General features: G+C 39.3%; 2 protein-coding genes and 1 long non-coding RNA gene across 8 annotated transcripts; 2 read left to right on the top strand and 1 right to left on the bottom strand.

Annotated features, from left to right (window-relative positions):
• Nucleotides 1-8834: 8834 nt before the first annotated feature.
• Nucleotides 8835-76313, bottom strand: LOC141568444 (uncharacterized). Of its 2 annotated transcripts, none has more exons than XR_012491571.1 (3): nucleotides 76093-76313; nucleotides 73249-73448; nucleotides 8835-12039 (listed from the first exon to the last, which is right to left on the bottom strand). It is a non-coding gene; the product is annotated as an uncharacterized LOC141568444 (long non-coding RNA). The 2 variants fall into 2 exon arrangements; XR_012491570.1 differs by lacking the exon at nucleotides 8835-12039 and adding an exon at nucleotides 66981-68204.
• Nucleotides 13090-60089, top strand: LOC109443976 (large ribosomal subunit protein uL5). Its single transcript, XM_074318810.1, has 3 exons — nucleotides 13090-13648; nucleotides 59022-59084; nucleotides 59974-60089. Exons 1-3 carry the CDS (start codon nucleotides 13090-13092, stop codon nucleotides 60087-60089), a joined length of 738 nt encoding a protein of 245 aa, XP_074174911.1.
• Nucleotides 76314-76472: 159 nt separating the features above from the next.
• On the top strand, nucleotides 76473-89438 carry PEX2 (peroxisomal biogenesis factor 2). Of its 5 annotated transcripts, none has more exons than XM_019725699.2 (4): nucleotides 76840-77049; nucleotides 80401-80495; nucleotides 86565-86665; nucleotides 88153-89438. In XM_019725699.2, exon 4 carries the CDS (start codon nucleotides 88170-88172, stop codon nucleotides 89085-89087), a length of 918 nt encoding a protein of 305 aa, XP_019581258.2. In that variant the 5' UTR covers nucleotides 76840-77049; nucleotides 80401-80495; nucleotides 86565-86665; nucleotides 88153-88169; the 3' UTR covers nucleotides 89088-89438. The 5 variants fall into 5 exon arrangements, with proteins under 5 accessions (XP_019581249.2, XP_074174508.1, XP_019581258.2 ...); XM_074318405.1 differs by lacking the exon at nucleotides 76840-77049 and adding an exon at nucleotides 77204-77366; XM_019725690.2 differs by lacking the exon at nucleotides 80401-80495 and having other exon boundaries at nucleotides 76473-77049.
• The last annotated feature ends 54741 nt before the right edge of the window (nucleotides 89439-144179 follow it).

Genomic DNA, 144179 nt, shown 5'->3' on the forward strand with positions numbered 1-144179 from the left:
TAGTTTGAAATTTAAATACAAATTAGGAAAGATTTTACACTATATATTATTTAACTAAGCACATTTATTTTGGAAAACAACTGTGTTTTAAGTAAAAACAAAAAAAATCAAATTAACAAAGGGCAAAGTTTTGACTTACTTTGGACACTCCATTATAATAAAAGCTTACGATAAATTATGAACTAAATGTGCTAAACACTGAAAAACAAACAAACAGAAATTACAAGAAATGAATTTAAAATTTTTATTGTACTGTAATTTAACCAGAAAAGTTACTGAAACTTTTCCCCCAGTTCATTAAGTTTACAACTTTTTTGGACTCAGAGCAAGCAATGCAGTACGTGAGCTGGCTCATAATTTGAAATGAATGGATATTTCAGTAGGAGATCAAGGCAACTTGAGAATACGACTATGGCCTTACAAATCTAAAAGAAATAAAATTAGAATGAAGATGGATCTTACCAGTTTTTTTTAAGTGCAGATTTCTAAAGCTACATTTTCTAATTCTCTGTCTTCTCTGAGCTTTCATGAAAAGATTTCAAAAGGCATTGTAAACTAATATGAAAAATGTACTACTGTGCTTGAGATTTCTTAAGACTATTATCTACTTAGAAGGTAGAATCAGATACTAAGTTCATAGCCACTTCTCTAAAACAGCAGACTTTTGGCCCCTTACCACCTGACAATTTCTTTGTCCAAGCTACACTAAAAATAGGTCTTTAGATTATGGAAATGTTGAGACATCAGCTATGCAATATGAATGAGCACCACTTTAGTAAGGATTTCTCATCAACTCTTGGTTTATGTTATATTAACATATGAAAAAGCTATTTAAACATTAAAATTAATACATCATAAAACAATAGTAATGCTTCATATAAAATATAGTTTTATTTGAAGCAAGTATTCACAATAGCTATGAATATCCCCATTCAAATTGCTATCATGAATATTGTATAAAACGAGAAGAATAAACTAAAAGTAAAATTAGAATACGGCTTTATAAATTATAATATGTCAAGCTAACAAATGGTAGACTTGTCATATTGAGCAACTAAATGTCTAAATGATCATTCAGCACTCATAGTGTAGGAAGAAAAAAACATTGGCTTTGTTGCCTCCAAAGCAGTTGCTCGATTTTTCATACTGTCATTCTGCTCTATTAGCAAAGCCTAACACAATTAGGTATGAATATGCAGTAATAACATGCAAATTGTTCCCTCACAATTGCCCTAAGGCAGCAGTCTCAGCCTTTCTAAGCTTGATTCCTTCTACATCATTACAGGCTTGGCATAATTCATCAGCATAAAAAATACCTCAGCCTTATTGCATGTAGCCAGCTAGTAAAATCATGCGGCGTTGTTAACCACTCTCCCTCGATGGGTTTGTTAGCCACGCTGTCCCCAGCTCCCTGCCACTCCTCACTTGTACACGGTTCCCTTGGGTAATGTTAGACACTACATTTGAGCCTGCCAGAACAATTAACCCTACTGTTAATTAGAATGAAATGTCAGGCGCACAGATGGTACAAGCTGGCACCCTGCCATCCCGCCAACTGCTGCTGAGAGCAGCTACCCCACTGCTGACAGCTGCTCAGCCACGTCCCAAACCAGCAGATGTCAAAACTTTCCAGCTGAGGGAGGTTAGAAAAGCAAAGAGGAGGGGTTTCCCATCACAGCAGTGATGATGACTGTTTTACTGCTGTTGTATCCATTACCTGTTGTCATACTGTACCAATCAAGAGGCAGTCGGCAAGCAGCGAGACACAAATTTAAAATGATGATTCTAATAATCATAACATAAATAAACACAATATGGCTATAATTCAGTGCAAGGATAAAACCGGCACAGGCAGCGAACGGAATCACTGAACTTTGCACTAAGCTCTCCATCAGCTGAGCAACATAGTTTAACATACATGTTCAAAGGGGGAAAAAATGTTCTAACATTTCCAAATCAGGTCACTTAAGAGGCCGCAAAGTATTTTCCATCCGATCTTCAGACAACATGTTCCCTTTGTTTTCAGCATGCACACCTAGGGATGAAATTATTATTACTTTTTTCTGGTGTCTTTTGTTGTTTATAATTTATAGATGAATTTATGAGATGATAATTTATGTTTCCCTCTATCCTTATACACACCTTAGGGAGTCGCCAAAAAGAGATAACAGAACATTATCCATGAAAAAACTAAAAAACGAAACTGAAGTCTAATTAGAAAATAAAATCACAACTGGATTATCATTTTGGTTGGAAAACAGCTTCAGAATTCTGACCTAAATGTTGTGTTAATTCTGTGACTGAAAAAAAATTAAAAAAAAAATAAATAAATAAATAAATTAGTGATCTTATTATGATCTTATTATTAGTGATCTTATTATTATTAATGGAAAATTTAAGTTATTTCTAAACACAGGAGGACTGGATTATAAACCCTAATACTGATTTCTGACTTTAGAAAACAGCAATTTTGTGTCTGCTTGTTATTAAACATGGAAAGTGTGGAAGTGTGAAAGTAGTCTCCTTTCAATGATGTTATTTTGAGTCACTCGCTTTAACAGCATGAGTGCAGGTGGATATTATAACTTAAATGCCATAGGAAATATGCCATAAAATTTAAAATTCATGTGTCTGCTATTTCTACTTCAGTCAGACATCATTTATTGATAAATTATCCATTCAGTGTTACATAAGTAAGCGTACATACAAACAAAAACACAATGTCAAAGCCTTTTCAGTATTTAGAAGGAGTTAAAATCACACACATGCCAACCACTCCCTCTAATTAGGGGAAATTATCATAATACTAACAGATATATGGGCCAAGTATCAGGGTTTTTTTGTCATGCATAACCAAAACTAACTTATACCATGAGGAGGTTTATCAGAAAGGTATGGAATGGTTCACAGTATGTTAAAAATATTTTGGTTTTGGTTTTTTTAGATGAACTGACTTGCAAAGAGACAACTTAGGGAGCTAAGTGGCAGAAGCAACGGAGAATGTAAAACACCAAGATGAATCAGCTCAAATTATTTCTTCTGCTAAGACCTTAAAGTCGGTTCAGTGGCCTACTTTGGTTTATATGCACAAACTAGGTGTCTGCAGAGCATCGTTGTTCTTTTTGTTTTGTTTTTTAATTACAGTTTACTGGGGTGACGATTGTTAGTAAAGTTACATAGATTTCAGGTGTACAATGCTGTAATACATCATCTGTATATCACATTGTGTGTTCACCACCCAGAGTCAGTTCTCCTTCTATCACCATATATTGGATCCCCTTTACCCTCATCTGCCATCCTGTCCCTGCCTTACCCTCTGGTAACCACTAAACTATTGTCTGTGTCTATGAGTTTTTGTTCCTTCATTTGTTTGTTTTGTTCTTTTGTTGTTTTCAGTTTTATATGCCACGTATCAGTGAAATCATATGGTTCTCGATTTTTTCTGTCTGACCTAGTTCGCTCAGCATAATAATCTCAAGATCCACCCATGTTGTCGCAAATGGCACTATTTCATCTTTTCTTATGACAGAGTAGTATTCCATTGTGTATATGTACCACAACTTCTTTATCCAATTATCTATCAAAGGACACTTTGGTTGTTTCTATGTCTTGGCCACCGTAAATAGAGCTGCAATGAACATCAGAGCACATATATCTTTATGGATAAGTGTTTTCAGAGTTTTGGGTAGATATCCAGAGAGGGATTACAGTCCATCTTCATTAATGGTTTGAACAAAACTAAAATAAACATTTAGGTTGTTATTATCAGACGAAGAGTAAGTGGATTCCACTTGTCAAATACAATAGTGGCAAAGGAGACCGATATCCTGTGCGGTCAGTGATAAAGGATTCCATGAAAGGATTTGATGCAAGTTTGATGAAAACTAGGGAGGAGTATAAGCGAGGGTAGGCAGAGGTATTTCAGGTGTGAAGTTGAAAATAAGGTTTTGCAAATGCTGATAAGAAGCGTGGCTGATTTGAGCACCAAACATCTCACCAGAACAAACCAATAGCATGAATGAGAGTGACAACTCTCATTGCTGGTACTTGTACTAAGTTATTTTACTGAATACTACATTTCTATGGCATTTTACATAAAATGCTTTCTCAGTTAGATTCTTCTTTGATTCTTACAATAGCCCTGAGAAACACATGTTACACATATTCAGAGATTGTTTTATATAAAGAGTCAGGTGGCATTTTATAGGTACATTAGAGTCAACATAGGAAAAGATTTTGTTGCAAACACACAGGAAGAATTTAATATTTCTCAGAGAGGTTTTTAGAAAGCTAGAATTCTTTCTTAGTGGGTGTTGTTTTTCTAGCAGCAATAGATATGAAATCTTTTAACTATTATTTCCTTTTTCATTATTTTATTCCAAAAACATTATTTGAGTAAGTAGCAAATGTCAGGCTTAAATCTAGATACCGAGAGTAGTGAGGAAAATGAGATGTAACCCTGCCCTCAAGAAATGTAAACTCTAATATGGAGCCCCAATTATGTATACAAGTGTAAAAATTGTTCATAATTGTTAGAGCAGAGTTGGAATGCAGTATCATGTGGCTACAACAGGGTCAGGTCTACAGGGGTCCATCAAGAAAAATGCTCTTGAGAGTGACATGACTTTCAATATATTTGAAAATCAGTCTGTTTCAACAATTCATAAAGGATCACTTAGCGTACAAAAACTAGCATAAAGATATTTATCAATTAAAATCAATACCAAAACTCATCCAAAATAAATCTGCTCCTAAAATGCACAAAAATACATTAAACAAAACAATGAAATGTTTGTGGTTTGAACTTTTCTTTTTGTGAAGTGTCTCTTTGAAAAAATTTTAACATATTAAAATTAGAATGCTACTAAATTCAGTGTAGGTGTTCAAAGGAAAATGTCTCAATTTTGACTACCTGTTGAGCATAGAATGACATATTAAGGACACACAATATATAATATTAAACTGTTCCTTGACTTCTACAGAAGTTCCAATACTGAAAAGTGATAGATAGATATATATTAAACTGAAATTATGGGTATGGTGAAAATCCTTTTGAATAATTTATTGAACAAAAACTGAAAATAACAAATCCCATTAAAGTATAGGTAGGTGTATAAAATTGTATACTTTTACTATCTCTGTTCAAATGTTGAATAAAGTTAATCATATTCTATTTATGTATACATATATATTTGATTTTCTAGAAAAATGTCTAATTACACTGTGGTAATTCTGTGTTTTATGCCATTGATTTAAAGTAATTTACAAAAAGTTACTTTGGACAGAAATACCATTAGATACTAGAGTGCTGCACCTTTTTAAACTCATAAACATAATGGTAGTTCATTGTTAGTTCAAGTCACATCATTCAACCTCATTAGACATCAGGTAACATATTTTTCTGGAATTCTTGTTTTGTTTGCTTTTGCATCATTCAACTCTCTTTTACAGACAAGGGTTTCTTCTTTCCCTACACTCATGGGTACACAGATTATAATTTTCAACTTCCGTCTTCCATATCCTACCAATATGAAATGTGTATTTTGTCCAAGGGTTAAATATACAAGTGAAATTCATTATTTGTAAGAATTGTAAAATATCTTAAATTTTATAGTGTTTTACAGTTTATGAATCGCCTTCGCATATAGTATTTCACATAGTCCTCACTATGCAACAACACAGGTGATGGTCTCATCCGCACTTTTCAATGAGTTGCTCTGGATTACACAACAACGACGTAGCAGAGCTAAGACCAACCCAAAGTCACCACCCAATTCCAGTGCTCTTTCCAATGTAACAGCATCTCCAGATGGCCTGCCTCTGGCTAGCCACATGACAAGGAATGGAGGGAAAAATCTGTCGGCATAGTGTAATAGTATTACTGCTGTTTTGTCAATTACGCCTATTTTCATGTCTTGGAATCAAATGAGAGACTGGCCTCAAAGAAGCAAAACACACAGTCATCTTGTTTTGTTAGCAACCACAATTAAAAGCCGAAGACCTCTAGATAGCCTGGAAAAATGAACCAGGGATATTTAGTGAACAGTTGTAAAAAATATCATGGTGCAGGCATTAAATATTTAAACAGATATCATGTAGCTTCTGTTCTTTGAAGATTTAATAGTGCAAATAAATGATAGATTCTTTATCAGAATAAATACATTTAGATTGACAGATATGCCTATTTAGGAAAATAATAAAAGCATTGTCAGATTAAAGTAAAACATCTTGTTTAGACAAATCTTTGCTCTGCAGCCCAGGAACTCATCCGCTGAGACACAGGAGGGCAAGAGAGAGAGGGGAGAAGAGAGAAGGGAGAAAAGAGAGGGGAGAGAGAGAGAGATTGAGAGAGAGAGAGAGAGAGAGAGAGAGAGAGAGAGAGGAAGCAAGGTAACTCAGGGAACTGATGAGGATTATTACATAGTGTAAAATACTAATGCAGTAAGAACATTAGTTCTGACTCTGAGAAGATTCTAAACAGCTCTTCTCTAAGTGACAGCCTCCCTACCCCAAACATCATTCCCCCAAATACCTAAATTTCATTTACGTTTTATTTGTTTCATGAATAAATGAGTTCGTTTTTGCACACTGTTTTAATTCCACTAGAGGATTGTTCTCTAAGAAAAAATGATGTTTTTTAAACATCTGCACATCTCCATGAGAGTTAAAACACTATTATTGCTAGTGGAATCACAGAATAAAATGATGGGGATGAGGGGGATTTAGCTATTGCTGAGCACAAAACCTCCATTTTAAACGTGATGGATGCTGGCTTGAACTTGAAGCTATTTGCATAAAATCACAAAGCCCAACAATGTCACAACTGAGTACTTAAAGTCTTCTCCTGAAGCTCCATGTAAGGATAATAATAATCATAGAAGTAATAATAATAAAACATTTGTGAGTACTCAGCTGGAACTGCCAGGGCTCTGAGCTAATCCCCTTTATCATAATATTAAACGGTACAACCTGCACAGGTTTTCTCAACCTGTGATGAGCCGTTAGACTCGGATTCCGAACTGAAAGGAAAGACAAGAGAATGGATTGATCCTAATTTTGATGACAGAAGGTCCGTGTTTCTCACTGTTAGATATTCGGGTTTTGCCTAAGATTTAAGAGCATTCCTTACAAGCTTCCTTTCAACGTATCTGTTGATACCATGTATCCCTACCTTCCAAGGAAATCTAGTGAGCTCTACTTTTCTTTTGTGATAGACTGTTATTAGATAGAATCAATGGCTTAAAGTCAGTGTTCTATAATATTCTCGTTCTATGTCAGAAGTTCTCAACCTGTAATATTCATTACATATACGAGGTCTGACAATTAAGTTTGTGAACTTGTTGCATCAGAGGGATTATTCATTATGAATTTGTACAAACTGGACAGTTAACCAAATTTACTATTTGCAAGTGCTGAAAAGTCTGTCTGAAAAAGTTAGATGACCTGAACTTTTTGCCAACAATTCATGGCTCTTGCATCACGACAATGCACCAGCTCACACGGCACTGTCTGTGAGGGAGTTTTTGGCCAGTAAACAAATAACTCTATTGGAACACCCTCCCTACTCACCTGATCTGGCCCCCAATGAGTTCTTTCTTTATCTGAAGATAAAGGAAATATTGAAAGGAAGATATTTTGATGACAGGACATCAAGGGTAATATGACGACAGCTCTGATGCCCATTCCAAAAAAAGAGTTCCAAAATTGCTTTGAGGGGTGGACTAGGCACTAACATCAGTGCATAGCTTCCCAAGGGGAGTACTTTGAAGGTGACCATAGAGATATTCAGCAATGAGGTATGTAGCACTTTTTCTAGGATGAGTTCATGAACTTAATTGTCTGACCTCATATACTTCGTTTTTAAAAATAGTTTATAATCTTTATTAGACATCACTCTATAAAATTCACAATTATTTCAAGTACTTAAAAGCAATAGAAAGGAAGAATCTATAATTCCTACCTGTGCTAATTTAGACCGCTGCCCCCCTCCATCTAGTTAGTCTGGCTTATAGTAGTTTCTCTTATTTTAGAATAAACAGATTGATTATGCTTTCCATTCTCTCTAGCATGCACACTTCCTGTGCCAGGCAGACAAAATGCTTTCCAGCCATCAAAGTTCAGATTGAATGCCACCTCCATTGCACAGCCTTCACAAGTCACCCTCCTAGAAGTCATTGGCCCTTCTTTAAATTTTAATTGTCATTTGAGACTCTCAATGACTTATCACATATTTTGGATTAGAACTATTTATGTACATGTCTTATCAGTCTTCCTAGATGAGAATATCTTTGGACTCGGAACCCTATAAACTTTATCAGAAAACCAAGGAGAGTGCCTTGCATAAATTCTCAATAAATATGTGTTTATTTTTTAAAGAATGCATGAGTGCATGATGAGTGGAAGCCATAAGGAATGTGAAGAAAAAAGAAATAGGAGAGACATGTTCTGAATGGGCTGGAGAAAAATGTCTCGAGACTCTCTTATATTGGCTCACAGTCAAATCACTAAAGACTGTTCCCAAAGTCACACTTTCACATTAAATATCTACCTCTATGTGATCACCAGAAGACATATGCAACTCTTTAAAGAAATTATCCAAAGATGCTACATACCATTGCCATTTGCTGGCTATAACTATAAACCTTTATAGCAAGTGAGAGAAAAAAGAAAACAAACAAACAAACAAACAACAACAACAAAAACTGAGTAACCATTGACGTGACATAGAATGAAAAAATTCCACATTCAAATTCAGCTTTATTTTGTTTCTATATCTTCCACTGGCTTTCAAGGGAAATAACCATGAATGACATGGACCAGGTTTTGTGGAGAAAATACAGCTATCTGATTTGATTGATTGATTGATGATTGATTGATTTGCAGCTCCCTATCTTGACTTATGAAATATGAAATTTAGCTCCCATATAAAAAAATCTAAAATGAACTTAAACTTTAGAAGTAACACTACATATATGTAAACACGTTTTGCCTTCTGTGTGGGAGGCGCTGTTAGATCTACACAGGGAAGAGCCAGAAGGTGTGGACTCTTACCCTCCTGGTGTGTACAGTCCTGAAATTCAATCACCATGAATCAATCCACCACACAATGACAATGTTGGTAAAGAAAGAAAAAGAGAGAAAGGAGAAGCATTTGGGTGAGCACTGAAGAGAGGGATAGGTGATAGCGTGAGAGGCAGGAGGTTTCCTCAAAGAGGAGACGTAAGAGGTCAGCTTTGAAGCATTTATCCATCGGTCCTCTAAAATTATCATTTATAATTCCATAGATTGCTGAATAAATAATGGATGATTTAAAGTTGTAGAGTTCCACATTGATTTTTATTTAACCTCAGCTTTAGGATGTGTTTCCTTCACTCTAACAGAAAATAAATCAATTGTTGAAAAACATATCTCCAACTAAACATGCATAGTTTCATTCGATTGTAGACTGAGTACCTAGTTGGAATGCTTGTATTTTTGCAGTGTTATTGATGAACAAGTGCAGAGTCATCGCACTGACATTTAAACCAAATCGTTTTTCTGGGATGCACTGATATATTAAGAAGAGGTGTAAGGTGCTGTATTGCTACATGTGTAAGTACAACCTTCCTGCTGACCTTACAATGCACTTAGTATCTTACACTTCACTAATGCTGTCTCTACTACCACAAGCAATTTATTCTGTCCCCTGTTCTTCAAGTGCTCATAAATCAGCATTAGATCCTTTTTACCGAGTTGCTGATTTTAAGCCAGCACAGTAAGAAGGAGCATTTGGATTCAAAGTATAATATTGGCACACATATTGATTTTAATTAGTCTAATTAGTTCATTACACCAAAAATCACACAGATCATTTATTACATCAAACCTAATGGCATATGATCAAGGATTTAATATGATAATGAAGATCAATTATCACTCATAAAGGAAGTCATTAACACGTGGAAACATTGTCAAGCTGAATACCATTACAAATTATGAAATCATAGATAAGACAATTTGCATATACACACTAATATTATTGTATAGTCAACCTCTGGTAAAAATGAATGTATTTTTGTTTCTAAATTAATTGTTCTGTGTCTGTTATGACTATTTTAAGCTATGCTCAAGCTAGTTAACATAGGTTGGAGGTTTAAATACTTATGACTCTACCTGGGGAATTCCAGCGGTGCCACTCTTGCAAAAACAGTAACATGATTGGCTAAGACTAAAGTCTGTTTAGATGTCTCTTTTTCCTGCACCTTGAAAATGAAGAATTTGTTCATTTTGGCTGTTGACTGGTCCTGGCTATATCATATATCAATAAGCAAACAATCAATGACAGTTCGTGAAATATTTGAGATATCATGCAAGCTAATTGATGTGATTTTTAAATCTTTAATTAAGTAATAATAGCAACATAGAATTAGAACAAGGACCAGGCTATCTGCAAAAAGATTTCACATTGCAACACTACAGACTCATTTATTCATGCTTTTTGCAGCTTTAACATTACCGAGACATCTTGAATGAAAGCAGCCACTGTACGCCCCATCCCTAACCCAGTGCACTGCGATTTGTCACCTTTATTGCTGTCATTGCCCTCTGCTTAGGGTCCCTTCACTCTGTTTTAAATCCATTTGACAGTGGTGCACAAACCATCCAGAATTTATTTGTCTGGTGAGAACTTGTAAGGTAGTGTATAAAATATTTCCCTGGGATCCCGATAGAATATGATCTAATTGCCATTCCTCAAACGTTCAATGTCTCCAAAAATATGCAGTCTCCAGAGTTCTCCTGCACCTCTTTGGAGAGTTCCCAGGCAAACGGTGATGACTTGTTATTGACAATGATGGATAGAAAAATCTAACTTTGCATTGAAATGTTCCTGGGTGGTAAACTACAGCCACTAATAAACACAATGAAATTAAAATAAAATAAAATCTACCTAAAATATCACTTTATTCTGTTGTGAAGACAGCAAATTGGGAAACCACGCTCCATGGTTTCTCCACCTGTCTCCTCACTTCGCTGTGTGTACGTCGGAAGCTTGACGTGAGGATTGGATGAGTTAATACTTCTATCGGACTTAGTGTCTGCCAGGCAGCCGTCACTCGGGTGGTAGCTATCATTACTAGGAAGAGGCAGGTACTGGTGTCTTCTGTGTCTGACATTTGCTAATCGAGCAGCATCCCAGAGCAGGCTGCAGGGCAATGAGCATACATTGCTGTCTGCCCAGGGTGAGGCAGACGCCTCAGCGTAAAATTGCTTAATCTCTTAATGCCTTTCTCTTACCAGACGCTCACCTCTGTGCACCCTCCTACTGCCATTATCTTTGAAAGACCAAACTGATTTTGTCTTTCACCAGCCCCTCTTGTCGAGGAGAAGAAAGTCCAGTTCAAACTCCTTCGCATGGCATTTCTCAATCCTCCCCAGCCCAACTCTCCATTCAAGATAGGAGGGCTGCCCAGTGCCGGTTCCTACTGGCCCCTGGCAGGCCTCGTGCCCGTAAGCCTCTGGGTTTGCCACATCTTAGCTCTGTTTCCTCGTGGCTTCCTCCCTTCCTCCCTAGTCAGTCGCTAATGATGGTTCAGTATCCTTCTTCTCCAAATGCATTCCTTTCTTCGCTCTGAGCTCTATGGGTCTGGGTAAGTGATTTACCCTCTCTAAACTTGAACTTCTCCTGTGAAGTGGATTGGTGAAGAGATTATGAACAAAACGTCCTTAGAGTCCAGCACAGACTACATGCTCAATGAATTGTAGTCGTTGTGTATTGTTCACATCGCTGGCACTCCCGCTTTCAGTTTTCATCCCGCAGAGAGTGGCGCATTCACTGGGATCAAAGCATCTGCGTCCTTGGATGATAGGTGCCCAGGTACTGAGCAATGTGATACTCAGTAGAACACCACCAGTTGGCAATGTGGAGGCAGAGCTTAAAACCCTGTAGCCGAAGGATGTGCCCATTGCCTTGAGAGAAGGCTCCTAACGGATGACACAGAGGCAACTGGAACGGAGGGGAGAACAATTCCAAAGGACACCAAGGCTGTCAACAAGGTCATCCTGCAAAAATGTTAAAAAATAAATCAAATGAAGTACGTTTACAGGAAACATTTAAATGTAGCAAAATCCTATTGTCTTCAGAGCTGCGGACACCCCAATACTCCCTGTTATGAAGCATGAGCCATGTGCCTACGGCTCAGGCCAGTCGCAAGTGCCCCTCCACTTCTTTTCATGATCTGTCAAATAAGCATTGCGCTTTCTCTGTCAAGAGCACCAGCTCCGGCGACTTAGGCACGGGGTTCTTTGTTTTTCATTCAGATAAGCTGAGTGTTTGCTTTAGAAGCCGAGTGTACAGACCTGTTGGCAAGTGGAGAGGCAGCCCCCGAGGAATAGACTGAAGCCGGCGGTGCAGGCCGGGCCGAGAGCGGAGCGCACACTGCTCTCCAGACGCCACTGCGCACAGCACGCCCAGCGCCCTAATTAATCTGTCGTTAACATCCGAGCCCACGCTGCACCCACCACACCTGGCCTGACAGCTGGATTGAAAGCACCGTTGACAGCTGGGGCTTATGCGCTGGCTTCAAGTGCAGGCCAGCATGGGCTTGCCAGGGGCCTAGCGCCCTGCCTAGCGGGGAAATGCTCCCTGAGCACAATGGCAGTCAATGAGAGTATTTTTGCTGGAATTTGGGGACTGGCCTTAGAGCATAAAATGCATGGTTTTGGCAACTGAATCTCTAATCCTGCTAAACATTGTAAAGTCTTGTGAACATTTGAAAAACGTCTCGTGTTAAGAAATAAGCTCCCACCTAGCAGTATTTTTAAACTAAAATGGGGACATAGAATCAGTGCAGGTCCTCGTGGCCAGGGGAGCGGAGGGTTGGGTAAAATATCCGGTCAACATCAAGTTCTCTCCCAAGCTTTGGCGACGCAGTAGATGCTCACGACTGAGCTCCTGAAGGGCAGGGTACGAGTCTCACCCCAGATGACAGCCCCCTCACTCAGTGGTGCACATTTGTATGTTAGGCCCCCATTCGGGTACCTCTAGCTCTCACAACAGCTCAGGGTGACTAAGGGCCTCCTGTGCTGCGATGGGTTCTTCTACTGCTTACTATGTTTGCGGTGCTTCCTTCTACTTGTTCGTGTAAACACAATACACAGGGTCGGGTTCATGTTGTCTCCAGAGTCAGCGTCCGCCAGCTCTGCCTCCACATCTGTGTGGGGAAGAGTGGAGACAGGCTGACCCGGGCAGCCAAGGGCCCAGAGCAGCTCCCGGGCCAGACCCCTGTGTTCTCCAAAGCTAGACACACCGTCAGATCCTTTGGCATCAGGAGAAATGAAAGGATCGCCGTCCACTGCACAGTCCGTGGGGCCACGGCAGAAGAGATCTTGGAGAAAGTTCTAAAGGTGCAAGAGTACGAGTTACGAAAAAGTAACTTCTCGGATACTGGAAACTTTGGTCTGGGGATCCAGGAACACATCGATCTGGGGATCAGATATGACCCAAGCATTGGTATCGACAGCCTCGGCTTCTGTGTGCTGCTGGGTAGGCCAGGTTTCAGCATCGCAGATAAGAAACACAGGGAAGGCTGCCCTGGGGCCAAACACAGAGTCTGCAAAGAGGAGGTGGTGCGTTGGTTCCAGCAGAAATCGGATGGGATCATCCTTTCTGGCAAATACATTCACGTTTTATCCAAAAGGCCCATACATTGTTTTCAGGGGGGAGGAAAGGAAGGAAGGAAGGAAGGAAGGAAGGAAGGAAGGAAGGAAGGAAGGAAGGAAGGAAGGAAGGAAGGAAGGAAGGAAGGAAGGAAAATCATAATGAAGGCAGTAAAAGTTGGAAAATTACATTTCACGTATCCTTGATTAGTAACTACAGCTGCTTAAAATAATATTTTTCCATATATCATAATATACTGAAAACTTTGATTCCATTGAGAAATGTCTGTCTGAACTGAGAAGACTCTGGCTTTCTCCTTTCTAGCCCACAGGAACTGTGACGTAATATCAGAAGACTTAGGGGAATGACAAAATTGGTATTAGAAACATGCCTCTTCATTCATTCATTCAACGAATAGAGCTGAGCCCAGGCGTGCAGTAGGCATTAGGGCTCGGAAGACTAACACGACTTAGTTTAGTACAGAGGTCGTCCCATATGTCTGAAGCAAGCCTCTTAAATTCTATGGCCCTTAAATCACTTATCTATACAAGTATATACAGTGTAGTTGCATTGTATAGTCTTCCCACCTTTAAAATATACCATTTTATTTGTCAGTAAAATATGGAAGCCTATCTTTGAACCATGGACCTAAAACCATCACCATAGACCACGTAGCACCACTCTAGATCCTAAACACTTAGGAGTGATCAAACATAACCCCATTTTTCAAACAAAATCTCTGACGTATTATTGCCTCAAGGAAATGAGAACTGTGAATGGATATCCTGTGAAGTTATGTTAGAAGGAATCGTTTACCCTCCTCCTCCTCAAGGTTTTTTAGAAGGTATATTTTATTTCATTTCTAATGGAGCAGGGGCACTTCACTAATTAGTGAATTTAAGTGAAACAGACCTTGTCTGATTCTGCCCCCTCTAGGTCTGTCTCCTCTGACAGACCTTAGGATACGCCCATATCTGTTTCTCTGTTGTGGTAGGACTACAATGGCAGAATTTACCCATAGGGAACTTGCAATAGAACCAGACAGGCATTCAGTTTGGGGTAGAAAAGTGCAAAAGGGGAAGTAGTAGGAAACTAATTGGCTGAAGTTGTAATCCATATTCTCCCAACAACTTTTGAATAGTAAAGCTGATACACTGATATACACCCATATGATTCTTATGCTTATTTGTCAATTGTTTGACCACTCACACAAAGGTAATATGTGGATTTTATCAGCTTCACACTCCAACAGAAACGTGTTTTTACCAAGTGTACATAGTTTGTCTTAACACTGTGAAAAATATATGGGAGTTCAGAAACAATTGTTACCGATTGTCTAAGTGCCTCAAAGCACGTCTCTACCGCAAATTTACCAGAAAGTCATTTATTACACTTTATCTTGATGTTTACATTTCTATAATTATTGTTTTATAATTGTTTAACTGTAGTGAAAAGCACATTTTAGATATAGAAAAGTACCAGTTATTCCACTGGACTTGAGCACTCAGTCAAGGGTATGGCAGATAAAAGCTGGATGAGAAAATGTTACTGTTGAATCAATGATTCGCATAATCAGTGGATAAGGAGTCTCTCATAGAATTGCACATTTCCAGAAGGTATGAATCCACATGTTTCAGAAAATCTTGTATTCTGTACATCACTCAGTACAGAATATTCTACACAGAAAGATAAGTGTTTAATAAATGTTTGTGGACTATGCATCGAAGTAGGTATAATATTGCACATGCTCATTCTCTCATTGTTTTCCCCAATGGGTCACTTTTTATTTGAACTTACTATGCGAGGTTTTGGACTGCATGTCTTCAAGTCTATGGAGTCCAGATTTCTTTCTTTTTAAGTGTACCTTAGTAGAACAATGGACTTGGCAAGGGATGACACTCTACAACTTGGTAATACTACCGTAATGGGCATGATAAAAATAAAAATAGATTGAAGCCCGTAGTGCCTCACTATTGAAAACATCATTGTAATTCAATAAACTCTGTGAAATGCCTCTTGGGCAGAGGAAGAAACTGAGGTTCAGAGTGATTCAAGGATGACCAGTAAGTGACAGGCTGATTCTTCAGCCTAGTTCATTTGATGTTAAATTCTCATTATTCGACACTGTGACTGTCTAGAAATAGATTTGTAATTAAGAAACGTCTATAACTGCAAATAATTATCTATCAGATGCCTGTCAAATCTTACATTTTGCACCTGTTAAACTTCTATGCTAGAGTGGGAGAACCAGGGTGACTGAGGTGATGTCTGTGTGCAGCGCAAATTGAAAGGACTGGGAAAAATCTTGCTGACAAACATCCAACAAGAATAAAATGGGACTAATTCAGAAAAATAAAAGCATCATTTTCAACAATGCTTGGAAAAAATAACAAACCACCCTTATGGGTGTTGTTTGAGCTTTAGAACTAAAATTCTCAATTGTGGAAACTATTTTTAGAATGCAATTAGCATGTCATCAGGACGTTTAAATTATGCCCAAGAGTTCATTGTAGACTATACAGAGAACAGGCAAGAGAAATTTGGATCTTTTTTTTTTCTTTCAACAAAAAGCATGGATCATCTATTTGATTAAAGGTTTTAAGCAAAAATAAACAAATAAATCTTTCGCAAATAAATAGAACACATCCTGAATCATTTAAAACAATGCCTCACCTAGTTTCCCATCCGAATGGTTTCCATCAGTAACAACTCACTCACTGGATACTTAAGTACATGATAAATTAATTAAGAATATTTATTGCAAACTATGCCCAAAATATACATTAACCTCAAAGTATTGATACATTTACTTTATTTTTTTTTTTTTGCTTTTAATGTTGAAATTTTAATGAAAATTTCCACACACAGAAAAAATAAATAGAATTCTGTCAGATAAAAAATGGAAAAGAAATTGAGCAAAATGCATTGATATGTTCCTTGAATGGAGAAATTACATAATATATTACAAATATATTTACCCACAATTGGATAGTCTTTTTGCCATTTACAGTGCATTGCTTTCCTCTTTCCTTCATTTATTCACATTAAACCAGCATTTGCTTAACATGCATTAGTGAGGAATAATGACTAAAAGGAATGAGAGGCAAAGTAGAAAAGAGGAGAGAGTTCTGAGACTCTCCAATGTGCCAGAGGAGCAGGAGAAAGCACTACAAATAAATGTTGGAGATCTGATAGGAAAGCAGCCCTGCTACTATTATTTTTTAAATGCTGTAGTAGCGGAATTGAGAAAGTACCTGACTGCACAGGAAAATCACTATGAAAATGAAATTTCAAGTAAGTCTTGATCATTAAATACGAGTTGCCAGGGAGAAAATAGGGATCTGGAAATCACAGGCAGAGAAAGACCACATATAAAGACAGCAGTCAGGTGTAGGGAAGAAGTAAATCAGTGCTGTTACACAGACATACTGTGTGAGGTTGGAGTTAAGGAGAGTGGAGGGAGGTCATCATTCATGCATATGGACCCCAAAGTGACCCTGGAAATACAGATAGAACGTTGAACACCTTCTGATACACAAAAATAAAATTCTTCCAACATCTTTGTGTCTTTCATATTCATTGACTTTTCAGCATGGTTTCTGATGAGCAGAGCCAAGAACCAAATTTCTATTTTCCATTTTCTTCTTGACCCCCTGATCTCTTTTCACCCTAGTCGTGACGTATTTTTGAGTCATTTTTTAATAGAAGTGATATAGCTTATCTTAAAATCAGTTTTAAAAACTTTTCCCCAAATCAGTAAGAATATGTAATTCCCTCCCTAATGGTACAAAATACATTAATAATAATAATAAGACCGACTTAAATTTTACAAGATTATAAATTAGAAAAATCTTTTCGTGAACTATCTCATCTGATAGTTCCAACAACTTAAGAAGACGAACAAGGCAAATATATTATCTTGCAGGTAATAAGTCCAACTTCAATGTTTAAGCTAGTTGTCAAAAATCTCATGGTTGAGAAGAACCTAGAATTTTGCTGGACTACTCGTATCTTTAGCCCAGAAAATAAAATGACTCAGCAAATGACAACTTTTGCATTTTTATCATAAAATATTTTTGTTTTTTATATTGTCCAAGAGAATATATACTGACTGTTTTCTCTTTAATAATCAATATGTCAACCGATGCTAAGTAGAATCTTAGGTACCTGTATACGAAAAGTATAAAACTTCTTTACATAAGCAAATTTATTTTATTGTGAGAAACCCCATAGCATAGGAATTAAGAGCTGTTACTCTATAATGAAATCACACCTTTCCTAATGAAACAAAAGGAATCAACAAAGAGAACACTTTTTGGCCTCGGAGAAATTTGTGACTCTAATAGGACTGCAAACATCTACTGAGCAGACCTAGGAAAATGAAAGAATCAGGAGAACAAGTTTCTACCATCATAACCAACGTATTCAGAAGGATTTGCAAGTCCGTGGATGACTTGGAGATAGAAACCTAAATCACCAATTTTTGTTTGCTTCTGTTCTTACAAATTAAATACATTTTCAAAAGCAAACACCGACAACTCTCCCCCAAAATTGACTGTAACTTGTTACACAGAAAGATTTTAGTCCATCTGTTTACTTCCATAGACTAGATTAGTAGCATAAACTTACTTGCTCAAAGAATATTTTTAATCCCCTTCAAAGTATTGTCAGTTTGCTCTGCAGAAAACTTGTTTTATTAGCACCTCTCCCCGACCTCAATACAGACTGAGGTTGTCTCTTTCATCAGATCCTTCCCAACATTAAATATTATAATTTAGGGGAAAAAGCAATTTCAATTTGACAGGTTAAAAAATGATAGCCATTATTTTAACTTTAATTTTATGAATGTTAGATACCCCACAATCTTCCAATAAATTCTACCACTCTCCCTCCCACTGTGGCCTTAGGCAAGCTCAGGTTGGTTTCTTATACTTGCAAACAGAATTTGAAAAAAGAAAGTTTAGAAATGTAAAGATGTCAACCGTGATGTTATTTTAACTAATGAAAATTTGGAAACAATAAGTATGCATCAATAGGAAAATCGCTAAATATGTTTCCTTAAATGCAAACAAAGAAATAATGTATTTAAAAATACACTTTCAAATAATATTTAATGGTATGAAATATGCTTATGGTCCATCCTATCTCAATAAAGAGAGAACCCCACATCTTCTTTGTCTTTATCATCTGTCTATCAATCATCATCTACCTATTGTCTGTCTGTCTATCTGCCTACCTACCTATTTAACTGTCTATGTATCTACCTACCTACCTATCACCTATCTATTTATCTACCTATCTATCATCTGTCTATGAATCATTTATTTATCTATCTACCTACCTATCTACCCATCATCTATCTATCTATCTGTCTATCTATCTAACTATCTATCTATCTATCAAAGAACTTTGGCACTTATAATTATGCATATGCTCATTATATACATGCTTATGTCTCTGCATATTTTACATCAAATATTTTACAAATACATCAAATGCATCAAATATTTTACATCAAATATTAAATCTAAATGGATAAGGGTAGACTGAAAAGGTAAATACTAATATAACACTCTTAATGATAAAGGATATACAGTAAAAAGCACTAATCTATTTCAGGCAAATACATCAATTACAGGTCATTGAGAGGAGGGAAAGGAAAAGGTTTCTAAAGAGCTTCGTTTATTTGTGTGGTTGGGGAAAAACAGGGAAATAAAACATGTGGAAACCAAGTGTTTTGAGTTGAATTGCGTTTTCCCAAATCTCATGTGTTGAAGTCCTACCCCCCACGATATGACTTTTTAGAAATAGTGTTGTTGCAGATGTAACAGGTTAAGATGAGGTCATACTTATAGGGTGGGCCCCTAATCCAAACTAACGGCTGTCCTTATTAAAAGGGAATGTTGACACAGACGTGTAAACAGGGAGAGGGACATGTGAAGAGGAAGTCAGAGAGATAAATGATAAATCTACAAGGCAAGGAATGCCAAAGATTTTCAGCAACCGCCAGAACCAGGTCTGAGGAAGGGAGTGGAATCTCCCTCACAACCTCAGAAGAAACCGACTCTGCCAACACCTTGATTTCAGATTCCTAGCCTCCAGATGTGTGAGATGATAAATCTCTGTTGTTTAAGCCACCCAGTGTGTGATAGCTTGTGACAGCAGCCCTAGCAAACTAATACGCCAAGTAAAACTCTGTGGAAGAACAAGTTGGTATCATGTTTTCAACTATTAGCAGAAATACATGTTTCTGATTATATATCTATATGAGAGAAAGGAAAGAGTAAAGATTAATGGAATGAAAAGGAACAAAAGGGAAGAAAAAGGATCAAAAAGAAAGAAAAATGGCAACTTGATCAACAAGAAACAATAAGGAAAAGGGAACAAAAGTGCTAAATGAAATCAAGCACATCAATTACTTTATTAAATGGGAACAGAATGAAATTCTTTTATAGAAGACAGAAATTCTATTTAATGTTTTCAAAAAATTGCTGTACTTTACTTGCAAGAAACGCGTTTTCACAGACATGAAAAGTATTCAGCATTATCAGGTTCTTCTGGTTTTCTTGGGTGCCTGGAAGCCTGCATTCTCAGGCCTCTTGCTGTTCAGTGGGTCACATGGCTAGTTCTAGCCAATGGGCTGTGAGCCAGGCGATTGAATGGGGAACATGCTCACCAACTGTCTCTCCTCCTGCCACAATGAACACTGACATGTCAAGTTGAGATGGCAGAACCACAGGATCAAAACCACCTGGGTTATTGAGATCACGGAGACGCAACTGAGTTGGAAAGTAAAAAAAAAGGAAAAGTAATTGGACTTAGGTAATTGGACTTAGTGAGAGCCAAAAATACACTTTGTTTTTTTAAGTCTCTGAAATGTCAGACTTCATTTGTTACTGAAATATATATATCTATATATCTCTAGATATAGATATAGATATTTTGTATCTAGAATGGTATACACAAATAAAATCCAGCAATTAAAAAAAAATACTGAAAATAAAAGGTTGGATAAAGAGATGCTAGGAAAATAAAAGAAAGCAAGAATGAATATACGATGAGATGGAATATAAGCACCAAAAAGAAAGAAGAGTGGTATAGTATAATGATAAAAACCGCAATTCATGAAGAAGATATAAGCAGACTTAAATATACACACCCACCCATAGTACCTCAATATCATATACCAACAACATGGTAGTTTGAAGATATAAAAACTATTGATAGTGCGATAAAGTATTGAATAAAATAGAATATGAAACGTTAGTCTAGCTCTCTCAGACTTGACAGATCCAATAGACGAAAGGTAAATAAAATCCTAGAAGAACTGGGTAAAGATTGATTTAACAGGTATACCCCTGAACGGAGACTATACCTTTCCTTTATATGTTTAATTTGGTCACGATATAAAGCTTAACATATTTTAAAAGATTACTTAATTCACTGAAATTAGAAACTAATGATAAGTACAATCATATTAAGAATGTGTTAAAATGAATTCTGGGGGGGGAGGGAACCTCTTACCCCATATCTCTGGAGAAGCTTTTAACCTCATCGTGAATGTCAAGAAAACATTAGCCCATGAAGTGAAGATACTAACAATACTACAAGATATCCCATCTTCAAATTATCTTGTACCCTAAACATCTAAGATAGATGATGAGTTATACTTCTTTCAAAATTGGAGAGAAAAGTTTGTTTCCCTACAAAGCCCTGTAAGACCCTAACTATGAGGAAAGCAAACTTACATATAGACAACACAAGATACTTTAGCTCAGAAAAAAATCCTGAACCAAGTTGCAATCTAGGCTTGAAAGAGCCTATCCATACATCATTGTACTGTCTCCATGTAATAGGATGACCATACATCTTGGTTTGCCCTGGACAGTTATGGTTTATACATGTTGTCCAGGGGTAATTATTAATTGTACTCCCTTTCACGTTCAAAAGCGTCTCCATTTGGACAATAAATTTTATAGTAACCCTACCATGTAGTGCTACACTCCATTGCTTAACAGGAGAGGGGTCTCTGGGCCTTGTTTATACAAAGATTTGTGAGGATACTCAGGCCATCTACGGGCCCCTTTTAACTGTCCTGAATGAAAGCGCTGAAAGCAATATTTATGGCCCTGACCCAATTGAAAATATGTTTATTAAAAAGACAGTAAGGAAATGTTGTGTTCCATTACATAGGATTGTACCAGGGAAAATGATAATAATGGATTAGGAAAAATGTAATATGTCCTTATGAAATATAAAGCATATTTTTCTAAACAAATAAGAACTCATCCTTTGAGTTCAACTGGGTAAAAATTGGAATATAGTTCATGCCACTGTGATAAGAAGGATCAGTATTAATTTGGTCACCGTATGTATATGAAAAAAATTACAGTAGGTAAGTTGTGAAAGCTATTGATAATATATCCGGTAATACGGTATCTTCTTGTTTCTATACCACACTGGCCATTTTTTGGTATATATAATTACTTCTATAGTTTACCTCTGTGAGTAAACCCCAACTAATAGATTTATATTATAATCATCCCTATGCTGTCAAATTTCATACGCTAATTTCAAATAAGTTCATTCATTATTCTCAATACACACTCCGTACACCACAAGCTTGGAATACCACCTGTATCCTTCTGTCTACTTCTCTTTGATATTCGAAACTGTAAGTTTAGCTGATACCTAGGCTATGGTTGAACATCTAATGTTCCTATTGTTTAGCATCCACTAATTTCTGCTTCCCATTACACTTTCACAATGCCTGCTACTAACAATATCTCAACCCCAATGGAAAGCTCTCTATTTATAATAAAATGGATGCAATTCTTTTCCTCCTTGGTCATTAGGTAGCCAATACTATTGGCATTGTAGTTGAAAGCCTTCTGACATTTCCACATTCTTCTTTATCAGCATTGAATTGATTAGATTGCTTTAGATACTTGTCAATTTGTATAGATAGATGAATTTGTGTTGAATCTCTGTCAAATCAATGCTCAGTCAGAGAATCTCTATTTATTTGTCACAGAAATCTATATAACATTTTCCCTCAGAGATTCAGTTAATTAGCTAACATGGGGATGATTATGAAATATTGAACTTGAAGTCCATCATTGTTCCTTGTCTCCTTCTGGTGGTCCAGTTGACCATCGATGTAATCCTGATAGCAACAGAAATTCTAAATATAGATTCTTCTCAGATGAGTAGTAGAGCTTTCAAGGAATATAAGAAATTTCATACAGTTTTTAAATATGAAGTTTCTAGAAATCAAAAGTAGGACAGAATTGGTACATGAAAATTTGAGGAAATATAATACATTTAACTGTAGAAAAATCAAGTAATCTTTTTAATAATTAAGAAGTTATAGATAAGATTAAATATAATTTTTTCAGGTTTTAAAATGTCAGTATACCAAAAATTGAAACTCTGACCAAATTCAAAGCATCCAGTGCCAACATGCAAAGTACCCCTAAATGAATGAATGAATGAATGAATGAATGAATAAATGAATGAATGAATACATATATACGTACATACATATATACATACATTCTATGTTCTGTAACTGGCTGAAAACTTTTTGTTCTAAGTGAGAGGTTAAGTATTTCTCTCGTGTGTGTTTATATTACTTAACAAAAGTAGAAGAGGAAATATTTTTTTAATTTTTATTAAATTTATTGAGGTAACATTGGTTAGTAAAATAATATAGATTTCAAGTATACAATTCTATAAAACATCATCTATATGTGGCCTTGTGTGTTCACCAGCCCAAGTCAATCCTCTTCCCATCACCCTACATTTGAACCCCTTTACTCTCTTCTACTATCTCTCCCCTCAAGTGTAGTATCTGTTCCTATCAATATTTTCTGTTAAATTTTTGTTATATATACGTAGTTTATTTGAGGAAAATATTTTCAATTCCATCTTTTTAAAATCAAAGTGAACAAGATTTGATACATTAAAAAAACTAAAACATATGAGAAAAAAATATATACAAAAGAATTCACTTGAGATAAAAATAACAACCATTTGTGGGGCTGATAACTCCTCCACTAGGCAGAATATAAAACTCTGCCTTTTATAATGAATAGGCGGAACAGTGAAGTTTGGCTTCAGGCAAAACTGACTCCGTGATTTCCTCTTAAGCCAAATGCGTACTTCAGTATCGTTTCTGGTAACCCAGAGATTGTGTGTGATTGGTGTGATTACAGTAGGTTACCATTTTACACACTCAGTAATTAAGCCATGAGGAGTACAAAGCATGTTTTTTCAGATTTTTGTTAACCAATGAATATTTAGTTTCATATATAGGAAAATCTTCAAGATATCCTCTATGCTAAATCTCTACATTTTTATATGTTGAAATTCCATCAGTCATTGAGATATAATTGTGTAGAATTTGTTGCCAGAGTGAAGTGGCATGATAATTCATGAGCACTTAGAAAGCTCTTCATTTTAAGTGAAACCGTGATTTTTATTTCAAAAAGTTAAAAGAGTAGTTAAGAAGACAGTAAAGATATGAAGAGAATGTGTTAGATAACCCTGGGGTGAATATTATGTACCTTTTGAGTCAAGGGTGTTTATGAAAATTTAAATAATATAATGCAGAATAACAAAGCATAGATATGATTCTAATCGTTGAAGAATGATTTCTATATTAGCATTCATAGCATTAAAGCAAATAACCTTAAAAAACTTTATTAATATTTTTAGATGTTCAGTTTGTTTAGGTTGTGAGTTCTTTAAGATTTGTATCCTATATCTCCAGTCGCATCAGTGGAAGGAAGTATGTATTTAGTATACTAAGGTGTAGCAGAGTTTCCGCAGGAACAATCTAAAAGCTGGCAGTACTGAAAAATTATTGTTCCTCAATTAGAATGTCAAAGTATAAAAATTTGAATCTTTAAATGTAAATAATTAATATTAACATGTATATTTTTAATTTTGGTAAACGGTCAAACCTATTCTTGTATCACACACATTCTATAATGTTGATATTCGGCCTCAACCATGGTTTTAGCCAAATATTGGTTTTAATATCCAGCCATGTGAGCTGTGGTCCGTATTCAGACCCCGGGTGAGGAAAGGATTCCTTTATTTCCCCAGGGAGATCTCCCAAAGGAACCTGAGTAAACCCTGGGAGGGGCTTCTCGAACTTGAATGTACAGGCACCTCCTGGGGACCTGGTCAAATAGAGATTCCGAGAGATCGGGTAGGGTTGGCAACAGAGAGTCTGCATTTCTATCAGGTTTCCAGGTGATGCCAGTGTGCTGGGCAGGACCCACACTTGAAGCAGAAAGTTCTTAGACAGCCCCTCAGAACTGCTGCAGACACACATGCAGAGGTGGGGGTGAACCCCTGCACGTGCTGAGCCAGAAATCCTGGGAACGCGTTCTGCCTACTCCACAATAGGCTGTTGGATTCCGACTAGACAAGGGGAAACAGAGGGCATCAGGTGTTACAAGATAAAGGGAGGCGTATTAAACATTTCAAGAGTTCATTTGAGCAAAACTGGCTTCGAATTGGGCAGCATCCAATCTAGCAGATAGAAAGAAAGGAACTCTGAGAATCTGCACAAAGCGAAAGACTTTTATAGGCAGAAGTTATACTAGGCAAAAAAGGGGGTTGGTTTTTGCAACATTATTTCCTTTAGGGGATTGGTCTACGTCTCAGGCAGATGACCGGACTAGTCTGATCAGGCCCTTCCTCCTTGACTAGTTTAAGATTCCACTTTTGAGAGAGCTGAACTGTAATTAAGTCTCACTTTGGTAACGTGGGACTCAACATAGACACCTCCATTTAGGGCCTATTGTCTTGTTAACGCACAGGTTACCTCTTGCATCGCTGAAGAATGTTCTACTATGTACGAGTAACTATAAAGGAGAAGTATCAGAGAGTTGGGTCATCCACGGACAGGTTATATCAAAGACAAAAGTTTGGGAAATACTGAAGTATCTTAAATTACATCATAAATGTAAGACTTTAAAAAGAAGCACATACCATTTCTATTACAAAGCAAAAAGAGACAGTTGATAGAAATTCAAGAAAACTAAACTGAAAACTGTGACTTACGATCCTAGAAATAAATATAAGTAAAGAGAAAAGCAAGAACATGTAGCATTAATTTAAATGTAAAGGGGAAAAGATAAAGCAGCATAAAATACTGGCCATGAGAATAAAGCAACAAGATGGAATTTCACACTCTGTATTGAGGAAAAGATAATTGAGAAAAAAAAGACCTAATAAACCAAGAGGCACATAAAATTCATAATAAGTAGAAAATGGCTAAGATATTGAAAAGCATTTAATATCAGTCTTTAGGTAGAAAATTTGAAGAAATCATATCTGTAGAGTTAGAAAGTACTGAAAAACTAACACACACACAAAAAAGGCTATCAAGTCAGATAGTGAAATATTTTTAAATTCTGAGAACACATAAATCACCCAGCTATCACATATTACCAGGAAGATGACATGTAATCTAAGATAAAGGAAAATTTAATAATGTTTCCATGGGACTAAATTTTTATTGTTATAATCATTATTTAATATGTCTGAGCATCAACAATATATTCGGGCTCTTCTTACGGTAGACATAGCTGCTTCTGTATGAATTTATTACTCAAGCTAAAAGACAAAACACAAGAATAAAATACATTCAGGAGAAGATCCAGAATATATTACAGAAGGGTGATATTGTTATATTAGCCTTTCGAAAAGATTATGAAATATGAAGGCTATGTTTGTTAGGAAAGTTGAATTGGAAATATGCTAATAAAATATAATAATTTCTATCCCATTCTAGACCTGAAGTATTTTCTTAATACTGAGTAACACAGGATAACATAACATGGGGAAACCATCAATTATTATTAACGCAGAGGAGTGAATGAAGCACTTTGGAAGTGAGCTACCTTTCAGATCACCAAGGCTTAATTGCACCCCACTGTACTAAGTGGTGCTTTAATGGGAGGCAGGATGTAATGTGACTACAAGGCACTTGACACAACAGGAAATATTTGACTCATCCGAGAGGACACTTACAGATGCTGCAATGATCACAATTGTCTAGTAACACTTCACACAAACACCTCTCTACATTCTATGTATTAATGTGCTGTTAAGTTGTCTCTGGAAGACAGGGTGATTTTTGCACACTTGAAAAAGGTTTAGAGAGCAAGTGGTATTTTAAAATAAAATTTAAATTTAAGCTAAGAGTTCTTCAAACTGTTTGAAAGCAACGACATCTTCTGTGGGCACTGTAGTGTCCGATGTGAAACTGTGCGTGTGTGTGCGCGCGCGCATTTGGAAATGGGTGGGAGAAGCAATCTATGTCTATGAGAATTCATACACATTGGGAGTAGCAGACGTGCATGAAAAAGTGCCTTGTCCCTGGCTCTAGGTAATCAAAACTCATGATTCACTTTGAACTTCTAACCTCTTTATTACCACAGTGGGTAACTCTTGGCTCAGGTTCACCCTGTTGGGCCCCCTGTGAACCCCCTTGGAGCCCCCTTGGAGCCCGTTCTGCTAGGGCACATGGTGCATCTGGAAGGTGGGCTCTCTCTAGCTGGGCTGCCTGAAAAGGCTTTACCAACACTATCCAAAGCAGCAACAAACATCTTTTCATGGAGCGATCTCACTTCTAGGAATGTATCTTTTAAAAACATTGTGGGTATGTGTGGAGCATGTGTTTTCAACTGTTGTTCACAGTACCAGAATTTAGAAATGAGCGTGCATGTGAAAATGGTAGAGGACCAATGAACTACACTCTATTCTTACAGTTCAATACAAAGTAGCCATTATAAATAATGCCATAGACATTTAATGGCATTGAAAAATATCTGTTAAATGTAAGTGGATGCAACAAATGATCAATTAATTTGCTAAATATTATTCCATTTTGTTATATCTGCATATACAAATGTGTAAAATAAATTATAGGAGAAAAGAAAGAAATATTCTGGCAGGTTAAAATGTTTTAATCTACCCGGGAAGGGTAAGCTCAGAGATGATATTTATTCTTTGTGCTTTTCCCTGTTTTTCATATTTTATAAAAGAAACACATGTGATCCGTCAAAACATTGCGTATATATCTTAACACATCATAGTTCTTTCCAGGCAGGAAATGTTTCTGAGAAAATAATGTGACGAGCCAGGGGAGGTAGAGGGTGGATGCTGAGATCATGGGTCACGAGGCGAGAGCTTTGCTTCATTCTGGAGAGGCAGGGGGAGAAGGGAAGATAAAGGGCAGGTAGGAGGGACGATGGGTGGAGGCGGGCACAATGCCAGGGTGCCAGAAATAAGCCAGTGGAAACCCTCCTGAGATGTAACAATAAGGTGTAACAATAAGATGACTAGTGTTCAATTTAGTGGTTTTGCATCTCTTGTAAAACCCTTCCCAAAATCTTCCATAAAGTTCAACATGCTGGGAACGGTTATGGGCAAGAGTCAGTTTGTCAGGGTGACTTCAGAAAGAGCTGAGTGTCCTCCGGGAATGTGTGTAAGTGCACACCAAAGTCGGCACCCCTGAGGGAAGAGGTGAGAGGTAGAGGAAACTGGGAGATCCTAAGCCTGAGAAATTGACAAAGACCTTAGAGTGGGCCCCACATTTCGACAGGAGGTGGGGAGGGTGAGTAAATCAATCTTGTTTGTTGCCATGGACCCCAGTGGGTCCAGAAGGTGGAGCATCAAACCAACAAGGATGACACTTGAGTGTAAATTGATGTGATGGAATTTGGCCAGCTAGGTTTGGACTTCCTTGGGACTCTATACCCTTTCCTTCTTACCTATGTCTCCCTTTTGGAATGGGGATGTCTAATGTATGCCAGTGCCACCACTGGATTTTGAAAGTGCACAACTTGTCTAGTTTCAGATTCGCAGCTAGAGAAGAATTGTGCCTCAGGTCTCACTCAGATCTGATTGAGAGGATATGCAGACAAGACTACGGACTTTAGATTCTAGAGTTAATGCTGGAATGAGTTAAGACTGGGTGGTCTTGAGATGAGAATCAATGTCTTTTGCATGGGAGAAGGACATGAATTTTGGAAGGCCAGGGGTAGAATGCTGTGGATTGAATTGTGCCCCCACCCAAATTCAGATATGGAACCCCTAACCCCACTGTGATGGTATTTGGAAATGGGGCCTTTTGGAAATAATTAGGTTTAAACGAGGTCATGAGGGTGGAGCCCTCATGATGGAATTAATGCTCCATAAATGCTCCGTGGTGTCTCTCTCTCTCTCTCTCTCTCTCTCTCTCTCTCTCCCTCTCTCTCTTTCTCTCTCTCTCATGAACTGAATTGGCCAACACTTTAATCTTGGAATTCCAGCCTCCAGAACTATGGGAAATTAAGTTTCTGTTGGTTAAGCACCCAGTCTCTTTTGTTATGGCAGCCCGAGCTGACTGATACACTGGTATGAAGAAACTAGAGTACAGCTGAAGCTGACACCTGGGTCACACTTTTAAATCAAATAAAAGTTGAAAAACTCAGACTCAGTAGTTAGCCTAATTATGCCACTTGCCTTTCAGAGAAAAATTAATGCCCTGTAATTGTTGCTACTGACCTCGGCCTAATATTCTGCCATCTTTTTCACCTGTATAGTTTCTCCGCACTCTATCAACCTAAATCCTAGTTTTGCTTGAACGCCTGTCTCGTGGTTTGCCACCAGCCCAATATTCAAGAGTGATATTACTTTGGCTCAGATCTCTGTTTCCATCCTCAGTATAGTTTCAAAACTGTTAAAAGATGAATGCTCTCATTTTTAGGCCTTAGTGCTATTTTGCTTTCAAAGATTAGTCCTCCACACCTGCAGGCACACAGAGACCCTCAGCTCCCTGCTCTGACTTTCTCACCTATATTTGCTCATCTGCAAAACTGGATTCTGCCTCCCTACACATACAAAGGTCAGAGTGTGGGGGTTTTCATTTCTTTCAGCAGGAAATTGTGGCCTTGTCACCTGGGCCACCTGAGGGACACTGTGCTCCAGGAGTTTTCATGTTAACTGGTTTACCGATAAGTAGAGTCAACTCCAGTAAGACAGTTGTCCTGGTCAAGATTTATAAAGGGAGATAAGACATGTTTTGGAAATACAGATAAAAGTGATTTAGTTTCGATAGAAGTTATCGAAAGTACCCTATGTGGTTGCGAGGCACACCTTTGCTAAGTTCCTATGAGTTCTCCACAGTGATTATCATTAAAATCCTCCAATACGAAAGCATCTCTGTATTTGTTTTCCAAAGTAGCTACCGTGTTTCCCCGAAAATAAGACCTAGCTGGGCAATCAGCTCTAATGTGTCTTTTGGAGCAAAAATTAATATAAAACTGGGTCTATATTATGTTATATTATATTATATTATATTATATTATATTATATTATACCCGGTCTTATAGTAAAATAAGACCGGGTCTTATATTAATTTTTTTTTTCCAAAAGATGCATGAGAGCTGATTGTCCGGCTAGGTTTTATTTTCATAGAAACATGGTAGGAAGAGGGGAGTGAAGGAGATTGCTTTACATTTTGCAATTAGGCTTGCATTAAATGTAAAAAAAAAAAAAAGAAAAGCCAGGGGATGGAATGGAAGAGCCCACAGGAAGCAAGAGGGGAAGAAATCTCCCTTCAGGAAGAAATGGGCTTCAGGAGCTGCATCTGAAGAGGGCCTGGCACAGAAAGACCCAGGCCCCTGGGGTGCCCCCAACTTTCCCACGTGAGAAATTAGAAGCTTTAGCAAAGCCTGGTTCCTCGGTTTGAGTTAACAGCAACCTGAGTTGATGAATAAGAAACTGATCCACAAACTCTTGATTCTGGTCATAACTGGAGAAATGCCTTGAGCGTTATTTATCTAATTTTTTAGAGGCGTTTTATAGAATATTTGGAATTTTTCATGCCACTACTGATGTGTAATTAAGTGGCATGCCAATGTAAAATGAGTCTTTCAATACTGTTTCCCAAGAATAATTACATGTAATTTAAGAGAAATAAGAGTCACTCCTCCTGTAAGGTGGTGACCTATCATACCATCATTTATGATTCATACGAAAATCATACCCGCAGCATAATAACATCAAAATGGAGTTTCTAAGCAAGGATGCTGATTAAGTGGCATAGTCAACTGAGCAATTAAAAATGGAAAAAGTTCCCAGCAAAATGGCCAATGTTTGCAAAGAAAAATACATTTTTGGAGCCTATGAGAGGACAGTTCTCCACAGCTTTGTCACAAGTCTTGTGAAGTGAGGCATTGACTGTCCTTTTTGTTGAGTCACTAACCGCCCCTTGTTCCATATTATCTTTTCAAATATGTTTGTCTAACGAACAGGCTTGGAAGATACAGCATCTCCCTTTGGAGCAGAAGACAGGTTTTCTTGCAGTCTTGAGAGACAGAGCTATACTCTCCTCTGGGGCAAAGGGCTCATTAAGCTTCCTGCCCATTATGAAGATGCAAGTTCCCTAAACTCAGGGATTCTCTCTGAGTCACCTGTAACTCATACCACATATCCAGGCATCTATCTGGCTTCATCCCATTGCATCCATAGAACTAGGGGGTGATGAAAATGGATGCAGACATGCCAATATCGTGCTGCTCACTGTGCCGTGAGAATAAAGTTCTTTGTCTCTGACCTAGGAGTCTCGTGTCTTCTGCCAGCCTCCATAAAACTGCCACAGGCTAACTCGTTAGCTTGCAAGGAGAATAGAATCCCAGACCCTTCACACTTTTGGTAGAATCAGATAATCAAGAGAATCTATGACGGTTTTTATGTAACATTTTAATTGGGATGGGTCTCTTAACCTAACAACTTGACAATAATCATATAAAAATGTATCATATATCATACGTCCTAAGGAAAGTGGGTCTGTAGTATTCAAGGAGAATGGCACGCTGACTCAGGCTTTTGTAATTCTCTGAGAACATACTAGAAAATTGATATGAGAGATATTACTCTAGAGTGACAATACTTTTCTCTGATTCAGGCACCAATCAGAGAAGACATCTTGCTCCTTTAGCATGTTTTAGGAAAGTAATGGAAATAAAATCTGCAAGGAAGATCAGGGGTTTGGTCCATTACTGCTCTGCCACTCTCAAGCTCTATGCCTCTAAAGAAGTTACATATTTCTTGCAGCCTCAGTTTTCTATCCTCGAAAAAAAATGAAAATAATGCCTGCCTTTCATGGTTATTATGAAGAATATATATATATAGAGAGAGAGACAGAGATGATATATATGTAGGTAGGTATGTTTAGATAGATCAAAAAATGTGTGTATTATATGTACATAAGTGTCATTTGCCACAGGGTTGGCACTTAAGATGGTAGTTTTTATCATTATCACTTTTATTAATTAATGCAAATCATACCTACAAAAGTTCGAATTTAGATTCAGGGAATTAACCCGACTATAATCTTGTTCCCATTTTCATATGGGTAACACTCAAGAGTAAGCATTACATTTCAACAGATGATGGTTACACAGATTTTGTCGTGCTGAGCTTCCTAGAAATCATTTATATACGTGACAGATTTCTCATTGTGGTCACTATATTGCAATTAAAAAAAATAATTTTAACTCATTTATTTGGTGCACATGCAGCCACTGAGGAAAAAAAAAAAAATGACATAGATCTCTGCTGTCAACTGTGTGCCAGATAGATGCAAATGATTACAATAAAATGTGGCAATGTTACCCCATCTGCCTCTCTATTTGCATGAGGCCAGGATATAAATAAATAAATAGTTTGGAAAGACCAAACATGATGATAACGATACAATAGAAGCTGAGGCAGACTGCCCTTGAAGCACAGGGAAAGCACTGACTCTCTCTGATTGGAGTAGTAACCTGAGAAATGCAGGCTTGGGAAATTCCAAACCCTATGCTCTTATCGTTGGAAGAAAGTCCAAATCAACTCTTCATCCCGCTACCTTATAGAGTAGATTTAGAATCTTGCTGAACTACCCAGAAAGTCAATGTACGTATGGTAAGGACCATCTCTTCACTGTCTCCCAGAGTTCTTAAGGTTATAAGAAATAATCATGGTAACCCCTCCTTCAATTCCAAGACAGCAGGCCTCACCCCCATTCTTGATCGCAGTCCCTCCCTCTGTCTTAAGGACCTTGGTCTATCCTTCATTTCCTCTCTCTTTGTTGCAACAGCTCTTAACCTAGAAACAATTAGCTTTTTAGGACACCATAATTCCCTCAAATGACATGCAAACTTTGGTAAGTACATGTAATACATATTTTTCTGAAAGTGAAGAAATTTCACAAGGTAATCAAAGAATATGTGACACAGACACACACACACACACACACACACAAACACACACACAAAGTTAAAAAGGATTGTTCTGATAAAAGTTTAAGTTCTCCCCCTCTTCTGGCCCTTTCTCATCAGCACATTTGATGAGAGCACGTCACAACTTTCCTCCATCTATGACTCTCTTTTTCGCCTTATTTTACTGCAAATCTTCTTGGAAAAGGAATGCACGCTTACTGCATTTATTTGTTATTTGCAATGCATGCTTCAGCCCACTACTTTCTGACTTTTAGCACTATAGCTGTTTGCTCAAATTGCTCTTGGTAAAGCTACATGTGATTTAAGTGACCAAAAGAAAATATTTATGCAGTTTTATCTTACTTGATAACTCTATGTGATGTTATTCACTAACCCCTTCTCCTCAAGACGCTCTGCTGCTTTAACTTTTAGACACCACCAGTCTTGTTACCCAACCTACCTTTGTGTCTTCCCTCAAGGTACTTTTGTTATTCATGGATCCATCTTTGGAGCATACAATACTCCTTCTTACAGTTTTTCTGGACAAACTCCTACAAACCCACCCTTTGCTTCAATTACTTGTAATTCTGATATCAGCTTAGTGAGCCTTAGCCCATATTGCAAAGGAAGTCCAAAGCCGTGTGTAAGATTTCTGTGAATTCTTGAGGGCTTAGGTTTTCATGGTAATGCCTGGTTCTAAGCTCCTGGTCCTGCTGGACTGAATCTCACCTGCATTTCATGTTCTTCAGTTGTTTCAATCTCATTAACGTTGCTTTAGATGTGAATCGTAGCTGTTTTTTCCCCTTGATTTCCGTCAAAGTAATTCACAAGGGCATGTGTGAGCAGCAGTCTTATCTGAAGGTATCAGGTAAGGTATGTGTGTGTGTTTGTGAATGAATGAGGGAAGGGTGGTATTATAACACAGCATTCCTCACTGGTCACCTTTCTGTTCAGGCTCCAGACTTTCACCATATTCCTCAGCGCACATTCTTGCCCTCAAGATTATCTCCTCATGTCTCTACTTCTCTGTTTCCAGGCCACCTCACTGTATTAGACAAAGTAACTTAACTTTATACTCCATAGTTCTGAGTTTAATTTTGCATATTCAAAGACTCATTACAAAATCTATTAAAACAGAACGAGAATCTATAGAAAAGAATCTAATGGAAATTTTAAAAAAGAAAAATATAAAAACTGAAATTATGAACTCAATAAATAACTCAATAAATAAGTTTAACAGTAGTTTAGATACAGCATAAGAGAAGACTAGTAAACTGGAAGGTAGGTCAATAGAAATTATCCAGACTAAAGCATGGAGAGAAATCAGGAAGGAAAATGCAGAAATAAGCATAATGTTATAAATAACATATTGAAATAAACTACATGCCAATTGGCAAAATCTTAAATAATATAATCTACTCAAGGGAGTCCAAAATAATTTCTCATCAAACAGGATCAGATTGAGAAATCTCAATCAGAATCACTTAAGAACAATTTTTTTAAGTTCTTACATAGAATAATACTAAACATAAATATGTAACTAGCAAATATAATAACTATGGGAAATAATCTTACCATGTTTCCCCGTAAATAAGACCTAACTGGACAATCAGCTCTAATGCGTCTTTTGGAGCAAAAATTAATATTATATTATGTTATATTATATTATATTATATTATATTATATTATATTATATTATACTATATTATATTAAGACCCAGTCTTATAGTAAAACAAGACTGGGTCTTATATTAATTTTTGCTCTAAAAGACACATTAGAGCTGATTGTCCGGCTAGGTCTTATTTTTAGGGAAACACGGTATGAAAATTATTTGTAATTAAAAATGTAATTTTAATATATATTAAATGCCTTTAACCTTACCTAGTTTCTTCTGGTTATTCCCAGTAGTTAGGTTCTAAGAAGTCACCGTAAAATCTGAATTAGCAAATACTAAATCATTTGCCCTAGGGGAAGCACAGGATTGGTTCCTGCGAGCCTCTGATCACATTTTTATCAACTTATAAATATGTAACCTTGTTATATGTGTGTTTATATTTAAAGATATCTTATTTAATATATATTGTTGATTCATTAACGTTGCACTCACATCCAATGGCACTATAACTCATGCCTGAATGAAGCTAACCAAACACTCCTGTTTTCTCCACAAGGCATATTATGTCCTCTTGCATTTAGGAGTACTTCACAAAACTTCATTACTATGCGTGGGGCGTCATTTTAAACAGAAAAACCACCAACAAAAAGGACAAAGTTGGGAAAAACATGGCACTAACCATACTACCATGAAAAGGACACTTGTCTATAGTATGAGAGCTGAAATAAGGAGGCAGTGTCATCTTGTTCAACCTCAACCTTGCATATGCATGTTGAGTGACTCAAATTTTTTGCTGCTCTGCATATGTGCATGTCTGTAATTGCCCGATGAGTATTGATTTGGGGTTATAAACAAATTTTAGCAAGTAGGTAAGTTCACAAATGCACAATCTGCATATAATGAGTATCAAATGTGTTTGACTACAAATACACACTTACACACACATATATGCATAGCCACATATGTAAATTATATTTATATAATTTATTTTTAAATTGTTGTAATTATTATATATATTGTAATGAGGAAGAATGAGCTTGACACACTTTCCCTAAACAAAAGAAGAAAAAAACTTTAACAAGGGCAATCTCTCTCACACTGCCACCCCAACACCTCCAATCCCCTAGGCTTTGATTGTCTTTGTTTCTATAGAGCTTATTATCTTTTAACAAACTTATGTACTTATATGTTTATTAACTCACTTGTCCATTACTTCATTTATTTGTTATTTTTATTATTCAGTCTCTGTCTTCCTCTGCTATGCTATAAATTTCACAGACAGGGGACTTTGTTTTGTTCACCGATTAATCCCAAGCAAATAAATAGAAAGAAGGAAATTAGCGTCAAGGTTTTTATTCCACTCACCTTCTACGCAAGTCCGAGGCCTTTGGTGCTTTGTACAGAACACAGTAAGACAGGAGCAATGGGGTAGTGGGAAGACCACTGGTGAAATAGTTACTCAGCTTCTAGGTCTTATTTCCCCACTTTAATAAACTACTATCTTGGCAATCTCACTGCTCCAAGCCTTGGTTAACTGTAGTAAATAGAAATAATATTTATCCCCATGCACATCACAAGGTGACCAATTATCAGCTATTAACAAATGAGGGCATGCATGCTTAGAAAACTCCAAGTAAACAAACACTCCAGGGAAAGTCTTACTATTTTAGTCAGTACTCGAAAACAACTGTGCAATAAATGATACTAAACTAGACATTCCTGGATATTTCTGTTTAGGCTCAACAAAAATACCTGTTTTTATATGTCCTTCCCTACTTTATCTGATTTTTTTCTTTTCAAGTAATATATGCTTCAGTTCCCTGTTGTGACTCTACACAAGTCTGTAAGAGTCTAAGGATTTCGACTATCATATGGGAAAAAAAAGCAAAATCAAGAAAATAAGTAAACAAAGATACAAATTGAAAAACTCAGGTAAAAGCAAGATATACAGGAATGCACTGATTGACTTTAGCACATTAGACAAATTAGTTTCTTACAATAAATGCACCAGAAGAACTGAAAACATCTGTGTTATAGTATATAATCCTCTGTAACACAAATGTGGGTGCGACAGGGGAAAAACCTAAAATCTCATTATCAAATCAGGGACACTACCCTTCATTTCTCTCTTTTGTATGATGGGATTGTTTTTCTCACGAAATTTTGGCAGGCCCTTAAAATTGATGTCATTTTTGATTAATTCTTTTTGTACTCCACTGACAGCTAATGGAATGATTTGAAAGCTATTTGCTTTACAAAAAGGTCCAATATAGCTGCCTTTTGTGCCCATTCTTAAAGCTTTTACTTCTTTTTCTTGAAATAATTAGTAAAAGAGAAGAAAGATTGCTGTAATTACTAAGCATTATAAACTTTCTGGGTTCCTGACATTAAGAGTAGCTGTCATTAAGATTAGATCACTTGTCTCACACTAAAGGAAGTTACTTTTTACTATTTTGATGATATAGTCTGAAAAATATCTTGACAAGATACTAATTCTGAGAACAGAATACAGGCCCTTGAATATAGACTCATTTTCTCCTTATTCAGAAATCTATAAGGTGATTACAATTGTGTCTTCAAATTTATCAAGTTCTTATGGTTAGCATCTTAAAAATGGATCAAAGCCATCAAGTATTTCATAAGAACCAACAGGGTTCAAGGATTATAATTATAAGTCAATTTTAAAGACACATCAAAAAGTAACATTAAGAATATTCTTTCAATCCTATTCAAGTAATCTACTGATTTGCTTTAGGGGCAAGGCTGAGTAAAAGGGTTTAAGACAATGATCTCAAGTGTTTCTTTTCCTCTATTCAAGTTAGCACTTGCGTACTGCAACCTTTTTTATCAATCCCTTGTACTAATACAGTGAGAATAATTTTTCCTGATTACATAGCATTTTCTTATATTATCAATAAATACATTAATCTTTGTTAACACATATGATCAGGATACCGTCATATGCAAATAGCAGGAATAATTAAGAGACAAAGGAAAAAATAAGTAGCGTAAGTAATAAAGACCAAAAAGTTATTAATGGAGATACAGACTATTTCTTCAGACACAAAAATATATAACTACCTAAGTCACATCCTGAAACAACCAAAGATCTTAAATTATCTTAATTAAATATTCTTATAGTGGCAAGAAAATTCACAGGCTACACAAACAGAAATGGTTTTAATTTGTTGAATAATTAAATGGTCTTTAGCAGCAAAATTTTATGTTATACATCTTATATTTCTATGCTACATAGGGTCCGTAATTATGGTACCATGAAAACCAACAATAAAAGCATGTGAAATTAATGGTACCTAACGTTATCCTTGGAAATGAATGTTTTTCCCCACCCTGAAACAACAAAGTTGATTCTATTAAATGTGATAAATGAAATGTAAATTAAAATTTTAATAAGGTACTTGCTAATCCATTTGTTCACAGCTAAGTTGAACTCAGTTAAATTAGCTCCTTATTATGAGCACGAGAGATATGATTTCTTCTAAATCTCGAGGGCAAATAAGCATGAGAGGACTACTTGTCCCACGATAGCTCCATAAATTGTTATTAAAATTATTCACGAGACACTTTTTCTGTGATGCATTTCATTTGGAAAACAATTCTGTGTTGCTAAAGATAGTAAAAGTCCTGTAACAGCAATAACAACACTGGATACACAGGTAAAATATGTCTACATATAGCTCTGCTGGGATATTTATCATAACCTTGGTCATTGCATCTACACGATTTGCAGGAAACAGTTTTCAAGTAATTGGAAAATATTATATGGTTTCTGAGGCATAGGACTGCTCCTGGAGAGTTTGGAAATTTTTTGCTATCTGTTGAATATTCTTTATAATCTCCAGGCTAGTGTTTCTCGATTTTGGACAACTGCAGACAGACCATCTAGTCAATGCAGGGTGTCTAGTGTATGTCTAGTGTGTTTAGCACGTGTATGTACACATATGTATGTGTGTAGATAGATGATAGGTAGATAGGTAGGTAGGTAGACAAATAGATAGATAGATAGATAGATAGATAGATAGATAGATAGATAGATAGATATTAATTGAATAGCATTAAGGGTCCAAAAATAAACCCATACATCTATGGTCAACTGCTTTTGGACAAGGGTGTCAAGACAATTTGATGAGGAGAGAATAATCTTTTTATGAAATGGATCTGGGAAACTGGATATCTACATACAAAAAGAAAGAATGAGGTTGGACCTTGATCTCACTCCACATAGAAAAATTAACTCAAATTGGATCCTAGATGTAAATATAAGAGCTAAACCTAAAACTATAAAACTCTTAGGAGAAATCTTGGATACAAATATGCGTAAATTTTGGTTAGGCAACAAGTTCTTAGAAATAATACCAAAAGCACAATGGGCAAAATGAAATATAGGACTCCTTCAAAGTACTCATATTTTTGCCATGCAAACCATGGTCTGAGAGGATTAATGAATCATGAACTCTTACTATGATATGCCTATTATTAAACTGAAAATTTCTCACAAATAATACACATTTAAACACTTGTAAGAAAGACAATTTTTTTCCAGTTTTGTTAGGGTCTGAGATAGAAAACAAATGAAACGAGAACTACTTAGGAATATTTATTTTTCATGAGTAGGGTGTCCATTTGAGAAATAGATAAACCCAGAGTCTGGGTCTAGATTAGAACTTGAGTCCTTTCTTTTCAAACCCCTTGATGTCCTATTGTAATATATTCACTGCCAAGAGATACATTACTGAGCAAATGATGGAATCTATCGTATACAGAAAAATTGACTTCCCATCAACTGCATAATATGAAAAGAAAAATTGTAATGAGAAGCAGTGTCAAAATGTGAAAGAGTGTGAAATATATGCATCATTCACATATGGGGAAAAAAAAAGAGTATCACTTGCCCATTGCAGACACGTAAAGGTAAATGAACAGTGAGTACAAGGGAGTTAGTATCTGCAGGTCGGACGACAATATTCACATTTACCTTGTGCTATTTTATTGGCTATTTTTTAACTTTAATAAAACCTAAAAACAGGTTTCAATGAGGCCATGAGGTGTAGAGAAGTCTTAGCGAAAAAAGCAATAATTACAATACAGCATAGGTCAAAAAGCCACAGGCTATTATAGTTTAAATTACTATTCATCCAACCCTGCTTAAATCTAGTATTACAACTAAAAAGAAGAATCTAAGTATTTATAAATATTTATGTATTTTTATATTGGCAGTTCATACATTTTTTTTTTGAAGACCAAAAAATACAATCTCCAAAATGCTTTCGCAGAAATGGAAACACATATTTACTCTTTATTCATCTAGTCACACTGGAATATAAATTTAATGTTATTAATTATTAACCAACTATATACCAAAGCCAATAAAATCACGATGAGCAAAACCAGGGAATACTTAAATGAGCTCATCCATGTTCCTAAGGTTTTCAAGAAAAGAGAATAGGAATTTGGAAAATTACTGTGTTATCTGATTTCTGCATATGTATTTTAAAATATAAACAGATGACAAATTTCCGATTTTAATGTATAATTTGCAAGGCAGCACATGTTTGAAGCACGTCTATAAGACAGAGACAACCTTCACTTTGTTTTCTTACTACTGACAGTCCTACAAGATGGGGAAATGGCTTTTTGTCCTAAATTGCAGAGTTAGATCATCCCCAGTTTTCATTGTTAAACTTCTAACATTTTGTTTCTTTAAAACCCTACCTTATTTTCTTTAGCTGCATCGATTACACGTAAAAACTACCCAACTTCAAAAACTTACTAGTAACACTTAGTAAAAGGAATGAAAGAGTTCAGGATCATGTACCAAACTTTAGCCTGCAGAAACTGAATCTCGTAATTTTAAAATTATGCTAGACAATGTCCAGAAATGGGCAACTAACAGGAAACACAACACACGTCCTCTTCTACATAAAAGCAGTTCATGCGAAAGAACTGGTGGGGGAAAAACTGCATTGCCTCAGAAATAAGTCTGATCCATTCAGTAGAAATTTCGAAAGGATAGATTTTTCACCCAAGACAAGAAAATGTCTTAATAATTTAAAATATCTATTTATTTGCCCAAAGTCAGTTGTGTTGTATTTCAATTGAGGTATCACTAAAAGATATGAGAGCTATCTGTCAGGGTTGCTGTACAAAATAATTCCTTGTTACCAATGAGGTGGGAAACAGCCAGTGCTGTCCCTTGAAATTCTGAATCCTATGCTTTAAAAATAACACCTGTATAAAAACTGCTTCCTGTCTGGCTTTTCCTTTTCTTTCTCCCTTGAATTAAAGCAAATAGAGTAGTGGTATATTTGATAACTCAGAAAAGATTTTTAAATGCTTAAGAATTGTTTGAAATGATGTAAAAATTGAAGAAAAAGACAGTATTAGCCAGGGTGTGGAAAAAAATGAAATTTGCATGTAATATTGATGGCAAAGTAAATTATTATAAACATTCTACAGGATCCTTGGATTGTGTGAGCATCTCTTGGGCCCAGAAAAACATGCCCAGGAATTCTTATCTAAATAGACACCACACAAGCTTACCTTGAAGTTACACATTGAAGAGTGTACGTGTTAGTCTTATTTATGACAGCTATAAATTGTAAACAACTTCAAGTTAACTGATAATTAAATAAATTATACTATACTAAATAACTTGTAGTATATAGACTATCAGGCAGTCATTAAAATTAATGATGTAAAACTATTTTTTATTTACACAGAAAGATGAGAATGTTGATGAAAAATAAAATCTTTCTGTGATCAAATACACATCACTACACATATACCCATAAACACACATTTAGACTCACAGTTAAATATGGGTGCTGATTTCTATGTTTTTCATTTCATTTCTCTGTATCAGTAATTCTGTTAAAAGGGCATGCGTTATTTTAAATAAAGAATTATTGAATTCATTTTATGAATTCTTTAAAAATTTTCATGATGGTTTATCTTATCTAAGAAAAGAAAGAATAAAGGGAAAAGCTTTTATTGATAGAAGTGACAAATCAGCATACAAGATCAACATACAAAAAAAAATCAATTATATTTCTTTTACATGAGCAATGAACAACCTGGAAATGAACCCAGGAGAATAAGTCTATTCATAGTAGGGCAGAAACACAAGACAGGTCTGCCTTCTTGGAGCTTCCACATTTTAAAAATGTGGTTCACATTTTTAAAATATTCCAGATAATGTTGCAATGAAGTTAAACGAAGGTTCTGTTCGATGTTCTAGAATAGCTTTCTTACAGGGCACGCAAATTTTAAAACTGTGGTCAACATGGTTAATTGCCCTGTGAAGACATGGTACCAATAACACTCCTGCTCACAGTCTGAGAGAGCAATAGAAAACTGAGCATATTTAAATCAAATGATTTAAATATTTAAATTGAATGATTCTTAAATAGTCCAAATTTTGGAGTAAAATTTACATCAAAGGGACTGATATATGTTCTTAATTTAAAGAAAGGAATTAAAAAAAAAACACTACACTACAACTACTGTTTAAATAAGATAGTCCAAGAAATAAAGATCTTCCTTGTTGAAAGCTAGAAATAATTGCACTTGCTTTGGAATTTTCCAGTAATCATCCCTCATGTATAAAATGAGAAGGGTTGAGTAATATTTCTTTTCAAAACTGGATCAAGTTAAAGAACTAAATCAGATCTTTAAAAGAAAAACCGCCCACCAAAAAGGAAATTGCCTTCTCTCACCTGAAAATACAGCAGTATGTTACCTTATTAAAATGCCAATATGTGAGGTATATTGCAGTTGGTAAAGAAGAAAGAGAAACTCTTGTCAACCCTGAGGTTAGCAGGCTTTGTTAAACTGACGTGCTCGAGAAGTAGAGGATTATTTTGTGCATGAAAAGGTAAAACGGAAGGCCATCAAAAATACCTCCCTGTTAAGCATGAATTGAATTCCCAACTTAACATACACAGTCATAATCAAACAAGCTTCAAAATGTGCAAAGAAAAAAAAAATCAAAGTCTACTACAGAAAAATCTGTAAACACTTATTGAAACATCGAGTATACGACATATAATATTGCTTAAAGTCCCTGAAGATTCGGTTTAATATATTTTCCTATATTACTGCTTGTAAATATAGGGGAAAGTAATGTGTTTTATATTACCTTTGGAATTATTCCCAATTACTACACACAGTGATTTTTGTATTCTAGAAACTATCCTTAAAATGTGTGTACCCATTATTCCAGAATGTATTCTTATAAGATTTCTTTGAAATATGAAAAAAGGTTGAAAGCATTTTGTGTGTGTATGTATGTATGTATGTATGTATGTCCGTATGTATGTATATTCCACAAAAATTAACTCCATTATTATAACAAACCAAAAAGCAGACTTCTCCCCCACCATCCATTCCAACTCGTGTCTAAGTAAAGAAATGCTAATATACAGCACAAACACTAAGCTAATGATCCTGCCATTTTCTTACCAAAAAACTGATGTGAATTGTCCAAGAAGTTAAGTGTCACCACTCTCTGTTAATAGGAGTTAGTCCCTCTATGCCTCTAGCTATTGACTCCATTACCGTGCCACCAATCCCCACCTATGTCACTCCATTTCCTGATCGCCACTTCTGGACACTCCCGTGTGTTGGCATTCTTCTAAAAATCAAGAATGATATGTCTCTTCACTAAAGAGCATCAGCATCTTAAAGCAGAAAAATCACTTGGAATTGGAGTAAAGGCTTAAATTTTAATGTGCTTCCCCTTCCATGAACTTATGTACAAGGTATAACTCTTTAGTGTGTGTTGGTTTCCTCATCCAGCACCATATGCTGCCGACCTAAACTACCTAGCTCCCTGAACAGATTGGGGAGGCAAATCGATACACTTTACATAAATGAATGCTCTTTGAAAACAAATATGTAACTACCATGTTTCCCCAAAAATAAGACCTCACCAGAAAATAAGCCCTAGTATGATTTTTCAGGATGACATCCCCTGAACATAAGCCCTAATGTGTCTTTTGGAGCAAAAATTAATATAATATCCAGTCTTATTTTTGGGGAAACACAATATTTATATATAAAGCTACATATAACACCACATATATAATATATATATATATATATATATATATATATATATATATATACACTATATATATGGCTTATTTGAATAATACACATATGGAGTACAATAATTCCAGTTGGGCCCTGGGACATTTCCTCCAGTTTGTGAAACTATTTGGTCCTTGGGTGAAGCCAAGTAACCCAGTGTTTCACTATATGAGTCAATTAATTCCACATCCGAGAAAGAGGACACACTGTTCCTTTCACTAATGTATTTCACACACATACATCTGGATTCGCCTACCAGAATGCTCCCAGAAAACTGATAAAATTCATGGGCACAATGAATTCTACCTATCACAGTTAGTTAAAATACTGGTAATACAAAGCTTTGGTAGATATGGGGAGCAGCTGGAACTCTCTTTCATTGCTGTTGGAAATACAAAAATGGTACAATCATGTGGAGAATGGTTTAGCCATCTTTTATCAAGTTAAATATGTTTAGCATATGACCCGGAGATTCCACTCCTAGTCATTACACAAAATAAATGAATATAAATATCAGCAGATTAGTTGTACACAAATGTTGTTGTTACTCTTACTTAGAAGAGCCAGAAATGAATACAGCCCAAATGACCATAAAGAGGTGACTGGATAAACAAATTGTGGTACAGTCACATAATGGAACACTACTCAGTCATTGAAAGACTACTGATACCTATGAGCGCCCACATTGGAGAATCACGAAAATACCACGCTGAGCAGAAACGCAAGATACAAAAGCATACGTATTTTATGATCCCATTTATATGAAGTTCTAGGGATGGAAAACCTCACTTGCATTTGTAGTGACAGAAAGCAGTGGTTGCCTGGGTGGAAGGAAGAGCTGGAAGTTAACTGCCAGGTGTCACAAGGGAACATTTGGGGGCGACAGGAAGTTCAGTCCCTTGGCTGTGATGTTTCTTGCACTGGAGGATGTATGCTAATGTATACATTTGCTAAAACACATCCAACTGTACGCTTAAATTGGGTGCATTTTTTGGTATGTAAATTATGCCTTAATCAAGTTTATTTTAAGTCAGCCAAAGAAAGTGAGTAGGGAAAGGAATGGGAACAGATCTTTGTAAATTCATAGATTCCAGATTTTTATTAGTGAACATCTCTGTGAGCTAATTCTGTTCCTGCCCCTGATGACACCTGAAGCAAGTCCTATAGCTTTCGGTCTTTGACCATTAATAGTCCTCTCATTTCATTCATATTAACAGTCTTATTTGGGTCATTAAAATGCCGAATTCAGTGTAATAATCCAAATTCTGAACAGTCGACAATTGATTTCTTCTCTCATCCTGCTTAGTGCTACTCCAAATTGGAGAGTTTGCAGAGGGAGAGGTCTGTACTGAGCCCCAGGCCCAAATCACAGTACCCAGTCCCTCCATGGGAAGGCCCAGGGAAAGAGGGACAAGCAGAAATGACACCCTGGCCCCAGGCTCATGGGACTGCTTGGAAATGTCATCATATAACATCAATGCACTTTGGGACTCATATGCTCAATGTTGACTCTTTCTTTTGGAATGTTTAGTGGGCTTCTCAGAGCTGACCTCCATTAGATCTCCAGTTGCAATTTCCATGACGCAGACAATGACTCTCTGCCTTTTGCAACTTGAACTTCAAATCTCAGTCCGTGGGGCTTCTGCTGGTCTGTTTCTCCACTTGGTGACTTCATCCCCAATAGTGGCCTTTGTGGACAAAATCCTTTTCAAGGATCCCCGAAGGTCTCTCTCCCAAGGGTCTGCTTGGGTGTGTGTTACATGCCATTAAGTCAGCTCAGATTTCTGGCGACTCTATGAATAGGTGACATACACAATGTCCTGTCCTCACAGCCCTGCTCAGCTCCTGTAGACTTGTGCCTACGGTGTTAGTCTTTACGGAGTCAGTCCATCTCATATTTGGTCCTCCCCCTTGCTTTCTGCCTTCCATTTTCCCGGCATTACTGTCTTTTCCAAAGAACCCTGCCTTCTCATGAGGTGCCGGAAGTAGGGCAGCTTCAGTTTTGTCATATTTGCCTCCAGTGATGTTTCAGGCTCAATTTGCTCTAGGACCCACTTGTTTACCTTTTTGGTGGTCCAGAATATCCATATAGCTCCTTTCCAACACCATATTTCGAGGGAATCAACTTTTTTCTCTCATCCTTCTTCACTGTTCAATCTTTGCATCCGTACATAGCAACTGGGACTATAAGGGGGTGGGTGCTCTTAGCCTCGGTCTCTAACGACACATCTTTGCTCTTGGAGATCGTTCCTAATTCTTCCATTGCTGCCCTCTGAGTCTCAGCCTTCCCTTGTCTCCATTTGAACTGACGACTGAACCACAGTCAGCCAAATCTTTTACATTTTAAGGGTCTTTATTGTCTGTGTTAAAGTTGTGTCTTTCTCCTGTAGTTGAGATTTTTGTCTCCTTGATGTTCAAATGCTGTCCTGCTTTGGCACTTTCTTCTTTCACTTTCATCAGAAGTCGTTCCAAATCATTGCTACTTTCTGCCAATAAAATGGTGTTATCTGCTATCTTAAATTTTGGATATGTCTTCCACCAATTTTCACTCCTTCCTCTGAATCTAGTAATATGTATATGCATAATGCATCATACGAAAAATTGGGTCTACTTAACTCACAGGAGAAAACATACATATACTTTCTCCAACTATAAGGTAGTTAGTTGCAAGGTTGTTTTGTTTTGTTTTTCTTTTGTCTTTGCTGCCGAGTGGGTGTTTATCTACAGACTCTGGCCTTTAGAATTTTCTTCTCAAGAACCAGACACCAGTTCCCTAAACTTCAGGGATAGTATTAGTGTTCAGGATTAGTAATAGAGCCTGAAACATTGAAGTTCTACTCACTGGCTTCTCCTGAAGGATAACTCTCGCTGAAGGTGTCTCTTTAGCCCCATCCAATAGGTAAGAAATGGCTGATGACTAACAAAAGCAGAACTGCTTTCCCAAAATCTTAGCTTGTCCAGGATATGTATGGAGGTGAGGCTAGTTGGCAAGTTATATAGTTCTTAACCTCTGGAGCCCAGCTAATACTAAGGATGAATGAGTTCCAAGACAACACACACACACACACACACACATGCACACACACAAATTACTTTTAATATTCAGTTATATTATTAAGCAAAGTAAAAAGTGATAAGTACCATAAAAAAGAAAGCACAATTTAGGTACAAGGGGAAAATGAATAGAGATATGAAGTAATGTCTTTTTAAACATTTCCATGCGTTATACAACTGCCAGTCCCATGTTTCAAACACTTCAGTGGAATATGATTTTGGGTATTGGACTAAAATATACCTCTTTGACTCTCATTGTTTCTGGTTTTGCCTTTGGAAACCACATAAAACAAGTTGACATTTCAACCATAAGATAGCCCTTCAAAATATATATCACATTTCCACAGAGTATTGCTCTTGTTGAGCTAAATACCACCCCAACACTTTCAGTCATTTCTCAAAGATATGGTGTTGACTTCCCTTCACATACTGTGTACTCAGCCCGAAATCTATCATGCTCTGTCAAGTGTTCTTAAAAGTAATGTGTCTGAAAATGGAAAAGTGTTTAACCTGACAGAATTGTTGTAAATATTACATTTCTTAAAATGCAATGGAAATTATGCTATCACTTTTTGTCGAGAGAGACTTTTTTGAGCTTTGAGTTAATAAAGCTCCCTCAAATTATTTTATAAAATTTTGTGTATTAAATAAAAAATTCCAAAAACACTAATACTATTTAATAATGACAATATTAAAATAAGCAACCCTAAATGTCCATGTGACTTTGAGTTTCACATTTTCATTACACAGTTTTGTGATGTTAAAACACAGAATAAAACCTCTTCATATAGACTTTTAAAATAAGAAATTGAGAAGGGCAGTTGTTACACCTGTTCACCTCTCCCTAGCTGGATACTCCAGCACATAATCATGAAGCCTTCAGACGAGAAATTAAAAAAAAACCTTTTTTTAAAGAAATGATTTTTAGGATAAAATTCTGGATCTGCAAAAGACTGAAAATACAACAGCAGACTTATATGTTACTCCAAACCACATTATATGCAAAGGGGAACATAAGATTCTTAAGACCTTTTCCTCAAAGAACTTACATGATTTTTGAGAAGAAAAACTATATGCATCTAAGACCATGTATTTAGTGTCGATGATTTTGCTAAATGAGTGAAAGGTGATCTTTAAAGGCTGAAAAAAGAAAAAAAAAATTGATCAAGTTGATCTAATCAGAAATTTAATGAAAGAGGCGGGCTTTTGTTCAACGAAAGAATGATTAAAAAATGACTAGATTTCAGATCAATGGGGATGGTGAGTGGGAGCATTCCAGGTAAAGCAAATCTTATGTACAAAGGTCAAAGGAATGATATGTAAGGATACCGACGCAGTACAAATAAGTTATTGGGATTGGAAAGAGGGAGTAGTACGTGATACATGGGAAAAGATAGGATGGGGCCAGAATATGAGAGATTTGAAGGGATAAATGAGACGTATGGACTCCACTCCACTGGTCAGAGATAGTCATTGGTGGTGTTGATCTAGACAGTGATACAAAAAATATTTTGGATAAATAATCTAGCAATGTCTTAGAGACGTCCATGGGACATATAAAAGAAGAGACGCTGCAGCTGGCAATTTTGTTGGTCAGTTACAATTAACACTCAATGGATGAGGTGAAATAAGCAAGGACTGTTAAGAAAAGTCATATCTAAGAGAAATTGTAAAAGCAATCTGATCACAGCCTTTGTAGAACAAGAAAGAGAACATCTTAAAGAGATTAGAAGTATAATACTGTTGTTCTTGGCAATGATACACGAGAAAGGAAGGTGGGTAGAAACTGTTAATTTGAGGTGAGAGTGAAACACCCCCAAAAAAAGTCTGGCTAGTGATTTTAAATGAGGGGCGGAAGCTTTGGAGAGAGCTTATGTAGTTCAGCTGCAAAGGGGCAACTGAAGCTGTGAACCATCGTGATACAATGAAAGAGGAAAATAAAAAGTGCATTAGTCAAGCTTATGAAACAGGAAGTAGAGCCAATGGAGACACCAGAGCTTCCAAAAGAAGGAATAAAACCGGGGGGGAGGGACAGGGGAAGTATTATCTTGGCCCCTCTGGAGCCAGGGCCTGAGGGGAGAAAAGGCTGGGCTTGCTAGTAGCATGAAGCTGAGACAATTTCTAACAAAGCTTTGGAGACCATCTAGAAGACAATCACAGGAAGTGAGGAAGTTAAGTCCTCACTTAACTTGGTCAATAGGTTCAGTAACTTTAAGGGAAGGATTATGACCTGTGGCATTTCCTCAACGGTATAAGGAAACGATATTATTCGAGGACCTGCCATGTGGTCAGAGTGCAAAAGCCATAATGAAGGTGAGGGGAGAGGCAGCCGGGTGGTCTGGAGGCTTGGTGATGGGCGTTCCCACGAGAAGTGTGTGTGGATTTGCCAGAGAGCAATGCGGTGCCCCAGACTCCAGAAGAGGCAAACGTCCAAGAAAGAGGGACGTCTAACAGGACATGCGAGAAGATAGCCTACTGATGAGCCTTCTAAGCAAAGTTATCACATATAGAAAAATGCTTCCAAAGTATTCCAAGTTTGTTCCATTACTTAGCTTAATGTTTCTATCATGATGCAATATTTGCTATTCACAAACCTTTTGTGAGCCTCACCCAAGTCCTGGTCAAACAATCAAAAATGCTGAATTGGTGAAGTAGAAATTAATGATAATTTGCTCAACTAGAAGTATAGCATAACTTCAGTGGAGTTTTAATCGAGTAACAAGTCCACTATGTGGACAGTTACTAAAACCAGTCTTTTAAAGGTAGAAATGCATCTAGTAACACGATACCTTTCAATTTTTTTGGAAAAGTTAATATATAGCTTAATAATTAGGTGTCAGAATATATCAACTACGGGATTAAACATGCTATCAAATACCATAAACACTAAATTGTTTTATAATTCCATAAAGTGTCAACTATTGCAGAATAGAGAGAGGAAAGTATTGCTTTACCCCATTTCTCTGCCGAGGGACAGTATAATGATACTGGAGGTGGATGGTGTAGACGGATGATCAGTTTTGCCGTGTATGAAAGGCCACCCAAAATCCTAGTATAAAATCATATTAGTTCTTACAATTTTCATGATGTTGTTTTTTGTTTTGTTTTTTTCCTTCTGGATTCAGTATAAATCCACTTGGGTTACTTGATCTCTTTATTTCAGAGTATTTGTGTAAACCAAGAGGCTTCTTTGTGCATTGCTCTTACCCAAGAATAAGCACTTTATAATGTTTAGAAGGATATGACCTTGAGCCGTGATAAAACCCCCGACAACAGAAAGATACGTAAAATTAGATGAACTCTTATCAAATATCACAAACCAATATCACCATAACAAGAATTCTAACCTAATAGAATCATGACCACCCCCGACCAAGTCGATAGACACCTTACTTAAGCGATTCATGATGATAAAGCAGAAAGATTCAGACAATATTATCTGAGTGTTATATGTGGAGTGGGGGAAAACGTTAACTATGCAGAGAATTTATTTTAGACATATAAAATCTAAACTTTCACGTATACAAGAAAACATACATTTCTTGAGAATGAGTGAATACTATTATTATTAGAGAATATATGCACATCTTAAAAATGTTTATTAGAATCACTGATAAAAATGTGCTGCTCCTAGTGTGGTAGTTAGTTTTATGTGTCACCTTGACTGGGTCAGGAGGTGCCCAGATATTAGGTTAAACATTATTCGGGATGTGTCTGTGAGAATATTTCTGGATGAGGTTAACATTAGAACCAGAACACTGAGTAAAGCAGACTGCCCTCCCCAGTACTGGGTGGGCCTCATCCAATCCACTGAGGGCCTGACCAGAACAAAAGGCTGAGCAAAAGAGACTCTGCTCTTCTGCCCAACGGTCTTCCAGCTAGGACACTGGTCTTCTTCTGCCATTAGACTTGGACTGAAACTTACACCATCAGTTCTCCTGGTTCTCGGGCCCTCAGACTCAGACGGAGCTATGCCACCATCTCCCCCGGGATTCCAGCTTGCTAACTATAGATCTGGGGATTTCATAGCCTCCATAAGCACATGAGCCAATTCCTTATAATGAATCTAGATAGATGATAGATAGATAGATAGATAGATAGATAGATAGATAGATAGATAGATAGATAGAAGATAGATCAATAGATAGACACATAGATACAGCTGTAGATATGTATCCCCTATTGGTTCAGTTTCTCTGGAGACCAGACTAATTCTTTACATGAAGTTTTAGAAAAAATTCTCTTTGACTAGCACAGAATTCAAGAAAAAATTGCAGATGTTGTGTCCTGACGTCCTTTAGTTAAGATGGAAACGGAAGTAAGTGCACCTGAGAATGAAACAGTGTTCGTACCACATAACTGGGAGTCAGAGTTCTGCTGACCTGAGTTCCAATCCTGACTGCTTCATTCCTAACTTCTTGAGTTTTGATTACTGTTTCTGTAAATTACACGTTTGACCCAGTGGATGTTTTTCAAGCTTCTCTTAGCAACACAACTCTTTCTTCAAATGAAAATTCATGGGGAAAAGCAATATATTTTACATGCCTGTAAACAAATAAAACACAGAGAGAGTGTCCATCCAATAATCAAGCACCCTGGGAGGCAAATTGAAAAGCACTGAACCAGCTGGTGCCACCCAGTCCTACCATTGGGGAATCCTTAAACTGGTCATGTTTTATTAATCATAATAGCAACATTTATTGACATCTGGGCTGCACACTTTATATACTTTATTTCATTTATGCATCCAACACTAGGGAAAATGAATGTCCAGCTCATTCATTTGCCCAGTGGTCATACAGCTAGTAAATGATGGAGCCAGAATTCAAACCCAGGACAATTTCACGCCAAAGTTCATACTGCTTTTCACCAGTGTTAGCATTTGCTAAATATCTGCTGGGTACTAGGCTCTGTGCTTAATTAATACACATAATTATCCTATCAGTTGATTATTATTATCCTCAGTTTGCAGATGTGGAAACTAAGACTTGGATAAATGAGGTAACCTATTCATGGTCATGCTTTCTAAAGTTATTTGTCTCCCTTTTCTTTGAAAACAGTGAGCTATTCCCCAGCAATTTTGAATTTTAGAAGTCTATCTACATTCTATCATTGTTAGTAATAAACATCTGCTATTCCCAGAGGTTGGATATGCATTGTGAAAATAGGGCAATGCGTGTGTGTGTGTGTGGCATGTGTGTGTGTTATGAGACAGTCTCATTTCTTTATAACGGTGTTTATACACTGCTCAAGAATTTAAAGATAATCATTATTATTACTGAGTCTGTAAAGCCACTTAGACTCCAAAATTATTCACCTAATGAATGGAAACATTTGATGTGAATTATCCTTTTTTACAACTTGTAAATGTTTAACTTTTATTCCACATCTTCTATAAATATTGCAAAATTAATCCCCATCTTCAATATTCTAAACTTGGAATAGTAACACTCTAAACCCACGTGCAATCAATAGCTTGAATAAAGAATATTTGAACCTCCAAGAGCCAACAACACGTCTGACAATCAGAGAAATTTTTAGAATTTGTAAATTAAAGAACACTTGGCTTCAGATTTTTCCTAACTTAAAGCCTCTTCAATTTCTCAGGAATAGAACATAAAGGGAAAGTGATTTTAAAAAGATATTGAGCCTCATATATTAAAAATAAAGTGCTGGATTTCATCCAGAAGCAAACTGGTAATTGTGTTAAAATGTGGATGCTGAAATTTCTCCCCGAGCTGCCTCTTGAAGTTGACCAGGTCACGCTTGCATCTGCCAAAATTCCAAAATTGGCACTTCTTCTTAAGTCAGTGTATAGGGGTTGGCCAGCTGGAAAACTGCCTGTGGAGTTCCAATAATTTGAAAATCATCAACATAAATTTTCTCCCTAAAAAGAATGCTTCTTCTAGAAGGCTGTTGACACATAGATACTTTACCGACAGCACATCCAGGAACTGGCCTGAATTTATGCTTATGGGTCCAAAGTTGACCCCTACTTGGAAAGAACAAAAATGAGCACAACCCCATTTCCTAGGAAATAAGGAATCTTGGGGAAAAAGAATACACACACACACACACACACACACACACACACACGTGTGATTATATATCGATATTTGATACAGGGCTTTATTTTGGGTAACAGTATCTGTGCTGGAATAATTCACCCATAGTTCTTAAAGTAGCTTTTGGTGGAAAAATCACAGCAATTTCTGGGATAATTGAGAGTGGAGCTGAAGAAGTCAGTAGTTTTTGCTTAACAAAGTTGCCATTAACTCTGACAAAAAAACTTGATACAAAGTGACTTCATGTTAACCAACCAAATGACACTGTACAGTATATTAAACACTAAACCAATAACATCGTTCCAAGGCCTGCTGAGGGTAGTCAAGATCGTTATCATTCACCTAGTGGCAAGCTCCATCTCTAAAATCAAGCTATTTATGGAACCAAATTTCAGGGCAAACTTTGATCAGCTTATTTCCTCCTATCAGAGAATTCTTAACACAAACATAATCTTTTTTATGATTAGTTTGGTGTTCTTTTCAAGCCCAAGAATTCACATTCATGAAGAAGACGATAATCATCACAGTTTTCTAAAACACTTGCATGGACGACACAGCCAGCCAAAGTAATGCCAATCAGCGGAGGAGACAAAAATCTTCTGAGAATGAGCATTCCTGTTCACTCACAAACTACATTGTAGGGAATGCTAGGAAATGGCTTTTACTTAAACACTTAGATATGCATTTAAGTAACCAGAAGTGCAACTTTTTTTCCTATGAAGGAACCAGTGAAAAATGTCAATAACATACCTATTGAATAAATTATAGCAGTTGTGCATTAAAAATTTCTACGAACCTAAAAAAGATAATAATGATTTAAGATAACATTGTATTTTCCCGTAAATCATGACTATTGATTCTTACATCAGACCTGTGAGTGACTGAGAAAGAATCACTAGTCCAAATGTACAGATGAGGAAACAGGTATAGTTGTTTCCATGTTAGTATGGAGGCCTGAGCTACATGGATGAAGTCTTCCAGAATGATGACACTGACAGTGTTGGAAAGGAAGAAAGCAGGGAGGGTGCTGAAGCAATCAGAGACTTCGGGGAGAGTGGCCAGAAGGAAGATGCTACACTCACTTACATCTGTGGCTAATTTTAAGTACTACAATTATAATAGAAGTTCTAGTTCTTTAAATGTCTAGTTCTTTAAAAAAGCTGACAGATGGAGCTGTCATTCTGTCTGATGTCCAAACACATAACTTGATTTAGATCATGAAAATCATTTATATGTGGCTATAGAGTTATTTGAGCTGTTGAAAACATTTTGCTTTTGACTGCATGGTGTAAAATGCATTTAAAGATGATCCAAACAATGAGGAAATGCATTCATTCAGCAAACACTTATTGAGTGTTCTTTGCAAAACTTGCCCCTCTCATCCTATAGGTGTCATCGGAAATGTCGCCTTCTCAAATCCACCACTTGTCTAGCTGATAGAGTCAGCCCCGCCCCCTTCTAGTTTCTAACTCATTGGCCTGTTTAACGTCATTTACAGCACTTACCCTTATGTGGAATCATCTTATCTAGTTGTTTATATGTTTTTTTTCTGTCCCCTGCTAGCCATCTACCCCCAACCAGCGGTTTGAAAGCAGTGAGTGTGCCCTGAACAGTTATCTGGGTGCTGTAACGACTCGATTTATATCGGAGGAAAGAATAAAGACCTCTGAAATTCTACCTAACATTTTATGCAAAATAGTAACGTTGCATGTAGCATGGCAACTGATTCTCCGAAAAGTACTATGAAGTAGCTGCACTGAGAATATATGTTTAGGAAACATCCTCCCGTCTTCCCCACGCCGATAGTTTACACAACATAAAATCAGTGTTCACAGACTGTAACAACTGTTGAAAGACACCCGTGTTTTCAAGATGTGTTCAGTGCCATACACTCGCCAGATTGAGTTCCAGCTGCTTTGTTCATCCTATGTTCCAGATGTAGGAGCAAGCACCAAGCCCACATACACTTCCAGGGATGTTTTGTTTCCTAAACAGTATGAAGCCCAGAGAACTGCTAGAAAAATCCACCTATTTCGCTCCCCCCGTTAGCCCAGCTGGCCACAAATGCCAAGCCATGTTTCTGCACACCACTAGACTGAAAACAATTCATTTCACTTTGCAAGATGTGTTATATCTAGGATACACCATAGTTAATTGTATTGTTATTTTTATTTAAATAACAATTACATTGGGATACACATTATATGTTTCAGAGTCTGCTTTTTCCTTCTGATTATAAAAGTGCTGCCAGGGAGCTCTGTTTTATCGGAATACATTTCCTTTTCCTCCAGAGTACACAGCCAGATTTCATTTTCTAGCTCCACAACCAGGTGAGACTGTGTCTGAGATCTGGCCTGGGGTGATGCATGTCGATGGGCAAGTGTGGTGAGAAGCAACTCTGACAAGCACAACTCAGGAGCCTGTATGCCTGAATGCTCACAGAGGCACCTCCAACACGGTACACACCCTACCCCATGGACTGTGACATAAAAGACATATGAGTTCCTATTACATTAAGCCAGAGAGATCTTAGGGATAGTCTATTACTCAACTAATGTTATTTTCCATCATAGTATTCCTAGTAGAAATTTGAAAAATACAAAAATATATTGCTTATTCCCACATATTTATTATTCTAGGTGAACTTCAGACTTATTCGGTCGGGATTTTAATTGGAATTACAATGAATATATAAAGTAATTAGAATAATTTTGTCATTGTTATAATACTTCATATTGTTATTCAGAATTAGGTACATGTATCCATTTATTGGAATCACATTCTTCATTTAGGAACTGTATTATTTCTTGTTACATTTATTCTGAGGTATTTGGTTTATTATTACATTTAATTATTTGCAATTATATTTGGAATAGTTTTCCCTATATCATTTTCTTGCTTATAGTTTTATCAGAGCCATTTTACATGTTTTGTAACCACTCACATTATTAGATTCTTCTATCTGAAAGTACTTTTTCCTGCGGATTCTCTTGGGTTTTTCAAATACATAATCATATCATCTATACTTAATGATAATATTGCTCTTTCTTTTCCAATGTTTATGATTATTATTTCACTCCTTTGTCTAATTTAACTAGATATATAGTATTTCCAGAAAAATATTAAGTAATGAGGGGCAACTAGGCATACCTGCCTTATTCCTGACTTTGGTGGGGATGCTTTAGGGTTTCATCCCCCAGAATAATGCTAGCAATGCATATAATTTTATTCAAAAAGTATCATTCCCTTCCTATTTTATAAAGGATTTTTCTTCTTTGACCTGTAGTCAGTTCTACCAGGAGATTCCATATTGTTAAACATTCTCGCATTCCTGAAATAAACCCCACTTGGTCATGGCATATTATTTTTTTAACATAGTGCTGGATTTTATTTTCTGCACTTTAGTTACTGTTTTGCATTAGTTTTTATAAGTGAGATGATTTATCGTTTTCTTTTTTTGTGTGTGGTGTCTGTCAGGTTTTTTTTTTTTTTTTTTTTTCAAGAATTGGAGTGTGTTCTTTATTTTCTATGCCTGAAACAATCTAATCTAGATTGCATAAAAATTACCTGTTCTTTGAAGGTTTGAAAACATTTATCCATGAAATTCTTTGATATTTTTACGCAAGGCCCAAATTTCCGTGATCATTGTTTTGTTTAGTATATCTGCATATTTTGAGTCAATTTTGGTTATTTATTTTCAATTTCTTGGAAAATTTAGAAACTTGTTCCTGAATTTTTAAATTGTCTATGGGTTGCATAATATTGGTCTGAAAAGTAGAAATTCAGTATTTTTTTCAAGCAGATTTTAAAGGAGATAGTCCCAAAATTATGTTCATGGATGTTAACAGGATACCATAAAAGAGGCTACAAAGCCCATATCACTGGGAAATGCTTTAAAACAAATACTGAAGATCTCTTTTCTGTAGGACTTCCAGATTTCCTTAAAGCTCCTATGTGCATCTTGACTCTTTAAAGGGGGATTGGGGTATATAACCTTTTCCATAGTTGACTGTATAATCCCCCTTTTTCTTTCAAGGAGCAATTCATGGCACTTGTATATACACTTTAAGAAAGAGGGCTAAGAAATCTGAAGAACAAAGTTATCATTGCAGAAGTATTTTCAGGATTGACATGACTAGGAAGTTCTGGAAGACAATCCCCTCTAGAAAAGTCATACCAACACAACAGAAATATATAAACTCCGGTGACTCAGAAAGACGCACTTTTGTGTCATGCAAACATTTTCTGTGCTCATACCTTTGATTGTATGTCACGCTGAGAAATTCCAAAGACCTCAAATATTACGTAAAAGATGAAGCTGCAACCATCTGAATATTTAAAAATATTCAAACTTATGTTAGCTTAAGTAACTAGAGACTTTGCACAATCTTTACTTATAGTAGTTAAAATATTGCTTATTTAAACGGGGGTTATTTTATATTTATATATTACAGATATTGACAGTAAAGCCAACGTTTCTCCCTGCAATATTACATTCTATCCAGCTTACAAGTGGAGAAATGTTATATTCTATGTCAGCAAAGCCTTTATGCAACTCTTTGGAGTCTTGGTCTTTAGAAACTAACCTATAATGGCATCTGGAAAAGTTTCAAAACACCGAATTATAAAAGGAAGCGCTAATGTGTGACTACACTGTGTAAATCAAGGTTATCTACCTCGCATATCATATAAAGGCTTCTTTTATCATATTACTAAAAGAAGTCCCTAAGTCAAAACAGTGAGTCTACTGGAAACCCACAGAAGCGTAAGAGGATGGCAGTGGAGAGCCGGGGTGGCTTGTCCAGCTAGCGAGGGCCAACTGTCCCCTCTTTTTAACTGTTCAGTAACCTCACACTGGTAGCTTTGGTAAGAGCATTCATGTCATGGAAACTGGCAGACATTCAAATCAGAACTTTTTTCCCTCAGAAAGTTGTTTATGACACATTTACCAGCATACCACTGCTAATTATCCAAAACATCAATAATCCTGATATCCATAACTATGAATTATTCTGTTTATAAACGTGAATTCTGTAATAAACCATGAAGTCACTCATTCTGAGTTCCCAAAAACTACATGTGCACATAATTTATCTTATTACTTTAACACACTGCAAATTCTACTGCAATTGCTATATATCTTAATTATAATAGATTACACCATAGACATGTTTCATTATTATTTATAAAACTTTGAAACACATCCCATATTTGACATAATTAGATAGTTGTCTTTGTTGTGAAAAAAACCAAATGTACCAAACTTGAGCACTTCTGTGAGTGGTTTGGCCTGTGTTTTTATAGTTACTCTTTTTTTCTATTTAATAATGAGTCTGTATATCTCAATGGTTTTCCTTAAATTTTTCAAATATCTTGATCACAGACCTTCCATTTCTGTGTTTAACTCAATACTATTTACGTATTTGACCTAAATGTTTGAGGAGATATTTGCTGGAGCCATAGGTAACATTGTGTCAAGAAAATTACTTCAAGTTTACAGAATTAAATGCTACATGTATTCACATTTCTGTGCACTGATTTTAATCATAAATTTCAAAAATGGGAAAATTTGCTCTCTTGGTTCTGGAATACTCGTACACTCATGCAAATTTCCTTTCATATGAGATGGTAATCTTATTTATTTTATAGTATGTTGAATAATTTGATAATCTGGAGCATTTATAAGCATCAAAAAGTGCCGATGAATACATTGTTATTTTCTGAAATAGTACCTGTTGAAATTATTTATTTATCCACCTCTTTCAATACATGCGTGCGCGCGCGTACACACACACACACACACATTTTTTACAACCACCTATCTAAAGTTACTAATGTAAAACTCTAGATACAGGAAAATAAAGAATTCAAATACAGCAACAATGACGGTTAAGATAGCTAATAAATTCTGTTCTCACACTTAACCCTGTACTTTCCAGCAGCCAGAAAAAGAGGCAGGGAGAGGGGATGCAAATTGCATGTGTCTTACTTTTGCAAAAATAAAAACTTACGTTTCATCCAGTAAGTATTTATTAATTGCCTACCACACGTTAGGTGCTACAATAATCCTGAGCACACAGAAGTTAATCAGCCATGCAAAGCAGATATAAAAGTCAAGTAAGTGGAAAAGATATAACATGTGCCATGCTGACCCTGTGGGGTACCCAATGAGTGAGTAATATTAATCTAGGGTGGGGGGAATCATGAAAGATTTTAGAGAGACTTTTCCAAGAAAGATTTTAGAATTAAATGTATCTTTGTGTGACAGGAATTTCAAGTGAAGAGTGGCACAAGCAAAGGGATGAAAGCCCCGACCAACAGGGCACTTCCGGTACGTGTTGTTCTGGTCAAGTGTAGAGTCTGGGAAGATGGAGAGAGAGTGAAGGTCACAGCACACAGACAGTTACTGTTCATAGAAGAGAACTGGGTTCATTAACAGTGTCTGCTCTGAGAGAAAGAAAAGAAGCCCTAACCATAGGTGGGAGAGATTCAAGGCTACACAGTAGAAAGTAGAGATTCCTAGATGCAGACTTCTCAGTGAGCAAATTAGGGAACTGAGAGACCATGTGAGAATGAGATACCGTAATGTAGTCTTTTCGAGGTAGAGCAATTCAAAATTCTTCCAGACTCAAAGGATCTCTGTGGAGTGGGATGACCCATGAAAAAAGAAGCGTGAAGGTAACTGGAAATGAGTTGATCAAGGAATTGAGAGTGGAAGGTCCAGGGAGCAGACGGGACTCCCTGGCCCAAGGGATGGGCATGTGAGCCGTGCCTGGCCAGTCAGGCTTCCCTGAACTTCGGGACCTGGTGGCAGCCGTGGTGGTGCTCATGGGCATTAAGCAGGGGCAGTTGGGATCCTGACAGATGCACAAATGACAGAGTCTTATGTCAAGCTTTTCTCTAAGTGGGAAAGCCAGAAATACATGACTCTGGCTGCTTTCCACATCTTCATCAGCAGCATGAATGAAGCCTGTCCTCCTTAAGAGGAAACAAGCCCCCCAAAGAGAAGCACGATTCTGGGGATAGAGAAAAGGAGAGAAGGAATGGATACAAAAACCACTGGCATCCCTATATCTAGTCATAACTGCCATCTACCCACTTCTCAATGTCATGACAATGTTCAATCAAGTTCGTTTGAATTTTTTTCTGTTTCTTTGCATTCAAAGAGTCACAGTAACACTTCAGACTTAAATCTAAAGCTGGTTTCTTATTCCGGCTAGATGGACAACCTTGTGCAAATCACAAGTGGTCTGCACCACCTTACCCGCAAAGTGACTGCATGAACTTGGTACCTACGTATTTGTCTGTTCTAACATTCCAGGATCCTATGACCTAACATATAGTTAAACAAAAATAACTATTTCATACTAGATCTTAGTTTTGCTCAAATACCATTTCTTTTCTAACCATTTCCCTGATTCAAACCCTGTATTATTTCTATATAATGGAATCAAAGAGAAGAGAGTGCAAAACTAAGGCATAACCAGCAGTATTTGGCAAGGTTTCATTCCTGATTTGGTTCTATTTTCATGGGAATATGGACTGTAGATAAGTTACCAAAATAAGTTATTCATTCTCTATGGAAACAACCTAAGTATGTTTCTTTATGTTTATTACTACATAGTTTATGCTAGAACTTGTTATCTAAACTTACAACCATAATAAATTCTACACCAATTAGATTTGATTCAGAAAAGTTTATTAAACACTTATCCCAATGAAAAAATAATTTACATTATCACCCAAACTGGGTCTCTTTGGGTCCCACACTTAGCGCCTTGCTCTATACATTAAACACTCGATAAATGTTTGTTAAATTAAATTAAAGCAGTTGCTTTTATTGCAGCTCACATGCCCTTCCATGATTAATGAATCATCACTAAGTGAGACATTAATGAGTGTGCTTTGCTCATCAGGAAAAAAAAAAAAAAGAAAGAAAGAAAGAAAGCGTTCTGTTTTGGAGATAGATGACATTTTACAACAGGGGAAGAGCTGCAACTCCAGGAATTAAAATTGCCATCACTGCTCCTGACAGGTGGCTAGACTCAAAAGAACAGTCCCAGCCACTACCCGTGAGCTGACATAGCTTCAAATTAATCAAGACTCCATACAATCAGAAGGGACAAAGGAATGGGAGAATCTACCCAGGACAGGTCCAAAGCAGAGACAACTCTGAAGTTTAGAGTTCCCATGGCTGCCATGTTTCTAAACATTCTGCCCATAAATTTCTTCTTCTTTGGTAATCAAAGGACCAGCGCACACAGGGAAGATTGAACAATAAGACTAGGCTGACCTGAATAAAAAGAGAGAAACTAGGGATAGATCCCAAAGTAGGAAAAGAACGTAACCCTGAATCCACACGTGGCATGTGAGGGAACCACAGCAAACCGGGAAATCTAGGCAGTCAGATTTCAGATGGCAGGACGATCGGGCAGGACAATCGGGCAGGGAGCTGCTGCTCTTGAAGTTAGAACGTGGTTGTCAGAGGGAAGCAGCTACTTGTGATAAGAGGTCTGTATATGCAATCGAACGGCAAAGGATGCAAAGGCACCCAGGAGTCTGGTCTGAGGTAAAATTGGGTAAGATCAGGGAGAAGAACGCGTTACGGAGAAATTAGGGACAAAGGGAAAGGTCACAGTTGTAGCGAAAGGCTTGACAACACCACTGATTGCAACTGGGGCACAAGCAAGATGCCAGGCCTCACACATGGTGGCTTGGTGCCGGGTCAGCAAGCTGCAGTCCCAAGGCACACCAATCTTTCTCAACTATGAACAGATCAGGTCTTGGGCCTGGGCCAGAGAACAAATGATCGAGGTAACGTACGCCAAGTGTCTAACAGAGAGGAAACATTTCCCTGGTGCCATGTCCTCTTCTACTTTGTTCAATTATTTTATTTAGGGGCCGGATGAGGGGGGAAAAATCACACCACTAGAACCCCCAGCATGCCTTCTGCGACATATAGCCGGTCCCATCAACATCTGACCACTCGGATTTTTAGCGAGCATTGCCATGATTTGTTTTGCTGTCACCGACAGTCCCATGCTCTTCTGAAACATTATGTGCTGTGAATAGACAATAAAGACAGAATTAGTGGCCTTGGGAAAGGATAAGTAGCGTGACCAAAAGGAAGAAACAAGCAAGGGAAGCTGGACTTCAGAATCCTGGAATGGGAGCTCGAGGGCCCTCTCAGAAGACTGAAGTGGTGCCACGTGGAGGAAACTGCCTAGAGGTCGCTGAGTGTTGTCACTGGAGACCGGAGACTGTGGGTTTCATTCAGAAAGACTCGATTTACAGCACGTCGTAAAGAAAGTAAAAGAACTGGCCAGAAATTTCTATCAGTGTCTCCTTTATCATTTCTCTATTCCAAAATCACTCGTGCACTGATCTCCTACTCCTCGGCCCTTTGGGATCTGATAAAATACAGGGCTCAGTAATTTCCTCTACAAGACTATCTTTACTTGCTATTAGTGACCAACAAACAGGGGTTGTGGCATTTTTTGGCCAAGGGACATATATGGGGGAAGGGTATAGTTTTCAGATCTGACATTGACTCACACTGACATTACAATATAATGACAGTTAAACATAATTCTAAAAAAATAGGGAGAAGAGTGATTTACTGAAACAAATTCCTCATACCCTTGTCAATTAATTCTAATCTCACAAGTTTGTCTTTAGGCACAAAGTTATATTCACCCACAGCAACTTTCACAACAGTCATGGACTTTTTTTACTATTCGAAAATTTAAAAAGCCATGTAAACTCTTTTTTCTTTAATGATACTGGGATTTACGTATCCTTTACAATAAGATACAGTCATCATAATATTTTTAAAGGTTATTATCTTCATTCTTCCCTGATTAGGACATGACACTGTCATGAGCAGTTGATTTGGTTAAAATTATTATGACCTATGTTAATTTTATGATTCTCAACTCTAAAACTGATGCAGATATTTTAAATCCACCGGTAAGGAAAAAAAAAAAAAATACACACTTGATATGGGATGAAAGAAAACTTGTTAAAGTTTACATCAAAATAACTGCTACAAAGAAGCGATGCACACATTTCATGCAGGACATTGTAACAATTAGTGTTTAATCCTGCCAACCAGTTATTTTCTCCACTTAGGATTTTAGGTTTTACAGTGTAATCATCAGGCCAGTAATAGCTAATCAGGGCATAAAATAAAGTTAAAATGTTTTACCAGCCATATAAACATTTGTGCTTCTAGATTTTTCACTAGTTGAAAGCAACATGATAGGCTGTTAGGTAGCTGAATATAGAGTATATTGGAATTGCACCATGTGCTATTTCAAAGAAACATCTGACTTAGCTAGGAACATGCTTTTGATTTATTAGTTGACTTCTGTGCAGACATATGTGATTTCTTGATTCTTTTATTCGTGTCACACTTTTGATGCAATCAACCCTCATGTTCTCTTCTCCTTTTCTTCAATTCCTGGGAGAAAATATAATCAATCACCGAGGAAGTGCAGTAGGGTAACAGCCCTTTTTCTAATACAATTTTCCTTTTTTATCCCGCTGTTTTAAAAAATATATTTTTGAAAGAGAAAATAAATGAGGTGATTTAGTGGTGATCTTCCTCTCTGCACATTCTCAAGTTTGGACTGCCTTGGTTTGTCAATTTTGATACTGGAAATTGATGGAAAATGATAAAATTCCTCTTACTTTTATATGAATTTGTTCCTAAAAAATTAGTTCTAGTTTGTCATATCGTCCAGTACAAGAATGCCAAAATAAAAATGGGGGTTGAGAGACCAGACAGGCAATTGGTAGACGCTTCAGATGCAAGTGGCAAGCCCAATACTAAAGGTGAAAAAAAAATTATTATGAGTTAATTCTTATTGAATACATACTGCACCCTGATGAGTATTATGCATTTTACCTGGATTATCACAGGTAATTTCCCAACAATACATAATTCAAATATTGGCCTTAGTCCCATTTTGCAGTTCAGATAACTGAGTCTCAGGACTGACGTCGCTGTCCAAAATCACACAGTTAGTAAGTCACAGAGCTGTGCTTCAAACATGGGTCCCCTGGCTTCCTGGCTTACCACACGAAGCTGTTCTCTCTCTCTCTTTCTCTCTCTCTCTCCTATCAGCCAGCACTTTCCTGATGGCTTTGGTAAATGGTCTGCCAACTCTGCCCGCTTGTGAGACATAATCTCATGGAGGGTTTTCTGGCCCTACATAATATAACCACTCCAACAAGCCCACTTCTCTCAAGCATTTTGCTTTCTCTTCCTCTCCCATCTGCCTGGCCAACTCAGGCATTCTAACTCACTGGGAGTTGGCCATTGTTTTTCTAGGTTATCTAGGAACCACCACAATAGTACATGTGCCCTACACCTAGAGTCTTGGCTGGGATGTTAATCCTTATTCCCTAAGAAGGTGCCTCCAAATTAATCAACCTTTGCTTCATCTGGCCCCTGGACCGAGCACTCTTAAAAAGCCAACCCCTACTCACTGGCCCAGCATCCAGGAAGGTGATGAGGGCTGAACCTGAGCAAAGCACCAGATCCTATGGGGAGGGCCTTCTGTAGCATCTTCCAGCACCGCTGAAGTGCCAGCCTTTCCTACCAAAATAAGTGTGGCCGCCCTAGAGGGAGGGGTATGGAGCCCACATCCTCAGGGACACCCGGAGAGCCCTGGCCCACTTCTCGGGATCCCGAGTTTTCCCCACTAGGGCTCTGGCCTCCCCACTAGACCTGCCTTAGCTACAATTCTCAGTTGGTTCCTCTCTCTGCCATTTGACTGCACTGCCCTTTAAATGTGCCCAAACCACCCAAGCTCTCTAGTTTCGCACTTAGCCACCAACCACGTGTTAATGGCTGGCAGTCTTTTGTTAACCTTCTGCAGGGCCTCGTTTCAATCCAGCGGTACCCAGTCAACTCCACTGTCTTCGTAAGCATGGGTGCCCTGTGTTAACCCCCTGTGACCCACACCTAATCCTCCCAGGCCCATCCCTTATATCTTTAGCCTGATGTTTAGGATGTTTGGGGTTAACTGGAAAAATGATTTCAATCCTGTCCAGCTTCTATCTCATCTCACAGCTGAAAGCAGGGCCAGTTTCAGAGGTGTGTGACTCCAATGGGCTCTGTTATAGCCATCAAGAAAGTCTCAGTAATTGCATACTTGAACTTGGGTTTTGCAAGTGAAGTCCATGGGACAATGGAACATACACACGAGCAGAGGAGACACAAGCATTCAGTCGGTTGTGTTCCCTACTTCCCAATTCACATGGCACACTTGTGATGCCCATGAGTACGGGGACCCCCAATAAGTGAAGGCTCAGAGAGACTCCAATCAAGGATGTAGTTAGTGTGTTACATTTATAACTGAGTAAGCAAGGAACCAAGGGCCCCCAGAGGCCATGCTTTCTGTTTGAACTGGAATTGCTTCAAACACAGAAAGAAAACAACGTTGTTCTAGAAACATGACAGCAAAGGCAGTTTATAATATCCTTTCATACTCATGTTAGTGCCCTGTATTAGTAAACCACTTTACACTGAAAATCATGACATAGAAGGAAAGGAAAAAATAGGACAATCCACATTTCCTTTTTCTTTCAATCTTTCCTTAATCATCCAGAGGAAGCCAGAGATAGAAAGTGTTGGTAAATGTGTCAAAAGTGAAAAAAAAAAATCAGTTGAGTTAATTTTTTGCAGAGTTTCCACTGTTTGGGTAAGAAAAAAATACACACACACACACACACACACACACACACACACACACACTCAGGTATAAGCTACAAAGAAGCTTCATGCAATTTTGGTGAATACACATGCAAGTTAAATGCTCTCGTGTTTGCATTTAAAATAGACATTGCGCAAAACAAAGGTGAGTGGAAAAATTAATGCTAACAATTTAAACTTTTAATTGTTCTTTACTTAGAACATCAAATGGCAACTTTAGAATATCATGACGAGAGAGACTGTGAAGGGAAGGAGTCGGCTTTATATTCTAGCACCTTCGATGATACTTTTTCCTGCCTTTGGAACAAGAGGCCCCACATTTTCATTTTGGACTGAGCTCTGCAAATTATGTAGCCGGCCCTGGCCGCAAGCTAGTTATTTGACTTCTTCCCATCTCACTCATTTATTATTGAACGATTAAGTAAAACCCAGGTTTTGGCTCCAGGCCTGAAAAGGAGGGGAGCTGAAGTGCAAAAGGAAGCATGTTGTGATTATTAAGAGGCCCAATGCCAGAGTCAGGGGGCCTGAGTGCAAATTCTGACCTGTCGCCTTCACCATCTGAGGGAATTTATGTAATTTCTCCGTGTCCCATCTTCTTCATCTGTGAAAATGACATTGTGGTCATAACAATGCCCATTACACGGAGTTGTGAATATCCAGTGAGGTAATATAAACACTTAGAATAGTGTCTGGCATGTAGCTGGTATTATATAAACATTAGCCGTTAATATTATTTCACAAAATAGAGGGAAGTAGCCTAACCTTAATTGGAAATATGAGCCACCTATACTTTATGACAAATAAGTACTTTATTATAAAGTAGCATTCTTTTCAAAAATTATATATGACACTTAGAAATATTTGTCTTCACTAAGCACTACTTAAACATACAGGGATATGGTAAAAGATCTGGATAGGGGAGCAGGAATCCATTGTGATTATCCCATAATGCATTTGGTGTTCATCTTAAGCCTATGAGTGACATGTCAGGCACTGCTTCAGGTGCTCAGCCCGTAGATAGCCAGAGTTCATTATTGCTGCACTGTGTTAGAGCTACAGTGACCTGGGAACATGGAGAAATTGGTAAAATTTTACTTCCTAAATTAAATGTTAATTTGGTAATTCACTAACCACCCAGAAAACAATACCTCACAACAAAGCTGGCTGAAACAAACTTGCCTTAATGTATCCTAGAGACTCCCCAATGTTTGGACGTTCCGGCACTCACAGATCATAGATTCTATTGATGTAACACAACTTGGAAGGTTCAATACTACAGAGAATATAGCCTGAACTTAGAACTGGGAAGTAATGTTCGTAATTATAAAGACCTAAGTTCTCATTTCTCTAAACAGCTATGAAACACTCCCATGTTCCAAATCCCTTTGGAAGTATGTGAATGTACGAAGGAAGTAAGTGCCCAGCCTCAATAATTAAAAATACCACTACAACGTTTATCTTTAAAGAGAGCTTCGCACACTGGGAAAAGAAAGATTTCAACCTGCTTCTGAGTAGAATAATCTTTAATTCAACAAAGCACTCACAAAATAATTGTATTAGCAAACCAACACATACAGTTTCCCTTTTAGGAGAATTCCAGTCTCTGGCGAAATGGCCTGGGCATTTTGGTTCTTTCACTCCTGTTCATATTTTTATTTCTTCGTGGCTTTTCTACTCTGGTAGCATACAAGCTACTACACGGTAAGCACATTCTCATAAGTGTTTATATCCTTCCAAAGTGACTCGCCTAGTGTCACGTAGGCTGTAAAAATCTCGTTTCATTGATGGCCACTGCTCAGTAGGGTTTTCTAACAAGCATAACTTTTAACTGATAGCATTTGGAAGGAGCAAATACAGAAATCATCCATTTTATACCGTCTGTCTGTCATAATGGCTAAAAAGAACACTTTGAAGTTATTAAATCTCTGCAAGTTGAATAGTATAAAACAAAGCACTTAGAGATCGTAGAGCAATAGCAAACGTGTTGTATTCTCAGGGTTACTTTTCTTCTCAGACGTTTTGGAATCACAGTGGATTCAACCTGTGCTCCTCCAAGTCTGGATAAGGTCAAACGTAGTGAAGCAGCTGCGTTACCTTCTGACATCCCTTCATTTTGGTGTCTGAGTCTAATCCAAAGTGTCTACAGTCATGTGGCAACTTACTCTTAAAATTGTGTAACTTTAGAACCAGAAAACTTCTCACAATTTATCTGCCATAGGCTTCGTCTCCCACGAGGGACTGAGGGCTTCGGGAGTCCCATCATTTGCCCATGAGCACGTATTTCCATGAGCGTGGTGGACACAAGCAACCAGGTCTCTGACGTCCAGCCCCATTCTTCTAACTCCACAGCTTCACCTTACTCCAACTGTCAGGGGATGGCTGCGACCCAGAGGTAACCAGGAGCAATGTTTAGTTTCCAGATCCTTCTACAATGAGTCACCGGAGGGACAATACACGAATTCAGAAACTCGAGAAGAATCGGGACTTCTGGATGCTTTCCAGACTGTGTAGAAATCATGTGCAAACAGTGTACTTATATAAATCTTCACTCTACACCCCACATTCTGAGGGATGCAAGAATATTGACTGTGGACCAGTCCTGTGCCCCTGATGCAATAAGCATCCAGATAGCTCTCATTCAGAATACCTTCTCATGGTTTCAAAGGTGTCTTTTTGAAGAAAGTTCCTCCCTCTGAGAGTCACTGGAGTCCTCCAGGGTGGAGTGGTGGGCTGGGGATGAAGCTAAGCAAGGGATTCCGAGGTTCTCAGGTCAATGATGTCACGTTAAATTATTGCCATGTATTTTTTCTCTTTTCCTCACTGACTTCCTCTGTTACAGCAGTAAGATATACCGTAGAGTACAAATACTTGAATACATTCAGAAAAAGGAGCTATTTTATAAAGAAATGACTTCCAGCTTATTCCTCGAGGGCTGATTCAGAATCTGTCTGCCTGCACGGTGCAGGGAGTATCTACCCTCTCCTAAATTATGAGATCAAAATAACACGAGGAGCCAGATTGGGGGTAGGCTAAGAATTTGGGACTTAGCCTCTCTTATGGATGCAATTATATTATTGCAGAAAACCTGCAGACCTAGGAAAGAAGGCTTCAAAAATACATGCAGACAGCATAGAGGCCCATAAATTTAAGCGTGGAATTGGGTTAACTCCAGGCATACAAAAGCAGCCTTCAGGATCCTAATGCATTAATACAAAAGGGTTCTTAGAGGACATGGCCAACAGGTGACAGATTAAGAAACTGAGGCTCGTGACAGTTAAGAGACTTTCCAAAAGTCACACAACTATCAGAGACAAAGTGATGCCTCTGTATATATTTCAAATGTGCAATCGCCTGCCTAACGCTGCTGTGAAATAGAAGTTAGTCCCTAAAAGTAAGAATCAAAAGGTACTCTATGGACTGGAGAGTTTTGAGGCATGTTGAGGATGGAGAGAGACTACGGGAAAAGAGGTTACATATTTTCCTTTTGTCATTAGGCAGTGAGCTCTCCATTCCTCTATGGCCACTGCTTTTGGCGAGGTCTGAGCTGTGGAAACGTTTTTCCTGGATTCATCTGTTCCCTGGAAAGGAAACTCAATCTGGCTTAAGAGAAAAAGTTCCTCTCCAAGTAATGATAAATTGTCTAAATTGAAAGCTCACACCATAAACAAATTTGAGCAGTTCAGACATCTTGCAAAATTAAATTTCCATCTAGTGAATTTGAATGCTGGTTTGAGAAAAAAGAGAGGATACTATTTTAAGCCCTGCTTCATATGACTTCTTTCCATGGGACTGTTTTGAAGGTCCACTCCCAGGTAACTGAAAACACAATCATAATGATTTTTTTCTTTATTTCTATGTGCTCTATTTTTAGTGAAATACTTAGTGGGCTTTGAATGTGACCACAAATAGCATTGTTTTTAGAAGGAAATGAAAAGGCCTGCAAATTTAGATATTCATGTAGTTTTACTGAAACTACCTATAAACTGAACACAGCTTTGAATGTTAAGAAGTTTAACCACACCAGGTGTTTTGTGTACATTCCTATCTCATAATAATCTAAGATGATATATATATAATGATCTGGTATATGCCTCATATCTAGTGAGCATTCAATGAACATAAGCTGTTACCAATATTCTACTTTTATTATCATCATCATTATGATTTGTAGTGGAAAGAGCTTTTGCTACTAGCTAGGAGATCTACAAAGTTGCCTGACATTTCAAGGCTCATTTCCTTATCTCTATACTGAAATAGTATTAGTACCTTAGTATTAATTATCTATTGCTCAATAACAAAATACTCCAAAAATGCGTGGCTTGTGGCTTGAAAAAGCATTTATCATCCTATAAGTTCTCTGGCTTAGGATTTCTCACAAGGCTTCAGTCAGGGTGGCCACTGGGGCAGCCGTCATCTCAAGGGCCCCCTAGAGAAAAGTCACCCCCAAGTTCATGCTCTGGTTGTTGGCAGGACTCCGTTCCTCACAAGCTGTGAGACTGAGGTCCTTCATTCCTTTCGGGCTGCTGGCTGGCAGCCACCCTCAGTTCCTTGCCATAAGTGGCCTCTCTACGGGGCAATATACCCCACTGGCACTGGCTTCATCAAAACAAGCTCGTAAAAGGGAAGCAGGCATAGTGTGAGCAAGAGGGAAGGCACGGTCTTCTGGAAGTTGGCCCCAGAAGTGATAACCCATCACTCCTGTCCTACTCTATTCCCTGGGAGAGTCTAGATCCAGCCCACGTTCAAAGGGACAAAGTTATACAAGGGCCTGAAGGCTACATGGTAGGGAACACAAATGGACATCTTTAGGCTGCCTACCACCCCTAAAGTTATTGGAGACATTAAATGGGAATAACATACTAATATCTGAAATTCCCTGTGGAGTGCTCAGTCCATAGCAGATATCCTCCCCTCTGACCAGAATCACAGTCCTTGAAAACAAGGCCACTCAGCACTCTGCTAAGCACATCTGGCTCTCACCAACCACTCGAGGAATAGATGGTAAGTGACACTGACATAACTATTCACAGTTTCGGTAATATCGCCTCCATTTTCAGAAAGTACCACCTATGTCCCTTTCAGCAGTGATCCATGTACGGTACACAAGTGTGGGAGGCAGAATAATGGTCCGCCAAAGACACACCCCTAAAGCCTGTCAATAAATTACATGGCAAAATGGACTTTGCGGATGGAATTAAGTTAAGGATCTTGAGATGGGAGGTGGACCTCAATTATCCAGGGGGGCCTAATCTATCACAGGAATCCTTAACAGTTGAGAGCCTTCCTCGTCTGTCATCAGAGAAAGAGACATAACTGCAAAATTGTTAGAGAGACACAAGATAGCTGGTTTTGAAGATGGAGGAAGGAGGCCATGAGCCGAGGAATGCGGATGCCTCCTAGAGGCTGGAAGGGACAAGAAAACAGATTCTACCCTAGTTTCCAGAAAGGAATGCAGTCCTGCCGACCACATGATCTTAGCCTAGTGAGATCAGTGTTAGGCTTCGGACACACAGAGCTGTAAGATAATACATTTCTGTCGTTTTCACTGTAAATGTGTGGTAACTTGTTACATTATAGCAGATCACAGGAAAATAATGTAAAGAGAAAATAGGTTAGGTTACTAATGAAAGGGACCCTACACAAGTACTCGCTAAATGTTTAATGAATATTTATAGTCATTCTATTGTATAAGGTAAGATATTAAAAAATAATTGAAAGTTAAAAATCTCTAATTAACATTATCATAATCACAAAACACGGGGCAATTTCTTTTCACTGTGTTATAAGGTTACATTAGCTGTCACCAAAAGCAAGAGAACATAAACCGTGGTGTTTTTACTTAAGAAACACAGAATAGTGACCATGAGGTAGAAACCACTGTAGACACTTCATAAACGTGAACTCATTTGGATCTATTAGCCCTAAGACACAGTTCCTGTTACCACTCCTGTTTTAAGGACAAAGAACACACACAGGGTCCATTCGCTGGCCCAGGAGACACAGGTGGTAAGTGGCAGAGCAGAATTCAAAGCCAACTGCTCTGGCTCCAGAAACCATGCTTCTAACCACCAGTTAGGCGTCTTCTAAAATCATAACCTTACACAGTCCCATTCAGTTACTTTAGATACTTCTTTAGACTTAAGCAGAATTTTTTCATTTGTATGTATTCTGGGTTATTTTTCCCTATTCATTCATTCATTCATTCATTCATTCATTCATTCATTCATTCAACAATGACTACTAAGAATCTGCCTTGGGCACAGAGGAAAGGAAAAATGAATAAAATGAGGAGCCTCCCCTTAATAGAATTCACAGTTGAGTGACAAGAGGCCGACATGTAAACAGATAATCACAAAATGATATCACTAATTCTTCCAAGCAAAACCACCTTGCATTCCTTATTAACGAGTTCATGATTTAGAAGGAAAGACAACTGCTTAAATAAAGCAACCGTGATAGCTTTAATGCTCCAGTAGAAGCAGGTAAGGAGCTACGAGGCTTATAAAAAGGAATAATTATCTGCAGGAAATGGGGGGTGGGGGTGGCATTGAAGGGTTTGAAGGACAGTAACAGTACCACGTGGACTTCTGTACCGCAGGAAGATCATTCTGGCAAGCACGGGGGAGAGGCAGCTGAAGGGCAGAGAGGCTGGAGCCCCCAAATTTGTTAGGAGATTACTTAACGTGCAGAGATAATGAGGGTTCAGCAACGATTCTTAGAACAGAAGGAGAGGTGTGGAGCTGTATGAGGGTATTAGGGCCAGGGACCCAGGATATGCCCTGGACCTCTCCTCTCAGCCACACATGGGCCTCTCTCAAGGAATAGTAATACCAGAAGAGAAGAAAGAGAAGTTAACAATGATGGTTGTGTATTAGGCAGAGGAATGGCGTGGGGGGGGGGGGGGGCAGTATTTGGAGTTTGCATCCTTATGCCCTTCTAAGGAACTCAGACAGTAACCTGGGGCAACCAGAGTCTGGACAATGTGTTTTAAGTGCACGGGCAGATAACACTAGAAAGTTGCACTGCTAGAAAGATGGAGGAGTGGGGAGAAATCAGAGGCTGAGAAAGGAGACAGCATTGTAGTGTGTTCAAAGGCAAAAAATTAGTTTTTATTTCATAAGGAGACTGGATTTACCTAAAGGAAAGATTTATTTTTAACAATAAACTACTGCTTTTAAAAGTCGAATTGTCACCAATACTTACTGCTAGCAGTAGTTTACTATGTGCAGACACTGTTCTAAGTCCGTGACATACAGTGGCTTGTTTAATCCTCAAGTGTTATTTTTCATTCAGTCCATTGCTAATTTAGACTCAGAGAGGTAAGGTCACTTGTCCAAGGTCAGCCCGGAACTGGTAAAGATAGACTTTAAATCCAGATACTGTGATGCTAGATCCTGCGCTCAGAGTCACTGTGTCACCAAAGCATGTTGAGTAAATAAATCCACACATTCAGAAAGTTTTACCATGTCATGGTTCAGAGCACACACGGGCTCTGCAACCAGACTGTGTAGGTTTGAATCCTGATTCCTCCACTCAGTGGCTATGAGAAGTTGGGCCAGCTACTTCCCCACTCAGCATGTTTCCCTGCCTCTAAGGGGGGTAATAAGTGCTTGTCTCCTAGGGCATTTGCAAGGACTAAATGAGTAAATGCAGACAACGGATTTATAATAGCACTTGGAACACACTACACATCCACTAAAATATATATGTTATTGTCAACATTATTCTATCTAAAGTACCGAGAATACTGGTGATAAAGGCTGGATACACCTACCGCGTGGCCCCAGTTGTGATCTGTGGCAGGCAGATCCCTGAAAAGACCCACGTCCTAATCCCAGGAACCTGTGAACAGGATACCTCATCCACGCAAAAGGGATTTAGTAGATGTGATTAAGGTTATGGACCTTGAGAGCTAGAGGTTATCCTGGATTACTTAGGTCGGCTCCGCTTATTCAGATTCTTAGAAGATGGCACCTGAAGAGGTAAAGAAACAACAGGACAGGTAAGAGAAATCAGAAGGATGAGAGAGTCTCAACTCACCACTGCTGGCTTTGAATATTGAGAAAAAGGGCCACAAGCCAAGGAATGTGGATGGCTTCTAGAAGCTGGGACATCCCTCAGCTGACAGCTGGCAAGGACCCAGGGACGTCAATACTGCTACAGCAAGGAACTGAATTGTAGCTACAACCTGAATGAGCAGAAAAAGAGATTCTTCCCTGGACCCTGTAGAAAGAGCACAGACCTGAAGACAATTTGATTTTAGCCCAGTGACACCTGACGTGCACTTCTGACTACAGCATTGTAAGATAATCCATTGGTGGTGTTTTGAGAAGGTAACTTTATGGCAATTTGCTATATCAGCAATAGTAAACTAATGTAAGGTCTGTTCAATGTTTTCCTAAAAGACTCAAATATATTGATTTAAGAACTATGTAATATGCTAAAATAAATTTAACTTTTTAAGTCAGCAATTTTAAACTATGTTAGCGGCATAAATCAATGTCTCCTTTACATATCTATTATTAAGTTGCTGAGGACCTAAAAGTCACTGAAGGGCTGAAAGGGGGTATTATAAATAAGATGCTGTTATAATGTTTCATCTTTTTTCTATTTAAAGGTAAAGAAACATTCTAATTTAAATTTTTTGGTCTTTAGGGTCTCATAATGAATGCATGAATGAAGTATACTTTGATTTTTTTTTTTACTAATATTTTCAAGCCCACAGCCAAATCCTAGTAAGACTCTTTCGTAACATGTCCGCAGGAAATATAAACTGTTTTAGGTTTAAAATATAAACCTGTTTTAGGTTTAAAACAGGTAACTTGTTGAATTTACAGAGGCACAGCAGTTGCTCAAAAGCAAAATACACTATTGCTTGGTCATTATCTACTTTTTCACTGTATCCAAATTGATACTCATTAGCACCGAGAGAGTAAAGGCCACATATGTGCTGTTCACCTTTATATCAACACTGCCTGGCCCCTCGCAGGCTTTTGTTAAATAAAGGAATGAAAAATAAAAATAAAGCAAGTATGAAAAACTGGAAACAAAGCTCCTCTGAAACCTCGGCTTACTGGTTCACTGGAAATCTAAAAAGGTGTATTTAGAGATTAAATGATACAAGCCAGAACTTAAACATTCTTCAACAGAAGTCTTAAATGTTCTACACGTTTCATGGTATTCTGCATCAGATTCATTAAACATAATTCAGATTTCTTGATAGCTTGGTATCTTTATTAGTATCAACAGATATTGTGATGCTCCTGTGACATGAATAAGGCCCCATACACTAGAACTTGCTTTCTGAAAATATCAGTCTTTTTTTTTTCTTCTTTCGGTCCTTTTTTTCCCCCTTTCATAAAAATTACATGAAGCACCGTACACCTGAGGGCCTATCTAAGCTGTGCAACATGGCCACCTTCCTTCACAATTGCTATGTGAAAGACCCTAGAAGGTAAGCAATTATAGTCAACGACAGATTGCACGTCAGACACTGTCCCATAAGATTGTAATGGACCTAAAAACTCCTATGGCCTCATGACAGTCACAGCTGCCGTGAGGTCTGAGGTCATAGTGCAACATATTACCCGCGTGTTTTGTGTAAACAAACCTACTGCACTGTCGTGTAAAAGTTAGCCCCTACAATTATGTCCAGTACATAATACTTGATAATAGCAAACGACCATAGTACTGGTTTATGTATTTCCTATATTCTTTTATCATTAGAATGCACTCTTTCTACTTATAAAAAAATCTGCTGTAAGACAGCCTGCCACGTTACACTGGCAGCAGCCTCACACTTATGTTCACTGTGTCTGATTGTGTCGTTTTCTCTTGTACTTGATGTCATCTCGTGTTGTTTTGTAGAGTAACGTGCTGTGCAGGCTTGTGGCCCAGGGGCAATAGACTGTAACACACAACCTACGTGTGCAATAGGCTGAATCACGTAGGTCTGTGTAGGTGCTCTGTGATGTTCCCACGATGATGAAATCACCTAACGACGCGTTTCTCAGAATGTTTCCCGTCGTTAAGTGGAACATGACTGTACCTAGAAGGTAACCTAGACAGTCTAGAGGCTGAGATTCTTACCCTCTGGGACAGCCCTGCCCAACAGAACTATAATGCGAGCCACACGTGATTTTAAATTCTCCAAAACATTCTCAATTCAATGCGTCACCAGTATAAACGTTTATTCTTTTCACACTGGATCTTACAAAGCTTGTAGCTCCTATGCGATCGCATTTGTCCTGTTGGTTCAGGTGGTGCCAAGGCCTTTCTTTCACTGGTTCAAGGAACCATATCATCCTCTTCCTCCTTTAGGCCTGTTTTGTCCAAGATCTCTTTAACTTGAGGAAAACAAAACTCCAGGTGTAAGTGATATTAAGTTGTATACTTTTAATGTAAAACGAAATTTGAACAGTATTAGTTTGTTAATGTCTATCTTGCCCATGTTTCATAGTCTAACAACTGTTCCACAATTTTTAAAAACAAAAGGCTTTCTTGTAACACTGCTTATCCTCACAATACAGCCGTCGTGGGTCTCAGTGAGACGAGAGCGGGGGTGAGCCAACAGCTAAAACGATCTGAAGACCTACTACGTGCGGGCAGCTTTACCTACCTGACATCATTCCCGTCTTACAACAAACCGGCCAGGCAGACATTGCCATCCACACTACAGAATGGGAAGGCAGAGGCGATCCAAGCGCCGGCTGCAGACACACTGCCTGCTGAACGCTCCAGAAGGACCTTCCCCAGGGCCCCAGTCCGAGAACGCCTGCCTCAGTTTCCTAGGGGTGGCCGACCCAGCTGTCCTTTTCTAAGAGCTCGGATGTGAGTCAGACACACCCCGCTGCCAGAGTCCCACTGCCTGGATGGTGCGAGCGCGTCCCGCAGGGTCCCGGCCAACTGCGTCCCCGAGCCTGCGGAGGTCAACAAGCTCCGCAATCTCCGCAGCCACACGGGCCCCGCCCACAGGCCCCGCCCACCGGAGGGTCCCGCCCACCAGGGATCCCGAAACGGGCCCTCCACCCCGGGCGAGCGTGGAGCCCCGGGATGCAGAGGCGCCCCGCTGCCACGCAGCGGCGCTTGCCCGGCGGCCCGGCGCGGCGTGTGAAGGCAGGGAAAGCCCTGCCCCGGCGAGCCGAGGCTTCCCCACCGCCCCTTGACCCCGGGGCCGCTTCACGCGCGGTCCCAGACCCGGGGCTGACTGGTTCGCGACTCTCCTGCCAATCAAACGCGGTTTTCCCCCGAACGGCCAGCTGGCCAATCACCGTGCGCGGTGCCTCCTTCGGCCCTTCGGCCCTTCGGCTCTTCGGCTCTTCGGCTCTTCGGCTCTTCGGCCCTTCGGCTCGTCGGCGTTCGCTGTGGCTGGGCCTTCCTGGGCCTTCCGCCTCGCTCCAAATCGTAGTTCTCCTGGGTTTAATTTCCCCCTTTTTTTCCCAGACACTTCCGGGTCCTGCGTCGCTCCGGAAGCCCGTGAGTGCCGGAAGCCCGAGTAGCCCAGGAAAAGCCACGCTTCGTAGGGAATGTTTCAGGAAAAGTTACGTGCTGCGGGGGCGTTTCGCGGACTCCCAAGGTCAGTGTCGGCCCGAGGAGCCGCGGTGCAAACCCGAGCTCTTGCTTTCAGCTGGGAGGGCGTGGAGCTGCACGACCTTGTCAGTTGTCGCCCTTCGCTCGAGTGTCCCCGTGTCTGGCTGCCCGTCTTCCGGGAAGGGGCAGCTCAGAGTGTGATTGGGGGAGAGGCCAAGAAGGAAACCTAAATTGCTAGAAATGCCTTTAGGACCGCAGCATTGAAAAGAAGAAAAGACCGCCCGCAGGGACTTGAGCTCTTTGCCTTCCCCGGAGTGGCTTTCTAGAGACAGACTTTAAATCTTTTCCTCGCACTTGGCGGTGGTGAGATTCCCTCTTAATGTTATGCAGGGTCCAAACTTGACTCAATTAGCAGATGGTTCCTGTAAAGTGTTATATTTGGTACCCCCTCCCCCCCCAAAAAAAAGTGAGTATCCTTAAGTTCCCAACATTTTTGAAAGCCTAGGAGCTGAAAAGCAGTTTTAATTTTGTTGCGGAGGAAGACGCACGGAGGATTTTGCTTATAACATTGCTTGCAAGGAGGTTGTTAACATTTAACATTAGTTTTGATAAATATAAGAATGTTTGAGAATCAGCTTTTTTTTCCTTCTGGGGCCTACCGTTAAAAATTATTGTTTGTTTATTTTTGGAGGTTCCATTTTACAAAAACACATTTTGTGGATGAAAGGGCTTTTCACAGAATGAGGAGACCAAGTTGTGGAACGTTCACATCTAACATGGGGTGTTGTGTGATGCTCCTTGAAAATGTTTTACCTTCTCAGTTTCCAGCCATTGCAGGGAGACTGAGGCTCCAGCCACACCAGTTTGTAGTCTAAACACCTTCCCCTAATGTTACCTTTAGTTAAACCTGCAGAATAAACTTGGGAGGGCTGACTTTTCCATTTTTTCTTTTTCACTTTATAGTCTCTCTCATCTCACCTGTATTATCAGTTACTTGTATCCAGAAAGATGAGAGTTGAATGATCTTGACCCAGCAGGAGATTTGAAAGACAAGAGAGGGATGGAATTATTTGCAAAGTCAAAAAGAGAACCGCACATATTTTTTTCTTTAAAAAAAAAAGGGGGGGTGTGTGAGTGAATACAGGTAATAGAACATAATAGAGAGAATGCCACACTAAGTCAAGAAAATTGAGTTGCAGACCTGACTGGTTTTACTTCAGTTGCACCTCTTGGCCTTACTCTCTTTATTTTCAGAAATTAAGGGTTGCACTCAGCTTGTGGTTTTAAAACTGTTCCCTAGAAGAACTCCGGGGAGAGACAAAGCAGAAGAGCAGCTACGTTATACGTTCTAATTGAAAACCAGGGTTCCTGTTAAGAAAATTAAATTCATATCTTAGACTAGATGATCTGTGTTTCCTTCTAGCATTAAAACTCTGTTTCTTAAGATAAGAAGCAGAATTTGTATTCACCATGCATTTATGAGTTTTTTAATAATGAATGATATATGCTCACGGTTAATTCATTACTAAGAGCCATAAGCATGTCTATATTCAATTTCATTTGTTTAATAGAGACAGATTTCAAATTTGATTTTTTTCTTTATGAGCAGAATCATAAGTCCTTGTCTTTCTTCCCCCTCCCCTTGTATTTTAGCCATAAAATTTTTACTTATATTGAAGCTTGTAATCATCTTTGCAATAGGGAGGGGGGAAAGTATTTCCCATTTGATGTATTTGGTACCTGATCCTTAAAGATGTTAGCACTTTAGCCCAGCATCGCATTGCTAATCACGTTCTGGGTACTGCACCCCCCTCACCCCCATTTTCCTCACGGCATCCAGTAATTTTCATTTCTTTCCTTCTTGTACTCTGCTGTGTTCAGGGCCTATAGTACAGGGACCATTTATGCCAAATGCACAACCTTTGTTTTTGGACAGAAGTTCTGCTCTGACTCACTCGCTCCTTTTTTCCCTTCCTTTGATTATCTGGGTTGGGCAACCTATAAGGAAATTGAATGTTCGCTTTCTCTCTTTCCTGTGAAATGACAGCACTTTCTAAACGTCCCATAGTCCTCTTTGGTTCCTTCAGAATGTGGGATACACGTCAGGAGAACAGCCCTGAACTCTTCCTCTGGCCCCCAGTCTAATCCAGCCCCAGTGCTGCAAATGCCGCGCTGTGAGTTTGACACCTTGGCGTAGATGCAGGGAAGAGGGGGTGGGGGCACCCTCAGTCCTTTGCACTGTAGGCTTCTTCCCGACCTTGCCCACCTAGATAACCAAAATGCCCTTTTCTGTACTGCTTTTTATTTACATGCATATTTTTTATCAGAGCACCCCCTTCTTATCTGTCACTAAGTTGAGATAAAATTTCACCCCCATTGGCTCTGGAGTAATTCTGTTTGGTTTGGTTGTGCATAGCGAGTCATTTCCAGTGTTAAACGGATGAGTTGGTATTGCCCCTATTTTGCGTATAGTAGGTGTTCATAATAGTTGAATGGATGCTCATACCTCATTGTTTTGCCCACTGTCTTTGTGCAGATTTAATAGTCAGTCTCTCCGAATGGTCCTCTGACCACATGTAGAGGCAAAGAGAGGGAATGACACTCATCCCAGCAACTTGGGCAACTTGACCACATTCCTTTCATTTTTTTCCCCATCTACAGTCCTGAGAGCGACGAGCAGTCTGGTCTTGAGGGAAAAAATTGTGCTTTGACCGCTGTGGCATTGAATTTGATCCAAGCTTACCAAATAGCCGTACTTGTGTGTTCCACAGTTTCTGTAGCGTTTACCAGAAAGTTACTAATTGCCAGCTTGACCTTAAACAGCTGAGTTAATCTTGTCGAGCCTTAATTTTTGTCTTCTTAAAATGGACATGATAATAATCACCGTGTTCTGAGAATTAAATGAGATATAGAATGTAAAGACAACATACATGTTATATATCAGATGGTATTTCCTCCTCTTCCATTGCTAGCACCTCTGTTCCTTTGTGGATATTTCCACATTCCCTCGAGTGCCATAAAATGTGGAATGAAATGTGTGTTCCAATAATTTTCAAGTCATTTAGAGGTTTCTTCTTAGGCAATTAGATCTTAAAGCCCTTTTTTTAAATTTATAGACTCCTTAAAGATCTAGTTGCTTCAGTGTTTCATGTGGCTTGTTTGTTCTTTTTCTTCCTTTTCCAAGGTTTCCTAAAACAATTCCTGTAAGGATTCTAGATCGATAGAATTTTTACAGCTGTTTGTTTATTTTATTTTATTTTTTGAACTCCTGAAAGGTATAGTGTGGTAAAATGACTCGTCCAGAGTCACACAGCCTGTTGGGGATTGTGCGCTAGATCAGAATCAGTTTAACTCTTCTTCCCCCACGTTCATTCGGACATCTGTTCTTTATTCTCAGAGTGGGCTTTCTCTGTTAAATACTCAGAAGTATCAACTTTCTGAAAGAAAAGATTATGAGTGCCATGCTTCTCTCTTAAAAATGTATTTATGAAGGTAGGTCAAGGTATTGGAAATTCTGTGTTAAGGTCTACAAAACTATGTTGTGTTAGTTTTAGGTACCTGAATGCATATACTGTAAATGAAATAGGGACAGTACTCAATTGCGTGTCAGACTAATTAACTTCTTGAACATTGAAGCATTTGAGTGGAGCTCAGGCTTCTCTCCCAAAAAAAAAAAAAAAATGTCCCCTCGGCTAGGGCAAGTTAGTTATCCTTGTTAATCTTTTTGCAAAATATACAACATTATGTTTTGAAGTGTATTCTTCAGATACATTTTACAAACATTATGTGGTGTACCCTCTGTCACCCCCAAAAAGAAAAATCCTGTTTGCATTTTGATGAGGACTGCATTTCAGTTAAGAGTGATCTAGAAGTCTGGTGTCTGTAATTTTTAAAATTCCGCGTGTCTTTATATCCAGATGAGCACAACTGGGATTTCTAACATCGGACACTATAAAGTTTCACTATAAACTAGTGAAACTTTGTATTTGATGCAAGTGAGCCACAAAACAGTAGTGACGAGTCACTTAGCAAGTCTGTGGCAGAAGTGGGATTTGAACTCACCGCTGTTGATTTCTCGGCCTGTTCACAGTGCCAGAGGTCGCAGTGTTCTAATGGGTCTCAGCCATCGCTTTTTTCTCTTTTGCTCATGTTTGAAATGTGTTCTGGGAATCAGTGTCCTGTTAAATCCCTCTTTGATGCATGTCCCGTTTATGAGTATTGATTTCAATACAATGGACAGTAAATCTATCTGACTACACGGAGGACATAGTCGGGAGTCGGTTCAAAGCTGAAGATCTCCAGTTTAAGAACTTTATTCACATAACCTCATAATGTGAAATGGTAGCTTAATTTTTTTTTTTTTTTAAACCTGCAAGGAAACAGTGAACATACGGTCCCATCCACTTTGATGACTAGCAACCTTAGGATAGTGTGGCAGCAATGTCCTCAGACTAAAAATTAGTTGATTGCTGTGCATCTGGGAAAGGCCAGCCTGGCAGGGGCTGCATAGGTGGGTTCCATGCCTTCGGGATAACCTGGGAGGCACATGTTTCTGCTGACAAAGTTTACAGGGCTGTAATTCTAAATGTAGACTTTCTGGAGGCAGCATGCTTTGACAAATATGCCTAATGGTAATACATCTAGCACTGAGCGTCTCGGAACAGGTCAATAATAACGTGTGTATTGATAGCAGCGGTGGAGGAGATGTTACTCGGGATTGTAGCTAAAAATCCATGCTCGTCCCCTTAGTCATAATTACATTAATATTGACAGGCCCTCGACAATACCCACATTATTATTGATAGGTTTCTGTCAATAACATGTTTTTAAATAAAATATATCCATTCATAATTTGCACGGCACTCAATGAAAGCTCTGGACTACATCCTGAAAAATTCTCCCATCTTCCGTGAGATGCAGCCCTTCGTTTTGGTTTCAGAATGTGATGTAGGTGACTTGTGTTTTATTTGGGGGAAAGAAAAGCACAGAAGGAAAGCCTGCGTTATTTAAGGGATGAGGTGACATGTCCCTGCTCTTAGTAAGCACATTTCAGGTTTGTTTGGGTTTTTTTCTGTGAAAGAAAAGCGATGTGGTAAGTCTAGTGATCAGATGTCAGCAGGAGACCTTCTTGATAGTTTCTAGATCATTTTGTCTTAAACGTATTTATGTGACAAGTTAATCACACTAACCCTAGTAGGTGCTATACTTTTTATCTGGTCTTGATTTTGCCTAAGCATCATTTTCACATAGCCTTCTCCTTCACTAAGCACTGATGTGATACAGTGCCAATTACTTTTAGTTAATTATCTAGTTAATTAATAAAAGTCCCTTTTCTGGGTCATAAGTGTTTTCCCCTGTGTTAGCCTTTTAGAATCTTAAATAAGTAAAGTTTGGGGAGGGAGAGGGTGATAGGCTTGTGTATCAAAAGAATGAGGTTTCATGGCAGAATAGGACAAAGCATTACCTGTTTTGGGCATTCTAGAAAAGTCAGTTTGAAATAAATCTGATGGTGTTTCAATTCAAAACAATCACAACTTTTAAAATAAAGATAAGCTTGCCTTTTTTTTTTTTTAATTCAAGTTTGAGATGACTTTTGCGTAACTAGATGAAACGTATAGGAACCAATAATACGGGGACTGTTAAAGCTTACTTAAATTCTTGAAAGGAAAGCAGAACTAGACTGGCCAACAGTTGGGCTTGGATGACAATCCGTGTGGTTTACAAAGAGTCGAGTTGGAGCTTGTTGATTCAACAGTGTGAGAACACCATCATCATCTTTTTTATTTTCTTGGTTCTTCATGAAGCAGGTTCAGTTCCTGTGACTTTTTCAGAAACTGGTAAGCACCTTACTTAGTTCAGGCCCTTGAATTTTTGCAGGAGCCCTGGAGCTGGTGGTCTCCTTGAGCCTCCATCGTACTGAACTGTGCCATCAGATGAATCCTCTAAGGTTTACATCCTGTTACGTCTCTTTTATTCACACCTACAGAATCAGTGCAATTTCCTTAAAAGAGGGTCTTTTTACAGAGGTGGCGTCTTCAGCCAGTCCCTCCTGCCAAGTCGTTCTGATCACAGCCGATGACTTGTTTCTCTGCTCCCACATAACAAGTGCAATCACCAAGGATGTAGCTCACGTTGGAATCCACCCCGGACCTCCCAGATAGACCGTGGCCAGGCTTCATGGTCCTCACATTTCTGGGGCTGGCACAGCCTGTTCCCTTGCCTTAAACACCACTTTTCTCTTTTCTGCCTCGGAAGTTTGGTGGCCCTTGATGGTGTTTTCACATTTCGAGATCCATTCTTTGCTCAGAGATCAATGACCAGTTCTGATAACCATAGCATTCTATTCCCTCAAAAATGCCTGGTACCTAGGAGAATGCCTGGCATTTGGTAGCCACTCCGTAAATACTGGTGAAATTGAGTAGTCATTTGTCAGCTAGAATTCACTAAAACACAAGCTGCTTACATTATATTGAGAATAACTGGATGTGATTTCAGGGCGTTTATGGCACTTTTCTGTGCTCCACACCTTAGGGGCAGACGTTGCACAGCAGTGAAGGGAAGAGGTTCCATCATCAGATGAATCGCACTTGTAGTTATTTTGATTTCCTCAGTTCCTTCTACTCCTGGGCACTACCCTTCTCTAAAGCCAGTCTTCTAGAATCAGAGGGGAGAGGAGGAGGAACTGAACGTGGTGTGTGGGGATGGACCAAGGCTGGAGCCTGTCTTGGACTGTCTGTACCACACCCGCTTCAGCGAAGCCCCCAGAGAGTCAGATGTCATCAGCGTCCCTTCCCTGGGGTGTCTCTCCTTCCAGGTAGCAAGCGCAACCGTGTTGGTGGGGGTTAAATAACCAAGGGGACAGGTCATGCCGGGACCCAGCCCCTTCTCTCAGAATCCCCCCTCCGTCTTCTCCTCCAGGTAACCTGCAGGTGACGAGCGGGAGGTGTTTCCCCAGAACTGTGCCTCCGCCTCTTGCCGTCTGGCGTCCACACATGCACACACTGATGGCATCATGGTCACTGTTTAACTGCTACCATTATATTTTCATATGTAGCCAGTACTTCCTGGGGAAAACAGTGCTTTTGCCACAGGTTGATGGAAGCACTCGGACGCGTAACAAAGATTTCAGTCTTTTGAAATGAGATTTGCCAAAAATCAACTTGAAGTTTTCTTGTGCCCATCCCTAGCCCAAGCAGAAATAATAATACAATAATAATAATAATAATAGTGCTTTCCAGTTTCCAAACCGCTGTCATAACATTATCTGCTTTAATCTCAGCAACTTTGTGAGGTAGCTGTTATTTCCAACTTTTTGAGCCCAGGTCCGACGGGGTTTAAATCTGCTTTTCCCACATAATCACAGTTACCTAAATAGAAATGTAAAGCATGGTCTATTCCACTTGAACGAACTACAGTGTATAATGGACAGTGTCTGTTCTGTGTTTACAACAAAAAGAACTCACAAGAATGACGAAAATGTTGGGAAATAAGACCTAAAACAAAAAAATAGAGCAACAAATTATTCATCTGGAAGAGGAAAGGCTAAGAACAGTTTAATAATAGCCTTTGGTCTAGTAAAGAGTCTCCTGTAGGGAGGAGATCGGGCCCAGCTGTTCTTAATCTGCCCTGAGGCCAGGCCTGGGGAGAAAAAGAGGGAAGAAAAAAATGTTAAACTGTAACAGAAGGGATAAGAAAATTTCTGATAATAAAGATTGTTAAATATTGGCTTGGTTAGAGAGTGTGTTAAGTCTCCTTTTCTGGCAGCTATCAAAAATTCCTATCTCTACTAAGTGTTCTTAAGTATGATTCATCCAGAAACAATGGATTTGAAATAAATGATTCCTCTGAGAAACCACTCCCTCTGACCAGCTTCTCACTAAATGTAAGTAAGGAGTGTGAGGAAAAAAGATAGCGCCCCTCACCCTCCAGTTCATGTAAGATGCTCTCCCAATATTCAGTCAATATACTGAGCAGCTACTGAAGTACTCACTCCTTTGCACACAGGTTCAACAGACATTTATTGAGCAGCTATGAGCCCATCTTTATGGTAAATCCTGTAAGACAATAATTCATCAGCCACAATCGGAAACTGTGACCCTAGTATTTCAAGAGACATAAATGGGCACAACTGGCTCTGCTGCAGGTCGTATATTCCATCTGCTTCTCAGCTGAATGAAATAGCAGTTCACGTGGGTCCATATGGAGGAGAGGCTGAGGGACAGAGCTGGTCATGTGGGCTTACATTGATGTCCAGCATGGTCGGAGCTTTCCACGAGTAGTTCAGCAAAAAGAGAGCTTCCCATGTCTTGCTGACCACAGAACATCAAATCTGGCAACGACGTGTGGACACTGTTACAACAGAAGCATTACAAGTACCACATTCCCACATATGAATGAGTAGAATTTTGCATGAAAAAAACTGAAGTAGGTATCAGAGTCACTTTGTAGGGGGCAGGTGCTTTGAGAAGTTAAGTGTAAGATAAGGCTCTCCCCGTAACTAGTTTATAGTCACATTAGGAGAAGATGCACAGATGGTGGAGGGCTCAAGTGGGTGGGACACAGTTGCTGCTGAGTTACAATGGTACTCGTGCGAGTGGGGGACAATTACAAGGTTTTCGTGGAGAGTGTTGAAGGGCAGGCAGTTGAGGGCAGCGGGAGTGGTTGGTAGGGAAGATGAGTGTTTTATGTACCTGAGAAAAGACAGGCGGGACTGAAGGGTGGTCTGGAATCAAAAGCTCCCCTGGGGAAGAGTGGGTTCGATGGTTGCAGAGCTGGAGGCGGACTTGGGCTCAGTTAGGTCAGACATTTGTGCTTTATCCCAGGGGTCACCTGAGGTAAAGAGGTGATTTGGTTAAGTCTGGGGAAATAGTTTTGTATCCTTCGGTTCACTTACGAGGTTTTTTAAAAATAATGTGTTAGGGTTTTTTTCCCCCCTTAATTACATAAATGATGTAAGTTAATTAGAGCCAATTTGTAAACTGCAGAAAAGCGAGAAAAATAGACAATTAAAAAGCAGTTCATGTGCAGTACATAAAATACCAAACTAGTGTGTGTACAGTACATAAAGGCTTAGAACGAGGGAGCATGGGGTGCTAAGGGAACAGCAGAGGCAGCTAACCCAAATTTAGGGAATCAGGAGGAAGTGATGTCTAAGTCAGTACTTAAAAACTTAGTATCATGTTTCAGTTAACAAATGGGAACATGCGCGTTCCAGGCGGAGGGAACAGACAGGGAAATGTCCACTGCTAAGCGAGAAGCGGGCGCCTTATGACTAGCGGTCAAAGCATGAGAGAGGGAAGCAAGCTGGGGGTAGACTTGAGGTAGTTTGTGTTTTCGAAGGATTACTGTGCTGGAGGAGTCAAAAGGTGGGATTAGACCGGTGAGACGTGATCCAGGGGAGAGGGGAGAGCAGTGGAATTTGGGGAAAGGCTTGCCGGGGAGGGGACAGAGTAATGGATGGCTTCGAAAAATATTTTGGACAAAGAACAGACCTTGGGGATTAATTCGGTTTGTAGAGCGAGGAAAGAGAACTCTGTCCTAAGCCCCTTTCTTTTCCTGCAGCTCCTGGCTAGTATGAGGCAAGGATTTCACAGAACGAGCAGCCAGAATCCCCAGTGCTGTAGGCTGTGGAGTCCTGAGGAAGCCACAGGAAGGGGGCAAAGGTAAGATCACCCCAGAGGGCGACTGGCATCCGTGGGTGAGAAGCATTCCTGTTCGGTGTCTGGTTTGGGAGAATAGCCCTGAAATACAACCTACTATATGTCACGGTCGTCACTTTGGTGTCTTGTACTTGAACTTGTTAGCCATCTAGTCTTCTGCCACTCGGTCATCTACGATCCATGGGTAATTGAAAATCTTCCCTCCTGAAACACTCTTTCTCAAAGGTATTCCGATTTTAAGAAGTACCACTTTATTTTAGGATGCACTTTTCAGTCCCTTTGACGTCTAACAAATTACATCTTTTTAGTAAAAATCATAAAGTAATAGAATTTTGTCTTCAGCCCTAACTTTATGAGAGAAGAAACCAAGGCAGGGATTAGGTGAAATGACTTGTCCAAGGTCACAGGGCCAGTGGTGGCCGTGAACTTAGGGGGCACCCCTGCCTCCCTGTAATTGGGGTTTCTTTCTGTCCGTACACTGGGCCTCTCCGAGGCCTAGACATGATCAAGCTCTGTGTTGAGGGCGCATTTTAGAAACTCAGTGTAAACAGATTTCCTATCACAGCTTGGATTTGCTCGTTCATTAATGAAATGGGAAACGTCTGACTGGTCTGGACCCTCCTTGACAGCAGCGGCCACTGAATATCACCACACGTAACAGGCAGTTAATAAACGTGTTTTGAATCAGTCAGTCGTACCTAGCTAACCATTCATCAGCTTTTTCTATTTCCCTTTAAAAGATTTTTGTCCCTTTAGCACCCACTTGTTTCCTTAGTGTGTTTGTGAAATGATCTTAGAAGATATATTTTACATCATAGTTTTTGTAGAAAGTGTACGAGGTATACCTTTTTAGGACCTTAATGATGACATTTCTGCATCCATGTTGCTTTGTGCTAGTATTTATTTTCTGCAGTTGTGTAGTACACTTACTGTTCATTTTTTTTTTCCTGCCTTCCTTTATAAATACATAGGAGATTTAGTGACTTGTTCAAAAATATACCTTTGGAGTCAGTACCCGTACTGGAGGTTAAACTGAGGTGTTGACTTAGCATCCATCGCAATGTTCCATGTAGTTTATTGTATTTGTGAAGTTCCCGTGTTTCTCCATCGGTCATGTTACTGTTCCGCCTCACCATGGCTATGTAGCTTCAGGATTTTCTTATCTCCCGCTAAATGAACCGTGGAGCGTTACAGACAGCTGCATTTGGGGCAGTGGGATGCACCTTGCTGGACCTGTTATTCTTTTGATGAGGAGGGGTCCCCCCCCAAAAAAAAAAAAGGAAAGAAAGAAAAGAAAGGCGGGAAGGAGAAGAGAGGAGAAAGAGAAAGAAGCTGCAAGTAAGAAACGACTGTTGGCAGTGTGGTTTCGACACTACCGGAAGGCCCGTCTGTGTCCTGTGTCCTTTTTCCTTACCGTTTTCCAAGTGTAAATTGAGATGATATAGTATTGCTGCCGTCTGATGACGTTTCCGAATTGTGCTTTTTCCCAGAGACCTTTGGAGAAGGCATGGCTTCCAGAGAAGAGGCTCCGGAGAGTACACACAGGGTGCTGAGAATAAGTCAGCTGGATGCGCTCGAACTGAACAAGGCCCTGGAGCAGCTGGTTTGGTCCCAGTTTACTCAGTGCTTCCACGGCTTTAAGCCGGGGCTCTTAGCCTCCTTCGAGCCAGAGCTGAAAGCGTTCTTGTGGCTTTTCTTGTGGAGATTCACCCTTTACTCTAAAAATGCCACCGTGGGACAGTCCGTTTTAAACATTCAGTACAAAAACGATTTCTCCCCGACCCTGAGATACCAGCCGCCAAGTAAAAACCAGAAGCTCTGGTTTGCTGTCTGTACCATTGGTGGGAAGTGGTTAGAAGAACGATGCTACGATCTATTTCGAAACCGTCACTTAGCATCATTCGGAAAAGCCAAACAGTGTGTGACTTTGATGGTTGGGCTTTGGAAGTTAGGTGAGCTGGTGAATTTCTTGTTTTTCCTCCAAAGGGGCAAGTTTGCAACTTTGACCGAACGTCTCCTGGGCATGCGTTCCGTCTTTCGCAAGCCCCAGAGCGTGCGTGAGGTGGGCTTCGAGTACATGAACAGGGAGCTCCTCTGGCACGGTTTTGCCGAGTTCCTCATTTTCCTCTTACCTCTCATCAACATCCAGAAGCTGAAGGCCAGGTTGTCTTCCTGGAGCATCCCTCTCACCGGGGCCCCTGACGGCGACAGCGCATCTGCCACCAGCGGCCGGCAGTGTGCTCTGTGCGGGGAGTGGCCCACCATGCCGCACACCATAGGCTGTGAGCACATCTTCTGCTACTACTGTGTTAAGAGCAGCTACTTATTTGACGTGTACTTCACGTGTCCGAAGTGTGGCACAGAGGTCCACAGCGTGCAGCCGCTGAAATCGGGACTGGAGGTATCAGAGGTGAACGCCGTTTAGTGACAGACATGGCTTCCACTGAGGAAAACGGCCTGAGGTTTAGAACTTCTGCATTAGTCATCCTGCGCGTACCGGTTAAGTGTCGTGGATGAGGGCCTGCCCTTCGCGGCCTCTCGCTCCCCTTGCTTGCCCGGCATGACTAAATTTTCTTCACTGGAGTCCACCTGATTCTTAGTATATTCTGTAAAGGGTAATGTGTGTGTGTTGTTTCGTTTGTTTAATTATTGCCTTCAATCTTTCATTTCAAGAATAATGGATGGTTTTGTCAGATGACTGCTAAGAATGGCCTTTGTTTTGCTCCTTGCTGGAAAAAGCGTAGACTCTAAAAGTAAAAGATTTCGGAGACTCTGGGAGGAGTGTGCATTTCTTTATTTTCAGAGATGGTGTTATAACATCATAATATGACAATGCTAAGCCCCTGTTGTTTTAAACCTTAGGACCTGAAGGCCCAGTTGTAATTGTAAGCTTTCCCTGAAGCCAGGAGGCAGAGTGATGGCCGTCAGAAACAGAACCCTTACGTCCTACAAGCTCCCTGATCCCACTGGCGTGTCAGCTTCTTGCTTAGTAGTTCAGCGAAGTCCCAGCTCACTGTCGTTGGTCTCCCTGGGATTATGTGCACAGTTCAGAACCAGGATGGAAAAGTGCTCCCTGTTACCTCCAATGGGGGTGACATCCTCGCACGTGTACCACATGAACCTGAAGTAGGAGAGGAGGCCGTTGGCTGCAGGAAACAGCTGCTGCCGTAAGCGCAGTGGGAGGTGGACAGGTACAGACAGTCATTGCCTCCCAGAGTGGACCTGTGTCGTCTTTATACCGAAAGTCTAAGCCGTCTTCACTTTGCCAGCACCTAGCGTGACAAGGACATTAGTAAGGAACTGAATGGTGGTCTCAGATTTGAAAGGATTAAATATAGTTCACATTTTGTTACACCAACAATTTGGTTACAGTGTTACGTTGATAGCAGAACGAATTCTGAGTAGGCGCCCCTAGTGCCATAATTTTAATATGAAAACAGCCCTTTACATGTACAAGTATCCTGACTGACAGAATTTCAGTGTTATGAAGGGTTTATTTTTTCCCACCGACCCTGATGGCACTTAGTACAATGTAAATATTTTAATTCTTTTATTTACCGTCGGCTGTCCACTGGGTGATAACCCCATGAGATCAGGGACTGGCTGCTGTGTTCTTCCCTGGAGAACCAGTCTTCTCAGTTCCCAGCACAGATGCTTCGTTCGCCGAAGGACTCGTCCCCACACGGCAGACGGGTCAGCAGGGGTTTGCAGTGCAAGGTGCTCATCAGGGAGCCACACCTGTACGAGTGCAGAGAAGCAGGAATGGCAGGTGGAGTAGCACTCAGGAGCCCTGAGGGCCTGGCCAGCCCAGGGGGCACCCGCTGCCAGTGCTGTCTGCTGGGTTGTCCCGCATGGGGCTCAGGCCTTGACCTGCACCTCAGGTCCCGGGAAGCGGGCTCTGGGGAGGGCGTGCGTCAGGCAGGCAGCTGTGCAGCTGAGGCTGGCCCTGCAGGCGCTGGCAGCTAGAGGCCGTCGGCCCGCCCCACTCCCTGCGCTGGGCCACAAGCCCATCCTTGGAGGAGGAGCTGGTGGCTGTCTTCACATGGGCCAGATGGAATACTGTCCCCCCGTTGTTTTTCTTTGTAGTTTCCCTTTGTCGTGTTTCTTGCTTGGAAGGGTACTTGGCACACAGCACACTGGCAGTCGGTAGTGTCCTACTTTGAATCGGGGTGTGACTGGCTTGTGCATTCTAGTGCTACCTCAGGACCCCCGCATCCCTTCAGAGACGCAGGCCTGTGGGCCCAGCAGCGTGATGTCCCAGAGTCCCTGCAGTCCCTGCTCTCGTACCCTGCCAGAGACTGGCGTCTGTCCCCAGGCCCCTGTGGCCTCGGGGCTCATGGTTCAGGACAACTGGGGCGTGTTTAGCTGCGTGATAATGTTTCCACTTCAGCCTCGAACCTAGCCATCAGCTATAAGCGTCTCCCCGTGGGGAAATCAGAACTGTAGTAACGTTTTTCTTCTCTCTCCCACGCAACTGGTTCTCTAATCAGGCTCGCTACTTGTGTATTTAGTGTATCTGAGTGGCTTCGGGAATCATACCTGAAGCACTAAGTTATCAGTTGAAGCTGACACCGGCGCGTCCTGCTCCCTCACCCCAGTTCCCTGTCTCAGTACTTAGTGATTGTGGGTTCGGGGACAAGTTTGTTTAACTTCTCGGAGATTTAATTTGATCAGCCTGTGAAATGAGCATTCAGTAATGTCTACCTGTTAAGACTGCGATAGGAATTAACTTAAAATCATTCCCTCAGAAATTATTTACTGAGCCCCTGGAGGCATCTTCTGTACTCAGAGATGCTTTCATGAATAAAACAAAACCCTGCTCTCACGGGGTTGACATTCTCGGAGGGGCGATAGGCAATAAGCACATGTGTAAGAATTTTAAATGTTGGACGTGCTCTGAAGAAGTCCTGGAGAAAACGTCCCAGGCCGAGGGATTGGACACTGACGGGGATGCGGTACTGTATTGTCAGCATGCTCACGGGCGGTCTCCCTGAGCAGTTGACATTTGAAACGAACTGAATGAAATGAGGGAGAAAGCCAAGCAGAGCCGGGGTGCCAGGATAAGGAAGGAGCAGTGCCCCATCTCTGAGATGAGGGTCCATTGCCCGAACAGCAAGAAATCAGAGTGGGGTGAGGAGACAGGTTGGTGGGGGAGCCAGGGTCAGGCTGTGCAGCCAGGGTGAGGCCGCATCTGGATGGATTCTAAGTATGAGCAAGCCAGTCGAAGCTTTAAACAGAGAAGTGACATGAAATTCATATTTTTAAAAGATCACTAAAGGATGTATGCAGGGGTATGAACAAAAGCAAGAATTCCAGGTCAAGGGCCACAGCACATAATTAGTCAGTTTGAGCCCAGGTTGTCACTGCTATTAGGGCTGTGGCATGTTAACAGTGTCACTCTCTGTCATGGTTGGAAACCTGGATGTCCACAGACCTTCAGAAACTGAGATGAACGGTTTCACACGCCAAAGCTGGACTCCGGAGCTCGGCCCTCTTATCCCCATGTACAAGCTGCCTCCCCTCGAGTAGAATTCCAATGAACTTTCACCAACCAATGAAAACTAACAGGTAAGAGGGAGGGAGAAAACTAGTGAAAGCAGGTATGTTTACAATAATGAGAAATAAAGAGAAAACCGGTATCAACTAAAAAGAATTTTTTAAAAAAGCTATAATCTGGTACCATTTAGAGTAAGGACACCCACGCTCTCAGAACTAATAGTAATTGTGGTTTAAAAAATGACCTTGGATCATTAATAAAAGAGACCTTATATTCTGTATCATCTGGTTAAGAAGGCAGGCACATTAGTATATTCGAGGAAAGCCAATAAAGGCTAAAACTGGGTTCATTTGGGACATCTGCATCTAACAAAAAGGTGTTTTTCCCAACAGCACTCAATAAGTGAAGTGTTAACCGTATTAAGAAAAGGTATTTTCAGCAACAGAAGCATCGCAAACACACTTTTTAGCCAGACCAGTTGACCATATTATCTGTAGAATGGATGCTTGCTGGTCTGCTGCAGCTAAAACCAGTACGTCATGTTTAGATTCACCTGTAAGTTGGCAAGAGTTTTGCTTGTGTGTCTGCTTTTTTTCCTCCACGGCACATAAATCATGAAACAAGACACAACGTGCCTTCAGGTTTTCAGGTCATCGCTTCCTTTCTCTCAAAATTTTCAAGGAAATATTTATGGTTTTAAAATGCCATTTAAGCAAACAAAGTGAGCAGCATTTTGTGCAGTGGCCACCATGTCCGCCTGCCTTGAGCTGTCACCCTGGCAATTCAAACAAACAAGGTGAAACCCAGTCCCTCCTGAGGCAGGAAATCCAAAAGCACTGTATCCAATCCATTGTCAACGTTCCTTCTCATTAGCAGGAAACTAAGGTTTCCTCATTAACACCTTCAGTTCACTCCTTCGCTGAAATCCCAATGCCAATAAAACATCAATCTATTTAGTTAAGCTGACTTTAAAATCAGACTGATGTGGGTGGGTGTGTTTCCATCCATTGACCTTAAGAATTTGTCTCAAGGAATTAAGAATTTGGATATAGATTTATTGAAATGACGGTGCTTTAGTATGGCACCGTCCATAATAAAGATACAAAACAATACAAATGTTCAACAATAGGGGAATAAATAAAATAGTACAGCTATTTAATTGACTCAAAAATTTTATATAAGTACCATGGAAAAGAATTTTAAGCAAAAATATATATGAATAATTTTAATTACATGCCAAAGTGCCCACCATATAATATTAAGTGAAAGTAAGACATTAAGTTCTATGCGATCTCAACTATGAGATCAACAGGCACATATATACATCTTATAATAAATGTATGTGGGTAATTCAACTTTGATTTTTTTTTCTTTATAATTTTCTATATTCTGCAATTTTCTTCAAGGAGCATGCCATATTTTTTAATTTCCCCGAAACAAGTTATTTATCTCTTTAAAAATCTTATAGTCAGTTTTGTTTCAGTTCAATGCAAAGAGAAAATATCTGCACAGCTAGTAAACAAGCCTTTTAAATATGTGAATTTAGGAGATATAAGATCCTAAAAACCCTAGAGTACCTACTTTTGGTTACTATAAATAAAGACCGCCTCTATGGCCAACCATGGCTGTTGGAAAAGTCTGAATTCATACATTTTAAATTCTATGTTAAGTCTGACTCCACATAATGTATACATTTTTTAACCACTTAGAAGTATTAGAAGTATCTAGGCAACCGAAGAATAAACAGTTCCCACTCCCTCTTCAAAAAGTATTTGTCTAGTATTTGGAACTGTAGTTACTTTAAAATATGTAAGTCACAACAATTGACATGAAGACTATATGAAAGTCTAAAGCCGATAAGATAGCATTTCCTCAACGAAGCATCAAGACACAAGGTCTGACCCAGTGTTTTGGATTCCTTCCAGATGTGGACACACAAATGCTGCCATTTCCAAGGCATGTTTACGGTTTGGTTGCCAATAAGACGTAATGCAAACTTGAACTTCAGCTGAGACTTGATCTAAACAGTCACAGTTCTGAATGCATGCAGCTTTACTGTTCTGAGAGGTGTGAAGGCTGGTCCCCAGTCAACAACTCACCAAACATTCAGGAAGTAGCATCCCCTCCTGAGCCCCAGTTCCTTTATATCCACAGCGAACTGTAAGAGTGCCTTCTGCATCAACAAAAATCATGAAATACTGCAGTATGATTACTTGTTTTAAACAGGCTTAGCTCCAGACCAAATGCAAAGGGCCAATACATTCTTTGAGAGCAAGAACCCCCATGCAATATTGCATGATATTCCTTAATGCGCCTTCAGAATTTGGGGTTTGATCAGGAAGGCCATCCCAAATATTGACCAGAGCAACTGCTGGTATTGTGGGAAGACACCTGCGTGCGTCTCTGGAACAGTGAAGGGAGGCTGGCACCCCCGGCTTGTCTTTGTAGTGCATCTTAGGGGTGCCATTTTTAATTTAAAATGTTCTGTGGCCTTCTTGCTTTGAGGGAAAACACAGTTGGAACTCAGGAGCACAATAAGAGAATTAATAACTTTTCTTTGAAAATGCATGCAATTTTGGAGCTGTCAATTTCAGCTATGTCTCTTTAAATACTTTTTCTTCTAGAACCCAACTGGTAGATGAGATTTTTTTTTAATTCCATTATAGAAGTAATAGCCCTGTTTTGGTGTTTTGTAAGCAGATAATATTCTGCTAGTGACTGTCTTTGCGGTAATGCATTGGTCTGAATTCTGAATTCTATTATTTTACACCCACAGCAGCTTAAAGTGTATTTTTTATAAACAGCAAACTCCACCTCATAAAAATTCATTACATAAGGGTATAAACAAGTGCTTTTCCTTCTAGTTATTGGTGGTAAGTGATTCATCACTTTTCCACAGAAAACCAATTTCATTGCAGATGTTCTGTAATTTCCAATCTCCCTGAGTTGTGGAACCATATCACACAATCCCAATGCAAGGAATGTAAGGATTTTTTTTTTTTTTTTAAGGTCTGTGCTTAGTCTCTGTAATAGGATTGAATATCATTTGCTGTCTCATCAGTTTTATTTTTAAAAATTAAGTAATCAGTCTCCTATTCTTTCCTTTCCTGCATATGCTGACTCCACACACAGGGATGGTAGAAAATTCAAAACCCACAGATCACTTAATGTCTGAAAACAATAACATTTCATTCCTTTTACCCAAGTCAAACTAGAGATATTAAGAGAAACAAAATGTTTCCCAAGTTGGAATCCTCTCTTTTCTTACTAATGTTTACTTTCACTTTTTTCAACCCCAGGATGAAGGAGGGGCCGTAGGCGGCTGTGGAAAACAGAAAAATGCCCTCCTTTCTATCAACAGTGGAACTGAGAGTGACCCTTGGGAAAATGCCCTCCACCAACACTTGAGTTGCATTTGGTCCAGTGTTTCAAAGTTGACTCATGGAAAATGGGCACGCAGGTAGAAAATAGGGAGTTAAGAAGGAAGAAATGGCAGCAGATTTCAGTGATGGTCCAAGGCCATACATGATACATGAAAGTTCTCAGAAGTGCTGACAAGGAAAAGGTTAACTGTCTCCTAAACGCCTTAGGAAATGCAAGTCCCATCTTTTAAAAAACACCTCAATCTTAGGATTGAAAGGTTGAGTGAAAAGCATAATAATTGAATTTACTAATAACAAAGTTATGAGGGGTATTGCAGGGGTGAGGTGACAGACTTCCGTGATAACCAGTGAGATTCTGAAGCTCGGCCTTATTTACTTACCCCTCTGCCTTCCACTGCAGCTCTGGTTCCCCACATACTTCCTTTAATGAGTTACATAAGGAAGGCCCATGGACTCCTCTTGGCAGGACCATTCTTACGCAAAGGCCTCCCAGTGTGTTGAGAAGTATAAATACCTGCCCAGGAATCTGCCAAGGGGCCTGAACTCCATCCCCCATGGAGAGTACCCTGTTTCCCCGAAAATAAGACCTAGTCGGATCATCAGCTCTAATGCGTCTTTTAGAGCAAAAATTAGTAAGACCCGGTCTTATATGTGTTATATCATCTAAGACCGGGTCTTACATTATAGTAAAATAAGACCGGGTCTTGTATTAATTTCTGCTCCAAAAGATGCATTAGAGCTAATGGTCCGACTAGGTCTTATTTTCGGGGAAGCAGTAGTATGTGCATCTGGACCTAGCACTGTCTCCTATGCTAAATAAATCACATGGAGTGTGCTGCCACCTCGGTGGGTGTCCTGCTGGCACCAGGCCGAGACTAGAAACACCCCGAGAAAGGGGAGAGTTGGCCCCTATGGGTGTATCAGCCATGAAGTACAGAACCACCAGTGAAAACCCATTCCATGTCGGCATCCCCTGCACTCCCCACTTATCACACATTGCCTCCTTTGGCTCACTTTCCTTCAAGTACATTTTATACTGGCTTCTTCATACAAACTGAAATTTCAAGTCCGGGGTGATTAAACATAGCCTCCCTCTCCATTCATTTCAGACACAATAATTGAACACTTACCTCCATATATGGGGCACTAGAAATCCAAAGAGAAAGAAGCGGTCACACACTGCCTAAGGAGGACATGATGAGAATACATGATGAAATGCTGGGAGAGCATCTGGAAGTGAGTGAGTCATTCCATCAGGGACCTGTAGAAAGCCTCCTGGGAAAGGGGCCATTAGGGCCAGCAGGGAAGTCTAAAGATGCCTCAGACAGGTCCCTCAAAACTAGGGATAAGACTGGTGAAAAGAGACAAACCCATAATCTTTAGCCCTACTCCGTGGCTGGTAGGTGCTCTTCTAGAATTTTTCATTCAGTGAGAAAAATGTTAGGGAAGCCACACATCACAAAAGCAGCCACTAAAGAATTTGCCCAAGGTTGCAGTGCAAGCGTGGAAACTAAGATCTTTCTGACTCCATGAATGTACCTTCTCTCTATAATGCGAAAATGCTTTTCAATTTTATTACACAATTTATTCCAGAGGTGCCTTGCTCAGCTGGCTTGTCCATACCCTGTGCGTGACAATGGTCTCAACAAAAATCAGGAATGTATCAAAAAAAAAAAAAAAAAAGTTTCTTAGATGGCATTACCCGTTAGAACATTGGTCATAATAGAGCAGACACTGGTTAGAATGTCCTATTTGAGTAATTATGTGTCTATAATTGAGAAATAGGGGAGGTACAATGTATTCTTCAGCTACTACTGGGTGCTTGAGAGAGAAAGTCTATGTCAGGAATTTCTTTTGACCCCAGAAATGGAGATAATGATTCAGGAAGGGGAGGAGGTCTCACTGCTCAGAATGCAACATTGTGCCTGGGCCGTGATGGAACTGTATTAGTTAAATGAAGAGAAAAATGAATCTCAAGGGAAAGGTAAAAATATGTACCAAGTATTGTTGGGAGTATAGGAAAGTGAGCATCTTCTTACCTCACTGAGGGAGTATAAATTGTTTGCGAGAACAGATCAGTCATTTGTATCAGAAACGGAAATATGCCTTCTTTTTCACAAGAAATTATAATTCTGCAATACTGCTGATATATGGAGAGATTTACTTACCAGGATGTTTACCTCTCTTTACTATGGTAAAAATTGGCAAGAACCAGAAATCTTCAACAGGAAATAGGTTAAATAGGTCATGCTGTGAAAGAATATTTAATAACATGAAAGATTCATTATACGAGAGTAAACACTGAAAATGTTGTAAGCGGAATGTGCAGTATAATGTTTTCCTAAAAACAAAATATTCATGTGTATATACAGTAGTCCCGCCTTCTCCGTGGTTTTGCTTTCCACAGTTTCAGTTACCCACAATCAACCGTGGTCTAAAAATATTAAATTGGAAATTTCAGAAATAAACAATTCAATAAGTTTTAAATTGCACACCATTCTGAGTAAAATGATGAAGTGTCACGATGCCCCACCCAGGATGTGATTCATGCCTTTGTCCACCATTTCCACGCTGTGGACACTCCCAGCCTGTCAGTCATTGAGTAACCGTCTTGGTTATCAGATCAACTGTCATGGTATCACAGTGCTTACATTCAAATCACCCTTTTAGTGATTTGCCAGTAGTGATGCTGGCAATTCAGGTACGCCCAAGAGGAGCTGAGAAGCCATAAAGGGCTGTTTCCATGTTGTCAGAAAGTGAAACACCATGCACTTCAGATGATTCCCAGGCCTTTAACTTTGACATTGCCTCTATTTTTTTTTTATTACATTTATTGGGGTGACATTAGTTAGTACAATTATATAGGTTTCAAGTGTACAATTCCATAGCACATCATCTATATGTCACTTGGTGTGCTCACTGCCCAGAGTCAGTTCTCCTTCATCACCATATAATTGATCCCCTTTCCCTCTTCTATCAACCCCTCCCCCCTTACCCTCTGGTAACCACTAAACTGGTGTCTGTGTCTATGAGTTTTTGTTTGTTTGTCTTGTTCCTTTGTTGCTTTCAGTTTTATATCCCACATATCATTGAAGTCATATGGTTCTCGACTTTTTCTGTGTTAACTTAGTTCGCTTAGCATAATATTCTCAAGATCCATCCATGTTGTTGCAAATGGCGGTATTTCATCTTTCCTTATGGCAGAAAAGTATTCCATTGTGTATATATACCACATTTTCTTTATCCAATCATCAAAGGACCCTTTGGTTATTTCCATGTCTTGGCCACTGTAAATAAAGCTACAATGAATATAGGAGCACATATATCTTTGCAGATTAATGTTTTGCGGAGCTCCAGTGGTACAATCGGCTAGCGCGTGGTACTTACACAGATAAATGTTTTCAGATTTTTTGGGTAGATACCCAGAGAGAGATTGTTGGGTCATACGTATGATAATTCCATTCTAATTTTTTAAGGAACTTTAATACTGTTTTCCATCGTGGCTGTACCAAGTTACACTCCCACCAGCAATGTATCACTCGTGCTTCCTACTTTCTCTCAAAGTCAGTAGTCATCATGACGATAATAACCTAATTATCCTTGTTTCTATTCATGGAGGTTATCAGTGACCTTCAGCAATAATCACACTTCATAATCAAGGTAGGAACTAGTAGTAGGAATTAAGTTATTATGACTAGAATAAATCCTCTCAGAATGGCATGTTATATGTTATCATGATTTTTGTTTCTTTTAAATAGCTGACATAACTGTATCACTTCCACGCTCAGTAGACTCTGCCTTGGAAATGGCAATAGTTGAGTATTGGTTGTTTATACCTTTGCTTGGTGCCTACAACTTTGTGATTTTTAAATGTTCTCTTACATTTCTCTTCCTGGGATCTCCACACAAGAGCTTTTAACTACGCATATGTAGGCAAAAACATTTGCTAATCATTTCCCCCCAAAACTAAGTAAAATCAGAGGATTGAAACCTGTGAAGAAATTAGGTCTGAATCTGTTTTAAATTTGTTCCTAATATGTCATGTTGAAATGTAACAATGTTTTAATGAAAAAAAAATTTAAATAAAAGTTCTTATCAGCAGAAAGCTTACTTGGGTCCTTGTTATCAAACCTTCCGACGGCTCAAGTAGAGACAGGGTAAACAAAAAAAAAATCTATCTCCATAGGGTTTAAAATAATTTGAAACCCACAGATAGGAGGGAGGGGTGAGTCAAATCTAAACTTAGGGTCACTAAGCTATCCAGACCGCCTACATTTTCCAGAAGTGATGGAGATCTGCTGTCTCGAAGCCCAATAACTTCTCTTGACCAATTATTATGGAACTATAAACAAAGAATCAAAACAACAAAAGGGGAAGGTCTGCTACACTAATAACATTCTTCTCTTTGAAACAGTTTGCAAGTTTCAAGAAACAGTTTCATGCTTTCCTGAACACAGGGAGAAAAGGTTTTGCTACACAGTGACATATCTAGAGCGTGAACAACCTTTCTGAGAGAAAGCTTACGTATTTGAATTAATTAAAAGGTCAGCACCGAACTGATTTCTTCTCATGGAGGAAGAGCAGCTGGACAGCTTGTAGCTCCAGGAAGCCATGGATGTAAAGCGACAGGTTGGGAACCCAGGATTGAAGAAGACACTGCATGAAAGTGAGACCCGGTAAGGTGTCTGAGCCATCACAGATCAAGAAGAAACACAATCATTTCAAAATTGGTATCTCATTTGCTTTTGTCCTTTCTATGGAGCGTGTCATGAATATTTATGCTTTAGTAGTATTTGCTTCATTTTGAAAGAGACAAACCTGTTGTTACCAGTCGATGAGAAGACAGGGATAGGATTTTAGCTACCTAAGCAGACAGTGGAACAGCTAATTGAGGTCAGTCTGAACCACAGTCTTTATGAATTGATTCAATCCATCTGTTTGAATGGCAAGCATCCCGTTACCTTATCCGACTCGCGCATTGTGGGAAGGGTGTTTTTCAAACAACAGATCAAGACCCATTAGGGGTCATCAAATCAGTTTAATAGGTTAGGACCAGCATTTTTGAAAACTGAAATAAAATAGAATTAAGCAGAATAGAAAACATTTTCCTCACACATGGAAACGTGTCAGGATATGATAACGTTTTCTTGTTACCTAAGTGGTTTTGACACCATGAAAAACTTTTCTTCTCACTCACACAAAGCCCATTCTGGCTAGGTAAGCCCCCTCTACCTTATAACTTCAGAATGTGCCACATGTGACCTCCAAGTCAGGGTGTCACCTGGAGCGGTGAAGGCAGTTGGAGGGCCACACAAGGTATATTTAAGGGCCAAGCCCGGAAGTGGCTTTTCTCAACAGAAATTTCTTTTCTTACAGTCTGTGGTAGTTTGGTAGGGCAGCCCAAGCAGACAGACAGGTGCCTACCTGGGATAATGAATAACGATACGTAAGTGTTAAGTGAGTCCTGTGCAAGTTCCCGTCACTCACCTGTGCAAACTGAGTTCATGAATCCGTTTTTCTGTTGTTGGAAACGTTCTGACCTTGCATACACATGGCATACATCTCCCTTTATTGGCGTGCTTTGTGTACAGATTCTCTTCTGCTAATACGTAAGTTCCTGCACAGGAGAAATCAGTCCACAGATGCCTAATGGCGCGTACACATGAAATAACCCTAAGAAGCAAGCGTTATCATCTCCATTTTGCAAACGACAAAACTGGCTCTCTTTCCTTTCTCCGTATCTTGCCACCCATTTGGACTTGGTTCCCGAACACCAGCTCAGCCTTTACCCCTGAACCATCTCTTCCTTCCTCCCTTGTCTGCTTTCCACCATCTCTGCCCCTTAAAACCCTGTGGCTTTCTTTGTCCCATTTCCTTCACCCATTGTCATCTACAGTATTGACCAAAACAATGCATATTGTAATACTCAGTGCCTCTATACTTAGTTAGCAATACTTTTTTTGAGTGTGCTTGTTATTATAAGATAGCTGATGGATCAATTTAATTAGATGTAAACAAATTTGTCCTGTTTTTAAAAACTAGAATCTGTCTTCTTCATCATATTTATCGCTACCAAATAACAAGCTAGGTCCTTCGGGAAATCACTTAAACCCATTGCGTTTATGGTATCAGGTACAGAAATGTTGCCATCACAAGTCTTTAATTACTTCTTCAACTCATAGTAGGCACTCAAAAATCATATATGATATGAATTTCTTAAACTATTGCAAAACAAAGAAGAGCAAAACATCAGCCTCCCTAAAAGCCTGATCATCTTCATATTTTTTGATTCAGACAGTGGGAAGCAATGTACATAGATTAATAAAATTAAGAGTGACTCGTATGCGTTCCCAATAATTGAGTTCACTAAAGAATGTGTCATGCCTTCAAAAGCTAAAAGAAGCCCTGGTAGCTGAAGGTTTAAATACACCATTTTTAAAATAAGTGCTTTATTCAGATTTGATTGACTCTCCTCAAATTGACCTTAAAATACTTAGGAGTCATTTTGGGTTGAATGCAACCCACAGCAAGCCTTATCGGCTGTAAAAAGCACATTAACACTAAAGCTAGTGATAAGCCATAATATTATTTTCAAGATGAGTCTTTTCCTGACCACTGGTAATGTTTGTCTTACTCTGTGAGTTACCATCTTTATTTATTAAAAGATCTCCATGAGTTTTAGCTCCAAGATGCTCTTACTACAAGGGTTCTAAATAAGTTAATAGGCAGTCCCAATGAATTCAATTTAAAAAAAGAAGCAAATAATACCTATTACGAAAAAAGAAAGAAAGAAAAGAAACAAACAAAGAAAGAAAGAGAAAGAAAGAAAGAGAGAGAGAGAGAGAGAGAGAGAGAGAGAGAGAGAGAGAGAGAAAGAAAGAAAGAAAGAAAGAAAGAAAGAAAGAAACAAAGAAACAAAGAAAGAAAAGAAAGGAAAGAAAACCATGGGGACTACACAGTATAAATTGAAGACACAATTCCAGTCAATCTTGGCTCAATTTTAGCTTTCAGTTTTTTTCCAAACTCTGGTATCAGGGGTTTCATGCAGAAAAAAATGAAAACCCCAAAATTGCCAAACTGCCCTACCAAATATACTCACTGGATTTGGATATGCCAAAAGAGTTTTGTGATGTAAGATAAGCTCCAAATAGTATAATATTAAATGATGACAGCCTAGATCCATCAATTCCAGTGTGGGGGGAAAAAAAAAAAGAATAAGTATAAAGGGACTGGCATTGTTGTTGAATTCTATTTATTTTTAGAAGGATTGTTGATCCCAGGCCTGTTGCCTTTTAATTGCTCTGCAAGGTCTTGGGTGGCTTTCTGCTCTGCCTGTGTGTTCCCATGAAATACAACCTAAGTGTAAATATTGGTTATCCATGAATCATGTTAAATCTCATTCCATGCAAAGCCACATGTAAGCTTCCCCCACTAGGAATCCATTCACTCCATGCTCTGTTATTCTAGATGGTTTGCACTGATGCCCTCGCTCAGTCATTCAGTGTCTGTCTTTTGCATGTCTACCAGATGGCTGCTGTGTGTAGCGTGGGAAAAACCAAGTGAGAAGTCATAGTTCCCACCCTCAACAGGCGGGCGGGACGGCAAACAGTCACTCTGTGTGTCAGGGTTTATTGTGTTTTATTCCTTACAACCACTGCCTCGTCAGGGAGTTGTACCGTCCCCATTTATAGGTGGGGACAACACCAAAAGTGAACCTGAGTCTCAGGAACGTAAAGCAGGAAGTCCAAGGTCATAAGACTCGTATGTCACAGAACTTGTGTCCTCATCAGAGGTAGGTAGTTCTCTCTGGTCCTGACCTATGGCTCTCATATTATTGTTTTCTGCTTTCCTTTATCGGTTTAAATGTACAAATGTGTACTGAATTTATTTTGTGTGTCAGTTTCCTGAACCATTCTTATCGATTGGTCTTAAAAATTGACATTTTGCTGTCTACTGTGCTAATACTTGAATATGTTTCATTTGTCGAAAAGGAATGATACCATTTTAAAATATTTTAGGCACTAAAATTCCATTCCAGGGCTTGTGCCATAAATATGTTTTTACTTCCTCAACAGGCAGAGGGACTAGGTCCTCAGGACCAGCCCCAGAAGGAGCCCCATTCTTTCGGCCAGTCATGGGGATGAAACAGCCAGGGTTAGAGTGAGTGTGGTCATGAAGAAGCATATCCTGAAGACGAGCCAAAAAGGACTCTTAGTCACCCTAGAATCGGAGGAGTGATTTGTAACACGCCAGGAAGAAGTGAGTCAATAAGGAAGAATGTAAATCAAAAGGGTACAAGTGAAAGGAAAAACACAGTCACTTTTATGTAAATTGAAAGATCTGCTTTTGCCAACAGGAAATTCTGGGAAAGATCTCGCCTGCGCATCAGCAACATGCAGGCAAGTTCCCGTTTGATTTCATCCCTCTGTCAGGAACAATTTCCCCAGACCAGTGGAGCATGTAGGACTAGACTGGAAACAGAATAGGTAGAAACTCACCTTTGCTATGAAATCAAGAAAGGTGTAGAGGCAGTGTTTCGTTTGTTTTTCCTTCCTATTTCTTGAGCAGTTTTCAAGACTGCCTTATGAGCTGGACTATTCTCCTGGGTATAAATTGTTTTTAGACCCTTTCTAGATTGAAGTGGTAGACTGGAAGCCGAGAGGTCAGTCACCGTTTATTTTGTCCCTCTCCGATGACAATGGAAATCAATCCCATTTTAGTGATTCTTGTCATGCATCTGGGCAAAGTCAACTGAGAACCTTCTGGAAAGGATTCACCATTTCAGACACCATGAGGAACATTCATGAGAAGAGGTCAAAATAGCCTCATTAACAGGAGCTGGGGAGAAGTTGATTCCAACCCTCAGGGATGACTTTGATGACTTATTTTGAAAGAAGTCCTTCTGTGGGTACAATGCTGTCTGCCAGCATCTCACACACTACAGAGAAACCATGAAAGGAAGAGTCAATCGATGCAGCAAACTTCACTGTCATCTTATTTGAAGAACTTCCCACAGCCCCTGTAGCCCTCAGCAACCACCACCCTGGTAGGTCAGCAGCCATCAACGTTGAGGTATGACCCTCCACCAGTAAAACAATTACCACTCACTGAACACTCAGATGACGGTCAACATTTTTCAGCAATTAGTTAAGGCATGTACATTTTTTTTTAGACATAGTACTACTGCACATTTAATAGACTACAGTATTGTATAAACATAACTTTTATTTGCACTGGGAAACCCCCGAATTTTGTGTGACTCGTTTTATTGGGATATTCGCTTTATCTCAGTGCTGTGGCACTGAAGCTGCAGTATCTCCAAGGTCTGCCTGTACCTCACAGAAAAGTGAGAATCACCAGATGCAAACTCTCTCAATTTCTCAGTTATTCCCTTTCAGACAGACATACTTATAATGGCGGCTCCTATGTTTTAGGCAAACTCGGCCACCCGCTTTAACCCCTTTATGGACCCTGCCACTTCCCTAGTGTCCTGATACTTCCTCCACCAATCACCTCATCTCTCCTGCATCTTCCGTGTCTTCTACACACTTGGCCACAAGCCTGAATGTCTCTAATTCTAATGAACACCTTCCCATTCATTTTTTAAATTTCCATCGCTGCTAAATTTCTCAGAAAAATATTCATTACTTGCAGATCTTACTTTCTCATATCTCATTTTATTCTTAACCCCTTAAGATCTTAGGACTGCCTGTAAAATATCATTGCAACAATTATTTAAAAGGGCATTTAGAATCTGCTGGTCACATCTCAGTTCTCATGCAGCTTGACCTCTCTATAAAATGACACCGTTAATAATTGTGCTATTTTTGAAACTCTCCCTTGGCTTTCATGAGTGTTTCTCCTTCCTGACATCTCCCCTGAGCAGCAGTCTGCATTTAGGACTGCCCTGAGTCTCATTCCCTGACTCCTTTCTTCCTGCCTGTCAATCCTCCAGGGCTTCTGAGTCTATGCTTGGTCCCGAGGAATAACTATGCATCCATAGCCACCTTCAAATTCAAGTTCAAATTTAAATTTCTCAGATTTCTTTCCCAGAACATAAGAGAAGGGAGAACCATTCCAGATCTGTCCCCTCACTGTTTCTCTTTCCCCTCTTTCTCTGTGTAACACCACGTGGAGCTTCATGGGTGGGCATGTGGAACCCCATACTTCAAGCCCAGGCTGCATCCAAACTCTTGCCAATGGCTGTCCTTTGAGCATCTCTTGGGCCTGAGGGAGGCACGTCCGAGGATGGACCCAATGCAGAGGACTGTGCCAATCCCCGAAGTGGACTTGAGGCCAGTGGGCATAGGGTGGAGGCTCTGAGGAGCCCAGAGCCCATCTAGCAATGGGTTGTGGGCTCCAGGGTGCACCCCTTTTGGACCTGTGGATTCCTCACCCAAAGAGGAAGCATATGCAGACCAGGGACAGGGTAGGAGAGCCCTCTAAATTGTGGGGCCCAAGGGCAGGACTGCAACTATTACCGGCCAATCAGCTCCATGATAATGCTATCCTGGCTTATCCAATTTTCATTCATGTCAATCTGAACTTACTTCAGCAGGATTATTCTTCCCCAACCTGGCCATCCTCTTATGGTCCTATATATGTGCCATCTACCTAGTCACACATGTCAGAGAATTCAAAACCATCTTCAATCTCATCACCTTCCCCTCCCTCATCCAAATGGTCACCCAGTACTATTTAGCCCTTTCTCCCAAGTCCACTTCAACTGCCCTAGCTGAGACATCATGAGTGACCCTCTCAACTTGTTTTTCTCTTTCCAATTTCTTGACTCTCTAATCCATTCTTCAAATTCAACTTACCTTTCAACAGCTCAGATAAAGACATTTCCCTCCTCCAAATCTTCATCGGTTTCTCCCTGCTTACCCAGTAAAATTCTTATATGTCGTTATATGCCCTTTAGAGATTCCTACTGTAGCCACACTTGCTGACTTACCACACCAATAACATCTAAACACTTTTATACATTTTACTTTTTAAACTTTTCTCTCCTTAACCTAGAGGAGCTTTTCCCCGTTTCTCAGTCTATTGTGTTCAGCTCAGAAGCTGTTATCTCAAGAAAACAATCTTGCTCTTACTCTCAGAATTTAAATCAATTCTCCCTCTTTAACTCATCTTGGTAATTTCTCTACTCATTCCTCCATCGTTTCCTCCCTTCCTCCAGCCATTCATTCATCCAACAAATGTTTGTTGAGAACCTCTGAACCAGAGGCTGTGAGTTTCTGCTCTCGTGGAGCTTAGATTAGTGGCGAAGACAGATATTCAAATAATGACACCAAGATATAAGGATGAACTAAGAAAGATGTCAGCGAGAAATGGGTGTTTTGTGAGAATGTGTAACGGGTTTTTTTTCTGTACAGTTGGGATGTACTTTTGTGAGGAATTGAGATATGGACGACTAGTAGAAGTTAACTAGATGAACAGGTGATCTTGGCTTATTTAAGGAAAGGAAAGAAAGCCCAAGAAGCCGAAGGGCAGAAAGAAAGGCCTGAACAATATGCGAGTATCTGCTGTGACGGGAAGTATCCAGATTTCATCTTTATTCAAAGAGAAATGGAAAATGTCCAATGAGCTTTAAGCAGGCGAGGTGTCACAGTCTTCTAGAGAACTTTTCCATTGTAACATGGGAAATTATCTGAGGATAACCAAAGTGGATACAGTTTAACCAGTTACAAGACTATGGCAGTAAATCAGGCATGAATTGGTGGCTTGGGTTATGGTGGTGTCAGTGATGATAAAGAGAAGTGTACAGATTTGAGAAATACTTAGGTCATAAAATCATCTGGATGTACTGATGGTTTGGTACCGAGGGGGAAGGGGGCCGTCAGTGTCTCAGGACTGTGTGTAATGAAGGGTGGTGCCACCCCACCAAGATAGCAAGCACTGGAAGAAGATCAGGTCTGGGGGAGAAGATTCTTTCAGTTTGGGGAAAATTGTTTTTAAGGTTCACTTAAGATCAAAGAAGCCTGTGTTTGATGTAAGTTTTAAACTTATTAGCCCAAGTTAAACACAGTGCTTAAGAGGAGATAGAGCCAAGCACCCATCCTTGAAGAACATAAGAATGGAAAAATATCTAAGGTGTGAGTTTATATGTGCAGGCAAGCGGGCTGGTATGGAGGGGGTTATACCTGCAAAGGTGTCTGGGAATTTCTTCAGCTTGGATTTAATGTTCCTACTTTTCTGTGCTCTGATTGTCTCCCCCCTGAAAGTTCCTTGAGGATAGAGAGCATATCTTTCTTACATTTATAGTCTCTGAAATATAAGAAAGGGACACTGTTTATGATATGACGCTGGAATTGGATGTTGGTGAAGCCAACAGCCGTTGTCTCTCCCCCCCACCCACGTGGGAAAAAAAAACTTCTTTTAAATTTAGAGTCATTTGTATTCATTGAATGTTTTTCAACTTAATTCAAAACTTCTTGGGCTACAGTTTAGGATAATTACTTTCAAAAGAAAGTTAGACTTTTCATCCTATGCATAGGACAATGAAGATAAGATCACAGGAATCGCTTTCTCTTTGTTTTGTTCGTGAGCAAAAAACAGTCTTCTGTACTGATTTTGAATGTGGCTGTCACCAAAATTTGAAACGATTGTAAACTAAACATATAAGGCAAATCTAACGAGATTCATTTTCTAGAAGTCATAAACTTCAGTCTGGGTCAATTGCATTCCAGAATAACTCTGAAAGGTAATCATTTTTTCACATCTTCAACCACAAAATGGTTTGAAGCTTAAATAGGTAGTTTACGTATCTTCCATTGTGTCATTTTTTTCCAGATATATAGACATTGTGGGGACACTACCTTGAGGTCCTGCTAAATCTAGGAAAGTATACTTTGAAATTCATAGTGTCTGCTTAAAATACTCTCTTGTCCTTTTCATCTCTTTTCACAATTTTCAAACACCGATCTTCACATGTTTTCTTCTCTATTTCTAATTCTATTTTTCTCTGACTCCTTCCTCCACTAGCAAAATTGCATGGAAAAGGAGACGCCTATTTGAAATCTCTAAAGCGCAATGACAGCAGTAATACTTTGCACAATATTCTGTGGAAGCCAAAGTGTGAGAATAACATTATATGTTTTTTGTGTGGGGCTCAAACTTTTCTTCTCCTTGGAAACTCTTGATTAGATTTAGGGAAGAATGTAAATTATGTGTGTTCTCTTTCAAGGTTAACCATTCCCTGCCCCCAAAGCAGATCAGTGACAAATGAAGTCAGCATTTATTACTACGTTCCTGTCAGGAATTGATAATTCCACCTATGTCTAGTGAGTAAGTGCCTATTTGCAAAAACAGTTGGATTTTGGAAACTCAGTCTCTGAGAATCTGTTCTATCTGGGTTTTCTGTGTGTTTTTGTTTTTGTTTTCCCATTTCTGTATACTTCTTATATTTTCAGTCACTAAAGGCAGGTCATGGCACATACATTTTCATGTTTGGGCAGGGACCCACTGTGTGAGTGGGAGAATCTCGTTTAATTACAAGAAATTTTTAAAAAGAGGGGAAATCAAGAAACTACACTAGTTTCTTTGTCTGTGGCACATCTACTGAAGAACAAAGACAGAGATTTTAATAGTTGGTGAATATTGATCTTAAATTACTGGCTCACAAATTAGGCAATAATTAGAGATTTCCACTCATGTTTTGCTTATATTTCACTTTATAAGACTTGAGTGGCTCATTGGTTTCTCCTACCGTGTTTCCCTGAAAATAAGACCTACCCCGAAAATAAGCTTCAGTTAAGATCGTCAACCAGACGGACGCATTTAGTACGTTATGACGATGTTCCAGAAGAAGATGACATGACTGTATTTGAATAAATGTCGATTGTTGTACATGAAAAAATAAGACATCCCCTGAAAATACACCCTAATGCATCTTTTGGAGCAAAAATTAATGTTAAGATCTGGTCTTATTTTCAGGAAAACCCGGTATGTGAAATAGTGAACATCTTGACACCAACATTATGTTACTATTCCAAGCTGTTCTGGTCTAGAAAGGACCAGTCCTCTTCTTTGCTGGAATATCTGACTATCTCTACAGTCCAGACCTTCAGGAGATGGATCGCATTACACAGATTAAAGGAAAACCAGAGCAAAGCAAAAAAATAAGAAGAAAATTCTTGAAGAAAATACCACATAACCTAAGTTAATCATAAATACTAATAAACAGTACTTTCCACAATACATGACAAGTTTTGGGCTCTCTGAGGAAGCGTTGTGACTCAAAGGAGTCTGGGTACAAATCTTTTCTCTGCCTTGTATCAGATACTTTATCTTGGGTGTGTCACTTCGCCCCTTTTAGCCTCAGTTCTCTCATCTGTAAAGTGGTGATGAGACTGTTCCTGACAGCTTATGACAAAATCTGTAATTGTTTAAAGTAACAAAAACTTAGCATAGCCAAAGATCTTAGTAACAAAGTTATCATACTAACCAAATACACCAATATCAATAATCAACAACATAGATTATAAGACAACTAATAATAACTTAGACAAAGGAGGACTGTAACCTAATTTTCCCTTTAAAAGAGTGAGTGTGCTTATTGTATTGACAATAGATGATGGTGAAAACAGGATGAGCGTGGCAAGTTTATTTCTCTCTTATTTGAAAAAAAAGAAAATTCCAGAGGTAAGAATCACAAGGCTGCTTTGGGGTCTCAAAAGACATCAGAGACCCAAGTTCCTTCTGTTATCCAAAGTGCCTCTAATTTTGAACTTTCACCAGTGTATACATATGAGATTCCACAAAATATATGAGATTGCCATTTGTTCTCATCCTCACTGTCGTGCGGGAGACCCTGCTCGCTCCGCCATTTGTCATGTGGGGTGTCATGCAGGGTCTCCGCTCCTGCTCCCCATACAAGAACGCAGGATATGGTGAGGCCAAAAAGGAACACCCATGGAGCCATAGATGGGGGAGTCATACCACTATATTCTCGCTGGTGGCTGGGTTGGAGACACAGGAAACAGGAGCCATACAATTCTCAACCCTCATTGCTCCGCTTGCAGGCTCAGCCGCCATCTTCTCGCTAGCCCCCATTTTTTTTCCTCTCTCTTCTAGCGTAGCCACAGCAGTTATATTAGCGGCCAATGGCTCACTGGTTACAGCTGACGGCCAACTAGCCACAGCTGATGGCCATCCCATCACAGTTGATGGCCATTTACTACCTGAGCCAGCACCTGTCTATGTGAGGCCGAGAGCCTGGAAACTGCTTTCTGGGGCTCTGTCCCCACACTCACTAACTGCCTTTGAACAAGTTTATTGGTGAATATATATATATACACACACATATATATACACACACACATATATACACACACACATATATATGCATACACATATATGTGCACATATATATAAAACTTCTTAGCATACTACATGACAGCATATGGTTTATTGATGCTGTTATGTATATTTTAACATCAATTGTACATTCATATTGATAGTATTGGGAATGTATAGGTGTAATTAACAGAACGAGGACCTGAGGAAATTATCAGGCAATCCAAGGACAAATATTTTTGCCCAACAATTTAGATGTTACAGGTGAAAATTCTATGAAAGCTTGAATCATTTCAGTTTTCTCCCTCACTTTGCTATTATTAGTTATATAAACATTTAAAAATTTTATCTTATGATAAATTATCTGTGAGCAATATGAATTACTCATGTAATCCTTTACCTCTTGTATGCAAACAATTGTTAAACCTCTCCGCTTTTTGTTTTCTATACCTAGGATATCCTCTCTAGCATCATGTAATGCTAATAGTGTTATAACCAAATATATTCAGAATATTTTCCCAATGTTAAGAGGACCTCATAAGTCTGGGGTCTGCACTGTCTCCATGTATTTACTTTTTAAATCTACTCTATTGATCTGAAATCTTTTTTTTCAAAGACTAGTTAGCAAATTATTTTTTTTAACTAAATTATCTAACTGCCAATTGCATCCTAATTTTAAGGTACACATTATACACGCATATTGCTAGAAATTTCTGTCGTGAATTGGAGCCCTGCATAAATGAGAAATTGGGAACAGGAGGGAAAATATTCAGCAAGTGAAGATACTCATTAGCCAATCTGCCTTCTCTTTGAAAGGAGATTCTAAATTTTAACCACTTTAGGGTTGGATTCTAAAACTATTCTATTTTTATTCGTAGACAGAAAACAGGCCTGAACCAGAGATTAGGAAAGCTTACAGGTTATTAGGAAAAGTCCTTTTTAGGAAAATTGTAGCTATTAGTCTGCTGCTGAGAAAGCTGGGTTCCGTTCAAAGGGTCTCTTAATTATCTCTCCTATTGCTGAAACTGCAGTTAACATATAGAAAAGAGTGTTCTTCTCTTTAATGAATTCCCAAATGCTGTGGCATTTAGTAACGAAATATTTAAGCAGAGCCATTGTTCAGAAGATATTTTATTCTTTCCTTACTACCACTGACCCTGCCTCAGCTTATTAGTTTCCTAGTGGGAGGTTAAAAGAAATCCCGAGAATATATTGTATTCTCCGTCTGGCCTTATTCCTTACTTAACTTTGTACTTAAACTGGTAGAGAAATAAAAATAGGATCAGACCCTAGTGGGTGCTGATTAAGAAAACTCTTAAGCAGGACACAACCTGTTGGGTTCTACTAAGATTCTGTTTTCTTAGCACTTTTCACTTAATCATTAATATGAAGAAAATTAAAGCACACAAGTGTTCATTTTTTTTTTTTTTAGTGCGTATTCATAGAGTTTTCAATATGAGTGAGGCTTGGTGTTCAGTTCTGAGATACAGAGATGAATGATACAGACCTGGGTCCTGGCCACAGTCGAGTTAGAGGGGAAGATAAGTATGTGATTATACGATGTAATGAGCACCATATGAGGAAGAACACACCTGATGAGCACCGATGCAGGTTTGGGGACCTGCGTGCTTCCAAGAGGCAGTTGTGGATCTGCCTTTGGGGGAGACCAGGGGAATCTGTGTAGTTGAAGAACAGCAAACATTTTCATGAAGCTGGACCTGAAGAATCTGTGGGGAAGTGAGAGAAAGCGAGAGGATAAATAATACCTTTTGGGGGATACTGCTAGAATAAAAGCAGATCGTTTAATGACTCCAGGCCTGAATGACATTTGCAAAAGAAATATTGAGCAAGGAAGTTAAGGCTATGGGTAAGAAAATGGTCCAACCTGGTCCCCGGACCCCACGTAGAAAGACCCTTGGTCTTAAAAGCTATAGCTCCTCCCGGTCTGAAATAAACCTAATGACTATCAGCGCCCAAAAGGAGGTTCCACATGCCTGTTTTTCTCACTCTCGTGATGCCTGCCTACCAGGCTCAATGTCATGTGAGAATAGATATATATATAGAGACAGCATCTCACACGATATTGAGCCAGGTAGGCAGGCATCACGAGAGTGAGAAAAACAGCCATGTGGAACCTCTTTTAGGGCATTGATAGCAATATAGATAGATAGATGATAGATAGATAGATAGATAGATAGATAGATAGATAGATAGATAGATAGATAGATATGTGCATATGTATGTATATATGCACATATACATACCATAGCAGTATTATTATGTATAGAAAAGATACAGTAAAAATGCGGTATAAAAGATCACTATTGTACACCTGTGTAGGGCACTTATTACGAATGGAGCCTGCAGGACCAGAAGTTATTCTGGGTGATCCTGAGATCTGGTCTGTTACTCCTGACCTCGGTACTGGGAAAGTCTGTCACGTGGTCCCTTCGCGTCCCGATCATATTGCCTGGTAATATTGGTTTCTACCTCTGCTTCTTCCATTCGAGGGTAACCTCCTTGAAGATGGGGCAGGACATTTTCTTTTTTAATCCCATTATCAAGCACCCTGCCCACCATAGTGTTTGTCCTCAACATTTATTTCAATGAGTGAAAATATGAATAAACTATAACTGACTCAGCTGCATCTCAGGACATATTCACCTGTACAAAGGACTTCCAACATTTGATAAGTCAGGTGGGAACTGCTATACCATTTCACGACTTGCCTCTGCAAACACACGAGAATACAGAGCGCAAAATGCCCACGGCCAAGAAGATAACACCCCTGGGATTAAGACGGGCATCTAAAATATTGCCTGGTCACTCTTGGCAGTGTACAGACACTTGCTCTGTTCGCCAGTGTCAGATGACCCCTGAAGGTCACATGAGTGTCCCTAGGCTATTAGCAATTCTGTGAGGGCAGGCTGTACAGTTTTCCACTGAGCTATACAGAAATGTGAAATTGAGTGACAAAGGCTTAAGGACCTCCCTGAAGCTAAAGGAAGAGACTGTGTTGGAATTCTAGGAGCTCTGACCCCACCTGCTTTTTGGAACATAACCCTCTTTACCTCAGCAAAGCTGCTGAGAGCTTTAGCACTTTCAGTAAGAAAGCAGAAAATATCAACAACGCTTTTCCGCAGTAACAGGCCTTTTCCATGGGTGCCTAGTCTCTGCGGATTTTCTTCAACAAGCTGAGAGAATTAATGGAAGAGGTTCTCCTTATATAGATCTTAGTTCTTTTTTGCTTCTTTAGAGAATTTCTTTTTTTTTAAGTTTTATTAAATTTACTTGGGGTGACAAAGTAAAATGACATAGGTCTCAGGTGTACAATTCTATAAAGCATCATGTATATATTACATTGTGTGTTCATCACCCAGAGTCAGTTCTCTTTCCATCACCATTTATTTTATTCCTTTTACCCTCTTCTCCCACGCACTCCCTGCTTACCGTCTGGTCACCACTAACCTGTTCTTTACCAGCCCAGTGTGAATCTCACACTTCCAATATGAGATTTATGGCCAGTTTTGAATTTGTGGTTCCTGCTGGTTGGTTTCCATCCTATCTCTCTGGGCTTGCAACCCTGCAAAGAGTTTACCTGCAGGCTCCATGTTTTAGTCTATTTCCTTGGCGAATTCTCAGGCTTTGACCCTTCTAAAATGGCAGCAGCCATTTCAAAAGTCAGAATTGGACTTAGACAATGGGAAACTGTGCTCGGTAGCGGTGTTACTGGAACCTTCTCCCCCATTCCCTTGTTCTTTCGCTTTATCACCAAATTTTCTGCACCAAAAAAAAAGTTATTGGTGTCTCTGAAACAAGCTTCTCCTCCATCATATGGAATCTAATTAGTAATTCCACCCGTGTGTAAAGGCCCAATCAGTTCCTGAGTTTATTTCATCTCTGTTTTAGTCAAAACTGCCATTGTATATGCCTATATGTAACAGTTTTCTCTTGGGACCCCAGTAATTCATATTTTATGTGAAGTAACTTAATTTTATGATGTGTCTGGTATAAACAGATTTTTTTTCTTCTTTACTCCACAAAGACAATGGCAATTTGATTTTCCATTTATGGTAACGTTAATGTAATCTCCTGGAGTTTAAGCACATCATTTCTGTCTTGTTTCTAACAGCAATCTTATTTGCTGAGCACGGATTGAGTGGAGTGTTTAATACAGACGTCGCACCCCCAACACGGAGGAGAGCTTTGGCTGAGTAACCAATCGTAGAAGGGGGGAGCCAAAAACCCTCACGATGGCCTCTCTGTTCACAATTCCAGGTGATAACTGCCACCCATTTAGCTTCAGAAAATATGTAAAACTGCTTCTCCATGGAGGCATAATGATGGCACATGTTAGATTTCCATTTTGAGTTCTGTGGATCTCAGCTGGGTAAATGTCCTTACACCATATTTCTTTGAAGGCATAATGTGCCATATATATATATATATATATATATATATATATATATATATATATTCATTGATATATATCAATGTATTCATTGATATATATATACACACATATATACATACACATACATATATATACATATATACATGTATATGTATATATATATATGTGTGTGCGTGTATATATATATATCAATGAATACCCCAAGCTTCCAGTACTTGTCATTAATGATGCTCATAAACTTCTCCCCACTGCTAATATTGCTGCCCTTCAGGGAAATGAGTGCTAAGTAAAGTGCTGGATTCCAGTCAAGCAAACTGGGCCTGGAAGGCTTCATTCCAGTTCCATTGTTCTTACGTACCATGCAGCTCCAACATCATAGCAATGACACTGAACCTCTGACATAGTGCATTTTAACTAGAATACTTGGACATTCTGTTTTGCGTGTTTTACTCAACATCTAAAGGAGAGAAAAGAGGTTACTTACTAGTTTGCACAAGAAAGAATATCATTTTTTTAGATGTCACTTTAAAAAGAGTCAAATCCAATTTTATAGCATCATACACACCTACAAAAAAAAAAAAAGATGTCCCAGAAATACATGACCTCTGTTAGCTTGGAGTTTTTATTTCAACTCTTCTTTCCAGCCAAGATCAATCCATCTTTTCCCACTGACTCTGTAAAATACCTCTACCAAAGTTCTTTAGGTATTCCTGTGAAAATCGGGCCGGACACAAGGAATTTCTGAGTTCTGATTAAAAATATTTATGGTTTCTTAATGCAAATATTGGACTATCATCAGAACACTAATGATACTCTGCACTTTGTCTCCTTTTCATCTCTTCTGACAGCGTAGCTTTAGAGCTTACTCAGAGCCTGGCCAAGCTAAGGACTCACATGAAAGCCTACTGGCTGAGTTTCAAGCTAAATAAAACAGAGGTGAGGATGCTGGGGTATGGGGTTGAGAAGGGGCCAGGGACGTTATTTAGAAAAGGTTGAAACCTGGGGGTTTTCTTACTCATAACTGTGCTCCACAAACCTTAGAACCCGGTGAAGATCATGCCCTGAACTTGACCCCAACCACTCTACCCGTCACCTGACATTGTGAAGCAAGATGAGACGTTACAGTTTCTCACAGGCGTGGCCTGACCACACTTCCATTATCTGTTCGTTGTCATTTTTCAAACGATGCCACCACTAGATTGCAGATTCCTTGAAGGCAGGATCCTGGCTGTTCACTTTTGCATCTCTGGAGTTTAGTGTCATGCCCGACGATCTTCTCTTCACTGGGGCAGCCAAGCCAGACAGCCCTTCAGCACCCATAGACTGAAGGCAAAAACAAACTGTGGCTTGGTAATGAACATTTTAAAGCCTTGCTCTGAGGTTGCTAAGGATTTAGCTCACTCAGATGAGGCCAGAGTAAGACCGTCTGTCTGTTCCCTGAGGCCAGACCCTGTGCTGGGACTGAGAGAGTCAGCAATGAAGCCAGGGGTTCCCTGAGCACCGGCAGGCCCCTGACAGGGCTGAGGGAACCCCGAGCCTTTGCAACACCCCGCCCCCAAACCTTCACTCGGACAAGGGTGACAGCATCTTGGTAAAGCCAGGAGAACCGAAAGCAGAGGATGCCGCTAGCCCTTTTCTAGGGAGTAGAAAGACTCCCAGAGTAAAAGGACTTCAGAGACTCGAGGACAGAGGTCAGAAGTGGCTCCTGTGGTAGCCCCCCCCAAAGATGGACAAAATCACAATCCCCAGAATCTGTAATACAATCATTTATATGGCACAAGGGAATTCCCAGATGTGCTCAGTTACAGGACTTGAGAGAAGAGATTATCCTGGATTCTCCACATGGGTCCCGTCTAATCCCAGGAGTCCTTCAAAGTAGCTGGCCCTTCTCAGCTGTGCTCAGAGAGTGATGACAACAGATAACAGGACAGAGACACTGCTGGCGGTGAAGATGGAGGAAAGGGACCATGAGCCAAGGAATGTGGGTGATCTCCAGAAGCTGGGAAAAAAAAGCAAGAAAACAATCTCCCCAAGTGTCTTCAGAAAGGAGCACAGCCTGTCACATTGATTTTAGCCCAGTGAGGTCCATGTCATACCTGTGACCTACTGACCCTAAAATAATAAATTTGTATTGTGTTAAGCCACTCAATTTCAGTCAATTTGTTACAACAGCAGTAGCATATAAATATGGCTAAGCACAGGCTCGGTATGGCCCGCTTGGGATTTTTCACATCAAACCTTTTTTCCACTTTCTTGAAAACCAGAAGATCTGTGAACATTGGTCCATATTTGCACACAGAAGCCATTCACTACAGCTGAAAAATGGCCCCCACTTCCAACAAGACAAGTTGTTCTCCAGGTCATCACGGTCCCCACTACCCACCGACCTCAGCTGTCTGCTTACCCATCTAGCTACTGGAGGTATTTGATTTGCAATGTAGGTCTTGGAATATGCAATCAAAATAGCCTCTCAAAGCACCCTCAGCATTATGCAAACGTAGTAGTATAATCCCAACGTGGCCAAAGAATATTTGGGACACGCTAAAGTCTGTAGGCATCCCCCTGAGTTCTCGTGCCAGGGAAAGAGTGAGGGATACAGGCAGAAGTGATACTGGAAGGAGTCTTACAATCAGAAATTAAGGACAATGCAGCAGTGACAACTAACTAGAACAACTAAAGACAGCGGGAACAAGGGCATCTCACTGGGTGCTAGCAGTTTCCTTTCCCAGTGCTTTGGCAATATTTAAATAACCTTCCCAGAATTTAGGATTCACAACACCAGGCAAAAAGGGAGCCCTAAGTTGACTAAGATTAACTTTACTCTAAACAGATGAAGGAGAATATTAGTAAAATCCTTTAAAGAACAATCAGTGGGGTCCATAAGATGCAATCAGGTAAAAAAGAGGGGGCCGCATTAAACAAACTTTGATGACAATAGTTTGGGGCTCATCTGTTATGTCAGAAAATAAAGCACAAGAATGAAGGTGGTGAAAATTATAGTGTAAACCACTTCCCTGAAATGAAAAGTCCCATATGTCCTCATGAGACCGGTTGTTTTTTTCCCCTCTCTCATATCCAACTGCAAAAAGGAATATAAAAAATATAAAACTTTAGCCCATTTCTTCCTTCTTTGAGATCAGGAACAGGACAGAAGACAGGAGTCAGTATGAATTATGTCAAATCTAAATTCATCCTATGGCTGGAAGCATCATAATGTTATTTTAACATTAGAAATTAGGTTTGGTTATTGATTCCAAAAATTTGTATTTCCTGAATGCTTAAATGTGTGACAGATCTTTTCAATGAACTTCAGATAAGTTACTTATACAATACAATGCATGTGAACATTTTAAATGTACAGTTTGATAAATTTTGACAAATGTATAAAAGCCATGAAAACATCCCCCCCGATGAAGATACAGAACATTTCAGCCACCTCCAATGAAGATACAGAATAATTCATAATGTTCCCTCATGCCCATCTGAAGGCAATCTCAGCCCCTCGACCTAGGCAAGTCACTGATCTGGTTTCTATCATAACCTAGTTTTGCCTCTTCTGGAACATCAGATCGATAGAATCATATACTAGGCAGTCTCTTTTGTGTGGCTTCTTCCACTCAGTATAATGCTTTAAAACTTCATTCATGTGACTGCATGAATTTATTCCTTTATGTTACTGTGTATATTATGTTCCATTCATTGAGTGAGTAGGAACAGTTCATATATTCATCTGTGGATGGATTGATGTGTGTCCAGTTTGAGGCTATTATGAATCAACCTACTAGGAACTTGTGGGTGTAAGATGTTGTGAAATGTTTTCTTTTGTGTTAATACCTAGGATTAAAATTGCCATTTCTTGTGGTAAGTATATGATTCACTTTACCAAAAATGGCCAGACCGTTTTTTAAAGAGGTTATGCCAACGTTTTAAAATTTACTCTTCTAACACAAACTATGAGGGTTTCATTTGTTCCCCATCTTCAGCAACACTTAGTATTGTCAGTCTTTGCATTTTAGCCATCCTACTGGGTATAAAGCACTATGTCACTGTGATTTAGGGTCACATTTTGCTAATTTGTAATGATGTTGAGAATCTTTTTATGTGCTGATTGTCCGTTTGAATATCTTTTTTTGTGATTTTCTGTACAAATATTTTGCCTATTTTGTGTTGGATGGTTTCTTTCTTTTATTGAGTTGTAAGGGTTCTTTATATGTTCCTGTTACATGTCCTTTATCAGGTGTGTGTTGCTAGAATTTTCTACCAGTCTGTGTATTATCTTTTAATTTTCTCAATGGTGTCTTTTGAAGAATAGAAGTTCTTATTTTAATGACGTCAAATTTATCATGTTTTTTTCCTTTTTTGTGTGTGTGTGGTTAGTGCATAAGAAATCTTTGCCAGTCCCAAAGTTGCAAAGATTATCTCCTATGTTTATTTCTATGTTTTATAGTGCTAAAACTATTTTGTGTTTGTAAAAGGTAGATAGGATCCATTTCTAACTAATTGTGACATAAAATATGTAGATCACAGTTCATTTTTTTTTTTTGTATGGCTAACCAATTGTTCCAGTGCCATTGTTTTTAAAGTCTATACCTGCCCCTCTGAAATGGATGGCTGCATCAAAATTAATTGACTCTATACGTGTAGGTTTATTTCAAGCCTTTCTCTTTCATTGTTTCATGGATGTCCTCGGAGATAGCTTAAACAGGGCTTAGAGAGATTAAATAAAACACCACCACAGATTTGAAACTGTAACGTGGGAGTTTCTGCTTCTGTGTATAACTCCATACTGTTCAAAATTTCCCGTTGGTTGTAAGTCGTAAGAACAAGATGGCCTGCTTCAGATGGTGACAGGGAGTCTCCTTTTTCTTCGTATTTAGTGGAATAATACTTCTTTAGAGAATTTAGGACTTAGGTGGGAAATTCTGAAACACAATTCCTTTGAAGAAATTTCCACATAGCCCATCAACTTGTTCCTTAATAGCTGTTACCCTCCGAAGGGCAGTGTCTGATTATTAGCCTCTTGTACAGACCACTGCACAGAGCTCAGAGCTGGCACACAGAGGCCACAGTAAATAAGGATTAGCCATCGGGAATACCACCTGCTACCACTTCTCTGAGAGGAGGTATGGAACACAAATCCAACAACAAATCTTGAATCTCATAATTATTTTTATTGCAGCAGAAGTAAATTAAAAAAAAAATAATAATTTCGCCCTTCAGGAGTCATGCTCTATTTCTAAAATTTCTTAATAACAAGCATCTACCAACTTCTAAAAACAGATACAGCATGATCCGCACCATTTATACTTTACTTAAAATTAAAGGACCAAATCTGATTTTGATATATGTGTATATACTGTATATGGCATTAGATTGCTGTGACACAGCTGTTACCGCGTTAAAATCTATCATGTATGGCTAAAGAAGAAGATATAAATTTCACCTGTGGACCGTGATACAGTCAGCCACGTCACTGAGTGTTAACCGTGGTCTGTTTGTTACCCTTTCCTACTAGACTGAAAACTCCCTGCAGGCCACAGCTCTCTCTCTACAACTGAATTGTTACATGGTAACATTCAATAAATATTTGGTGAAAGAATAAATGGAACAAGTAGCAAAACGGAACGCTACCAGCTCAAGTTCTGAAAGAAAGTACTTGTGCTTTTTCAGTGTAATGCCAGAAGAGCTTGAACAGAAGAACACATGCTGGGAGCAGGACATGTTTCTATCAGATGCTTTATTTATCCCTACATCTTTCAGAGAGCAGAGGGAATGTGCTCCAGCGGGGAGAGTGGGATGCTGGTATCACGTCTCCAGGGTTTAATTCCCAGTTTTGAATCTCACTAGCTTCAAGGCCTTGGGCAAGTCACTTAACCTCTGTTCCAAACAGAAATAATACCCCCTCCTCCCAGGAGCACACCAAGGCAACTTTGATTGATGGCTAAGCGCGTGGAGTCTTTGATGCAATGTGCTGAATGGCTGCCAAGTATTACTGCTAATAATAATAAAGTTTTTCTAACACAGTCCCAAAGAGCAATATAAATCAGTAACAAGGGACAGATTGCTCCAACAAACCAAATTGTGACCAGTTCTTTTTGAAGGGATGATAGGCTTCATTCCACAGTGGTATCATTTTCTGTCCTCTGTTCTCTCCTTATTTATAAGGAGAACAAGTTGCCATATGTCTACGTGAGACGTTTTACATAGGCTCCTTTAGGAAGGAGAAATGAAGAGGAAAGATTGGAACCGAGCACAGACACGGTCATATTAGGGAAATATCACATTTCTTGGGAAGGTTGATCATCTATATATAAAAAAATAAAAAAATATCAGGATGTCATTTGTTATTTCACCAGTTACATGGTTTTATTGTATCCCATAAGAAAGTTTAAGGAAACGCTAATCCATCAATTTAGTTTCAGAGCATCTATGTCTTGAAAGGGAAATATAAATCTACACTACTTAACTTTCTTCCTTTCCCTTACAATATCTAATATGATTTCAAAATAAGATTTCTTCAATCATTTTCCTGGTTGTGAAATAAACCGTGTTCACTCCAGAATATTTGGACAAAGATAGAAAATATAAATCAATAAAAATTGGGGTGTTGTTATAAGGTAGTAATTAAAAATGTGTTCTCTGCCGAGTCTGCCCAGGTTCAACCGCAGATCTGCCATTGTCAGTCGGATCGAACCTCTTAATTCCTGTCTACTTCAATTCCTTCATTTTCTATGTGGGACAACAATGCCTCTGTCCCTGGTTGTTGTGAGATGTTAATTACATTAAATAGTACACGTAAGCACTTAGACAGTACTTGGCTCAGAGAACATTGTTCAGTAAATTATTATTGCTAGCGTATAATTACTCATAAACTCTAAACTTAAAGACAATTTTTCCCAAAGTCCTTTCTATGAATATAACATTTTATATTAAGTATATACATAGCTTCTTTTGCAAAATTGAAATCTGTGTTTCCCCCACCCTCCACCCCGCTAAATTCACATGTGACAGTGTTTGGAGGTGGGTCTTTTGGACGTGATGAGGTCACGAGGGTGGGGCCCTGATCTTAGACTTCCCAGCCTCCAGAACTGTGAGAAATAACTGTCTGTTTATTTAACCCTCCAGTCTGTGGTACTTTGTCATAGCAGCCCAAACAGGCGAAGATAAGATCATACTGTGACAACAGTTTGTAACCTGCTTTTCACCATTTAGAGCATGACAATGACTTTCTCATGTCGTTAGATATTTTTCTGTGTTGATGGCACAGTCATTGAGGTCTGCAAATGATTCTATGGATTCTATGAATTTGCCATAATCTCAAAGAACCAACCTCTTATTGTCAGCCGTTAACGTCTGTCCCAATTTTTAAATGTTGCAGTCACTAGCATTTTGTGCAACTTGGCTTTGGGGTCGATCTCTAGAAGTAGGATTTCTGAGGAGCAAAGGATATACAAACTTTTAAATCTCTTGCTATTAAAATATCCCCCAGAAATTTTGAGACAGTAGTATGTATGTCACACTAATTTACTGTCATCCTATTAAATCCCCCTAAACATGTGTTTATCCCTGCATGAGATATACCCAGGGTCCTCCTGGAAGTCAAGGGGGAAAGAAAGAGGAATATAGATTTAAAAAGCATGGGTGGCTTTTGCATTTTCCCAAGATCAAGTTCTACTCAGACAAGTATGAATGGGCATCTCGGATATTTCAACCTTGGTCAAAACTTGGGAGCCTAACGTCAGTTTTTATTTTTCTGTTCACTAACTCATACTTGCCCAACAGTTGGTCTCTTTACCTTTCTAACCTTGCATTTTGTTTTCTGAACGGCCCTCCGAAAGGAGGACTATCATTTTTAAACTATGGTTATAGTCACTGAATCTAAAAAGTAAGCAACATGTGGGTTTGGTTTGGCAGGAGGAGAAAAGAGAACGGAGGTTCAGTGATCTGAATTAAGACCTGCTCCTTGAGGTTAATGTACCTAAGAGTTAACATTTAATAGAAAACTCTACGTGTATCGCAAGAATGGTGTACATCTAAATTCTACACATCAAGCTGTAATTTCATTGAAGGTTTCTAGTGACATTGATAAATGATGTCACGGGGAAGCTGGGCTTGAATTACAACTTTAATTATTTACACGGGGTCTCCATGATTCCTGTATTGTACCTGTCATAGCAGTGTCTTGTCCTGAGCCTGCTAACAGGAACCTGAGGAGAATTTACTCCAACGGTGGGTCAGGTAGAAGAGCATAGAAACATCAGTCAACACGTCACATGCAGGTGAGAGGAAGGCAGGGGCCGGTTAGAGTATGAGGGGTGGCATTTACCAGGAGCTACTTTGCAAACTCTCTTACCTAGGGGAAAGAGGAAAGAGGGTTCCCTGGGGTGTTTAGGGACTAGCACCTCTAACTTGCTAACCTCTTAAAAATGAAAACTCTGTTATAGTCTCTCTCTCTCTCTCTCTCTCTCTCTCTCTCTCTCTCTCTCTTTCATTTACAAATACCTCTGAGATTATTTTGATAACAATAGGGAATCCAAAGGATTTTTTTTTTAAAGACGTTTTCATTTGGAACTTATATGTACCTGTGAGCAGACTCCAGCGCCTTTTAACAAAGTTATCTTGTGACTTGTTGTATGTTAAAGTCCCCAGGAATAAAAGTAACCTGGTCTTGACACATAAAGATGATTAAGAGATTTGGGATCCATTTTATTTACCTAATATTTCACTTAACGGAAATCTTCAGGTTAAAGGTATTTTTATTTATAGAGGAATAATTGTATGGTCCAAATTAAATTAAATATGATGTTTGGACATGAGAAGGTAAATTGTAAAGCTCAGTGCCAGAAAATGTATTGTTGGGATTGAGTCCTCCTTGGTAGGAATGTTTATATACATTTTCAAATACTCTCCCAGAGAGAAGAAAGAGGTGGTGTGGGAAGAGCTTTCACTGGACATTTGTCACAATTAGTCTTGGAGGTCCCCAATGGGCCCATGTAATTCATGTTACAGTCTGAATGAAGAGAAGTTTCTCTAACAAACAAGGGAGACACCAGTCGCATGTAAGTGGACACTATTTTGGAATCAGCTTGTGGATAACTCTAATGGCTGCACATTACATATATGCAATTGTTTGGTGAACAATTCCCCACCCAGTCTCTTAGTCTATACAGATAGATGATAGAAAGATGATAAATAGATAGATGATAGGTAGATAGATAGAGAAACTAATATATATGTATGCATAGATGTATTACTCTCAAAATTAATTGACTCTGTACGTGTAGGTTTATTTCAAGCCTTTCTCTTTCATTGTTTCATGAATGTCCTCGGAGATAGCTTAAACAGGGCTTGGAGAGATTAAATAAAACACCACCGTAGATTTGAAACTGTAACTTGGGAGTTTCTGCTTCTGTGTGTAACTCCATACTGTTCAAAATTTCCCGTTGGTTGTAAGTCGTAAGAACAAGATGGCCGGCTTCAGATGGTAACAGGGAGTCTCCTTTTTCTTCGTATTTAGTGGAATTATACTTCTTTAGAGAATTTAGCACTTAGGTGAGAAATTCTGAAACACAATTCCTTTGAAGAAATTTCCACGTAGCCCATCAACTTGTTCCTTAATAGCTGCAACCCTCCGAAGGGCAGTGTCTGATTATTAGCCTCTTGTACAGACCACAGCACAGAGCTCAGAGCTGGCACACAGAGGCCACAGTAAATAAGGATTAGCCATCGGGAAAACCACCTGCTACCACTTCTCTGAGAGGAGGTATGGAACACAAATCCAACAACATATCTTGAATCTCATAATTATTTTTATTACAGCACAAGTAAATTAAAAAAAATAATTTCGCCCTTCAGGAGTCATGCTCTGTTTCTAAAATGTCTTAGTAATATCATCTACCAACTTCTAAAAACAGGTACAGTATGATCCGCACCATTTATACTTTACTTAAAATTAAAGAACCAAAGGTGATAGCCAGTTTGATGGAGACTCAGATATGGCATCCACCGGCATCTGCATGCAGGGAGCAGGAGGGCTCAACAAAGAAAGAATGGCTTCTGCCAGCTGCTCCATCTAGAGAAAAGCTGCCCCTCCAGCCCTCACCCTGAGGACAGACAATTCAGTCCCTCCCCATATGACCCTGGTGCTTTTGGAGCTGCTGCCCCAGCACTGGAGCTCAGAGTGAGTGAATCCTTCAGCAAGTAAGTCCTTGTGTGGGCCCTTTAAGAGGGCTAGAAGTTATGGGGACTTCTTTTCCCAGCTGACACCGTGTTGGGGAGCCTGGTACAGGGTTGGGATGTACGTCCACCACAAAGATATCCCTCCCAATTCTTCATGGTCACATGCAGTGGTGGGACCAGCTTGTTCCACATCTCCACCCCTCCTACCAATGTCAAGGTGGCTTCTTCTCTGTGTCTGTAGCTGCACGGCTTCGGTTCACCTAGACTTCAGGTGATTCTCAATGGTGCTTGTTTTGTAGTTTCGTGATCATTTTGATGTGGTCATGAGAGGAGGTGAGCACCGCATTCATCTGCTCCACCCTCTTGACCAGCAATCTCATGGGATTTCCTGACTGGCAAGTTAGAAGAACACGACGTAGTTCCACGTTCTCCTGTTGAAGCTGCCTGCCCACGGAAGTCGATGGTCTGGTCTGTTCTCTCTGTGTCCTAAGTTTCTAGGGTCAGGAGGCTCCTCCAGGCATGTCCTGTAGTGGCCTTGCTCACTGTAACCATGTGGTAGTTCATTGTAGTGTAGTCTCTTAAGATGGGTGTGAGTCTAACCAATAAGCAACCGTTTACTTTTCCCAGTGGCTTTGCCACACCCCAGCTGACCATGTAACTCCCAGCCAGGGCAGGTAAGGTGGGGAAGAGCGTGTGCAGAAGGGAACGCATAGCCTTCATGCTTCCAGGACTTCATGTTTCCATGAGGGGTCTTCTACTAGAATATTACTCTAGACCTCGATTCCTCATTGCCCTCCCTAGTCTAGACCACTTACCTGAGCTTCTCTCTGAATCTGTTCCTTTGGAGAGGCATCGGGGAACACCTTACTAGTAAATCTGGGGGAAGAAACACTTCTGAGTTCTTTCCATTTTGGATCCCCCGGTCCAGAGAGTTTGCCATGAAATAGGCTTATTGGAGCAGTGCTGACTCCTATGATATCTGTAGTTTTCTAGCTCTACATGCAGCCAGGCAGGGTGGTCCCCGAGCACTTCTCATGTGAAGTATTCGGAAAAGCTCATTGTGGCCATCCATGTAAGCCACGTCTTCAGTACAGTTTTGTCAGTACCATGACTGACATTTTGTTCTCTGTGATTAATTTTGAACTTGACTCAGTATTACCACAACATAAAGTAATTCTCTTCAATGGGAAAACACGTTGCCAGCCTCACGCTGTTTTAGACTCTTACTAAGGCTATCTGTTCAGTTTTTTGGGTGCTGACTACAGGCATTGTTCCTCAAACCCTCGTTAACTATAAGTCATAGTAAGAAATACCTTTTCCAGTGTGACCTTGTACGTATCCAGAAAACAAAAGTTTTCATAAACTCAGTTTTCTATTAAGTGTACAGTCTCTGATGTTTTCTATTCTATTTCATGTTTTTACAATGATGGTCATGGCCTCTAAATAAATTTTCTGACCTTGTAATAAATCATAAGCTACGGTTGAAAAATGCTGGGCAAAAGCATAATACCTTTGTGTACTAGGAAAGAACAGACTCTGAGAACAAGTTCTAGACAGAGATGTTACCTAAGAGAAAATATCATTTTGATTTTCTCCAAACATTTGTGGCTTTGCCCTCCAAAAGAGCAAACGTTATATGAAACTCAGATGTGAGTCTCTTCAGGGAGCTGTTGACAAGCCTGAAGATTGTATTTTATTCACCGGTTGAGTTCATGGAATATTCAGAGCATGATAATTTGCATCTAGTTACGTGGAAAATGTTGCTTAATAATTGCAGATCAAAATCTCTCTCCATCTGGATGACATGGTCCTTGAGGCAGGGACCGAATCTTCTATTTCTCTTGTATCCTTCATCCCCATTTAATAGGTGGCACACATGGTCTCTGCCTCCAAGGTCTATACAGTCGAGTTGAAGAGAAATACTAAACTGCTATTAAGAACTTTTGTCATGTAACCAAGAGCCAATTGTTTTTATAAACTCCTCATTGACATTCTGGGGAGGGATGTGGAAGTAGTTGAAATAAGTACAATTAGTGCCAATTTCTGGAACAGGTAAATTCTGAATTGACTTTTAAAAGATTGACGGATGGTTGGAGGGGCCTCTGTAGAGGCTTTACTTTCTGCGTCTCAGCACTTCTGTTTAAGAAAAGCAATTTCGTTGTGAAGGACTCAGGCAATCTTTCCCCTAGATGTGTGCTTTGAACCAATTATAATTCAGTGCCAGAGAGAACCAGAGCTGAAACTTATCCTACGTACTGGTACAGCCTCACTAATCTTTACAGATCAAGGAGAAAATAAAGAGTGGTTTGTACAGGACGGTCTAGAGAGAGCAGTGGCATGAGGTGGCCTTTAAAAATAACTTAAGTAATGGGTTAGTTTGGGGTAGAGAAAAAGAACCAAAAACGCAAAAGTGTTATGTCCCAAACAAGTCTGATCCTAAGACTCACAAAGGACGGTGGATGACAATTCATACTCTAAGATCTCCTCCCAGAAATGATGGGTGACCTATTGGTAGAGAGTAGGGCCCAAGCGTGGGCATCACTGGTCAAAAATAAGTAAAACTAATAAATGGATTCCAAGAATTGTCATTCAAAACACAATTACTCTTTGCTAAGCGCTTATGGTATACCAGTCATTGCTTTTACGGTATGTAATGTAATCATGACAAGCATTCTATGGAACAACCAGGACCTCCATTTCAGAGACAAGGCTCAGAGCCTGATTAACTCACATAGCTGGTCAGTGGAAGAACCCACATCTGTCCCACTGCAGCTTTGCTGCTGGTCACCAAGTGTCCTACCTTTAAAGCGGTAAAATACCCCATTGCTTTGCCTCACATTTGGGATCTTGGGTTCTGGAGACTTATACGCTGATACACAATCCTAGTTTCACAATATGGTCTTGTTGGCCATATTAACTTGTTGGATGACAGTGCACGACAGTTTGCTCTTCTGTAAAATCGGGATATTAATAGTACCTACTACGACTAGAGTTGTGAGGGGCACTGCCTTAAAATATATTAGAAAAAGAAAGGTATCTTCATTGGAAGTCTTGCACCTTTGTCAGCCTTCAGTAAATGTAAATTCAGTGTATGTAGAAATGATATCATGTGTGGTTGGGCATTTTTAAAATCTTTTCTTAGAAACCTGAAAGACTACACAATTTCTCTTCCCCAATGTGTACTGCCCCAATCTTTCTCTGATGAGAAATTGCCGTTTTCTCTTGAGAAAACAAGACGGTCCTCCAAAAAACCAAATGTTGCCTCAGTACAGCTTTTCAAAACATTAAGAAAGTGTACTAAATTATCCTTTCTCTTACCAACTGCCAGAACATTTTCTCTTACCCTCCCAACTGAAAGTAATGTATCTTAAGTCCTAACAGATTCACAAGATTAACTCCTATGACTAATATCGGGCAGGCTCACCCAGGATTTATTAGGGATCAATGTGACCAATGAGTTTGGCAGCTGGTAGTTGTCCTCCTTTCTTCTAATGCTGTAAAAATAACATTGTTGCCATTATTACATCATTACAGGGTCTCCAAATATATTCATCAGTCTGACCACTGCTAAATGTTTTTATTAAAAAAAAAAAAAAAAATCTTCTACTTCTCAAAAGTTTAGCTGACATCGAAGGGCTGGCAAGTGACCAAAACACAAATCTCTGTCTCCTTTCTCACCTCCCCACCACCCAGCTGAGAGAACAAGTTAGAGTCAAAATATTTGGGAAGATTGGCATTGCCCACAGGAACATCAAGTTTCTTCTACTGATGAATTCTTAGTGTTCCAAATTAGCAATGCAACCTTGTCCCAAGAGCTAAAACTGCCAGTAATGATCTTACTTGTGTCTTAAAGACACCATGTCTGAAGCTTAATGGCGGTGCTAATCCTGATTTATTCCTCTAAAAGCCAAATCTGGAAGGAAAGGTCAGAATGGTCAGTGGGTTCCCCTTATGGTGAGCTCGAAAACAAAACAAGAGCTAACATGACCAGGAGAAGCACATGTAGAACGGCTTAATCTTGCCCCCATTTACTCAGACAGCCCACTTAGCGCTCATCTGTCACCCAGGATCACGGTGAGCCTTCCTGGGTGGCTGTTGCCCTAGTTCCTGAAATATTTTGTTCATTCTTTCCCATTGGAGCCGAGTGTCTCTTTAAAAAAAAAAAAAAAAAGCGCTGCTCTTGTTCTTAGACCTCAAGATTGCCTCCCCCTTCAAACCACGCCAACGAGAAGGGGCCTCGGCTGTCTCAATTTCCTTCTTTCACAAAAGTTTTCTCCCTCGTTAATCTTTTACATTCAAAACATTTTTGGCATACTAGACCTGCATTTAATTAGAGCAGACACTTTGGAAGACTAAGTGTCCTGGCCTTACAAGGAACGGAAGGAAGTAAGAAATGTGTCAGGCTTAAAGATCTGGCTCTCTGAAACCCAGCAGCTTATTCCCATCATCTCTCAACTCTTGAGGTTACAGGGTAGAAGCAGCTCTAAATTTCTAAATTACTTGGAAGCCACCCCTATTAGTATGGGTGCCTCTACATTATGGGAACAGGAGAGTTATCAGGTTCTGACTCCATGAAACGAAGTTCATCCAGCTTTCAGTATTTGTGGAGTGAAAGAGGTACCTTCCAATTGTAGCATTACGCGTCATTTAGCTAACTCTTGCTTTCTCGTCTCCATCAACCTGCTGACCTCAAGGCCCATCAGCAGCTTCAGGGTTGGGAAATCTCTTTTGTGATCTCATGCTTCCCCTGTACAGCCAGGGTACTGACTCCCTCACAGCCAGATGTCACCTGGGTAAGAGGTGGATCCTATGCCTTCTCCCAGGAGTGCAAAGAGAGTTGTCCATGCCAACTGGTTCAGTACCTCATTATTCTCACAGATAGCCAAAGCAGCATGAGCATGAGCAATAGTTTCCCTCTGAAATCAGAGTTGACCGTTGTGGGTAATCGTCACATTTCAAATGGGCGATATTCAAGACAATCTCAGTGATTCAATAACCGAGATCAATATGCAATTCGATCTCGGTGACCAATGAAATGGTCCTGCCTTCCTTCATCTCGCTGTTTAGATAAGAGCATCTCTACTTCTCTCCTATGTTTTAACATGAGTTAAACAAAAAGCCACAGATGTTACTTTGTTTTCCAAGGAGTGAAAACAAAACAAAACAAAAACGTTCCAAAGACAATGCTCTCAACATTAAAGACCACATAGGTATTTGTCAGAATTTCCTTTAAGTACAGCGCACGTAGGCTACATTATTCTCTTCCTTCCAAGACTTACAGCTTTTAACAAGGACTGTCTGTAATTACTTCTCCTGCAGGTACCCACCAAGAAACACCCCCACCATTAAACCCAGACACACAGACAGTTTCTGTTACTCCTCCCCTTAAATCTGCTTGCTTTTGAATCATCATTTGCAGATATTTTATTGCATTTTAGCATTTATTCTTTTCTTTTCATCCGGGGGACCTGAGCTTCCATTCTCCTTCGCCATCTCTTCTGCAGCTAACTAGTGGCGATTAGCGTGCCAGACGCTGCACGCAAGCCTTCTTGTACAAGGTCTATGGTGTGTACATACATTTTTAATTCCTTTTCTTTAATTCCTTTATCTACCTGCCTTTTAGAATTCTGCCTATCTTTCAATGCATCCCATGAGAAACACACTGTAACTGTATAGAAAAGAGGAAGATTTTACGTTAAATTCATCTAAGCAGCTTGGCTATAATCTCCATACATCCACACGGTCCCATTTCCATTCCTTGACTGAATCCCATGGACCTTCCCCTGTCTTCCCAACAGATAAGGAGGCCTGCATTCATCTACTATATCCTGGTGTTCCTTGACAAGACTGTGGGTACCTGGGTACAACAGGAAGTCATGACCCTACCTAGGAAGGATCAGAATAGAAACCATGCTGTGTGTGTGTGTGTGTGTGTGTGTGTGTGTGTGTGTGTGTGTACCTGCACATGAGCACAACATGCCTACGTGGTCAGTGTGTTGAGGAATGAAAACCCAGACCAGTGAAGCAGCCCCTGGAAAGAACTGAAGGGAGGGAAGGAGGAGAATAAACAGGACTTACTGACGGGACTCATCGCCTCCAGTCTCTGCCCTCCTTCAGTTCTCCACACTGTAGCTGCCAGAAAATAGAAATCTGATCACGATAATCCCTTACTTAAAAGTCTTTAATAGCTCTCTGCTAACCCACAAGATAAAATCCAGACCCCTTAGCATGATGCATACAACCCTTCAGTATCTGGTTCCGGCCTCTATGGCCAGCTTTATCTCTCTCTACTCCCCACGAAGCTGGAGCTGTAACAGCTTCTCTACATTCCCGGAACGTGCCGTGAGAACGAGTCTTTCCTTTATTTAGGACCACTGTGATGAGAAGAGCTCTGTGGCCCCCAAGAAGCATCAGAAACATTGCACCCCTTAGTGTTTTGTTTCTTTAGCCAAGCACTTAAATATGAGCTAAGCCCCTGGATGATTAAAAAAAAAAAAAAAAAATCACATGGCAGACTTATGTGGGCTGCGGGTACTGTTTTAAAATACATCCATTCAATTTTACCTACTAACATTGCTTGGTCCCATGAAGGCCTTTCTACAAGTCTGAAAACACTGGGTTTTATAGAGTATCATATTATTAATTTGTTATGCTCTGCTCAGCCCCATTAAAATCAATCACCCAAACATTCTACCTCTTGGAAGCTTTTGAGTATGTTTTAATTTCTAGGACAATTCCTCTCAGCCATTCATCTAGACAGTCAGAAACTTAGAAACAGTGGTGAAAGACTGCACCCATTTGTGAGGTCCTTTGATGAACGTGGCCATGTAAAGGACCGAGAGCTGGACTCAGGACAGAGGGACCTGGACTCAGGACAGTGGCAGGACCTGGCCTGAGGCTTCCATTCTGTCCACCTTGACCTCAAACTCTGGCTTGCAGTACTGAGCACGTTTCTCCACTTCTCAAGGGGGAAGTATCTGTTTCTACTTTACCCCCGCCTCCCCACGCAGCATTTCCCAGCCCATTACAATCTCTCCCTCTTACCGATTTCTTTACCGCTAAAAGCTATCACTGGGCATTTCGAATCACCAAATTCAATGAAAAATTTCAGTCATCATCCTGCTGGATTTCTTTACACCACTTAAGAGGATTAATCACTGTCTCCTTGAAACCGCCTCCCCTCAGTTTCTTATTCTCACTATACACTTGCCAGAACTTTCTCTTCCATCTTCATGGGATCCTTGCTTCTTCCTGCTCTTCACAGAGATTGGCGTTCCCCACGGTTGAGTTCTGAGCCCACTGTTCGTTTCATTTTCATAGTTTGTGAGCCATCTCCTCTTGTGGTTTCATCTTTCATCCAAACTTTCTGATTCCCATGTCTTCGTCTCAAGCTTGGACCTGGCTTTCGGCCTTTATCCAAACTCTTGCTGGTTGTCTCCAACTTCATTTCCCACTGGCAACTCTACCTTAAAAAGTCTGGAATAAAGGTCTTCCTTTTCCTCTTCAAATAGAGTCCTCTTCCAATCATCTCTGTCTAAATTGATAGGACCAGTTACTCAGAGTACAAATCTGGAAGTTATTCGTCTCTCCTCCTATTTCCTAATGTCCCATATTTAGTCAGCTTTTATATTCTTGCTAGTTTTGCCTCTCACGTGTTTCAAATATGTCTTTTCCTTTTTTTCTTATTATATCGCCCAGGTTTGGGCGAGCATCTTTATAGAGTCCTAATTTGATGACCTAATAACTGGTATTCCTGCTTTCACTCTTGTTCCTCTGAAATTCAGGTGCCACAATCCCAAGTCCAAATCTAATTAAACTTGTTCAATGGCTCTGTCTCTCCGATAGGATAAAACCCAATAGCCTTAATGTCTCCTAGGGGGTCTTTTTTGATCTGGGTCATGTGAAACAATAAACTCTACCATTGAAGCCATTCTTATGTGTGTATTATGCTTTCTGCAGTGGAAAGCATCTTAACTGATACGTTTGTTAAATGAGGAATGAATGGATGGATGGATGGATGAGGTGTTGTTTCTTACCATGCTCTACAATTCTGTACATCCCTTTCCTCCTTTGTAAATAAGGAAGCTGAGACTGGGCTAGCTTATATCCCTGCCACTTTTTCTTTGTTTCTAAAGCTTATCAATCAACCTGCCTTAAGTCAACAAATACAGATGATTAGCCTACCAGCCATAAAACTACAATCAGAAGCTGGATTTAAAGAATGATGTTGGAGAAACTTTTATAAGGGCAGTGCTTTCATCCACTGCAAATTCCATCCTTGGAGCCAGTTAGAAAACCAGGAAGTTATATATGACATCACATCAGGTACAGGTTAGCCACCAAAAAATTGCCTTCATTAAAGATTCGCTTTTATATTATGCTGTTTTCTTTAAATAAAGGTAAATTTTTGCTAAGAGCAATAGAAATTGTATACATTGTTGATAACTTTAAATGACACAGTGATTATGGAACCCAATGTTAGATTCCCACCTGAGATATTTCCTCTAGTATACAGTGCTAGGAAAAATATATTTCTCCTAAGGACATGTTTCTTCTTGTAAACAAAGAGAAGAAAACCTTAGAGACAAATTTGAGGCACAAACATAGCAATTATTTTGGCTTTTATGATTGGCAGACTTGTGTCATCTTTTTCAGTTCTGTTTTTATTTTACTATTTTATTATTTTTTATTGTAAAATATCTTAAGCAAACAGTTGGTAGAAAAGGCAATGTGTAGTACACAGTTAAATAAAAACTTTAGTACTTAAAATAATATTCTAGGGTTCTATTAATGTTATTTTATGCAGCTGCACGGCTAAAGCCAGCACAATGAGACAAAAATGCATATAGTTTGTAAGAGCTGGGGTGGAAAGTTGCCTTTTTAATCCTCCAAACAACTTTTCTTTATTTAGACTTTCAAAAACGAAACTTTTTTATTGCAAAAGTAATATTTATTCAAAAAATTTCAAATAACAAAAATAGAATATCAAAACACTTAAAAGAAAAATCATGTACTTTAATTTATCAGGCAGTAATCTGTCATTTTGTTTCTGTCTTCCTAATTTTGTTTATACACATGTAACAGGTGTATGTTTGTTAATGAAGAAAGTCATGTGGCCTTGCATGAACCATTTTTTCACTCTGTACAACTTAATTTTTTTTCCATATTTTAAATATGCTTGGATGGTATGATTTTAATGACTACATAATTTTGTTTTGTAATTTTTAACTAGCTCCTTGTTATTAGGCTGAATTAAAAGTAGACAGGTTTAGAAGATTAAATTTTAGAAAAATACCATGTATTGAGAGAAAGTACTAATCTACAGACGTGAAAACACCTAAGTCCTAACTGGGTCACCTAGAAATAAAACTGAAAGAATTAATATCTGCTATGGCAGTGACATTGCAACAAATAAGTTCTTTGTAGCAACTGATGAAATCTTCCTGTAAAATATTCTTTTTTCAAAGAGAAAGACTCTAAGCTGTAAATAAATATCTTTCCAACATTATAAGACCTCCATAGGCATTTCATCTCATTAAAATGAATGAAGCCTCGACTCAAAATACATTACCATGCTTTCTAGCCATACTTAGGTACAGATGAGATGAGGATCAAACAAACCTTTTTCAAAGTGCTCTTCAGTTTAAGGAATCTCCTACTGGGAACTAATCTTTAAACCAGGCATAGTTGATAAATCTGGAAGGTACAGTTGCCATTAGAGGCAGGTACAGAGAAGTTTTTTCCTAAACTGTGGTTATAGCTGGTGCTCGGCGGGTAGAATAAATATTTAGTTTTTATGCCCCATTACTCCTACATAGTGATGTCTCTACATCCTTTACTGCCTCTGATAACCTTTCCAGAAGAATTTTTGAATATGTGCTCTGGGTGAGACAGGAACTCTGAAAGTAATCTCCAGAAATCCTAGCCTTTGCTAAGTGTGTGTGTGTGTGTGTATGTGTGTGTAGCGTTTTACCAGAAGCAGCAACAGATGAAATGCAGGAAGAATTTTATTAGAACCCCACCTTTTCAAAGTCCGACAATATATTTCCCTTGGGGGGAAAAAAAAAAGAGGGGAAGAAAGAATGTTCGACTGGGAACATATCACGAGTCATGATCCGACCTTGCCACATGTAAAACCTTGCTTTAATCATTCTTCACATTGCCAGATTAGGGAAAAACAAAATCAGATGTAAAACTCTTTATTCGCAGAATTCAAGTCTAAGAAGAGCAGATTTTAGGTACAGACCAAGTAGTGTCTTACTTTGGTTCTAGAATACTAATGGTAATGTTATCTCACCCAAGAACTCCAGGGCTCTCATACAATTGCACTGTCTACCTTTACGGTTTTGTTTTTGTTTTGTTTTAGATAAAGTGGTGGCAGGTATTCTAATACAAAGTTTATAGACAGAGAAGCAGAACGAGAGTTTACAATTTGAGAAATCTCATGTCATTGGATTTTAGAGCTAGGATCCAAACTGACGACTACTTCCATTTTGTTCAGAATTCTTTCTTAGGCTCAATTTTAAGAAACTTTTCTGCCTCACAAAAGCATCATCTTCTAGTTGTTCCAAACCAATGCTGAGGTTTGGATGGGCCCCCAAATGACGCCCTTCATCTGTCCAACTTCGGAATATAGAATCACTGTGCCTGGTTGGGCAGATGGGGGATGTCAGGCCCTATGGCAAACCATTCACACTCATGCAGACCAAAGCGCTTGCTATCTTCAGACAGGCACATCCTAAAGAGAAGGATGAAAAGAAAGGACTGAGCTAGGAATGCCTGCTTCTTCCAGACCCACCAGCCAGAGAAGCTCCCTCATCCTTCAGAAGTTGTCTCTGAGGGTGTGGAGCGAGGCCTGGAATATTCCGTTAATGATGCTTCACCACAGAGAAACACAAAGTCAAGGGTGAAGGGGGTTTCCCCCAGCCCCCCGTGGAAAATTATTTTTCATAAAACATTTTTAAAGACTATTATATCCAGTAAATAATGTAGGGGAGTTACAGGCCAAAACAATGACGTCAACAGATGTAAATGAATTCTGTAGTCTGTGAAACGTCAGTGAACTGTGTCAAAGAAGTGACTAAAGCTTTTTCTGTGGCCATTTGCATAAGCAAAATAGCAGAAATTAATTCCTCACATTACTGTTAGGAGTTATGTCTCACAAAGAATGTGACTCCACGAGGAATGCTATATAGTAAAACTCTCCCTTTTTATGGTGAGACATACGAAATTTATCAGGAAGGCCAGGCCCAACTGTGACAATCAATTATAACAACTCTATCAGCCTGCTTGCTTAGTACGTTTCCTCTTCCTTACTATTTACATCTGCAAATCTTGTCCGTATACATAAACAGTTTCTACATGTCTGCAACAGCATGAAAGAGAAAGGACTAGAAAGATGTCTACTAACTTTCGAGAGTGTGTTTGTTATGATCGGATGTGAAAGTTACGCTGTGTGTAAAAAAGCGTTGTTCTGGGGGTGGGGTGCAGAAAGGAATTTCAAAGGCCAAGACAGTCACTCTAGGAATATCATGAGGCTGCCTCGTAAAGAGATGTAGGGGTGGTTTCAATGTGGATCCCCAAACAAAAGCCAAATGGACAGACATTCACAACGGTGACCATTAATGTCAAAAGCAGCAGCTTCTCATATGGGGAAGTCTAGAGTGAATGTTCCAGGGTGAGAAGAAAGGGATTTATTTATTTCAGTTGGTGAGATTCGTTCTCTTTTCTTAGTCAGTCTGAAATAACTTGTACAAAGAGGATAAAAAATGAGTGAATTAATGAACTCATCATTTTTAACTAGTCCACAGACATCCAGCTTTAGCGATGCGGTCGATGAGTCACATGTTAGCATAAGCTTCCAACTCTTCAAGCCCATGAAGCCAGGGGCTGCCTCCTCCACACTAAGAATGGAGACTTTCACTCTTTCTGTTGTTCATTCTCTGGCCAGTGGCTACCTGTCCATCTTACCTGAATCACTGGGCAAAGGACTGGTCTCTTTCTGTACAACTGCATTCATTCATTCATTCATTCATTCACGCATTTGACTCTGGGAGTCAGGCATACTTGTTCTGCCTCAGCTACTGCATAACACGGTGACCTTGGACAGATTTCTTGCCTTCTCTGGGCACAACGACTGTTCAACTCACAGGGCTGTGGTGAAGATTCCATGAGAAGCTTCGTGGAAAGCATGAAACTTTCTTAGAAGACAGTGAGCATCAGTTTAGATATATTACTAGGTGTACAAATAGTAACCACACTGCTCACTAAGCCTTGTGGATTCAAAGGTTATTAAGAAGGTCTCCCTCTTTCAAAGACAGCAGACAGGCAAGTAGTTAATCGTAACGTTATGTGAAGAGGTTTAAGGGAGTGGCTGGATCATTAGCCCTGAGATCGTCAGTCTGTCTCGTCTACTGTTTGATTCCCAGAATTTGAAGCACTGACTGACCATCATGATGCAGAAAATACTCAGTGAGCTCTTTTTGAAAAAACAACTGCATGCATGAATGCCTGACTCGTGGGACAACTGGATAATAGAGGAAAATGCCTGCTACTCTGGATACATCAATAGAAGATCGATTCATTCTTTAGGCAACTGACGGTAAAGCATGGATTTCTGTTGGGTCCGCAGGAACAGAAAGGGTACAGCCTCTTGCTCGTTGGTTAAGAGTGTGGGCTGGTGAGACAAAGATCTCTGGTAGGCTTTTGAGGATGGGTAGAAAATAGGGCAATTATTTGCATTGGAAGTTACAGCAGGTTCAAAAGTTTAAGGGTAAGAATGTAAATGGCCTTTTTAAGGGCTGGATGATACAGGGGTGCAAGGGACAAAGATGGGGAAAGACAAGAGGCAGCAGAGGCAGATTTGAAACACTTCCTGATGTGCTGCTGTGAATGCTAAGGCATCCGGACTTCATCGTGTAAGCAGTGGGGAACCACTGACAGGTTCTAAGGAAGGAAGACACATCTTAGGTTCTGACAGTGCTTTTGTGTAGAACCCTTTCTGACTTCCACCATGAGTTTTGCCCCCCACAAATTCCGTCTCACAAATGAAAAGGCTGTCATTTATGCTGTCTGTATAAGTCCTGCCCCTGGCATTTGTACATGAGGCATTTCTCCATTTTATCTTGTAACATCTAATGCCATCATCTTTGAAGTAAGCGTGCTTTCTTTCAAGTTGCTTGGCATGCTTAATTCTGTGGTTACCTGATAAAGTACCCAATACTGTAAAGTTTAGAGCTTATTTCTTAACATTATAGATAAATCAAAGGGAGAGCTGTTGTAGTTTGGGATTGGACTGCATCAAGGGAAAGTTTCTCCAAGAGTCAAGGTTTAGATACTAAATATAATGCAGTGAATCCATTTTATACATGTTATTAAATGGCAAAAAAAAAAAAATGTATCTGAGAAGAAAATCCAATTTAAAGACTTCAGAGATCTGATATCTCCTTAAAATAGTGCTGGCTACAATACACTCTCTCCCTGAAGAAATATTTATTTGCCTCATGAATCTTGGTCCTCTGAGGGAAAATGGCAGTTGCTGAAATATAATTTAGGACTGCAGAAAAAGTGAAGTGATGAAAAAAAAGTTCAACGTCGGGGTGTTTTATGTGGAGATCTGAAGAAAAAGGAACACAAAGAACAAAGTCCGAAGGCCAAGATTTTAGACTAATTGCTCTTGTTGGAAAACAGGAGTCCAAAAGCATCCTTCAGAATTTCAGAAGTAAAACTTGATCTTGTGTGGAATACACAAAGTCCCCTTGGCCTTAACACATCTTTCCTGTCTCCTCATTTACAGGACAAGAGAGTTCAAGCTGTTTATGGCAGGAATGTCTACCTTTGGGCTTTTTAAACCAGGTTCAAACCAATCCCAATTTCTTTCTTAGGTCTTAAAATAAGATCAAACAGGGCAAAATTCCCTTACTAGTGTTTAAGCCCAGTTGCCTCTGTCCAGACGACTCCTATAATCCAGCCAGGCAGAACACCTCACCCTGCTGTTCTGTTGCTTTTCTGCAAGTCCTTTGATTGTCAGTAATTATCTCCAGCTGTTCCTGCACCCTGGCCTCCCTTTAACTCCTCCGTGCCTGGCCTCCGAGAGTGCTGCACGAGAGGAAATGGGCTCCCTAGTACCACTGTGTGAAGGTCTTCAGCACTGGACATAAAAATAAATATGCGTGGGCATCGAGATGGTGCCGTGTCCTGAGACTCGCCCCCAGGGCCCTGAAGCACTTTGAATGTGCAAAGTCAAGAGCAAGGAAAAACTTTGGGAGGGAACCCTATCAAATTGTAGTCCCGTTCTCTTCCCCAGATTATGATGTGCCTAAATCCATCGACCTTGAATGGAAACAAAAACAACAAAAAAACAAAACAAAACAAAACAAAAAAACTTCCTAAAGGAAACTTTCTTTTCCTTAATAGTTTCCCCTTTATTCTCCTAAAAACAAGCATCTGTTGTTTGTGAGACATCGCTTGAGTTTGAAGTGCTATCTGTAGCGATCTTTGCACTGAGAGGCAAAAGGAGATTTAAAATTGTTACAGGAACAAATGGGTAGGTCTGTATGCACGTATATTTATTGAGGAGCATAGTGAAAACATCGAGTTTTTTCCAGTTTTTACAGTTGAAACAATCTACCCTTGTCAACCGATGCCTTATTCGTCAATTTTAAATTTCAGAAATTTGAGGGAATTTCTGATTTGCATAGGCATTATATTGCCGGTGATAATATTGTTCATAAAACAAAATGATCAATCCTCTCTAATTGCATCACAATATTTGATGATCATTCTGGACCGCAAATCTCTTAACAATTGAGAGGCAGAGAGCTTCGGGAGAAAAGTTGAGTTGAGTTGCATGGTGGACGTCCAGGGAAATTGGCTGTGCTTTAGCTTCTTCTGGATAAAGGCTTATGGCAGGAGGGATAAAAAAGAAATTCTCGAGATTAATAATAAATCCACATTGCATACCATGTAGTAGAGTTATTTATTATAACTGACTATTCAAAAGTTTGCATTTTACCCTATTCCATTCAAACCCATGCATATGAAATTGGGCTTAAGAATTAAAATTTCTCTTTGGCATCCGCTGCTAAAATAGTTCCCATCTGAACCTCACAATAGATAGAAAATTAATTCCTCTAGATTTACAGAAGTAATTACATATGTGCTTCAAATGGGGGATAAAACTTGAATAAAAATGGCATTGCATAGAAGAAGGCTCTGTGAAGGTTGGATCTGTCCTCTGCCTTTCAGTGGTAAGACTAAAAGGAATTTATCACAGTGTACCTTCAGCCTCAGCAAGAATCAGAAGACCTGGATGCAGACCATGCTCCTTCACTGTCAGTGGGAGAGACGATGGTTACCGTCTTTTCCAAATGAAAGCTGGTCATGTAACAACAACCCTTATGAATTATCCAGCAATTCCACTCTTGGAATTTGTCCCATGAAGACATGCAGTCATGTGCAGAGCCACTTTTGAAAACTCAGTCAGTCACACAATGTCCCTACCTATCGTTCCTGAGTGGAGCTGTTAGGATATCTTAGAAAAGATTCCTAAATATAGTTGCTTCATACTAAGGCGTTAATTATTCTATTTACCTGATATCAAATGTTGCTTTCTTTGTGGTCAAGAGTAGCTTTGCAGATAACTTTACAATGTAAACTAAATTTTGACTTCTTCTCTTGGCTCAAGGTGAAAAGCAGGCCTCTGCAGCCTGGGTGCTAAGGTGGGAAGCAGGAAAGAGTTAAAGGTCATGAAAGGTCATGGCCAATATTCTTAAGGAACAGTGATATATGCCTTTGTTATACGTAACACAGATGGTAAATCCAAGTCAGGAAGGGTCACAGAAACACTATGGACCGGGCTTATGAGATGCGTCTATTCTTCTGAGATGCAGAGAAACACAGGGACCAATCAAAGAATCACCCAGCAATTGAGAGTAGAGGCTGGGAATAGATGCCTTGTGATATGAAGCATCTTATGAAGCATAGTTGCCCCTCTGTCTGAATCTAGTTTATAGATGTCCTAGTTACCCCATAGCGGCACAATACATGTGAGTTTTGTAAAAGGCATCTTTAACATTGGGGATAAGAATCATTTTTTCTAACTTGCACCTGACTAAGAAATCTTTGGGTCCATATTATATTCCACATATTGCTCCCATTAGTGAGAAACGATAGCCAGTAGTCCCAACATACTTATGTTTCAGTCCTCAATAACAAGGGTAATAAGCCAGGCCATGTGATAACCTCACATCAGTCACTGGGGTCAGATGGAAGTCATTACTGTAAGTTACTGGGTTTCCAATGTCTGTATCTGAGGCAGATTCTCTCTGGTCTTTATTAGGAGGGGATTTCTTTAATTTGAATGGCCTGAGAAATTGTGTTAAGGAAGGTTATATTTATGTATCTGGAAAATGCCTTATACAACATGGAAATTAACTGCAGGGTTAACGAGGAACCTTAAAAGGCTCAGAAAAGCCATATTGTATCATAGAGAAAAGTCTTCAAGGGAAGCCCAGGTTTATCTCCGAGGCCCACGTCTGATTTATAGTGTCTCCTTGGACAAGTCACTTAGCTTACCATCATCTTTTTTTCTCCAGCTGTAATAATATTCCAACCTCGTATCTCAGAGGAGTATTGCAAAGATTCTTGCTAAACACAAGCTAGGATTTTATGACTGCTTGGGAATAGCTTTTAACATCTCGGAAGATAGGGTCGGGAAGAAAACCATTAAGTATAGATATGAAGATGATGGTATTATATATCACATCTCACCTCCCTTCTTATATTATGGAAGAACTTGAAATAAAATTGGATCCATCCTACCCTCTCAGAGACAGCTCACAATTAACTCAAGTTCAAGATTTTCTCTGAAAAAAATAAAACAAAACAAAAAGCAAGCTGCTCTGTGGGTTTTTGCCAATCTCTACTCACAGAAGCATTTTTACAGAAATACTAGAGGTTTTATTAACTTATATTTAGGATGTGTGATAATAACAACTAAAAAAAAAAGTAGTAGTGCTATTTATACTATCCCTAGTCTCCTAGAATTAAAGCCCAGCATATAATTCCCGCAGTAGGTGTTACCTTTGGCATTCAATATAAAAATGTGTTGAAATTCTGAAGTGTTACATAAGTGTTGATTATTAGTAGCAGTCTACCATGAGAGAAAATTTAGAAGGCACGATTGGAGGTATTTTTCACTTTCTTTTTTGCTCGCATGTAGAATTTCATGAAATCATTACAATTTTTACTTTTTTCCCCCTCATAATTATTGCCTTTTTTTTTTTTCAAGTAAAAACTGGGTGACTGTCTCAGTATTAACAACATAGGTTTTAGAAGAAGATGTATGTTTTTATGATTTTAAAAATCAAACATTAAAAATCACATCCTACATCATGAGTGAACCTTGAGAGTAAGGCTAATTGAAAGAAGGCAGACACAAAAGGCCGCATATTGTATGATTCTGTTTATATGAAACTTAAAATTTACCAGAAAAGGTAAATCCAGAGAGACACAAAGCACAGGAGTTGACAACAGGGGCAAAAGCAGGGTTTCTTTTTCTGGTGATAAAAATGATCTGGAATTAGATAAAGTTAATAGTAGCATACTTTGTGAATATAGTAAAACCACTGAATTCTACACTTTAAAACAGTTAATTTTATGGTATCTGAATTATACCAATAAAAAATTACACACAGAGAGAAATGGATGAGGAGCAAACAAACATTAATTTTAGGTCTGTTAATCTGGCTGTGTCGGGAAAACATATTTTTGATCTTGTCTATTGTAAACAATTATTAAATTATAATTATTAAATAATTATTAAACAAGTCTATTGTAAACAATTATTAAATTATGACAGAGAAGTGACTGTAAAGGGCTAAAGAGAACTCTAGCTAACAGACCTCCTTGTAAACATAATGATCTAGTTCATGTTTAATGTTGCATAAATGGTTTGCCATGCTAAATACCTTTGGTGAGAAAACGTTATCTTGTAGACATAATATTATTGTTGCACTTAATTTTTTTTTCACTGAAAGTTTCACTTGCCATGTCCTATATGATTTCCTATCCCTCGTGGTGATTTAGAATCCAAAGACCTGACTTTCAGTTCTCTTCTCCATGAAATAGACCTTGTACTACAGAGCTTGGCCGACACAGACTCCAGCCAGGACAGAAATACGATGAGGTTGGTGCAAAAGTAATCGCGGTTTTAAAGGTTTAAAAGAATTGCAAAAACTGCAATTACTTTTGCACCAACCTAATAGATCCTCACCAAACCCAGTGTTTGTGACAGCTTGGGTGGAACCAGAAGAGCAAACCATGGACTACTTTGACCCAGGGAAGTCTATTGTAAACAATTATTAAATTCTGATAGAGAAGTGACTGTAAAGGGCTAAAGAGAACTCTAGCTAACAGACCTCCTGAGGCGGAGGCAGTGTCCAGGGAAGAACAAACATGGAAACCCATGCCAAGCGTCAGAGCTCATCTGAGAAGTGTGTTTGTAGTCGACTGGATGGCGGAGAAGTTCATTGGCTCGCCCAGGTCAAGGGCTCCACAGTCAAGGGCCAACAGGGACCAACACTCCAGGATGCAGGTGACCTACAGCTGTTGGGCAGGTGCTCAGGGAGAGTTGGGGTGTGCTGCCAGTGTGAAGCCTGCAGTGTGTGGTGTTCACACCAGGACGGATGCTGGGGGGGGTGTCACCAGTCGTATGCTGGGGCTGCAAGGTTGTTGAGGGGCCAA

Source organism: Rhinolophus sinicus, linkage group LG14, assembly GCF_036562045.2.
Source record: "Rhinolophus sinicus isolate RSC01 linkage group LG14, ASM3656204v1, whole genome shotgun sequence".
NCBI lineage: Eukaryota > Metazoa > Chordata > Mammalia > Chiroptera > Rhinolophidae > Rhinolophus > Rhinolophus sinicus.

What these genes read in the sequence shown, in the direction of transcription:
- LOC109443976 (XM_074318810.1), top strand. Translation starts at nt 13,090, where the DNA reads ATGTTTGCGGTGCTTCCTTCTACTTGTTCGTGTAAACACAATACACAG. An exon ending in GGATGGGATCATCCTTTCTG is followed by an intron (nt 13,649 to 59,021) that starts GCAAATACATTC and finishes TTTGTGTGACAG; the next exon opens with GAATTTCAAGTGAAGAGTGG. An exon ending in CGACCAACAGGGCACTTCCG is followed by an intron (nt 59,085 to 59,973) that starts GTACGTGTTGTT and finishes TATTCCGGCTAG; the next exon opens with ATGGACAACCTTGTGCAAAT.
- PEX2 (XM_019725690.2), top strand. Translation starts at nt 88,170, where the DNA reads ATGGCTTCCAGAGAAGAGGCTCCGGAGAGTACACACAGGGTGCTGAGA.